The 144179-nt window shown below is 40.1% G+C and overlaps 2 protein-coding genes across 4 annotated transcripts; one reads left to right on the top strand and one right to left on the bottom strand.

The window, feature by feature from the left end:
• Nucleotides 1–42772: 42772 nt before the first annotated feature.
• IPCEF1 (interaction protein for cytohesin exchange factors 1) lies at nt 42773–87813 on the top strand. 3 transcript variants are annotated; one of them, XM_071806438.1, is made up of 11 exons: nt 42773–42840; nt 43010–43060; nt 47889–47925; nt 48572–48741; nt 57804–57877; nt 59536–59607; nt 62584–62645; nt 66355–66440; nt 71813–72179; nt 80357–80547; nt 83999–87813. In XM_071806438.1, exons 2-11 carry the CDS (start codon nt 43037–43039, stop codon nt 84197–84199), a joined length of 1284 nt encoding a protein of 427 aa, XP_071662539.1. In that variant the 5' UTR covers nt 42773–42840; nt 43010–43036; the 3' UTR covers nt 84200–87813. The 3 variants fall into 3 exon arrangements, with proteins under 3 accessions (XP_071662539.1, XP_071662538.1, XP_065689721.2); XM_071806437.1 differs by having other exon boundaries at nt 71810–72179; XM_065833649.2 differs by lacking the exons at nt 42773–42840; nt 43010–43060; nt 47889–47925 and adding an exon at nt 47965–48113 and having other exon boundaries at nt 71810–72179.
• Nucleotides 87814–99424: 11611 nt separating this feature from the next.
• On the bottom strand, nt 99425–126448 carry OPRM1 (opioid receptor mu 1). Its single transcript, XM_065835507.2, is given in 5 exon segments — nt 99425–101897; nt 108752–109272; nt 110135–110487; nt 125944–126368; nt 126371–126448. Coding segments are annotated over 5 exon segments (1416 nt in total). The 3' UTR covers nt 99425–101858.
• Between the last annotated feature and the right edge of the window lie 17731 nt (nt 126449–144179).

Genomic DNA, 144179 nt, shown 5'->3' with positions numbered 1-144179 from the left:
AAAAAAAAAAGAGGATTACATATTTGGTGGAGGAAAAAACCCCAGACCTTTGGGTGTCCTCCAGTTCCTGCCAGTGGCTGGAATGTGTTTGTTTTAGCATGACATGGAATAGATATAAACATTCCTTTTTAAACCTCCCTGTGTGGCCACCTCAGTTGTTCAGGATAATGTGAGCCACTGACTTTTACCCTTAGAAGAATTAATATATTTTTTTTGGGAGAGAGGGCAAAGGTGATTCTTAGGTGATTATCTGATTTGTTAATTGGGTGTGGAGATAGAGGAATTAATCATGAAACACATGCTGGACAGTGCTCTTTAACAGGGAGAATCCTTGGGGTTAGTCTGTGATTGCAATTTGTTTGTTTCCTGGACCCTGTAGAGAACAAATGTTCACCATGCATGGTGGCAGTTTGGCAGCTAGGTGGTAGCCAAAGAATCAGAGGATAACCAAGCCCTACTTACAATGCCACTTTCAGCAAAGTGGGTTAGTTGTGGTGGTGTGTATTTTTTTTGTTTGTTTGTTTGTTTGGGTTTTTTTTGTTTTGTTTTGTTTTTGTTTTGTTTCCCTCCTCCCCTAAGTGTAGCCCTCCTTCAGTACAGCTGCGCCAGAGTAGGAACTGTTGAAAGGTATCTGGAGCAAACTTGATGAGATCTTGATGAAACAGTGGGCTATGCTTGCTGCTGGCACTTGACTGCCACATGTTTTGATGTACCGTGGGAGGAGTGCCTTTGCAGGTAATGAGCCTCAGACCCTCATGACCTTCACTTGGAGGCTTTTTTGTTTGGGAAATATTTACTGAGGGCAACAGAAAAGGCCATTGTCTAAACTAATATGTGTATTTAATGGCTTTTCCAAGTAATGGCATATTTTGTGGGCCTACTTAGTAACATGTTTCCCTTTACCATCCCCCATTAGCTGTTTATAGTGCAAAGGCTTCTAATGAAATCTTTGCATATTTTCAGTGAAAATGTTAATAATACCAGGTAGTCACAAATGGTCCGTAAAGTTTTATCTGTAAACTGTAAAACAAACAAACACAGGAAAAACACCTTTTTTCTACCTTATGAATAATATCTTAATGAATGATAATAATAAAGGTTTTCTTAAGCATAACACAGCTCTAGCTGAGACTGTCTACCCCAAGGCCACTGAATGTCCCACGGAACATGCAGGAGTTTTAATGTCTTCTGGCACAGATCTTGACTGTTTGTTTCTGGTGGGAAGTTGATGTGAGTTGCTATAGCTTACTGAGTAGGATAAGAAAAAAATCACTGATCTCCTAAATGAATTATTTCCCTTTCCCTTCTTCCTCTGTGACCTTCCCTTCCCTATATTAAGGCTAAGGGACTTTCCAGGAATTTCTTGTACAAACAAACAGCTGTAAAACTTTTAATATTTATAGCATAAGCTAGTTTGTTTTGTTGTTCAAGATAGCTTTGGCTAGAGCTTTCCAGTAAAAATAGCACTGCCGGCAAGACGGTATTTTCAAGCTCTCAGTTCGCATAAGAATTCCTCTCTGTTTAGTAAGCTGTTGGTTTAGACTCTGCTTTGAAGCTCCTTGGACCACCCCAAGCAGCCCTTGGCCCTTTAGCTGCAAACACATCAGCTTCTTATCACTGGAGGGAAAGAAATATCTGCTTTTTCCCCTAGGCCTGAGTTTTGTAACTCTGGATTCCCAGGTCCTGTTGGAGGGATGGGCACAGACCCACCACACAGGCCTCCTGCCCTTTCCTGCCTGCCAGCAGCTAAAGTAGCAGTCCCTCTCTTCCTCCTACTCAGGTGCTGAGTGATGGGCCTCTTCTTCAGCTTTCAAAATACAAGCTTTGAAAGTTTTGGTTGCATATGAGAGAAGTAATTGTTCAGGTTTTTTGTGTGTGTGGTTTTTTTTTTTTTTTTTTTAGAAGTAATACACTCAAAGACAGGAAGTACAAATATTTAGGATTGAGTATGTCAAGTTTTTTCCTAGTTGGAAGGCTTGCCTGGGATGTTGCTGATGTGACTAGACATTAACCCTTAATGCAGCAGGCTGCTGGTGAGCTCGGTGGTCCCTTCTCCTACCACCATGCAGGCTGGTCTGTGGCTTTCTTTTTTTGAGAGATGGGCTGGACTTTTACTTAACAGCACCTGTGCTGACAGTTTCTGACTGTGCCATGGTGGAAATAGAGGATTTCTTCCCTCCTCCATTGTGGCTTTTTCTTGAGCTGGGGACTATGTGAGACTTGCTGCCCATTAGCAGGGAGACGGGGAGGTTGGTGTGATGTGGTGGGTCATACACTTGGTCAGCATCAGCTGTATGGTGTCCTGGGGTGAATAACCAACCTGCACTTGTTTGCTGTGACTGGTCCCAATGAGCTGTATGTCAGAACTAGCTTATGCATATACTTGAGTAACAAACATCTGGGACTAGAAAACTAAAAACTAAGTTGAAAGGCTAATGTGATAAGATAAAGGAGTTGTTGTACTTGGATTTACAAAGTTTGTTTTCCTGTTGAAGTGTGGGGATAGTTTGGAGGGATGCTGTGTCCTGTAACACAATGTTAATACACAGGTAATGTGAGGAAGCCGTTATTGAAGAAACAAAGATTTGGCGACATATGAGCTCCTCATACGGCATGGGCATGATTGATCTAATGCGGTGCAGAAAAGCCTTTATTAAAGCAAAGTGGGCAAGTAAGCTGGGGTGGTCTGGGAGACACTGTGAAAGGAGACACTGAGGCAGACACTTGGGGGGTGGGGATTCACGTATGACGGAACCTGGTCACAAGAAATGCATTTGGCTTGCTGCTGACTGGAGTTTGCTGTTGTGCTTGGGATGGTATGGTCTCTCTGTGGGGAATAAGACCTCTAGCAGGATGTGTAAGAGGCTCAGGTTTCAGTGTTGTGACTCATTTTCCCAGTAGTTGACCAAAGAGGGGGAGTATGATGGGAATTCGTGATGAGAAGTACTCTGGTGGTTATCAAGAAATGGTGGGGAATGAAAAAGCCATCCCCACAAATTTGAAGTTCAGAAAACCTGAACCAATCCTCTTAACTGAAGCACGTGGCATGTCACACAGCTCACTCCTGCAAATGTGTTTTTTTTTTTCATCTAGTTTCCGACGAAGTATTTGGCATGTTTTCAAAATGTGAAAGATTTTGGACACCTTCTGATCTGAGACATCTTGAAAAGAGTGAGTGAGTCTGGCAGTGTTAACTCTTGGCAGGAGCTGCAAGCTGAGAGTTGCACCAACCTGACTAGTTTGATACAGGCTCTTTGGGTTGGATGTACATAACATGTCTACATCTTGAAACAAAGGGAAAAGTCAGCTATAAAAACCAAAAATCAAACAAAAGCTACTACAAGAAGAGATGTTGCCAGAACATGATTGTCTGGTTGCTTTTTGATTCTTTTGCCTACCTTGCACCCCTAAGACAAAAGCGCATGTGATGCCCCAATGGAAAGAAACACACTAGGTGACCCCAAAGGCTTCCTTCTGTTGATCAAAGCACCAGGCCAGGCAAGATTTGTTGTTTTCCTCTAGGTCTTGATTGACTTCCTATGATGACTAGTCCATTCAATCTGTTGCTGCCTTCCCCCGTCCTTAAGTGAGGTGGCCTGTGGTGACGCTAGTGCTGTGCTTGCACTTGGGCAGCAGTTGTGTGTTCTGGATGGCTGCAGTTTGGCAGCCCTTGCTGACTACCTTGGGCAGTTTCTGTGTTGTCACACTAATGCGCCTGCAGAAGGCCGTGCTACGTTTGATGTGCTTGGGCTGCCTTTGTTCTCTAGGATAAGTAAGCATTTCTCCTGCAGAATAAACAGGACATGTCTGGCAAGAGATTCTGTCCAAGGCAGAGCTAACTCTACTTATTATTTTTACTTTTTGTGTCAAATCTGTTTGGCTTATTAGGTACATTCCAGATTTATGGCTACAAGAGTGGAGTGAAATGAAAGTAGGACCTTCTTGATTAAGAAGATTCAAGTGAACATTTGAGCAAATAAAAGAGGACAGGGAAACTGGAGAAGTAAAACCAGGCACTGATTCTTCATCTTTGATCAGTGCTAAAACAAAAATACACCAAGTAAATGTGTCTGTGTTTGTGTGTGTGGTTTTTAAATTTTTCTTTTCTTCTTCTCTTAGCCTACTGTCTGGAAACTTGTGATGTTATTCTTATACAAGTTTCTAGACAATGAGAATATCTTGAACTTTCAAAATATAGCTGCAGGTAACTGTGGGACACTTACAACCAAGCTGCTGCTTATTGTGCTATTGTATGTGGGAGAGCAGACTACTTGCAACATCGGGCTTTTCTGTTCCTTCCCAGACCTCCCACTCTAAAACCAATGCACATCACATCAGGTGGCTTTCAAAATGATGAGCTTTTCACTAGATCCTCTTTTCACTGCCCTGTTTGATGTAACTTTGTGAACAATAGAGAATGGATTTTTAAAGGCTGGAGATAATGCAGTATAGAAGCACAAGTAGATGTAATTATGAGATTTGAGAACTAGATCTATTGTAAGTAATGCACACACTGCTACATTTTAGAAGAGGAGTTGTTCTTCAAATATAAATTGTGTCGGTATATACTTAGACTCTTAATTAAGACTTTGATTCAGAAATGCACAAAGCACCATTTGTGTGCCACTTCAGTAAAGTTCATGTGGAAAAGCTGAATCATCCAAGCGATCTGAATGATGCACACTATTCAGTGGTGGTTCTCCTCAGCAGGCAGCTGGTGATCTTGCTTCCTGTATTTGTGGCAAGGGGGGAGAAAAGGAAGATGGGAACGAGTCTCCATGGTGAGGGAGCCCTCTTGGTTCATATGTGCAAACTTAACAATTTTCCTGAGAGATCTTTAGATTTGTGGTAAGTTAAAACTATGTTCAGAGGATTGAAGAGGTGATATATATTACAAATAGGCTATAGTGTTTTTATTTTAAAGTAATAATGTTTTATACTCTTTTCAGGCATGATTTGTGTAGTAGAAGTCATATTTTGGGCATTGCTTCATTGGGAGGGCACAGGAGTTGTGGTAGGGCTGGGTATCCTTCAGACTGGGTGGCTTCTGTGTCTCCTGCTCCTCTCTGAAAATCAGGAGGTGAACTGTGAGATTTAGTATCTCTCAGTCACCAGCCAGAAAATGGTAAGTTGACTTATCTCTTGTGCTGGCTATGTTGTGAATGGAATATTTAATTTATATGTTAATGTACCTAAGCTCAATAGCAGTAAAGGGCTGTTTAATGCTGTAAAAACTACCAGCTAAGGAATGGGACACACAGCTGATAGGGTTGGGGGAAGCAGTAGTTTTGCAGACACTCCCACACACATCCTGCAACTGCAACATCTTTAGTTTTCCAAGTATAGGATGTATCTGGTTTTCTGTGGGATATTTTGTTTGCATTGACATTGGCAAAGAAGTTAACTGGTTTTTATGCTCTATCCCTTCATTACAGCCTGTCTTATCTATTTAGATGATAACTTTTTTGTTTTTTTTGGTAGCAAGATATATCTTGCAGTTGTAACTTATTGAACATGCTGGGTTGGTGATTTAGTTGACCTTTAGACACTTTTGTACTAAATATAGTAAAAAAATGCCTGAAGAGCAGCAGAATGAAAAAAGAAATGCAAAGAAGCTTTGCTCAGATCTTGTTGGTTCAGTGGTAAGCTGAAGAGAAGCACTACCAGCAGGCATTCAAATCTGCTTTTGAGTCTATAACAAACTCTACAACTATGTCAGTATGAATAATAATCTGCCCGGGAAATCATGGTAAATTGCTTGTATTTCCAACCAACATAGAACAGAGAAAGGGTCGAGGCTCTTGTTCTCAGCAGGTTCTTCAAGAGAGTCTTGCGTTGTTTGTGCTAGGGGGGCCACTTCCTTTCAGTGACTGTCATTTAAAGGCTGGCAACACCTGTCACATAACCTGAACAACAGATAGTTCTAATGAGGGGACAACAGCCCTCTTATAGGGCTCTTTGCTTAGAAAACATTGGCCTTTGAGGAAATACTAAATATAATGGTGTTGCATAGTCTTAAGAAGAGGTGACCGAATGTTGTAACAAACATGATAAAGATTTATGTGAGAAATTTATATGACAGATTTTTATAGTTGTCCTACACAGTAGGCTTAAGTTACAACATGGAGCTCCAAGTTTGGTAGAAAAACTGAAAGTCGGGGAGAGTTAAGCACTGGTTTAGGCTGCTGAAGGAGGTTGTGGAACCTCCATTATTTGATGTATTTAAGAACAGGTTAGGCAGCCTCTGTCAGATGTAGTCCAAGTATAATTTATCCTGCTGGGAGGGACAGACTTAATGATCTCTTGATGTCTCTTTCCAGCCTTATCTGCAGAGTTGTGAGTAGGCTGTGTATAATTGCATCCTGGTAGAGTTCATCAAATGCTTTCAGGTTGTTCTGGATAAAAGCCACTGTATACACTTCAGATCACTTTAACCATAGTTAAGTTTTGAGGTTTAAAGAAGCCCAAAGCAACTGAGTGATTCTGAGAAGATTCAGTTTAGTGGCACCATATGGCAAAAAAAAGGACAGGGAGCAGCAACATAAGAAATCAATACTTTTGCAGTTTAGTTACCTAGAATAAAAACATCATCTTCTGCAATTACCATTGTCATTCCTTCAGTTGAGGCACTTGCAGAACATCAGAAGAGCTACCGCTGTTTTCCCCTTAATAAAAGGCGAGTACCAGGGGTGGTGACACATTTCTGAATCTTCAGGGGAAAGCATATTGATAGCTTTAAGTATATTGTAGTCTTTGAAAACCAAAGCAACAGATCTACAAAATCTACACTTTTATATCGCTTCCTTTGATATGATAGAGTTGAAAGACCCCTCTTCACCCACACCCACCCTCCCTTTTCCTATAGCAGTCCTGAGTTTTTAAAAAGTGAGTTAACTTGTGGACAAGCAGAGGAACTCAGTGCTTATGGAAAGCAGCTTGTTTCTGTGTGTAAGTTCCTTGCTAAAACAAGCTGTATAGCAAAAACTACCCACCTTCATCATCTTTCAACCAATGGGTAGCCCAGGGATAAGAGCTCTGTGGGGGAGACATAGTGATGGCATTATACTGAGAAATTAATTTCCCACACAGTGGAAGTCATCAGTGGCCAGAGTCTCCAAAAAGTGGCACTGGATGACTTGACTATTTTTGCATGTGAATCTGTAGAAAGTTCCAAAGAGGAGGAAGTGAAAGGAGGCAAGTCTCTTGCAAGCAATTTTAGAGATGTGGAGCTTCATTTGTACATGAGTACGACAGCTCTCTTTAACAAAAAGCATGTTGGGAAGTGGGATAGACTGTGCCTCTTCTACCACTCAAAGGACTGAGCCATCTGTTTTTCCATGTCGTCACTGAATATTGTATGGTTGGCTGCCTTTATCTCTTCTATGGACTATTCATTCTTTCCATAAGTAGCACATATGTTTCTTCAGGCCTATCACTATTCTCCTCACTGTGATTCAATATACATGTAAAGGCAGTAGTTATTTTAGGAAGCAATAACTCAGTCTGTGCACCAGATTCCAAGATATTTTCTTGGGCAAGTTTTCAGCTAATCCATTGATATGCAGTTAAAGTGCTTTGAAGATGTAAAGTGCCATGTTACTGATAAATACTGATTAGTCATGCAAATAAATGGAAATATTTTAATTAGGGCAATTTCAACATGACTTGTACTGTGGAAAAGAGCCTATATAAACATACTAAATAGATAATTTATTAGTGGGAACAACCTGTGATTAAGGGCGTTGTGTTTTATTTTTGTGTGGTTTTGGTGGGGTTTTTCAGATGGGAGTAATAATTACATGGTAAAGTATCAATGCAAGAGAATAACAATTAGATAAACTAAAAAACAATAACTGATAACCTCTGTTTTTCAAAGTATGCAGAAAGCTACAAATGAGATATTTGTGTCCCTCCATCTCTGCTTGAGCCACAGTACATCTCCTATGTTGGAGGTGCTCAGCTATGCACTGCCTGAAATGTGGCAGCTTTGCTAGCTGGTCGTTGTTTGAGTATACCTACATGTTCTACGATTCTGTAGAAGTTTTGTTCTGGAATTTACCATTGCTTTTCTGCCAGGACGCTTCTTGGGTTGTCTGCCAGCATCCTGACTGGGAGTAACAGCTAGAGGCTGGAACATTTGTCACAAGACTTTCTGGTGTTACATAGGAGATGTGTCAAATGTTGCTAGGTCTTTTTTATATTTACTTCATAGTCACTTTTGCCTATGTGTGCCATTACATGTAAGGTGAATATAAATGGAGGGCCAGGATTAAGGTATCGTGTTATGCCCACGTGGTCAGGAAGGCTTTGGAGAGTTGGAGCCAGATCTTTCCTATTCTTGCATGTGGTTGCACCCCATGCTTTTGCTTCTCTTGAAAATCAGGATCAGGTACTTCTGTGATAGGCAATGGAGCAGAACATCGGACTATTGTTATTCATCTGTGTTTATCACCTTTGACAGTATATCTGAGCAATGGAAGTGATGAATGTTTGGACTATGGGAATACATTCATGAAATCATATCTTTTCCTTTTTACTGCCAAGACTTGTTTATAATGGAGTGTGCTGGAGTTCAATTAACCTCCAATTAAAAATTGGGAGAGGCAACGGTTTACCTCATGGTGAACACCATGTAGCACCCTAATTTACTGTCACAACACCCACAGTCTCTTTCATTTATGAATAAAATGCAAAGACTTAATGTGAAGTCAGTCTTCCACTCCACCTTCTAGTTTCAGTTGAATTTACCTGAGCTTTATATGAGTGCATTTATGTATGCATATGTTTGTGGGTATATGTGTATGTACCTATGCATTTTTTAATGTTGCCCAAATGTAAGCTACTCTTCTATAATATTTATCAGAGATGGAATTGCAGGACTTGTCGGCTCTGTCTTTGAGTCACGTTCACCTTTGATTCAACCCTTCCCAAAGAGCTGAGACTTTTAAATTATTGTCAAGGCACATGGCCAGTTGCCTGTTGCCACATATCCCTGTCCCCACAGCCATTCTTCTTACCTAGAAAGGTAGTAAAACCAGGCTCAAGTAAAAGCTATAATGATGCAGCTCATGTGTAACTTGCAACTTTATGCCTGTATGAGAGAGATACTTCTCTTGCCTTTTTTTTCTTTAAACTGAGAATGTGCAATAATATTTCACAATAATTTAGGTTATGATGCCTGAGTAGGCATTTAAATTTTTTTATGGCTGCCTACATGAAGTTCAGTGCAAAGCATCTTGTTAATCATTGCTATTCTCTATCTAATGTAAGGGTTACACTCCAAGTGCAGTTGTGTCTGTCTCTGCTTTCAAAGAGCAGTCAAATTGACATTTAGAGTTGAGCTTTGAAAAAAATGCCTTGACTTCATGACCTTTCTAAAACTGGTATTTTCTGGCTTTTAAATAGGGACTTTCACTTGAAGGAATTTACAACAGATTTTTCTCTCAATCCTTCGCACTTAGATCCTGGCTTCATTCCAGATTGTAGAAACTAGATTTGGAATTGCCTTATTTACAAAGTAGGCTTTCCCCTCCTTCTTGTTTGCTTAACTTGACAGATTGTAGACTGTCAGGCGCCACTTAACCTTTTTTTAAAAAACGTTTTATTTTGGTTCCTTTTTTCTTAAAGATCAGTTTATTCTCTCTCAGAAACCTCATCAAAATGAATAGAAAAAAGGAGATTATTCTGGATTAAATTTATAATACCAGAGACTGTCAAATTGTAGTTCTACTGAAATCGAAGAAATTAAAGTTGTGCTTAATTTTATTAACAGATAGTTTGACTTTAAATTCCTGTTCAATTTTTCTGTGGATTTGCAGATTTTGATAAAATTTGGCTAAAAAAATGCTCTGAATTTCCATTTCAAGTTTAAAACAAGAATCAAACATGGTATATGTTTCGGGTAACAAAACTCCCACCCCAAGTAGCCTCTGGCTGGAGACTGTGAGTTATTTAATTTATTTTTACCTTCTGTCTCTTCCTCTTTGATATCTGAATGGCACTAGAAGTTTGAAGTGCAGCGCAGCCAGAAGAGACAGCCCGCATGGGGATGCTTATCGGGAAGACTTGTGCTTTCAGGACATGCACAAGCTCTTCTCTCCCAAACAGGCCACCACATGCCCTTTTGCCTTCTCACTGCCCCTCATCAGAACCTTCCTCTTCCCAATAATCCTACCAGCAGGTCTTGAGTCCAGCATTTTTTTTAGGAAGAGATAGCTGATGGGTGAGAGAGGGTGCAGTCCAGAGTTGGTTTTGGGACCAATGGGCTATAAGAAAGCTCCCAAGTGAGCTAGTTGCCCTCTTGATGTCTGTGTTTCTCCACTGGACACCTCCCACTGCAGGAAAGGGCTTCAGCAGTGTCAGGTCATGCTCATGAGGGTGGAGATGGAGGAGGAACAATGTCTCCTCTTTGCCATGGTAGGTGATAGACCATAGTTGGAGAAGCTGAGATATCTGTCTGACTGTCTTGTTGTGCCAGGAGCACTGAGTGTTGTTGAAGATACCTGGAGAGGATTGTAGACTGGAGCAAAGAGGAGACTATTCCACACTAAAGCATGTTTGATATGTGCACAGTCCATCCACACAGCATTGTCATTGTGCGAGTTGAAAGCGGGCACAGTGGTACCACCACTGAACCTCACTCCTCCGAGACTGGCACCAAGTAACTTACCAGCATTGGTGCCCTGAGGCATTTGTGCCTGTGCTGCTGGTCAGAAGGTCCATGTCTGAGAAAGGTCTTTCCCTTGTATGCAGTCCTCTGGTGCTCACCTGCTGGAGCCTCCTCACCCTGCCACTTTTACAGACCATGCAGGCACATTAGAGGTACAGCTGGAGAGATTTGGTGCTTTTCTGCAAACTACAGCATCTTGTGTTGGTAACCATGGCAGACCTTACATCAGTCTTTGCTGGTTTTGGCCAAGATGGAAACTTCCATGCGAGTATGCAGACAGTGACTACCAAAGTGTGTGTTATTTATACAACATATTCTCATATCACTTTCTCTGGATTTATTTCAAGTGGATCCGTGTACCAAGTACGTCTGAGCAGATGGCTCTTGCAGCCTGACTGGCTGGATACTCGGGCTTTTATCTGTATGGGTCTGCTGTAGGAGAGCACCGTAGAACTATTCAACTACCTGGGCTACTGAGGAGTTGTCAGTGGTGACAAGTGCTGCTTGGATTTTCTGGTCCGCTCAGCCCCTCTCTATCTCAAATAGATTGCAAAAAGATTCTGAGTTATACAAATTGACTTGCTTGTAACAGTGTGACAAACAGCTTCTATATAACAGTCTGGTGTACAAGTCCTTCAGAAACTGCTTCCATGGTTTTCTGTTTGTTATTTGTGGCTTTTGACTGCCTGGGTAAGCTGTGCAGATCTCTCTCTGCTCCCTGGAAAACTACTGCAGTGGGAGAAAGATGTTTTTTTTTTCTTTTTTCTTTTTTTTTTTCTTTTCCCTCTGTGTATGAATGTGGATATTCATGCAAAGCACAGACTGCCTGGTCATGCACATGAATAATCTATTCAAGATAATGATGACGAAAAAGGAACATAAGTCAAATAGATCATAATCTGTAAACCTAGATAACAGTGAGGTCTGCTTAATTTAGGTGCTGGTCCTACAAGTATTTATCAGTGTGTGAATACATTTATGTAGCACTGTTGACCTCTAGAGAACTCCATGAGTTTATAAGAATAGTCCAAAGGATATGGAGTATCCAGAGTAATTTTGTTAAATCTTACCTTCTTTAATGTGTTAGTCTTTAGGTTGTGGTCATACATACTTTGTATTTCATAGGAAGGGGAAGACTATTCCAGAGGTGAACAGCTGTTAACTGAGTGCAGGTCCCAGGGCTGCTGCAGCTGCCTGTGCCATCTTGCATGTCAGCAGTAGGAAAAGGAAGGTCATGGTAGAGAAAGTAGTGTTTAACACGCTGTGGCTCTTTATATTTCCTATTTGGGGTCAACAGGGTGACTGATATTTGATAATTCATGTAATTTATTACAAGCTTTAGATTTGAAAGTTCTTATAAATGCCTTCAGGTTTGCCATCAGGAAGAGAATATAGAATGACTTGTTTGGCCTCATCCACAAGGTAAAATAACTAAATAAAAAGGGCTTTGGAGATAAATGACTGTTTAAAAGCACTCTGGTAGATGAGACTGAATTTATTGGGGTGTTTTTTGTTTTTTTTTTTTTTTTTTAAAGACAAGAGTTTCAAAGCATGTACATGTTAAATATGACAGTAATGAATGCTGATAGTCATTTATAACTGTTCTCCTTATTGATACATTGAAGACCTGTCAGCTGTGGTCTCTCAGTAGACACTGAGCAGAATGAGGCTCATTCCTGTACCATCTTTGCTGTTGAACTGACTGAATTGTGAAAATCCAGATGTCTCTTTAGGGTATAGTTTCATGCTTTATTGTGTACATGTGTGTTATAAGAATTCATATTTGAATTGATTCCTTGCCAGTGAAAAAATAATGTATAGCTGAGTCATAATGGAAATCTGGATACAATGAATAACAAGAGAAGAATTTGAAGGGAAAGAATGAGAATAGGAAGTCTAATCTTCAGCTTTTCTATATATAGAAAACACCTCAAGGGTAAGCACATACTGTTTTGTATAAATACATATGAAATGTGTTTTGTAGGCACATATTTTCAATGTGTTGTCATGATCAGAAACACATGTAGGCTCTGAAAAATTATGTGAAGCATGCAGAGCCCTTTTCCATGCACATAAGTAAAAGCTATGTGCAGTGTATACGTGTGTAAATATTTAGCTGGAGGAACAGCCACATAAGAACTACTTCAGAATGTACAATCCCCATGTCAGGAAGCCACAAATTATAGGTCTGAAATTTACCACACTGGCTTGTCTACATAAATAAAACCAACTGGAAAGATAGGAGGGAGGAAAAATGCATTTACAAGTAGTATTGGATTAGAGAAGAGGAGAAATGCTAAATGCTTTTCTTGGCTCTAATCAGAAGGCAGGAAGATTATTACAGACAGGAGCTTGCAGACTGCTGCTAAACAATTTCTCGGCTCTGAATTTGAGTCTTGATTTTTATTTACATGTATGCATACAATGAGGTCTTTACACATAATCATTGTTTTGACAGGGGCCAAGAGGAGGCATGGTTGGATTTGTTTTTCACCTTTCCAGGAACATTGCCATCATCTTAATCCCTCTTTGTCTTTGCCAGGTCTTTGTGATGGGATGATGTCATATTCTTTATCTACCTTTTATCTACCATGATGAGACCTTCATCCTGACCAAGGGTGTTGGCTGTTTGATGAATGTTGAATTGGGAAGCAGCCATAGGAAACCTGAATTCCTATTGCAGACAGCAACACTTAGGCTAGAGTAAATACAACTGATACTTGTAAAACCACAGAGACAACTGCTTGTTGTCAGAAGGCCTTATACAGGCGTTGTTACATCGGTCCTCTTCCAGTTCTCCCACTCTTGGCCTATGCCTTGCCAGAGCAAGTTCCCAGAGCTTCTCTTCCCCATGCAGCTGTCACGCTTGCAGCTTGAACTTGGCTGCAGCTGGGGCTGCTTGGAGGCTTGGAAAAAGTAGCTGCCCAGAAGGACTGGTTGCTTATCAGATCCAGGTGTTCCTGGAACTGGAAGAGGAAGGACAGCAGGTAAAATACCATCCTTTGAATTAAAGGGTAAAAAAAATGGGATGTCATTAGATCTAAAGAGCAGACTGTGTGCACTTTTCTGTAGTTGTCTCTCTGAAGAGAATCGCTGAGCAGAGGTGTAATTGTCTCTGATGTGGAGCATCCCAATGTGGTAGAGAAAGCCTGGCACTCTCCTCATCTCCTGGTTCGGCTTGGGAGGTCTGTAGCATGACTGGCAAGAATCACGGCTCTTCCTTAGGCAGACTTCTTGGGGCTTCATCTGTGTCCTCTGCTTCATCGGCTTGGAGGGTGTAAGGGAAGAGGAGGAGGAGGGAAAACATTATGTAAGTTGGGGAAACTCCCTTATTATCTATCTATGTCTGAAACTTTTAAATAGAGGGGTTGGAAAGCAAGCCTTTTCTCAAGACAGCATGTTGTGAAGCTAGAGCTGAACACGCAGGTTCAGCTGTGTTACCTGCCTTCTCTGGAAAAGAAATATGAGGACTTTAGTTGGTAAATGCCTGGAAGCTGGAGGCTTGGTGTAGGGAACTCTCTTGCTCCAGAAGGATCAATAGATTTAGAAAGTTCAGTTCTATCCTTAGGCTCTGCTGTTGGACGTAGTAAGCAGATACGTATAACACTAAGGAAAGTGACTGCTGAGATGGGATCAGCGTTAATGTTGTTACATGGCAGTTCCTGGAACTGGAGCATGATAGCACCTGGACGAGAGGTGTTTCTGTGAGAATGTACCTCCTGTTCTCACCCTAAGAGCCGACTTCTGTTTTGTCGTAACTGTGGAATTAATCAGCTTTATTAACTTAAAATCACGAGACTTTGGTCAGCAATTAGTAGTCTTTGCATCTTTTTCATTCCTGTGTTTGAAATGTTAACTGCTACTATTAGTCAGGTAGACTGATCTAAACTGGCATCTAATAACAAATACTTGGTTCGGGTGGTACCTGAGGGTTGCAGTCCCCTGGGAACGTGAAGCTCCCCATAGCATTTCGTGGATCTATGTCTGCTCCTTGGAACACTTCCATCTGTGGGAGAGAACAGCCATCGCTTTCCTTGGGTGATTTGGGGAACTGAGATGGAGGTAAGCCAAGTTTGCTCAGCAATGCAAAGCAAATGTGGGAATGGAAAGCCCTTGAATTGTAAACTAGTGTTTTTCTGCAGCTGGGCTATCTTCCCTGCTGCTGATCTCTTAACTATTCTGTAGCTGTGGATCATTCAGCATGGTGGAGGTTTCTATCAGTTATTCAGGCCTTGAAATTACCTCTGCTTGATGGGCTACAGAGAATTTGTCTGAACTGTATTTAATGAAGAACATGGAAAACTTAAGTCTGTAAATTAGCACTGAGAAATACATCCATTTGAATATTTCTATATCCAGAACAGGTTTTAATTTTCTCTTAAGATTTTTAGTTACCACTTTGGCCTGTTTAGTGTGATTCCACTTTCTGTTTGCAGTAACAGAAGTGATTAGGGTCTAAATCTTATTTCTGTTTAATTCTCCTGAATTAGAATGTGCACAGTTCTCCTTACTGGAGAAGTGGGAAGGAAATGGTTTGAGCTGTGGTACAGAAGAGTTGTGCAAAGAAAGGCTTAAGATTAGTGCTTTGTGGTGTTTCCACTGCCTGATTCGTTAGTGAGTGTATCCAGTGTGGTCTCTTTGGGGCCAAGATACATGAACTGTTGTCACCTTCTTGCAGAAGGAGGCTGAGTAGACAACTACAGGTGGGGGAGTTTCTGCTCAGTTGTAATCTTTGGAACAAAGCTGTTGTGTTCCAGGGATTTCAGGAGAGTCAGGCTTATCAGTGACACTTCTTTCAAAATATCTTCCTACGTATTTCCAAAAAGCTTTTTAGCTGTTTGTAATGTTCCTTTTAGATTTCCTAGATGTGACAGGGCAGTGCTGGAAAAAAAACATTTAATCTGACTACCATTCATGCAATTAAAAATTGGTTTTAACTAGTGCTTTCTTGAATACCTCGTTTAACTGTAATCTCTAACATTTTACACAACTTAACGCTGTTCAGCATAACCAGCTTCTATCGTGCTTTGGTTAGATAGATCTGATGGAGTTATGTACAGAAATTAGATGTCTTATTAGACTTTCTTTATCTCGGAGCATAAGAGGTCTAACGGAGCCTCCTACTGAAACCTGAGCTCTTCAAACAGCTAGCCCTGCATGCAAGTATAGGTCCTTGCTTCCCTCTCCGCTGGAAGAAGTTAGTCCACCAGCTGTCGCATTCTGCTCTTTAAACCAGCACTTCATCCAGCCATAACACAGTGGCTGGACCAGGAAGTGTGTTGCTGATGTAAGTGTTCCATGAGGCAATGAGTAGTTAAACACTGTATGGCTGGTAGTGGCAGAGTCATACAGTGGTTTAAATTTATGTGGGGTTATGCTATAGAGAAGTCTTGAAGCGCTGCAGTTGAGTGTTTCTGGCAGTCAGCTTAAGGGATGGGATAGAAAGGCTTTTTAAATACATTGCTGTACAAAAATATGCTTAATGTGTGCATGCATATGTAGTATTATTTATTAAAGTAGCTTTGCATAACATGAGATGGGAGCAGCTGTTCTGCACATGGCTGAGGCATGGTGCTGCTTCCCAGCAGAGCCCTGCCCCTGTCTTCCCCTGCCAGGTGCCACCAGCCCCAGAGCATAGCAGCAGCAGCAGCACCCTACAGCCTGTGGCAACCTCCATGGTTGTGCTTGTGCTGCAGGGGAAGCAGTGCCCCAGACCCTGGATTTGGGGTCTAATTGTTGCTGGTAGTATTATTATTATTAATCTTCCAGCTCAGGATTTCTGAGAAAGCAAACATCAGAACTTAATCTGTAAGGATTTTCCTTCTGAGGATGGACAAAATCTCTCGGCAATAAAGATTGTTCAGTAGTAAGTGCTTATTGAGAAGAGATGGATGTCAGCAACAGAGAAGAGGGTGCCAAAGAAAACATCAGATCTGTCATCCTCATTAAGTTAAACAAGTGTAGCTCTATTACTGTCAATACCATAAATGACTTCTTTCTGAAATTATTAACAAGGCAACCCCTAAGATCAGAGCTTTCAGGTAAGCCTCAGCAATGCACAGCAACCTGATATAAGATATAAGAATTACTTTTCAGTAGGAATCACAGTGTCTTCAAATTCAGCATCAATCTGATGGTTAAGAAACAAAAGAACTTTAAAGAGTCGATCTAAATAACATGAGAAAGTTGGAGAGAAAATCAAGAAGAGCAGCTAAAAGGATAAACTGTTTGAAGTGGCATCAAGGCTATTTAGGTTAGCCATTATTAGAAACTAAGAGCAAATGTTTGTCACTCATTATGGAAGATTTTTAAAGTACCAATAATAAAAAGATAGTATGTGTAAACAAAAAATTGTAAGTCTATTAGAAATAAAAATGTCTATCAAAAAATGGAATTCATGAAATAGAGTAAAATGGAAAAGACTAAATTGTGGTAAATAATGTTGTTAGTCTTTTTTTATTTGATTACTGAAGTCACAAAAAATTAACTGAGGAGCGGAACATACCAAAATCCTTTCAGGTCTTCAGAAACAGAAACCAAGGAAAGATTTTAGTACCCTTCGAGTTGTAAAAGAAGTGGGAAAGGATGATAAGACCATAAGAAACAGTGCTAAATGAATCCTTATAATAAACGTTTCTAGAGGAGAGCCTTTTTGTGCAAAAGAAATCAAAGTAACAGTCTCAAACAAATATTACAAGGATCTCCTCTAAAACAAGTAAGTAAAAAAAGTGGATAAATCATCAGCCTTCAGCAACTGACAGTATTAATACAAAATTCTAAAGCAACTGGAAAAAGGAAATGCTAAACTATATACTGTGGTATGTAATTCATTAGCTGAATTAGTTACAGGGTACTAAAGGGGAGGAATAGAAAGTGGCAAATTAATGACCAGATGGATTGAAAAGTATAGAGAGTAATCCTAACTCTTTTTTTAATGAAGATAGCATTTTTCACAAACAGAGCTCTTTGAATTAATGAGTAAACCCAAACTGAAGGTGCATCTGGTTGATAGAGCATGTGGTGCTGTAGGTGGGCTAATTCAGATAAGGAATTCTCTTCTGAGGCAAATCTTGTGATCATCCCCACTTACATTGCTGTGGTTCACATGGTAGCTAACTGGACTATGGGTACTTATTTGCATGTCATATCCTTGGCATCACCCATCTTGTTCTACAAATGCATTGTTGTTGGCCTACTCCACTGCTTCCCCAGGTACATATCAGTGCAGTGGATTTCCAGGAATTTTTGTCAGGGCTATTGCAAAAGGCTTGTGAGAGCCAGGCAGCTACAGGTCTTTTGTGGGTTAATAGCTAATTAAAAGGTGGCAAGTAAAGGTTAGAAACAAGGTATGGAGAAGGGAAACTAGGGTTTCAGTACATTGAGGCTCCTCACCTTGAAAAATAGGGTTGAGAGATAATGTGACAAAGGTCTGTTTGTTGTGACTGCCACAGAGATGGTTACAGGGTGGCAGTCAATACTGAATACTCCTCCTTTTTTTCTTTTTTTTTTTTATATATATAAATGGGAAAGCTAATATGCAGCAAATAAGTACATTTTCACACACCACACAATTAAATTGTGGGAACTGGTGTGGATTTTGTTTTGCTGAATACACAAATGGTTTAAAAAAGCAAGGAGAAGTATTTATGGAAGGAGAGGCTGTTGAGAGCTGTTGTATATAAAGATGTGCAAATTTTCCTTCAGGATGTGCCCAGACTGTGAAGTGGCAAGAGTCCTCATAGGGGCCTTGCTTTTGCACTGTCTCTATTCCTGCACTCTCTATTTTAGTATCTGCTCTTGGCCATTGTCAGAGACAGGGTTTGGGATTACCTTTACTCTGACCCAGTTCAGACTGTTAGATAAAAATTCCACTGTTATTTTTTTTTCAATCCTGATGTGCAACTAATTCAGAAAAAATAACTTGTGAGAACAATTTTCTTCAGCTTGTTATCGAAGATACAGCTGTTTCACCTCTGCATCCCCTTGGGACACCACTATTTTGCATACTACCTTTTTTTATGGTAGCCTTGGGCCAAGCACTCTATTAAGTGTTGGGCATGAAATCTGCACAAGTGTGTTCTTCTTGAATGACATTACATTACCTTGCAATGGCCAATGAAGCTTGCTTCAGTTCTGGAGATCTTACTGGTCCTGTGAAGGCTTGCACAGGGCCTCTCAACCTCGTGCATTACCTGTAACCTCATTTGTGGAGCCTTGCTGCAGTATCCAGCTGTTGGAAGTGCTTTGCTCATACTGTCTCTGTGTTGGCCCTGGGAGCAATGTTGCCCTGGGTATCTGGGCCAAGGCTCAATTGCATCAGGGAGATGGCTGGTGGGGCATGGGGCAGGTGAAAGGGTGCTTTGCCAAGGACAAAAAAAAGCAAGGACAGCTATAGGGTACCTTGGTAGTTTCTGACTCTGGGAAGAGCCAGGGATGTCACAGCTGTGGTTTCAACTGTTGTAGCAGGTTGTACCATATGAAGGGAATGACTTTAAAGTGGTGACACTGGGGAAAACATGTAGAGCTCCTCAGAGCTGAAATTGGAATACTAGGTGGGTCAGTGTCCTAGCAAACACAAACTACCTGGGGATCTCTGGAGAGCACTTCTATGTTTCAAAGATCCTTTGAACTCTTCAGTAAAGAACTGGTGAATGCTCTTGAAGAAAAGGTCTGTGACAAAACAGAAATCTGTACTGTTGGCTTGTCTAATGCATTTTCTCTCTTGCCTTTCCAATTCTCCTTTTTCACTCTTTCCATAACCATTCAGTTTTGTTCCCCTTTGTTGCTGTTTTGTACAGATGAGGAATTCGTATACAACAGTAACTGTTGGAAATAAAATACAATATGTAGCTTGAACTGTTTGTTGAAGTGCTGTTATGGCCAAACCATTGCATGACGGGTTGTTTGGGTCTCAGTAACTGTTTATAGCAGTGGAACAACACTGTAGGAGTAGTGGTGGGGCGGAGGAGCTCTGATCGCTGCCTGAAGTGTCGGAGGACGGTGTGTGGCAATACCACTGAGTCACACTGGCTGCAGGGGTGGAGAACAGCGGAAGGGTTCTTCATCTGTTTCATTTCCAACACCTTGAATCTTGCTTATTTCAAAGGAACTTGCCCAAAGTCTGGTCAGTTGTGGTATAAAAGGAACAGAAATCTCTGCTATTTGGTGATGAGCTTGAAGGTTAGAGTTGATGATATCATAGATAGCATTGTCTTTTTAATCAAGGAATATTTGGAAGACTTTTCTGAGAGCTGGTTAAGCAATTGCTCCCTCATGACAAAGCAGAAACCAGGGGTATATCCTCAGTGTGCCTGCATGAGAAGCTTTCAGTGCTTTTGCACAGAATTGCTGTCATTAGCAACGGAAAATTGTTGGTAGAGGTGTCACACAAGTTCTTAGGGTTTTATTTGTTTTTGTTTAATCAGGGTACAATCTAGTCCTAATGTTTTCATGTTGCTCATCTATACAATGGGGAGATCTCCAGACTGAAGTCTTTAGCAAGGTGAAGTGCTCTGTTGAGGGATGTATGAACCTAGAAGAAAAGTGACTTGGTAAAAAAGGAACAGTGAGTCCCAATTACATTTCTTGAAGCCTAGTGCTTAGGTACTAGCATAGGAGCCTGTTCAAAATATATAGAGAGACTTTAACCACTAGACCACAATGACTCAAATGTTTGCTGACATATATCACAAAATGCTTTTATTTCCTTCTCTCACTTTATGACTGACTGTTGATGATGAAAAATGGAAATAAGCTGGGGGTGTAGAAGAAAGGTAAAAATCATAGCTGGGCAGAAAGAGTGATTGCAGAGCATCCTTCATCCTCATCTGGGTAGGTTTATTGCTGTGCTGGGAACAAATGCTGTGGGGGAGGGAGAGAAAGAGGAAGTAGCAGTCGCAGATGCTTTGCAATGTCAGCAGAAAATACTGATGAGAAGCGACAAATGCCATCTGATGCTGGTGCTCTTTCTTGTGAATGTGTCAGTGTTGCTGTGGTGACCCCTTTTGCTCCTTGTAGGTGTGAGTGCTCAGCAGTCAGCTTCCCTCAGCCCAAGAATAAGCACAAGTGAAGTAAGCTGGGAGGGAATTTGAATGGGGAAAAATTCAGTTAATCCAAATGAATATGGACGATATGTATATACCTAATGAGAGTGTTATTTGAAAAGCCGTTACTTGATAAAAAGATGTGCAAACAAAAAGACCACAGTTTGCCAGCATTTTCTTAACAATGTTTCAAAAATTGACCTTTTGTAAGTTAAAGATTTTTGAAGGTAGTGATTAGGCTCTGTATTTCAGATGGCTGTATTGTGACAGTATTTGAATTTAAATGCAACTTATGTGACCCTAAAGTATGATTGAATTCAATGCACTCTGGGTGACCTATATACAGACTGATTAAAGTTTATTGATGAATTGTTGGATTTGATGACCCAAATCAATGGCTGCATTGGTTTTTTATCTAATTATCTTACAGCTGGAATGGGACATCCCTCTTTTGGGTTCTTTACAAGTAATTAGATGGGCTAGCCTTAGGAAGCTTAGAGCACAACTCTAGAGTTATTTGAAAAAATAAATCTCAGATATGTGAAAATAATGGTGTGGTGGTGTTGTGGTTTTTTTTTTTTTTTTTTTTTTTTTCCAGAAGACTTTCAAACACTCTAAAGTATTTTTATTTTCAAGAAATAGACTAATTTTTTCCTTTCCAATTTTTACTTTTGCAAAATGACCCTGTGTTTGGAGTAGAAATGGTTGAGTGAGAATGTAAAGTGTGTGTGCTGGTTTATTTTTCATATTTATTTTTTTTCTTCTGAAGAGAAGCATTGCATCCAGCGACTACCCCCTTTTCTCAAATAATTTTTTAGAATATGAAACAGTTGTATAAAGGTCTTATTCCTTTGTCTATGAAAAAGCATGCTTTAAAAACTTTAATTTTGGATGACTTGCCAGAACAACTGAAATGAATGGATGAAGGAGAAGGATATGCTGGCTAAGTGAGAAAAAAAATCTTCCAAAGCAGTGTATTTTTGAAGGTGTATAGTTTCAGTTAATTACCATATCCCTAACCATGATATTTTGTGGTTAGATTGTTGACATAGATTTTTATGGATGTGCACAAGTACACAGGTTCTCCTAAACTTGTATTTATATTCATACATATCTTGCTTTTTGCAAATATATGCATCTTTCAACTTCTGAGAACCCTTTTAAATTTTCACTACAGGTTTGTGGATGATCTGCTAGTCAGAGGTAGGTTTGGATCTAACAGAGAATGACAGACTCATTGTACCACCCAGGATGGGGGAGAGCTCAGGAGGTCTCTGTCCAATTTTCTGCTCACAGCAGGCTCAGCTGTGAGCTCAGACCAGCTCACTCAGGGCTTTATCCTGTTGAATGTTGAAAACCTCCAAGGATGGAGAATGTACCACCCTTATAGGTGACTGCTCCCACTGCCTTCTTGGGGAAAGAGGTTTTCCTTATATCCAGTCTGAAGCTCTCTTGTCTCAACTTCTGCCTGTTGGGCTCTTCCCAGTTGAGGCATGACAGAAGGATGAGACACATCTCCATCACCTTGCTGATCCCCTTGTAGGTGGTGGAGGGCTGCTGCTAGATGGCCCCTGAAGCTCTCCGTTCTCCAAGCTGTAAATGTCCCAGTCCCTCAGCATGTCCTCACAGGACAAGTGCTCCAGCTCCAACCATCTTCGTGTCCCTTGCTGAACTTGTTCCAATTTGTCACTATCTTTCCTATATTGGGGTGTGTGTGTTGGGGGGGCAGATGGGTGGATCTCAAACTGAATATAGTATTTAGAAGTGGTTCAAACCAGGCAAAGGGGGATAATTATGCCCCTCGATCTCCTGGCTATGTTCCCATCAATATATCCCAGGATGTGACTGGCTGCTGGCTTTCTTGCAAGACCACCACACTCCCAGTGTATGTGGAACATCCAGTTTCTGTCACAAGGTTAGTGATGAAATTGTCCATTTGAATATTTAAAATGGGAGGCTGTTGCAGACTCTCTGGCAAGTCAATACATATTGAACTTATACAGCCACAACAAGTAGCAGTAGTGTTAAAATGAAGGGAGCTTTGAAGTCTTTTTATCAGAGATGAAAGGAAAGCGGTGGCATAAGGTTGTGTAAGAAATGACTTTGAAGGAAAGAGTGGGATTTAGGGTGCTGTACATATATTAAACTGCTTGATTAGTATAGTGCTGCAGTAAAACCAGTGTCTTATGTTTAACTTTGGCAACCATTTGTTTTCAGTACATTTAAGTAATTTTCTGGTCTCTTTAAAGATGTTATATTGTTGTTTTCTGATAATACTGTCATTATAAATATAGCTAATATATTGCTCTCCTGTGAAACAATCTGAGGAACACCGAACACCCTAGAAGTATTAGTTAGCAAATTTGCACAACATTCCTCCATGTAGGTCATTACTGTGCGCCTCCTTGAAAAGTGCAGAGGTAAATCTGTGGAAGTTGTCAGTTCAAAATCAAGTGTGAGTCAGTGCCAGAGTTGGTTCTGGACCCTCTGAGTGCTCGTTCCCTCTTTGAAAGCTTTCAGTCCCATGTTGTCCACCAGCATTTTATTCTTGAAGTGTCACACTGGGTTTTAGCCAAGTGGTAAAGGTAAAAACATGGCTGATTTCCTCTCCTTTGATTTTGCAAATAGTACTCCTATGAGGCTGACTTCATCTGAGGCAGGAAGAAATACGAAATTGATGTGTATAAAACCCCACTATTCTCTCAACACTGGAGTGTTCAAGAACTGGTTAGTGCTCACAGTTTCAAGTTCACTTCATTATGTGCAACAAGTTAAAAAAGAAAGGAAACTTCACAGAGGAAGCTGGAACATCTTTACTGCTTAGAAGGAAAACTTTCTGGTAGTTGATAGCTTTCAATCATAAATGTTAAGTACCAGCAACTGGTTTGCATGTAACAGATGGGTACAGCAAATACGTATTACAGTGGTTGACAGAGACTGATCTCATCCCACTTGTGGTCTCCTCAGCCTGTGGCAGAAATCATGCAGGCAAGAGAGTTTGTTTTTTTTTTTTTTTTGTAAGTGATATGTAATCTGCTTTCAGTAACTTTCCCATGTCTTTTGGTAAATTCATCGGTTACTTTGTCGGCTGAATATTCAAAGGCAGGCTCAACTGATACTTTAGTTTTCTGTCAGGTATGAAACAGACACGCACAGAGCATTTTGAATTAAAAAAGACACAATTATCTAATGGGATTCCATTGCAAATAAGCTGTGAACTAGGTCACTTTTTTTTTTTCCCCTCATTCCTGTGACAACTGCTGCTCAGTTCAAGGAGAAAACACAGATCCTATGTCTTGAATTTCCAACCAGACAGATGTGTTTTCCCCTGTGCAATGCCCAGATTCAATGGATTTGAAATCGGCTATAGGAACACAATAAAGTAGTAATTTAACCTGTCTGCTTTCACCAAGCCTTACTCTTCTCATCCACATGAGATGCCCTCATGTTTCTGGTACATATTGTTTTGGTTATTCTGCTTCCATGATCCTTTGCTTCCTCACAAGCGGCTTACCAGATCAACGAGAATTGGGAATTCCTAAACTTTTGTGGTTCCTCCATGCCAAAGTTTCTTGTGCCCTTGTAGCCATTTTCGCAAACTATAAAGGGCACAGAAGTCCCTTCAGAAATCTTTCTTCTGCTGCAGCCTCCCTTACCTCCCTCGATGGAAGCCTTGTGATTTCTACAGCATCTATTTACATTTATGCATAATTTTTCTCTTTGCATCACTCATCCTTCTGAAACTTTTATTCCTGTGGTGTACAGCATATACCTCAAAAGTTAGTTAAGGTCTTTATCACTGCTGTGGCCATAGTGAATAATTTTTTTGTGCTGTGAAATTTGCCACATATGTTTCAACTGAATTTTCAGTGAATCAGTATTTGCTCTGCCTCACAGAGCAACACTATCAATTCTGCTCCAGCTTCCAGTATCAGTTCACTGTAGTGGTGAGTTCCACACACTGTACTCAAACCCACTTCCTTCAGTTCATTTTATTTATCACCTTTGTTTGTTCCTTCTCTTTTTGTTTTATATGACTGAGAAAGAGTTGTTTTCTCTACATAAATCACAATTTTAAATATTTATGTTGAATCCCTTATCAGTTATGCCACGCTACAAAGCACTGTTTGTGTTAAAATCCATCTTCAGACCAGAGGTTTTTTTTTCCCCCTGACAATTCTTGATCATTCTTTTCACTCTTTGCTATTTAGTTCTACAGAATTCTTTCTATTGTTTGTTAGTGATGGTTATTTTCCATAATATTCCATAGCAAACTGACATTAATTTAAACAAAAGCATTCTTAAACCCATTATACTATTCACTATTCTCTTCCTCATTTGACTGAGCACTTTGTTCTGGTTTTGACCACAGCTGAACATTAAGCAGAAGCTGCCTTTGAATATGTCGTACGCCTCCTCTTTTAAATTTTTTGCAGCAACAAATCTATTAAGTCAGTCAGTGGAGTATTTTCCCCTTCAAATGTTATTAATGGAAATCTAACAACAAAAGTGGATATATTTACCTTTGTCTTACTCTGTATCTTCAAATGATACATTGGAGAGAAGTCTTTACAGACATTACCTGAGCTATGGGTTGGAAAAGTAGAAAAGGACTCTGTTGGTAAAGGCGGGACAGGGAAAAGAAAGCAACATAAGTTTATTAGCATATTATGAAGGATATATGAGTGCTTCCCAGCATGGATGCAAAGTGCTATATGCATGCAATACAAACACCAGTCACTGAAGTGTGATGCATTGAGTTGCGTAGTCAATAGCTAACAAGTAAATTAAAAAAAAAAAAGTGTGCAGCCATAATACAAACTTTCCTCAGATTCTTCTATTTGGTGTTTTCTGTCTTGGTTGGAAGTGGCTGAGGATATGGCAGTTCTCCACTGCCTGCAGTGGCACCAGCTCTGAGATGGATGGATTATGAGTGTGTTGTACTGGCATGTTGCACTCCCACAAAAGATACATCTTCATGGCACAATATTTTCTGGGTGCACTGAGGTACTTAAAACAATGTACGTTGCTCAGTGTGAGCAAGGCTTTCAAGTTACTCCCTGCACGATGACATGAGTCATCCATTTTCTATGTTATGCATCTGCCAAGAGTACTAGAAAGCCTTATAATTACAACAACCAGTATTTGTGGCATCAGCAAGGCCCAAATTAAATTTCTTCTGGGTGTCCTACAGGTGGCACTGTAATTTCAGCATCATGAATAGTAAAGCATTCAGATCTTTGGATGTCTCCTTTACTTGCCTTTGGATCTTGGAATTTCCCTGCCACAGCAGGGAGAGATCTGAGGAAATGCAGGAGAATCCCTCGACAGCAGCATCCTTCCCTTCTGCTTCGCAGAAAGCAGTCTGTAATTTCCAGTGAGTCAAAAAGGAAAAATTCTCTTCAAAGCATGCAATGATCTACCTTATCTTTAGTAATGCCTATCACTTTGAAGAAGGATGAGATTTAACAGACTGCATACTCTGTCTTTTCTAGAGTAATGTGATATGTGAAATAAGTAGAGTTGTATGGAGAGAGCAATAAGGATTCTTTAGATATTTGTGCTATAGTTAGATGTTTATTGTGGAAGTTCAAATACCTGTGTCTGAAACTGTTGAACATACAAGTTAGAAAAGCATCCCAAACTACAAGGTTTTTATTTTAATTTGTTCTCCAAGCTTAGTGAAAATGTAACTAGCAGAAGCACGTCTTGTAATTTGAATAGGACTATTGATTTTTGACTTGCTATTGCATCATGTAGTAAAAAATGAAAAGTGGAAAATAAAGATTGTTGATTCAAAACTCTTGGACCCATGTGGTCTTCTGCAGACCTTGCTGTCAGCCCCATCCCTGCCTGCTTGGCGTTTCTTGGGACACGCCTTACAGGTGACTCAGAAAAACCAAACCAGTAGCGCTTCATGCCCCATCCTTCTGTTTGTCCTTAGGGCTCCTCAGCCTCAGCATGACTGGACTCAGGCTGCCTTGAGCTCTCCCTGGCCTTGGGGTTCAGGGTTGGACCCTGGAAGGCCCCTGGGAGACTGATGCTGATGGGGTGCTCCAGGGAACGGGTTAAAAACAGAGACTGCACTGCAGCAATGTGAGTTGTTACAGAACACCTATAATATACTTTCTCCTGCCTCCCACAATGTTATCTGAACCTATTCTCAGAAATATATGATAACACAGCTTTTAGACTGATTTCCATTTGTTAAAAAAAGAAATCAAAGAAATAGCTATCTGGGAATATTTATAATTTTGTAGTCCTATCTCATACCTCATTTCCACCTAGCATGGTTCCAGTATTAATAGTTCTTGCAGGCATGGCTTTCAGAATTTGCTTTGGTGCCTGGCTTGTGGTTTACATAGTCACGACTTGTAAAAGAGACACCGGTTTCCTCTTGGGCAATTTCAGCATTGCAACCAATTTCTGTAAGAATTTCTTCTCTCCTTTGTGAGGTGTGGAAGCTGACAAGGACGAGTGTGGCTGTTCGTCAGAAGCCCTTGCTGGTAAGGCAGGAGCTTATTTCTTTTCTCTTAAGTGATGAACATGAGTTGTTTCTGTCTAATGACATTTTAAATTTTTTAAATGGTTTTAGTTGATGAGAAATGGACTTTCTTAGTACAATAAAGAAAGTTTACACTGGTATGTAACTGCCCTTTTTTTAAAGACTCTGTAAAAGATCTTATGCTTCCTTCCCAACAGCCCCCCTCCTCTTTTGCTTAAAAAATGCAAAGGGATTACTCAGAAATAATTAGGATATTAGAAATAATGGTGTTTATTTGTGGAGTGAAGACAGGCGGCAGCATGTATGTGAATGGCTCCTATTCTGAAGAAGTTCATTCAGTTATGTGTTAAGATGCATCAAAGGACAGGATGACAGTCTAGTCATGATGGTTTCATGTAAATCAGATATTTGTGAAGACAAGTGTGCAATACAAAAATAGAAACAATTCTTTTATTTATTTATTTATTTTATATTCCTGGATAAAAATGTGAACATCTAGTATTGTGTAAAGAGTATTTCAGACAAAATGTGGGGGTAGAATGTAATGTGCTGTGGTGACAGCACTAAGCAGATAGATTTCTGGTTTTAATGTGGAAAGAATTTTGGAATGCATTAATTTTAATGTTTTTCTCATAGACATGGAATTGTGTGAGTAGAGACATAGCAGAAGTACTATGTGAATATGTTCACCTATACCATGAACAAAAGGACAGCTGGAATTAAAATCTCCTGTCCTTTGCTCTGAAACAGAAAAACCACAATACTGACTGCATCCTGGGTCTTCAGTTTTCCTTAACAAAATGTCCTTCTGGTGAAAGCTGAGATTAACATTGTTTAATCATTCACTTAGCTGCTTGCTTCCAACAAGTCCTTTTTGGGTTGTAGGGTAATATGTATCTTAAATAGGATAAATTACATTAGTTGCAGTTCTTGGGAGGCTTATTATAAGTGTTCAGAAACTGCAGTTTAATTTAGTAGGATTTTCCTGTTTGCCAGTTATGCCAATGCTTTTAATCGTTTGTGATAATCCATAAAGGAGAGAGAAATTACCTGGTAACTTCTCATGAACTGGCATTTCTGTACTTTCCCCTTGTACCTTATCTGGCGAGTGTTCCACTGTGCCCCTCTCTGTGTGTTGCCTCTGGTAACACAGGTGCACAAGATTTGATCAGGTGGAAGGACCCGTGACTGGGGTCAGGGATGTGGAAGCTCTCTGCTTTCCAATGCTGCATCGTTTTGACTTTGCCCATCATGCTGCTTCACTGCTGCAGTTCCAACACCTGCTTTCCATTGGAAAGTCATACTGGTTTCATAGGTGGGAAGGGTGAAAGGGCACATGAAAGTGTGTACTGTCTGCAAAAGTGTGCTTCATAAGAGCATCTGCACTGAAGCTGGTAAGAATTAGGGTAGCAGAAAGCTTTGTTTCACTCCATAAATAACAACAGCCATTAATGCCAGGCTGCTAAAGTTCAAATGAAATTTTAGTGCAAGCTGCTTGTCCCCATGCACACTGAGAGAGCTGATTTCTTGCAGGGCTGTTTGGTGGTCAGAAAGCAGCATTTGCATGTGACTTTTTTTTTTTTCCTTTCTTTCATGTGTTTCCCTGAGTGTGTGTAGCAGCTGGGTGCTGCATGCTCAGCAGAGCATTGTCTCCACCAGCATCTGTGTAGTCCATGCAAGGTGGCTGGGGAAGGCATTGAGCTGCCATGGGCTGAAGAGCTTCCACAGTTGTTAAGATGTTCTCTGTTTTGTCCTTGCTAATTCCAGATGTTTCCTCTTTTCTCCCCCAATCCAACTCTTCCACACCCCCACATGATCTAGCTAAACTAACCGTGACTTGGTTGTGAGTGAATAGGATGAAGACTGGTTTGGATAAAGATACAGAAGTAGCGCATGGTACAGACAAGAGTGTTGTGCCCTGGCTTGATTAAATGGTATAGATGTGCAACCTGCTCCTGATCAGTTTGTCAAGTGGAGATGCGAACAGGTTCTCAGTTGGCTTTGGATCCTGAGGCAGGTGCAGAAACCTGGAGAAGGCTGTGTCACTGGATGGCATGTTGAATAGTTTCACTCTTTTTTGTACAGAACTGTCCTCAAGGGGATCACTCAACCACTTGCTAATGCAACTCATACTGTGAATGGGCCAATGTAGCAAGTACTACTTCTGAGCCTGGAGAAAGTGTGCTGCCTGATGCATCACTTATTCCTGATGGAATCATGCTGAGTGTGGTTACACTATGACTGAACAGGGAGATGGATGCTGAGGTACTGTGGTATGCGAAACTATACCTATTACCTCTTTCTGCATCTCAGTTTCTCTCTCAGCTGAAGCGGAGTCACATTTCTGTCTTTCAAGGATTTTTCTGAAAAGCAGTACATGTAGTTAAAGGCATAGCCCATCAAAGTGCCTATATGTATGCACTGTGTTTATGCCTAAGTGATATACATTTCTAAAAATATTTCCCTTTTGCAGCCTCCTCTACCCTTTAATTGTTTACTTCTCTTTCCTATCATCAAGTTACAGGTTGGCTGCCCTCCAGTGTCTGCTTCTTTTGCTTTTGGGGTATCTCTGGCATAGGTCCCATGAATAGACTTAATTCTTCTACCATGATGAGTGTGTCTGTTCTTCCTTAGCTCTATCCCATGCCTCTGGCTTAGCTGAGTCATGCTTTCTCTGTGCATATGCTTTCAGTTGTCCCCATGTTCTTGTCTCTTTCCTCTCCAAACAGGTCCTGCTAATTGCTTCCAAGGTGGGTGGGGGGTGGGAAACCAACAAAGTGACATGACCTTGTCTCAGCTGCTGCTTCTTTAACTGCTTCTTCTTTGCAGATATGGCTTCCTCATCTGGGAAGAGTTCATTTTCCTTCGACTTCCTTACCTTGCTTTTCCACAGAACGTCCTCTCCTTTTTCTCGGCTAGTACATTTTTATGGCTTCTTCTAAATACAATCAACCAATGAAAAACTCTGTTCTCTGCCATCACTTTATCCTGGGAATTACCTTTGATTTTATCTGAAAATCTCTTCTTAAAACCTTCCCATCCACCAGTTTTCGGAGACGCATTTACAAATAGCTTTTCAGAAGGTCTGGATATAGCCCAAAATAGTGTCCATGATCTACTAAAAGATCCTGTCCTCTGATCCATTTTTCCTTTGCATCTTATGCCCAAGTAATTTTATTGACAAACATCAGCATTGCTTCTCATCCTATGAAGGACAGATCTATTCCTATAGCACAGTTGTCTCTTTTTTGACCAGATGTAGAGTTTGTCAGTCAGTCTCTCTGATATGTCATGGCTCAGCCTTTAGTTGGACCCAACACAATCAACATCTTTCCTTTCCTAAATCATCCTTGCTCATTACTGACAATGACATTATGATCTAAGTGCCTTCTTCAATGCTTTATATCCTCATTTCCAAGCCGTGTTTAAATTTTGCACACACTTTCAAATGTCTTCACTCTTCATACACAGAAATAAACTGTCATCTGAGCTGTCATTATTTTATGTCACATTTACTGAATTCTCCTATTCTCTAGCCCTGACAAAAGTGATTTCATCTCCTCATATCAATTCAGAGTCTCATTGCAAGGATAATTTTCTCGCTCTGCTTTGTTGAATCTCCCAGCCTATTTGTTTATACTTCTGGGCAGCATCAAACTGCTGAGCCTTAGCTCTTATTTTGAACTCCCTGGGATTCCTCCCTCCCTGGGATCCCCCTTTCAGTTTTACAAACATTTGAAAACATTATCTCATTATTTTTCAAAGCCACTTACTACAGCATTAACACAAACCTAGACAATGTTTGTCCTCAGGCATGCCGAGGCTGAACATGTGATCTTGCTGACTCTTGTCTTACTGTTATCTTGGACTCTGATTCATGTCTGCATCCTCCTGTTGTATCCTGTCTTAAACTGGAAGCTACCAAGAGCAGAGTTACCTTCTCTTTTCTTACATGTTCCTAAAGTACCTGACACATGGTCCATCGTAATGGAAATAAGCATACTGCAATCCCTATTGCTAACACTTCAGAAAAGTTTCTTCAACAACATTTTGGGTGGTAATTCTGTAAATCGTTTTACATAGTTCCCTGCTTTGTTACACAGTGTAACTGCTTCATCATCCTCTTTCCTTCTTGCAAGACCTCAGGAGAACTTACACTCTCATTCTTTGGTGCATCCAAGTCTGTAAGTACAAGTGCCATCAAAATACTGCACCAGCTGAGTCATATTAATTCTGCTTATTTTCTCTTAATCTAAAGCAAATGCAACTGCTAGGCAATTCAGTTCAACTTAAATCTATTGTAGTTAATGTCTCAGCCAACACATAGTAAGTAGCTTGTGTGTCTGAGCTTTCTTTAGCTCCCTAGTGGAGTATTTAAGTATTTTGTGTGGATCTCACATAGTGCAAGGAGAATGGAGATGATGTCAAATAGTCAAATTTCCTCAGAAAGCAGAAGTGTGAAGATGTTTGTATTAAGTACCAAACAACACTTCCCAAGTTTGTTGTTGAACATCCCTTCAGTTAAGTGCAAACCAGGGAATTAGGAGGGGAGGAAAAGAGGGGGAGAATGTGAAATGGGGAAATCAAAATTATTGTTATTAGTATTATGTACTAGCTATTTAGTGCTCTGGAGAGGCTCTTTTCAGGTATGATTTTTGTCTTGTGTCTCTAACTGGAGTCTTGTGGGTTGTACCCAAGTGCACTACCAGTGCACTTAAAACACTTTTCTTCCCACTGAGATGAAGATTGAAGCTGTACTCTGAAATGCCAGGTAGTACATGCCATTTCAGGGGGGAAGCAATATTTTCCAGCAGTTTTTTGTCTTCTGGATGTGTTGTGTGTGCTTGACGTAAACTGTGTTTCCAGTAAAAATGTATTGTGAAGATACAGTCCTAGAACCACAGTGAATCACAGCAACTTAAATATCGTTTTGGGTCCCTGCAACCTCAGAGGAGACATCTTCATCTTCTTTTGGTTATTTGCTGAGTTTGTAGGTCTTTCTCCACTTTGATAATTTCTGATGAGACCTACTTTCAGATGGTAATTGTGTTCTGGCCTGTTTGTCTTCCGATTGAAACCTTCGGACAGCTTTAGAGACAGCTACTCAGCATGCTTAACTATTTGCTCCTATTTTTGGCCCATAATATTGTTTTATAATACATCACATTATATGATATTTGGATCCTATATTTCTGGCTGCAGTTGAGCAAGGACATTGGATGCTCAATTAAAGTTTGTGTCTTTTCTCTACTGCTGCTTCTCCATTCTTTCACTCTTAATGAGGTGACACAGTAGGAACATATGGGTTGCATGTGCAACATATTATAAAATGTGCTGAAAACTTGACTGACATCCAGTTTGAACAGCTGTTTGACCTTCTGGCCTGACTTACAAATCCCTGTGGAGTTTCAAGTTTGGCTACCTTGAATTCAACATTTCAGCATTCTTTTCTATTTATATTTGTGGTCAGCTCACTTTCTTCTGTGAATAATTGGAGCTTAAACTCTGGGGTGGCACAAAACACAAACCCAAAACAAAGCCCCCCAGACAAAAACACAACCCCCCCAAACAAAACAAAACAGCCTCCATTCCTCCTTACCTCCCCAACAAAACCCACAAAAGCCCACAAACCAAACAAACGCAAGTATTTTGAGAGTGAGTCCTCCAGAGTAGTTTGATTTTTCTTGTTTGGAGTAGCTTGGATTTTTTCTTCCTCACTAATCTCAACAAATCACAGGTAGATGATCAAAAGTCTGTCCACTTCATGAGAAGTGTCCTCCTTGTGCCATACTTCTCAGGAATTTGGGTGCATTTTATGTTATTGCTCAGTTGTATGTAAGTTATAAAATTGAAGTTTAATGACTGTACTTGAATTTAAAAAATATTTTAAAATCAAGACATAATGGATTTTAGACAAGATATTGTGTCTTTATTCCAATTAATATTCTTGTTGTCCTATGTTGGGATGTAGGTTTCGGTAAAAGGAAAGATTAATGAGGAAAATGAAATAATATTGTGAGATGATACAACTGGAAAAAAATTGTCTAATTAGTTATTAGTTGTTAGACTGTTTATCTAATTTGTGGTTTTAGATGAAAACAATTCCCTTCATTTTTTCATGGTAAGAAAACAAGACTTTCCCTTCAAAGCTGTATGGGGATATAGCGGAAGATTTGGCGAGGAGGTTAGTTAAATGTAAATACGCTCAAGTGACTTGCACCTGTCTGTAGAAAAAGCACACACATCACACTAATTGTCTTACTGACCTTGTGTGCTTGATGAGTAGAAGCTCTGTGTTAGATAACACAGGCCTGGGAGAAACTCTGGGCACTTTATCACTATGTCTGAGATTCCTGCTTTGTTGTGAGAAAGAGCGGGAGGCTGCGCCTGCCTGAAGCCTTGAAATACAGGCGAGCTCAGCAGGCCCAGTGATCTTCCAGCAGGGCTGAAATGACCAGTGCCTGCGTCCCCGCTTGTGTCACCTCTACCTGGGAGCTCAGGTGTGGCTTCGGAGATCCCCCAGTAGAGAGGTAACTAAAATAAAACTTGCTCTTTGCAAGTGCATCCGTGGCCTCTGGCTCTTCTTGCGATGTGCCTGCATATGTGCACACAAAAGCTGTATATTTTTTAACAAAGCTTGTTATATTTTCTGTTTTTAAATCTCTGAGCTTTGGGCAGAGAGCTATTTTTTTTTCTTAAGTGAAAACTCTGAGATGTTCTGTAGAAGAGAAGCACAAAGTAGAACTAGTGATAGGTTGAAAATGAGAAATCTTCTGTGGTCATGATTATGGTATTAACTTCTTAGTGAATGAAACTCACATTAGTTGATGGGATTTAAGATTGCCATATTGGCATGTTAAAGCCATTGAAGTGTGATGCTTATCTTGTTCACATTTAGGCTTTCTTCAAGATATTTCCTCATCACTGAAAAAATGAGGGTGAAATGGGCAGTAATAGCTCCTGCCCAGAAAGACGAAGTGCTTACTGGTATTGAGTAGGACTTTTGCATTCAGATATTCCCCTCTGAGCTTTGTGAGCTCACTGGGGTGTTTCTGGTCATGTCCATGTGTCTGAAAAGCACCACCACACATCACAAGGTAGTAATTCAGTTGTCTTCTGTCAGTGATATGCCTAGAGGAGTTGTATCCAAGTTTTTTGATGGTATTTCAATCTTTCCAATATTTTCTGTGACTTTAACTGAAGACAGGAGAATTACAACCTTGTTGTGCTTGACAATGCTTGCAAAAAAAGATGTGCTGAGTTATATCTGGTCAGAAGGCATGAGAAGCTATCTAGCTGCCAAGAGAAACAAGATGCGTCATGGCACTTACTTGAGTAAAGCCTGAGAGATCAGCTAGGAAGACAAATACACCATTCCTTCCCCATGTCAGAAGTGTGTGTTGAAAGGTGTGTCATTGTTGATTTAAACTAAGACAATTTAAATTATAGCTGTTTCAAATCCTTATGTTAGCCTTAGCCTCTTCAACTGGTATAAATTGTAGCTCTACTGCAAGAGGAAATACCAAGCGCGGGTTTCCTTTTCTCCAAGCATTTACTGTTTGTGAATTATTTGTGTATTTGCTGGCAATTTTTTTTCTTGTGGTCAAAGTGGCACATGGCATGAGAGATAAAACTGAATTAATTGAAAAATTATTTAAAGATGATCATAAAAGTAACTACTGAAGCTGCAATTATGGTGAGCTATACACTGCCATTAAATAGTTGATAATACTAATTTTATTTTGTCTTTATTGATATTTTTTATGACTGGAAAGTCAAAGTTATTTTGTCTATTTGCTTTTCTTATGTAAAACTTGAAAGATATGTGTGTAAGAAATAGGTTAAAAAATTGAGGTACTCCACATTGTAATACAGTCATTTAAATATAAAATAACATAACCAGATGGGGACTGGTGTAGAAGAAAAACCGAAGAGAGAGAATCTCTCCATAGAAGAAAAGGAGAGACACAGGCAGAGACTTTACTTTGTATTAAGTGTTGGGAGACCAATAATCAGGTGGAATCTAAGGGAAAAAGTTTGGTGAAATATGGTTTATGACATCAAAAAAATATGAATCTTCTGAGAAAACCAGGAAATGGTTCCCGTGAAAGAACAAGTTCATTTTTAGTTTTCTGTAAACAGTTTCACCGTATTACCTTCTCCTTTAGAAAAACGTTTGCTGCTTTCCTTTCAGATTTTACTACAATGAGGACAACCCCAGAGAAAAGGAGTAAAGAAAAGTGTTAGCTTCTGGAGGATTTAAGAAGCAAGTAGTCAGAGCTGTATTTGTGGAAGTAGCAAATAGTCATCTTTAATGATTTATTTCTGTGTGCAGATGTTCTAGCAAAGGCTATGGTTCTTATGAAGCAAGAGTCATAGTAAATTCTGAATGTCTAGAGGCACTGAGGGCTGCAGAAAAGCATTGCAGCAATCTTTTGCAAACAGTAATCGTGTTTTCTAAGTTTTATTTCAGCTCTCAGGGCTAACCAGCTTGTGATGCTGCCCACCCTGGACAAGACCCCCTCTTGATGCTGGTCGGAGGCTATCTTCTAGCAGACATTTCTTACTATGCTCTTTTTGTGTGATGCAGCAAATTTTCTTCTCTTGCTCATTGCAAACATAAGTTAAAGATGACTGGTAGCAATTTGAACCGATAATGAAAGTTAATGTGATTAAAAGAAACCCAAGTCTACTGTTGAAATAGTTTAAAAGCAGTGAAGTTGCTGCTGAAGTTGCAGCTGATTAAAGTGGATTCCCAGTGTAAAGTGTTTCTAATAGCATATTTTTTTTCATCATATCTTTCAGCTTTTATCCTAGACGTGATTATTTTTCCTCCCAGCAGTCCATATCTGATCCAACTCAGGTGTCCTGAGAACAGTCACCTGCCCAGCTTGCTGGCCTGTCTGTCTTGGACCTTAAAGAAATTCCATGTTACATACTAGCACATGGACCTGGATGTTGATTTAACAAATGCCTGCTGGTTAAATTTATCCAGAAAACCTCTCAAGTGAGCAATCAGGTTTTCTCCATTTTCTTGTTCCTGCAGCAATGCCTTTCACCTTTCAGGAGAAGATGACCATGTGTAACTCTCTATGGCTGAGCAGCTTTCAGTGTAGTGCCAGAGCAGTTTCACCCTTTTGTGATGCAACATCCCAGGGCATTTTGCCATCGCTATACCTCACCCCACGGAGATTGCTTTAATGCAGATGTGATGTTTGAGTACAGTGCATGTATTTTTTGTATTGCTAAGGGTGGAAGGAAGATAAACTCTTCAGTGTTCGTTATCTTTTAATGAAGATTCAAACAGGACTTTCAAGACTTCTGTTTCTTGTGAACTTTGTGAACATGGAATGCAAGTTTTTCACAGAAGCAGCATCAAGTCCCCCAGACATTACTTACTTCATCCTCATAGTCACTAGCATAATGATTTTGCTTTATGGTTTAAAAGCTTTTCTCTTGACATTTCTCTGAAAGTGTGAATGCTGGCCTATTTTATAGAGCTGTCAATGTAATGAACATTGCCTGGGAAGAAGAAAGGAGAAGAGGATTCACGTCTAAGCTTCAGAGAGTGCAACAGTAGCCATTTTTTTTGGCCTTTTATTCTTAAAAGTAAGAGAGACAAAAGTATGCTCCTGTTACCCTGATGCGTTGCATTGCAGTTGTGGCAGTTGTAATGGGACTGAATTTCCTTGTTACCTTTCTTGTTGGGGTGGCAGCAAAGAGATATTGCTCAGGACATCTAGCTTTTTTGGACGTAGGAGAAAACTCCATCCACAGTGTTCTGTAGGGCAGCTGTAAACATGGGAAGGACTGGTCAGCTTCTGCTAGAGCCTTGGATTCACTGCCTTAAATCCATTTGTTGCTGCACCTGAGATGTCTCTAACAAAGGGGGGTGGTGGGAGGGAGGGAAACTGAGCCCCTCCTGGCAGCTCAGAAGCACTGCAGGGCTGTGGGGAGGCCATTCCCCACCTGCGGGACTCCTGTCTCCAAGGTGGGTTTTTATCCCGATGGCCACTGCAGGTGAAATAGTAAAAACACTCCAAGAGGAAAATGCCACTATGCTGTGATGGGCAAAGGGTCCTGAATTCAGTTTGTTCTTGAAATGGCACGGGGCAGAGCTGGAAGCCAGGGTGTGCCAGGCAGCCTCCCCTTGTCGGCTCTATTTGACAGAATTTTTTTTTGTTTAGTTTTATTTTAGAAAATATGGTTCATTTTGATGACAATACCTTTTCCTTTTTTTTTTTTCCTCTGAACCTCATCTTCCAAATTCACAACATGTTTTCCTGTGACTTATTGCTGTGATTAATTTTTTCCATTTCTACATTTTGCATAAAACCTTCTACAACACCTTGACAGCAAGTGCTTGTCAGAACTGCCTTCCAGTGAGTATGTCTCAGGTTTTTGTCACTGTGATGATTTGTGTTTGCAATTAGTGCAGAGGTTCTGTGCCTTTGTGGTTGGGAGAAACATCTCCTTCATTCTCTCTTTAGGTGCCAGATCTTGCAGTATTCCCTCAAAACTGTGTTTGGATTGTTGTCTCAGGAGGGGCTATAGGCTTTGAACTTTTATTTTCCTGACCCTTCTCTGTGTTTCATCTTCTGGGTTAGCAAAGAACTGAGAACTGTGCATCATTGGAAGAGAGCAGAACACCAGGGAAGCAATTCTTTACACTTGGAGTGTTTGCTTCCTCTTTAACTGCACTAAATCTTCATCCACTCCTGCAGCAAACTGAACTTTGTCTGTATTTATTGCCTGCCACAGCAAAAAAGCCAGCTAGGAGGCAGAAGTAATTGCAGTATTCCACTCAATGTTTCTCTCTGCAAACTCTTTCTTGGCCTTGGTCTTCAAACATAACAGGACTAGAAATCAGCTCAACACTATAAGGAGTCTGCATGCAAACCCACATTTGGGGTAGACACACCTCACTAAACATGCCTCTTTTTTTTTTTTTTTTTGTCTGTGAGTCTACAGAGACAGCTGAGGCATTTCTTTTCTCTTGAACCTCTTCTTTCTTTCTTCCCAGCCCCTCTCCTCCTGAAGGTGATGAGCAGGGGTTCCTGCAACGGCCTGCTCAGAGCTGTCATCACCTGTAACCTACCGCACTTGGGCTTCCCAGCTGGACTGACAGGACCTGGCTGTGATTCAAGCAGGGCGATGTCTCCAGCCCCTTTCTGTCTCCAAGACGGGAGCAGTGAACTTTGTTCCAATTTTTCCTGGCCCTCTCCCAAACAGAGTCAGAAGCAGAACTTTTTGAATTGCTTGCAGGTGAGGGGATTGAATAATTTCAGATGCATTTGAAAATAGGTTTATAACCCATGGTATTATAATGTGACAAAGGCAGTTTCTTGCTGCTAGACCTGTGATAACAACTCTTCTGACTTTTCAAAAGATAATTTTTATTTAACAAGCATAAATTCAACCATTGTGAGCAAAGCTGAAGGTATACTCTAACAATTATGACTTACAGTCATACTTCAATGGGCTTACAGTTTCCTATGTTAAAGGTGAATCTGTAGTTTCATCTTCAATTGGAAACATAGTCATGGGGACCAAGATGGGTGGGTCACAACTTAACAGCGGTGGGGCAGTCCATGAGCTTTTGTGGACAGTGCCTTAACATCTATTTGTCATTGGCATGTGGCAAAGCACCAGCCTAATCAACTTTCCTGGTGAGCCAGTAAATGAGAGAAAATCTGCAGATTGAGAAACTCCTTGTACAAATAAAATAGCCAATGTAGACAGCTAATTAACCAGTTAAGTAGCTGCCTAACTCTGATTAATTAGTAGTTAATGATAAAATTCTGTCAGATTAAATTGATCTCTGGTAAACGACAATTATGAGTTTACAGTTGCTGGGATTATTTTTCCTCTGCATTGTTGCAAGAACCCCAGTTAAAGGTAATGTGATAATTCAGGACTATTATATAAGGCTGTCTCCTTGCCACAGGACAGTGTTTTAAGCACTGCTACAATTTGGGACAATGCCTGGTGAGATATGTGGTTAAGTAATCATTGATTTTTTTATGAAAATTTTTGTAGCACTATCACTAGTTTCATGTTGCCTGTCAATTCGTTGCCCATTGAAGTGCAGATAGTTTCAGGCAGCCAAATAAACAGCAAGCAGAGAGGTTTGAACCTGGTGACCAGTGTGAGAAGTGTAAACACATGGAAGGCAAAAAGCTTATTTTCCAGGTTGTCTTACAGCCTTGACTTGGTGCTTGGTAAAGCAGAATTTAATATTTTTATTTTTGAGTAGTTTGTGTCGATGACATCTGAACAGGAACTGAGCTACACACATTTTGGGTGCTTCTGCAACACAAATAGTTTGAGTCATGTTACATATCTCAAATATTTTGCTCAGAAGCAGGAAGACATATGCCTATTCATGTCATCTGAGGGATGTCTGGAAGGCATGTCTGGCAGGCTTTTACCAATCTCATTGCAGATGGACATACTGTAGCTTGTAACTGGGAATAGACAGTGTCAGGACTTGTGGATTTTTGACCTCCACAAGAGGAATATTACCAATGAATTAGAATTGTTTTTTGCAATTAGAATCATTGAAACCTTGGTGTTGGTGGTGTGTGTGTTGTGTTTTTTTTTTTCTTCCCTTTTTTCCACCCTTAACATTGCCTTTGATCTTTAACAGAGATATTTCTATTTATTTCAGAAGAGATGATGTAGTCAAATGGAAACGATTGCAAGATATTTCTGATAAGTCACTTGCTGTATTTCCACATTTGTTGCATCAGCTATTACTCATGCACCTACTTGTTTACTACTCTTTTTGAAAGAGCTAGAGTGAAGTGGGACTAATAAAGCTATGCAAACTGATATTTATAGTTCAGTTGTTGAATCAAAATTTAAAAAAAACCTCAAAAACTTAAATTAAAAATATTATAGCTGAAACCACTTTTGACATATTGTATTCAATTCAGGCTGAAATTAAATGAGTTTCTTCAAGCACTTCTAAGAAAAGCCAGAGAAACGTAGGTATGCTTTACAAACTGATGAAGTAAATTTTTCCCCTTTGCTTTCGTCCAGTATATCCATTACATTTTATCCTCCAGGAAGTGAGAGATTCAATTTTGTTTCGTCCTTTATAAAGCCTTTTGAAGTGGGAGAGGTTTCACTGTGCCTTGTTTTATTTTTTCTCATTGTTTTTTTCCCCTTTACAATATTAGTGAATTAGTGGACATCCATCACAACAGATTGCAATCCTGGTGCACTTATTCCATGTGAGTGCCTTAATCTGTAAGATGGAGAGTTTGCCCCTCCTGTTCTGAGACCTTATCTCATTCTAAATGGAGAGGCTTAGGAAGAGGCCTGGAATCCCTCATCTTCACCTTGGTGTTTAGGGTACACCTTGCGGGGCGTGAGACCCTGCTTCAAATTCAGTGTCTGCCTAAGTCAGGACAAGGATGCACACATGGATGGCTCCAGTCTGTAATATAGTGCCCTGAGTGCTATGAAAAGAGGTGTCTGGGCCAAGTCTTCTCCTGCTGCAACTGTTACAGTTAGAATTGGGACACCTTCCCGGTGGTATGAGCTCAAGTATTGTGTACTACCAATGTCTTAATGACTTGCCAAGTTCCTGAGCTCAGGTGCACCTTTTGTGGTCTGGTAAGCATTTCTGCCAGCAAAACTACCAGCCCTGGGCAGGCTCCCAGTCTGCCATGGTGTGACCACATACCATTGCAGAGGACGTGCGAGGGGCACAGCTCAGCCAGGGATGCGAACTGTAGTGTCTGGGATGGGAATATTGGGGGGTGGGGGGGCCTATTCTTGCCAGAGACAGCCCTGCAGATTCAGGCTGGACCATCCAGTGAGGTGGGTTATAGACTAGCTCTACTTGAGTGGCTGTATTTATCCAGCTCCTTCTCCCAATTCACCTATCTGTTTAGAAAAGAAAGACTGTTTTACCACAATGCACCTGCAGAAAATTGAAAGGAAATGCTAATTTTACTGTAGTGCAGAGCTAAACAGGTTATGCACTTCTGAAATGTTGGTTTTACAACAGCTGGGTACACTTGAGTGGACATAAAAATCCTCATGCTGTTTCACGGTGTAACTAATTCACTCAGGTTAGTTTTATTTAGGAGAAAAAAACTCAGGCTATGTGTATGCGAGTTATTTTTGCAGTGAATATTTGTGTTTTTGTTTGTTTTTTTTTTTATTTTTTTTTTAACCCCTCTTTACACAGGGAATAAATTATACTCTTAACTAGAATGAGACATAAGTTGGTGCTGCTTTTGAAAACTGGATGCTGGCTTGAAGATTGCTTATCCAGTGTCTAGAAACTGAAAAAAGTTGGAGTGCAAGTCACTGAGAAGGTTGTGTTGAAATCCATTTAAACTCCTTTGGCACAAAGCATGCAGGAGGAAACATTTCCTTGCCAGTTAACTAACTTTTCCTCTTGCTTCTGGTACCACGGCTGATTCAAATCTGTGCATTTCATAAAATTACACTCCACCCTCCCCGAAGCACACATGAAATAAAGCAATGACAGGAAAACATCCACATGTCACAATAATTACTCTAATTTGGTCTGATATTCCCTTTCTGGTTCAGTATTTGAAAGCTGATGTTAATTTGCTTGTATAACAAAAGGTGTTTCCTCTGTTTGTTTATACCAGCTATGATTTCTAAACATCCTTGAGATTATTTGCCGTAACAGCTCTCCTCATCATGATATTACTTCAATTTGAGCCACTTATAGAAAGTCCTTATTTCTATTTTTGAATACAAACAGTTGGGAGCCAGAGAAATGTGTGGTGTTTGCCTTTCTATTTTTGGTTCGAAATTGCTGGAAGCCAGTAGGTGGGTTTTTATTTTCTGTTTTAGGATTTTATTTTCAAACTAAAACAAATATTGTGTATGAAGATAGGCATATATCTTAAATTACTGGTTTTAGGAAAAAGTTCTTGTTAGAAATTCTTCTGAAGTTTAGCTGTGTTTCTGAAAATCCTTGCTCACTTCAACAGTCTTCTGTTGTCTCCCATTTCAACAAATGATTCTTTCATATGCAGAGGGGTGAGTTTTGTAGGAACTTTGCTAGCACCAAAAGGTGGTATATTTTCCTTCATTTTGTGCTCTGCATTCATTTTTCTATCATCCAGCCAAAGGAAAATCATGTAGGGAGTTGACTATTCATTATTAATACCAAATGAATTAATACCAAGTACCACCTGAATCATCACCTAAAAGGATAACTGCTAGTTTTCTATATCTTTGGAAAACAAAGCCTATCATCTGCCATTGGACCGCACAGATTTTGTTGTCCAAAAGGAAAAACTGCAATTCACTATGGAGAGGGTGGTCCAGTATGATATCTCATCCCGCTTGGCAGGGTGGGCAGATTAGCTAATCAGAATTCCCAGAAAACACTGGGAATAACTCAGCCAAACTTAAATCAAAATCATATAGATTTCTTTCAAAGTAAAAAAGAAAACAAACACCCCTCCTCCCTTCCCCCGGTGCCCCCCCAACTCCAATCCAATGAAATAAAAAGCACCCCCACAACCACATCCATTAATTTTATTCTGTTTATTTCCTAGAAGAGCTTGGACATCTTTGAATTAGTGTTCCTTAGCACAGATTGACTTCTAAATCAGTAAAATCAGGTAACATAACATAGAGTTATCTTTGGAAAAGGTATTTTCTTGAGGGAGTGGGTCGAGTGGAAAGGGTTGGCAGGTCAAAGTGCATTAACAATTTTTTTTACTCTACTGTCAAGACTTTCATTATGTGAAAATATAACATAGAAGCAAACAAAATTTTCTCTTTTTACAGCTTTCCCACTAAGCTTTGAAACCATTCATGGAAGCTGATGGCAATGCTCTTGTAAGTATGATTGAAGTTATGCCAGAGTTACTGAAGAGGTCTTATGCTGGAGTTGTGTCCCTGTAATCATAGAAGACTGGGCAGAACAAGAATATCTAAAAAAGATGTTGCTTATGGGCCAGACCAACTGGTTAGGCTGCCACAGGCTATCCCAGTTCTGTTTTAAGGGTGAAACAAAGCCTGCTGTATGGATTCAATGTCACTTCCAAGTCCTGCTCCTCAATGAATGAGAAAGCAGTAACTTAGGACACATGAGCTTAGCAAAAGATTTTCTTACCCACACATCTGTCTAACACTTGAGAAGCTTAAGGAAAATACAGCTCTGCAGAAGATGAACTACTGATCATAGCTTCCTTTGGTGCCTTCTCAGCCTCATGCATTGTGAACTGAACTTCATGAGACATGAAGTCTGGAAGGCTCCTGCCCCACCTAAGAGCTTGCAGCTGCAAAATAGGTTGACTGCCCTTGAAACTGAAGAGGAGCCAGGTGTGCCTACTAGCAAAGGACCTGGTTCACCTAACTGTAGACCATGCAAGGCTGCCAGGAAGAAACAGTGAGTCATCTCAATGTATGACTCCCTGCCATGGAGGACAGAGGCACCCATCTGTAGGCCTGTCAAATCACCTAGAGAGGCATGCTGCCTGGCAGGGGCCAGGGTCCAGGATGTTGTGGAGAGACTGACAAAGCTTGTCCAGCCTTCTGATTTTTACCCCCTACTGTTACTCCATGTGAGCACAAATGATACTGCCGGAGGAAACCAGTATATGCTGAGAGCTCCCCAGATGGAAAGCAGCTTTGCAGAAAAGGACCTGGGAGTCTTGGTGAACATCAAATTGAACATAAGTCAGCAACATACCGTTGCTACAGAGAAAGTAAATGATATCCTTGGCTGCATTAGAGAAGCTATTGCCAGCAGGTCAAGGGAGGTGATCTTTCTGCTTTATTCAGTGCTGGTGAGGCCACACCTGGAGCTCTGTGTCTAGTACAAGAGAAATGTGGACATACTGGAGAGAGTTCAGTTACGGGCCACAATGATTTTTAAGGGTCTGGAGCATCTAATAGAAAAGGATAAGTGAGCTAGGACTGTTTAGCTTGGAGAACAGACTCAAGGTGATCTTATTAATGCACACAAAAATACCTGAAGGGAGGGTGCAAAGATGATGAAGCCAGATTCTTTTCAGGTTCCTTCTGAACATCAGGAAAAAACAGGTTTTTTCATTGTGAGAGTAATAGAGCACTGGCACCAATTGCCCAGGGAGGTTGTGAAGCCTCCGTCCTTGGAGATATTCAAAAGCTGTCTGGACATAGTCCTGGACAACCCAATATAGGTGTCCTTGCTTGAGTGAATGGGTTGAACTAGATGACTTCCAGAAGTCCCTTCCGAGTTCATCCATACTGTGATTTTGTGGAAAAATAGGATCTCTAAACTACCAGAAGTCTCCCATTGAAGTTGTCACTTTTCTCCTATGTTTTTGCTCATCAGTGGAGCCTACTTGGCTCAGAAGTGGCAGTGAACAACGTTGAGTTGTACAACTCCCTTTGCAACAGGTTCATGGGTGTATTTTCCAAGTGGAGGAGTAGTGGACAGCAAGCTTGAAGCTGCGTTGTTCTGCAGGATCACTATCCCATCCTGTTCAGTGCTCAGGTCTCAGTAAACTGATGAGTAAACAAAAACATATAAAAAAAGATTAAAACCTACCCTGTATTGCCATCCTTACGCAAAATGATGGCCTTCCTAAAGTTGGAAATAACTGTAACATTTTACATTTATTTCGGAGCTTTCTGAGGATCACTGCTCTTGGATGTTCCCTGGTAACAAAAAGAGCTAGAATTAGGTCTGATTTTTTTTGTTTGTTTTGCATTTGAACCTATGATAATGAAATCAGGAAACTGAGCATTATAGAGAAACCTCCACCATTGTCAGGACTGTAGTAAAATCATAACATTTAAATCAGTTTCAGGTTGTTCCAGTGACTATGTCTGGTAGTTACAGTACATTCGCATCTGAAACTGCTGTTATGCCCCTGGTCAGTACCATTGGTTTTACTTGTAATAACTCTGCCTTCCACAGTTTTCTCTTTGTTCTCCACTGGTGTTAATGTCTCCTACTAGGACTTAAACTTAAAAGTATGTCTTAATTGATGTTCACCCAGGGTCACTAATATGAAAGATTATTGACTCCTGTAAGTCAGTTTTCAGAGGAGGAAATTTTAATTTACTTCTTGAGGAAATATTTGTCACTGAAGACTTGCTAATGTGTTGTGTTCTTGTGGATAACTGAATCCAAATCCTTCTGGTGAGGCATTTCATGAATTTTGTGGTAGATTCATTTAAATATAGGTTTTCTGTTGGTTTAAGATGAAACCAGTTTTACTTCAAACTGCTTGCTTATTGCATAAAATATCCATCTGATTCCAAACACTGGTGCTTTGAAGAAAAAAAAGTTGCTTTTGTTTATTCATAGATCAACAAAATTTGGGAAGGCAATTTTGTGAATATCACCTGATTTCATTGCTGAAGTCTGGGATTAGAAGTTTCTCTTGTGCAGATCAAACCAAATAAACTAAAAACATTTAGAAGTTGCTGAATTCCAGGTTTAGGATTAATTTGTTGAAAACTTCAGCTTTTAGGAATAGTGGGAAAGAAAACCAGAAATTTGTCTTAATTCACAAAGTCTCACTCAACAATGATTTTATCCAGGCAAACTAAATGCAGTCCTTCCCCCATTAGTTTCCCAAATCCTCCCACAAAATATGAAGAGATGAGGATTCATCATCCCTGTCAACTTGCAGCAGGATACCATCATTGCTGCTGAATAATAAATGTACATTTGTAAAATATTTTTGTTACCCCAAGATCTTACTAGGTAACTTTCTTTTTTCCTCAGTCTGTATATAAAACAGGCCCTAACGGATGATTTTACACAATATGGATATTAACCCCTTCTTGACAGATGAACCATAGACCATGTTATTTTGCTTTACATCATCAATAAGGTTAGTGGAAAGATCTACTTCTTCCTCACTTGTTTACAGAGAGCCACATCCTGTCACAGTATTGCTCTTCTTGTCCAAATTTATGTTGGTTAAAGATGAAATGACCTCATGGCAAAGATGTGAGGTTGCCCCACTACATAGTTTTTGTGCAAGGAGGCTTGATTCATGTTTATTTTTCTCAATATCACTTTGTGTAGCTGTGAAGGAAAGTAATTAGTGTGACTGCTTGACCCATTGATTCAGTGAGACTGTATTTTATTTTTATGTGTCCTAAATAAGGCATTAGTTTCTTCATGATGAAGACTCAAAGGGTGGCCAGTATAGGATGGGGAACTTGTGGAACCTCTAATAGAGCGGATATATTTTGTCATTGCTTTTCTTTCCCTGTTGTCATGGTGAATAGTCTGAGAGAGAGGTGCAGTGGTAGAATTAAAAGAGAGAGAAAGAGTGAAAGAAAAAAGGAGAAAAGAGTACGTGATGATTAAGCAGGAGTCTGAGATTATTCATTCCTGGTAAAGCCTCCCACAAGTGTGTTTTTCAGGTCATCTCAAATAGGCACCAGATAAGCACACTGCTGTGATATGCAGCTCTGCACTCTGATACATGCTGCAAAGATCACTGGTTAGAGAAAGTTCTAGCTCTTGTAAATACTGGTGGCAGTGCTCTCTTCTATTTCTGTTTCCAGATGGTATAGCTTTTGCTCACCTTTAAATCGCCTGCAGGAAGAGCTATTAAATCCTTCAAGAATAATATGAAATGGGGTTTTGTTTTCCTGAGAAGCAGAGGGGCTGCATTAAGGATGTTCATAGCGTAGCTCTGCAGCGGATCAGGTAGCTACCGGCTTTGCATAGCAACATTGTGGCCGAGCATATTAAATCATACATCACCTTATCAAGCATTTGTCAACCGGAGGCTTCAAAACCTTCCCAAAAATAGAAAAAGATGAATGCTTTTGTTCCCATGCTAGAGATGGAAAGGTTGAGGCAAAGAGAATTCAAGTGCTTTGTCCACATTTGCACGATCAACCGGCCTGTCTGGGGAAAATTTACCCCAAAAACCATTTCTAATGACCTCATTTTTGGTCCATGGTCTTCTGTTTTAGTTTCATTTTCCATGTGCTTATGTGGGATGAAATATATAGATTGCAAATGAGTAAATATATTTCAATTGTGTTCTTTTTGCTGTGATTAAAACTCTTATAGATGGCATGGCAAACTTCTGGCGTATTTATGTTTTATGGTTTGGATAATCTGCCAGTTTTTTGAGACTTTTCTTTTCTTTAAAGAAATTATGAAATTCTTGCATGGGGGAAATAAATTCTCTGCACTAAAAAAAAAAAAAAGGAATGAAAAAGCCAATTTTTTCCTTTTTCAGAATTTCTTAGAATGAGCTAAATGACAATCAGACACCTGGCATGTATTTTTGATCTCCCCATGTTTGTAAACACCCCTTGTGGACTGTAATGAAGCATTAAAATGCTGAGTCCTAACTTCTATTTTTCAACTTCTAAACACAGAATACAATTCAGGCAAACACGTAGCAAAGTAGAAACTGCCTGTGGGTGTGAAACAGGAAGCACTAGTAGATAGACACATGTATAATAGAGTTAAATTTGCTCTTGCTCAACTAGATATACATCAATTTTAATTAACACGTTTCATGCTTCAGCTACTAACGTCCCTTCAGCAGTGAGTGGGTTATGCATTTCCATCCTGCATATACCACCAGCATCACCACCACGTCCTTCTCTAACTTCCCCCTCCCCTTTCTACACAAATATTGCAACACAATCTGAAATTTCCTCTTTTCTTTCCTTCCTGCATTTCTTACAGGTTCCCTTGCGTCAGAAGACAAAAAAGAAAAGTCAAGGTAATGAGAGATTGTTTTTTCTTTTCTCTCCTGGTTCCTCTTATTTTCTTAGTACGTCTTATTCTTGGGAGGGTGAGGATTTTATACTGCTACTCAGCTTGTAGAAGACTGCTTTTTAACTCAGCCGATTCTTGCACCAATTCTGAGAAAAATGACAACGGGTTGTTCCTTTGGACTAAATTCTTGTGGTATGTTAATTGAATCAAAAGCTGGAAATCAGTGAGGTAGAATCAGCTGCCTGCACATACACACACGCTAGTGGTTTTCATGTACTTGGCATAATAGTTTTCTCTAGCTGACTTAAATAGATGTATTCTTTTCACTGCAGCTGCATGAAGGGAAATATATGCATGCTTCTCTTAAAAGGATATCATTTTAATTTACAAAATCTCATGTGTGGTTGTCTTAGCATTAATTAATATCTGCATTATCTGTAGCTTGCTATTTTGTTTCTGCATGTCAGAATGCTTTTCAAATGAATGTGTGTTATTCTCACAGCCATTATAGAACTGAGTGACTTCTAAGTATATTTTAAGATCTGTTTGGATCACTCGCTGCAGTTGCTAAATAAGGTTTAATTGGCAGCAACATCTTTCCTGGTAATGCACTTTTAAACAAGCCAAACACTGTATTTTTAATGGCACAGGGTTCTTTACAATGAGCAGACGGAGGATATCATGTAAAGAGCTGGGGCAAGCTGATTGTCAAGGATGGCTCTACAAAAAGAAGGAAAAAGGAGCTTTCATTGGCAACAAATGGAAAAAGTTCTGGTGTGTGCTGAAGGAGTCATCGCTATACTGGTACAGCAGTCAGCTGGTGAGTACAGTGTCCACCCAGCTCTGGGTGCTGGACAAACAACATCTGCTGGGACCATGAGAAGGAAAGCTGGGGTCACAATTTAGGTGCACCCTGGAGCTGTACAAATGACTGGGTTTATTTCTCAGCCCTGATATTTCTTGTAGTCTGGTAAATGTCTATGTGAATGTGAAACATGCAGAAAACTGTGTTTTCTAGTTCAGTAAGTACTTGTGAAATGTTAACTTGCTGTCTGTTCTGCCCTTTCAAGACCTGCTCTTCACAGATGCTGGTGACATTTGAATTTGGGAAAGGTTTTCCTGGGTTGGGCAGTTTGCAGACACTTGCTATTAAGAACCAAACCAGGAATGATTCTTTACTTCTATTTAATTTTCAGAAGTCTCTCTCCTGCTTCTCTCTCCATTCCCTTCCATGCTGAGATCAATCTGGTGTGGTGTGTGTATTTTCTTGTTGTTGGTGGTGGTTGTTTGCTTGTTTGTTTGTTTCCCCCCAGTTTGCCCTGGTAGGTTTGCATGTATGAGCATTGTCAGTTGGTGATGTTTTTGCCCCTGGTCTTGCTGATATGTCATCCAGGGCATTGTAATTAAAGGTTCTCATATCTGCTGATTTTTAACTTCCTACCCTGATAAGTCGATGTGAACAGTCAAATCTGCAGGAGAACACAATGTTTTGAATTCAAGCTCCAGCTTTCTGTTCAGAGCTTTCCTCAGAACAACCAGTATAGGTAGTATTTCTCTTCTAGTTGATCAAACACAAATAGCCTACTCCACTTGCAGTGTGAGTGGGAAATAGTCTGAGACAAAGAACAGCAGGCCCTGGATTCCTGTAAGCAACTGAAGAACTAGGAATTAAAAACTGAAAAAGGAATGGGGGGGAAGCACACAGTGAGAAATCCAGACTAACACTTTTAATGAAAGGTTATATCTGAGTGCAAAGCAGCAGTGAGTCCTAGGGAACCGCAGGCTTTACTCCAGGCTGTTTGCTACAGCTCATCTTGGTTGGGCAGAGAGGATGTCTTACCTGTCCCAGGAAGATTCAGGCATAATTATTCCTTTCACTTTGCTCTCTTGCACTGCTACTTCTAAGAAAACTCTTCTCAAATTCAAATGATGGACTGACAGAGCCCAGAATTAGGACATGCAGAGGCTTAGAGAATTCCAACAACAACACAGGTTGAAACTTAGCAGCTTCAGTGGGCAATTGTGGAGAGGCATCAGGTTTTTGCATTTACAAATGGTCTGCTCTGGAAATCACCATGTCCCAGGCCCAGGAAAGGGTGAAAGTTTAAAGAAACCCTGATTGATTCTTGTTAATTCTTAGAATATCTTAAGAAATTAAATGCAATCTGGACTGTTTCCACTTGTTTATTTCTATTGCATTTATCGCCATTAAAAATCTTGCAGTTTCAAGGTACAAACAAAATAGTTTAAACCATTAGAAAAATCTGAAAATCCTAAGCTAAACTTTACTCATGTAAAGAGTATTTCACCTTCTCCCTTCAGTTGTGGGTACAGTGCTGGGTTTATTTTGACAGAATAAAAACTTTGACCTTTCCTAAATGACGTTTAAAGATGGTATTGGCTGTTTTGTTTTTGTTTGGGTGTTTTGTTTGTTGTTGTTTTTGTTGTTTTTTTTTTTTTTTTTTTTTTTTTAAAGTTTGAGGGGGGATGAAAACAACTTTGCTGGTCTTATGCTGCTGCTTTTTTGTGGGGTTGTGGTAATCTGGCTTAGCTTCCTTTCTAGACCAAGTCAAATACATGTGTGAGAGAAAGAGAAAAGAGAAAGAAAAGAAACAAGGAAAGTAGAGGGGGGAAGAAAAAAGGGCTTTATTTTTCCATTATTTGAAATACTTCTGCTTGAAAGACATGACCTGGCAGATAAACTCATCAGTGATATTAATACTCTGCAAATCTTTATTAGTATTGACTGTTCTAAACCACTGCTTGCAGTTGTACTTCTGGCCAAGCAGTGTTGAGAGGTGAGCTGGCTGACTGGTGTGAAGTTGGAAGGAAATACAATGAGGCAAGACTAGGAAGGTGGTGGGGGACAGGTGCTGCAAAGTCCTCCACTTCCTTTAGTTGTTGTGGCCTGGCTTAATTCCTCTCCTTGGATCCAAACAAGCCATAGTGATGCTCATCCTTTTGCTACTAGAGAGCATTAACCATTTGGGTGAACTCGTCCTTTGGTCCATACCTGCTCTTCTACTGTCACTGATGTTCCAAAACAAAAAGCCTAAGAACGGGTGGCAGCCTTATTCTGGTTTATTTCATATACCTTGAAGAGTTCATACGGCTTCAAAATACTCTCAGCTTATGTCAGCCATGGCAGATATTTTCACTTCTAAATTGATGAAACAAAAAAATAGCGGTGCTATATTCACTTGTTTGCTTGATATTTCTTTTTACTATCTGGCCTGGACTTCCACTGCCTTCAGTGGAGTTAATCATTGGTCCCAATGGGCCATCTGTGATGACAATCTTAAGTTCACAGTTGTGCTGAAAGAAGGGGAGTCCTGCTTCTCACATGTCCGAGGCTTCCCATGACAGCTCTTCTTAAAGAGACTGAAAAAAAAAGGTGATGATGGAGGAGTGGGCCTGAGGTCAAGCAACTGGGGCAGGCTGCCTACCTGTGGCTCTGCCTGACCACTTTTATTTTTGTGAGAAACAAGTATGTTCTGTTCATGGCTGTGCAGGAACTGCAGTCAGCCAGACACTGGCAACTGTAGCATAGCAACAGGGTGCTGGACCTAACCTTTTTTTCTAATGGAGATGGAGAAAATAGGGAGTGGGTGGAATCTGTACAGGAATGTGCGTTGTCCGGATTTGGGTATGTAACCTAAGCTTACATCATGTTCTTGGTGAAGGCTGTCTTCAGGCACCTCTAAAGCTCTGGATGTTTCTGTCCCTCTTATTTAATTTGCTTTCAAGTGACTCAGGTTTTGGGTCTGTCATATGAGACAGCTTGGAGAGGCAATATAGGACATTTGTGATATTCGCAGATGGTAGTTCCTTCAATTTAACGTAAAATAATGTTGTGAAAGCCACAGCTCAAAAGAGAAAAAAAAATAAGAAAACACTTAGAATGGTCAGAAACAGCTGATCAGGCACCCCAAGAATCAAGCTTTTCCTTCACTAAAAGCAAACCAGGGCTCACAGGCAAATCCAAATTAACTTTTGACCAGCTAGCTACGGTACTGTGAGTGGTGAAGTTAGGGCCAGAGTGGTCTCAGCAGGCTTTGGGTAGACTGCCCGGAGACATCTTCCCATGTGTGGTTGTTCTTTCTTTAGAACGTGGATATCACACAAGGCCAGTAAACTTTCGTTTGCAGCATGGACATGCCCCCAGTCTGGGAAGGGGAAGCTTTTTGGACTAGGAAGAAACAAAGAAGGCTTGGTTTTGTAATGGAAACACAAAAAAAGGTCAGAAAATGCATCTGAGCAGTCAGACGTTCTGGGCGTACCCAGGAACACCAGACTCCTTGGACAACTGCTCTTAGTGTTTGGCTCCTTCTTTGATGTACTGTGTCAAGGTTTAAGGCAAGGCGGCAGTAAACCATGCTCCCCGTTACCCCCTCACTTCCCACCACCCCTTTCCTTTAGGTTGGAAAGATGATAGGAAAGATAAGGAGAAAAGAACAGGGACTTAGACTTCAAGTTGGAGAATTTTAAAGGGTTTTACTAATGCTACTAATAAATAGAGAATATATATACAAAATATACAAAACCAATTTTGAGTGCTCGATGTGGAGGTGGCATCACTCCAGCAGGTGCAGGTCAGGCTCCTGGAAGTCATAGGTGGGACTTAACAGCAAACCAGAAACTGGTTGCAGGCATGCAGGGCCCGAGGCCTGTTGATCACAGGCAGACAGACAAGCTCCTCTCTAGATGCCGGGCATGGCTGAAGAGGGCTTGACCCTCATTGATATAGGGGGTATGATGATTATGGGATGGAATACTTCCGTTGGTCAGTTCTAGTCACCTGTTCCATCCACCCCTCCTCAAACATGTCCCTCTCACAACGGAACGTGGGAAAACTTGTCAGTCTTTCTTGGCTACCATAGTAATAAATCTAAACACGAACTTCTTCAGCATTTCGTTGGTCTTCTTATCAGCACAGAGTACAACATCCGAGTTAAAATATGCAGGCTAAAACTCAGAAAAGTACAGTCACCTAGAAGGACTTTGCTGAAAGAAAAATCACTAAAAGAGAACTGGTGTTGTTTTTAACAAAACCAGGACATACTGCTATCTGTAGGAAGATGCCTTGAAGACAAGTGTTTGAAGAGGACAGCGTGTGATCCTGCCTGCCTCTTTAGCAGTTTTAGTTCTCAGACCGAAACCCTGGAAGGAATCAGTACACCTGCATAGAAGGGAGGGAGGGGTGGTAAGGGAAGATAGTCAGGTGTAATCCCAGGCTCCTGGCTCCTTGTGCTTGTTGTGACTGTGTTGAACAGTGTTAGTTGGAAAGGGATGGGGGACTAAATGCCTGTCTTGCAAGCCTTTGGGGTAGCTCAGCTGGTTTTCCAAGTAGAGTTGAAATACGATTTTGCAGGATGTGTTAACGATGGTTGTCATGGGGATTCAGCTGTAAAGAAATACAAATATAAAATCAAAGGGTTTCAGGTTGTGATCTACTGTCACTATTTATCTTTGCGTTTTGTGGTTGTGGTGTGGTGGTGTGTATTTTTGTGTGGTTTTTTTTTTTTTTTTTTCTTATTCACTGCATTTAAATCGATCGTCACTCCAACAGCTTTGCCAGGAGCTGTATAACTGCAGTCTTTTAAAACAGAAATCTTTCACCTTTGAATCGTAGTAGCTGCTTACGTGGATGATAAAAAAAAATCCTTGATGCCTGCTGATTGTGTTGAGGGCTTTGGAGGCCTCTGGTCCAATATCTTACATAAATTATTTACAGTTCTATAGGTTGCCTCACTGATGTACTTGGCAGTACTAAAAAGTCTTGAGCACTGAACTGCTCCTCCAATGTCCACAGGGTCTTCTGGGGGCAGCACAAAGACACTGTCAGGAAGCCATGAGTAGTAACCTGAAATGCGGATCGGAGCTGTTCCATGATAAAGAGATATTTTGACTTTACATCACTCTTAAAAAATCCTTCTGCACCATTAAATTCACTTTAAATATTGAATAAGGTCTGTTAAACGATTTACTAAATCTTCTGAAGCCACAACATTTGGACAATGTACTGAGGCAAGCTAAGAAGGACATTAGCCTCTTTCACTGGATTCGTGCAGTATGTTTCATAAATGTTTTAATTTTTTCTTGAGTAAAAAGCTTTTTTTTCTGTGAAAATGTGGTTATTTTTTGCCCCAAGCATTTGCAGAAACTGTTGTTATTATTGAAATTATTTTCCTACAGTTGGGCATAGCAATATGTGCAGATTTGTATGTTAGTCTAGCCTGCCTAAAACCCACAAGAGGTAACAGCTTGTTCTTTTAAATATCTTAATTAGATAGGAAACAGGTCAAGATTCTTTTAATCTGAGTTTTTTTAGGGCTTTTTTTTTTTTTTTTAAAGCATTGCAACAAAATCTCTAGGAAGTCTGAGTGAAATGTGTGAGTTAAATAATAGCATGTCTAATGGCAGTTTAAAGACAATATTTTGAATAAAAGAAAATATTGAGGACTTCCATACACTTTTAATGTTTTTAAATGCCATTTTTATTCTAAGAAAAACCAAAAAGATTACTTCCACGTATTCTGTTCTTAGTGTTTCTTTGGGATTCTATTCTCTGACTTTAAGAATGCTCATTAGTTCTTACTGTTATGATTTGATATCTTTTTGCTTTCCTTTTTTTTTTTTTCCGTCATAATTATGGAACTACAATACCCATCAAACCCTTTTTTCTGTTATATGCACATCTTAGATGTGTACCAATAGTGCATTAAAACATTAACACAATTATCCTCCTTCCTTTCATTTATACTTAAAATGAAACATTAGACTTTTCTTATAAATGAACAAATGTAAAATCGCAGACAGAATTAATATAAAATCTGAATGCATTGAGAGAGAATGCATGTGCAAGAACATAATCTTTTACCAACTGGAACATGCCAAATACTGAATAAGAAGTCTGGAGATTTCTCTGTTGTGAAACTAGTACATGTACATTACTCAAATCAAAGCCTACAGACCTATTTTCATTAGCAATCTAGACAGTACTCAACTAATTTAGGTACTCATTGGATGTGTCAGTGCTTCAAGTCCAAGTTTATCTCCTCATGGGTGGGAGCACCCTAGGTGAGTGTCCCCACACTGGTTTATAGGGTCCTTGTGCAGCACCCTAGGCAATTTTTAGGTTGCAGTGTAGACCAATGGCTGCTGCACCAACAGATAAAACTGGCTGAGCTGTGATTGCATTTGTAACATGTAAGGCCAACCCACCCCAGATCCCAGTCACCCACTCACCCACCTGATGGCTTACCTAGCTCAGACCATAAATTTATTTATATGTGGGTGTGAAGGTACCTGGGCATATTCCTTTACATGGAGTCTTGTGGATCTGTTTTTTTTTTTTTAAACTGGTTTTATTGATTCATATCATACTGCAGAGAAACAAGAGGCATTGTACACATTTCTCATCCAGCAATGTGTGTAATAATGGCTTTCATACCTCCTGAACTGCATTTTTAAGGTTGGTCTCTGGTGTTCTTAGACTGGTCTTGGGAACCAAACAGGAATTCCAGTACTCTCACTGCACCTGGTCTAGTAAGTGACCACTCTTTTTGGCACAGAAATGCAGGATAGTACACTGTCTTTCATACAGTGCAGCCCATGAGTAGAGCTTCTCTTTCCATCACCCCTACTCCTTCACTCATCCCTATACACTCAGTGTACTATGGAACTGGGATGGAAATACTAGCTTAAGGTCTAATTGATTAAAATATACATTAAAAGAAAAGACAGAAAAAAAAAAATCTTGTCATATTTTTTTATTTAGGTGTTATTTTATTTCAATGAGTTTAGTCTCACTAAATTTCAATGTATGCAATGGGAACAAAAGTTTCCCAAGCCAGGCTCTAGATAAGTTTGACAGATAGAAATACAATCAGAGAAAGTTAAAACCACACAATTGCAAATAAACACTTTTTGTCCTAGAGCAGGCAAAACCATTTACTGGTGAAGATGCAAAATACAGCGTGTTTCAAAAAGATAGACCGAATTTCAAAGCAGTAGGGATTTCAAATTTGGTCCATCTTTTTGAAACACCCTGTCTAAACCTCTCATATTAATATTTAATATATGTAGATTGCAGGAATGATGGTTATACTGTGATTTATTGTATACCAGCGAACAGATGTGCAAAGGTATGGGACAACCACCCACCGAAATATCCATTCTGTATCCATATTTCAGCTCTCAGAGATTCATACTTCCAAGCATTAAAGCTCAAAGACTTGTCTCTATTAACATCTTTTTATAGTCTTTTCATATTCATGCATAATGTGACTTGAGATGCTGTCAGTCATCTTCATCTATCTTCTGTCTTCGTAATTGTTGTGTATATTTCACCTGCTTTAACTCAGTGTACGTTTTCAGAATTTTCATGTGCCTGGGGATAAGGGCTGCAAGCAGCAAAAACATGATTCAGGAATGAACACTTTCTGTGTTTTGGGAAGTATGTTTTTCCTGACATGTGCTACAGACTTTAGTCTACGTGATTGCTCCTCTTAGCAGGAGTCATAGTCTTATTGTGGCTGATTGGGCGAATATAGATAGATGTGGTAAAGGAAGATTTTTCAGCTGCAGGCAGCAAGAACGGGGATTTGAGATCTACTGGTAACTTCGGTTTTGCTGGAGCTACTCTCTGACACAGGCCAGTTGACCCAGAACAGAGATGCCAATGCTCAGCAAACTCTCTCCTGTTCAGAAAGGAGTAACTGCATAAAAACAGTGTACTGCAAATGTCTGCATAGCTTTTCCTTCCTCCTGTACCACACCTGTAGATTTCTGAGGGGAGTAATAGCTGGGTGGCCTAAGCCATCTGAGGCTGGTTTGCAGTGTTCAGCCACGTGGAACCATCCACTTGCACCGTTTCACCTCCTGAAATGAAAGCAACCAGTATTGCCTCTGCTTTGCTGACTTACAAGCATGTAAAGGTGACCCTAAAAAATGGTCCATGTTACAGATACCCAGGGGAGACTATTCTCCATCTCTGTCTAAGATTGTTTTTGGTCAATTTTGAATTCCTGTTGCTGTAGACATATATTTTGCAAAGATACATAGATTGTTATATGTAGTGCTGTTATGTATCTGTGTAACAAGTACGCATGCTCTGTAATGGAACAAAAGTTCCTTTGAGATAGTATGTAACATCCAGACCTGAATGGATGATATAATTCTTATTCATTCTCTCTTATGTCGTATGTTTCTCTTGAGAGGCTTCTGTGTTTATTGCTGAGGTTCAGTAGTTTCATTTTCTGTGGTCTATGTACAAAGAATGGCTGGTGCCTTTGAAAGAAGTTGTGTGATGGTTGCAAAGGAATCTGTTTCCTCCATGTTCCCACTGTTTTTCATCCTGGTTTGATCCAAACCTAAATTTTGACCTTGACAATTTCACACTCTGGGCGAGACTTATGACTTCCTTATGAATCTTAGAAAAGGGTGCTCTGATCCAAATGTTTTGATGCGAGGAGGAGAGGGAATCTATCTGAGCACTGTTCTAGCAGTTGGGGATCCTCCCTCATTCAGTTGCTTTGATATTTGGAAGTGTACAATAAATTCTATGTTCATACTCTGCCACTTGCAGAAACAAGACCGGTAGCTTTCTAACACCCTGGACTTGCACAAATAGTAGATTGCATGGGAATATTTTTGTTCCCAAATATCAGCCAAAACATTGGATGTTAATCTGTCTCCATGGTGATGAGCATATATTTTCAACTGTTATAAAAAACTGTCAAAACCAATAACTCGCATGTTAAATATCATTGAACATTGGAGTCTAGTAGTTTACTGATTGATTGATTGTGGTGGGTTTTTTTGTTGCTTTTTTGTTTGTTTTGTTGCGGTGTTTTGTTTATTTGTTTTTCCTTATTGTAGGCTGAAAAAGCAGAAGGATTTATCCGACTTCCAGACTTCAGTGTGGACCGAGCAATTGAATGCAAAAAAAAGCAGTAAGTTTCTCTATTTGCCCCAGTTTTGCATGATATCTACTACAGAAAGGAATGGAATCTCAGCAGTGTCTGACAATGAAGCTGTGGAGAGCTGCTCTTTGTTGTATAAATAATGAGATACTAATTGAGCTACTGAAAAAAAACTATATTGCAAAAATATTTTTGAAACTTCTCTGCAAGATGTGCTTTGCTGAAACTACAAATGGAAAAGTAGATCACTGTGCCAAATGCCTTTTTTTCCGTTTCTTAATGGATTATGAGTAAGTTGTAGTCTATCTGAGCTACCTTCTCATAGGTGGGGATGTCAACAGTGGTACAAGTAATGCTGCTTCCCTTCAAGTCAGGACTATTCCTTAGGCTGCTGTGGTGCAACTGAGCTTGGGCTGTACTTGAAACCTCTGATTGTGCAGAGATTAAAAACTTTGTTTAGCAGGGTACACATTTCAAGATATTGTCTCCGAACTCTGTATGCAGCATTGATTTACAGCTGCTTCTGAGTACACTTCAAAGGTTTGGAGAAGTGTTGCTGCTGTTCAAAGTTATAAAGCTCAGCATGGTTTTTATTCTGTCCCTTAAGAGAAAGCCTTTGTTCTTCTGGTTGGGTCTCACACTGTGATTAGCTGTAGATGTTCCTGAGATTGGGGGCTTGACTCCTCAAAAGAAATGGGACAGCTATTTTGAATATGGGGAGCTCCATTTTGTTTGCTCAGAGGAAGGGTTGTCACATAGTACAGGAACATGAGAAAATGTTGCCCTTCACTTGTGCGGCTGTTGGCTCTCAGTGACTGGGAGGGAAACATGTGCTCACCACTTATTTGAGAGAGGGTAAATTAGGGTTGCTGTGAGGAGTGACCAGTGCTGCTGGTTCAGCTGGGGCTCAGTCAAACAGCATGTGCTTCCATGGGACAGAGTCAGTCACCTAATGAGGACCAAAAGAGGGAAGCCACAGAGTCTCAGGATCAGAGAATATGAAAAATCTTACTGGTGGATATTCAACTGAAGCGTACTGTGGGGCTGAGACAGCAGGTTAACTATTGGAGGTAGTCAGGGGACTTCTTCCCCCCTTTTTTTTTTTTTAATTTGTTTCAAACCTGCCACCTGGTTGCCTTTTTGGTGCCTCCTAAAATTTGTCTTGGAGAAGACAGTGAGTAGTCAGTCCCTATTCATCCATTGTGTGCTGCTTGTGGTTTTATTGTATCGCACTCTGTTCCATCAACCACCATTTTTTTCTGCAGTGGGGTCTTAGCCTGATTAATCACTCATGGAAGCTGTTTCATACTTTGGGTGACCCCTGGTCCTTTCTCCAAACCTTTTTCAGGTTTACTTTGCTTTTAAGAACTGAGGGAAGCAAAACTGCGCATTGTATTGGAGATGTGGGCATGCAACAGAATTATGTAATGGAATAATAAAAGTCTTTGTTTTATTCTTTATTCCTTCCTTTTTATTTCCTGTAGTTTATACCCTCTGAACAATGCATGACCTAGGAAACACGCTAAAAATAGACTGGAGTTTTAAGAAAAGATCTATAAGGATGTATAAGATGTTCCAGATTAATATAATGGAGTGAATAAATATTTCAAATAGTTCACTCAGTTATTATTTTTTTCCTTATATAAATGAGCTTTCTTCATATCCCTTCTATTTTTCTTTTCTTTAAGTGCTATTAAGATCAGCCACCCACAGATCAAGACATTTTACTTTGCGGCAGAAAATGTGCTGGAAATGAACACGTAAGTAGGAGCGACTGGCCATGTTCATTCACTCACTGTTAAGCAGTTGTTGACAAAGTTATGAGGAGATTTGCTGAGTCTGTTTTGTTTTCTGATTACTGTATAGAAACAAACTACTGCTATTTGTTCACTAATGACAGTTGAAATTGGAATCACTTTGTGAGCCTGATTTGATGGCAAGTTCATCACCTTGGGAGAAGGGAGGGCTGAAAGAAAAGAGAGGGAAAAGCTTGATAAAGTTTTGTCCCAGAAGTGATCTAGGACTAGAATATAATAGTGTCTGCTTTCAGAGTAACATGTCAGTTAAGGAGGAGGGTTAAAGGCACAGAAAGGGCTGTTTTGTTAATGTAAGCAAGCATTTGCTTCAGCACCAAACTGTGTCGCAGTTAAACGATCCTCATGACAGTTCATAAACCTTCTTTCCGCAAATGTCTGTTAGAACAACAATCAATTCATGCAGTTTTTAATGCAAGGAGTAAAAATGGATGTGAATACTGCCATTTTAGAAACCACTGTGCTATCAGAAATAGATATCATTTGCTATTAATCCAGTTTTGGCTAATTCGGATACATCTCATGTCTGCTTTGTCTTTACATCTCATGTCTGTTTTGTTTTTTTTTACTTTAGACTGCAGTCTATTCACAATGCTATATACATTAAATGGCCAGATACTGGATACAAAACAGTACAATTTAAACAGGAAGAGAACTACTATAGTCAGGTCAGGATTTTAATCATGGCTTTGCTAGTCATATTTGTGAGATTCTTCGTAGGCTACTGTCTGTTCTTTCCCTCTGTAAATAGGAGACCTCATACATATTTAGCACAACAGAAAAGGATAGAGGTTGTAAGAACATGTGTGACCTTTTGAAAGGGCTATACATACAGAAATGTATGATACAACAGTAGTGTATGTACACAGATATTAATAAATCTGTACTCTATAGATGCATAGAAGCAAATATAGATGGAAATAAGATGTTGCCCTTTGCAACTTGATGCCACACAGAGCATACTGGTGGGGAGATAACCACCTATTTTTGTATCACTGTATTTCCTACTGGAGTGAGAATTTCTTGAGGCAGATGGGCTAAGGATGACTGATAGTGAGGGACTGCTGGACAGGAATATTTCTATAGAGAGAATAATCCTGATTGAGAGAGAAGGAAGGATGTAGGGATAAGGAAAATTAGAGCTAACGGAGGACATTAGTGCGTGCTAAGAGGCATATTGGAGCCCAGATGGAAATTCTCAGTGGCTTAACTACACTTTTGAAATGTTTAGTCTCATGTGAGTGAGTGATTGGAATCTATGCAGGTGTCCCAGCTCTTATATCCCAAGAATTACTTTCTTCCAACTTCACTTCTCAAGTAAATTTCATTTTGGCTTAAAGCTAGGTAGCCTAGTGTTAGAGCAGCTTGCACTATACCACACTAATTCTTCACTGTTGTAGCTAATGATGTTTTCTTTGGCAAATGCATGCATTTAATACATAAAGTACACGCATACTCACGCATATGTCAAAACAGACTAAAAGACATCTGTTCTCTTGGCTCCAGTCCCACAAATACATACGCATGTGAGTGGTTCTACTGAACTCACTGGGGCATTCACATGTGTCGAGTTACTGGTGTGCATGAATGCTCGATCATGACCTTTTGTAACTCTTCATGCATAAATAGCTATTAAATCAACAGTGTATTTATTAATACAGTCATTTGCCTCATTAATTTAGCATGTATTTGCTATTGTCATGCACACATGAAAAGTAAACCCCTGCTGGCTAGCTGCATGCACTTGCCTGGCCAGTTGCATGTGGTTGCTAGCAATCTGTCTGACCTTGCAGTTAATGAAGTCCTGGACTTTTTAGCAAACCTTTTCTTTTGTTAAGATTTTTTTTTTATTTTGATAAATCATTCTGTCATGATTAGCTGTTAAGAGGAAGTCAATAATCTACTGTTACAGAAGGGACACTTTTTTCTTGAATTGTTAAGGGACTGTATTGTTCATACTGCCATCTAAAAATCCAGTAACTTTGACACTGGTCTTACTAGCAAATTTCCCATTGCTTCAGTAAATCAACATCAGACACAATTTTTTTTGAAGTTATGAATCTTAATTCCTGCCCTTCATACATTCCCTATTTAGGCCTTGAGTTTTAATTCAAAAGGTTAGAGGTTTTTGGGTTTTTACTTTCATAAAACCTGAATGGATCTGAATGGCCTACATGGAAACAAAATATAAAAAAAGTATATCTAGGGATTGTTTCCAATGCTAGAAATACATAGACACCTAGACAGAGAAATGAAAAAACAAAACAAACAAACAAACAAACAAAAAACCACAGAAAACCCCACAAAAAGAAAACGAAAACCCCAGCAATCAGACAAAAAAACCTAACAAAAATGAAAAAAAAAAAAACAAAACAACACAACAAAACCAAACCCAAATATGTTAATATCTTAAAGTAACACAGGAAGTGAGACTTACTAAGAACAAAAGTTCATAGGGAGTTGAAGAAAACAGAATATAATGTTTGGAAAGTCTGGATTTGAATGGTTTCTTAGCCTGTGCAGTGATAGCTTTAGCCAGGCCAACTGACAATTTTCTATGGCTCCTGTATCTTTTGCTTCATCTCAGGTGAAAGATGGCACTTCAATAGCAGGACTAAACCACTGCCGTTGTGTTATATATAACAGATATGCTTTTCCTTTAGCTTCCATGAATGCAGCTCCTTGGTCATCAGTAGTGCTTTTTTCAGGATCAGGGAAAGATGATGTCTCAGACACGTAGTTCTGCTCACTACAGGAAATATTAGTGTTCAGGTAATTTGTGCCTTTCTAGAAAATGATCTAAGAAATAAAAGGAAACTTTGACATTTAGTCTTCAGATTAATGAAAATAGATGTAGGCAAAAATCTATCTGATCAGCATGCAAGTATCCCTAACTCCATATTCTCTCTGTTTCAAACACAGGTGGCTAAGTAAGCTAGGGATGGCTGTGGACCCTCAGGCACCCAATGGGAAGAATGAGGAAGGTATGCTCCTAACAGTGGTTTCAGTGTGTAACAACATCATGTTCTTCACAGTTTTTACTTGGTCAATTTTTCACCAGTCCTTTTCTTCCTTTTAAATTGTCAACTTGGGTCTGTCTACTGCCTGAGCTCAGAGGAACCACACTGACACAGCACAGAGCAATCACAGAAAAAGAAACAGTGGCACTGAGAGACACTCAGTGATCTCAAGAGGTGTGTAACTACTTTCTGGCAATTTGCTGGGTTTCTAGGCCTGCCAAGTGTGAAGAGAAACAGCTGTGCTACTCTGGGCTTTCAGATGGTAAGGTATAATAGAAAAGAATCATAGAATGTCCTAAGTTGGAAGTGACCCACAAAGATCATGGAGCCCAACTCCTGTCCCTGCATATGACAACTCCACAGTTCACACCATCTGTGTGAGGGTGCTGTCCAGTCTCTTCTTGAATACTGTCAGGCTTGGGGCTGTGACACCTCCCTGGGGAGTCTGTTCCAGTGCTGCACCACCCCCTGGGTGAAGAACCTTTTCCTAATGTCCAACCTAAACCTCCCCTGGCACATATTCCTGCCATTCTCTTGAGTTCTGTCACTGGTGGTTAAAGAGTAGAATTCAGTGCTTGCCCTTCTTCCTCCCCTTGTGAGTAAACCGTTAGACCATGATGAGGTCTCCCCTTAGTCTCCTCTTCTCCAGGCTGAACAAACCAAGTGACTTTAGCTGCTCCTCATATGACTTCCTCTCCAAACCCTTCACCAACTTCATAGTCCTCTTCTGGACACTCTCCAGCAGCTTAACAACTTTTTTTTTAAATATATTGTGTTGCCCAGAACTGCACAAGGTGCTGGTGAGGACACATGTGCTAGGAGCTGGCTTAGAATAAAAAGTGCTGTGTGTAGTATTGCATTACCAAACCAGGACTGGACTCTGACCTGACAAATCTGTATCATCTTCTGGCCTTTTGTCCCTCCATTTTTAGAGTATTGGTATCCAGTGCCTTTTTTAGAATTGCTCAGGTTGTTAAGAAACTGTAATTATGAAGAAGAAACTGGTGTTGGTAGTAGTATGAACATGTAGGTGATGCAGCCTGTTTTGTCTAAGCGCGGAAACGCTCCTCTCTGCATCCCTTCTGCTGTTTCCCAGAATAAGGTTGTGGCTTATGTCCAGCCTTTGGACATGTAATTCCATTATTGATTAATCTGGTCTGTCTCTGTTTATACTCTGGCTCTGTTTATAGTCTGCCATTAAAAGTGGCTTTGGGGCTGGTAAACATAGATATCACTGATTTCTGGAGATTAAACAGGTCCCATGGATTTCTTTGTTTTCAGTTCATGGTTCCTCTTCATTTCTTGTCAGGCAACTTGTTAATTTTCATACCCCCAAGTTCCTCCAAAATGCTAGTGTCCTCTTTGAACATAATTTTGTGTCAAAACAGGCTGAGATAATTAGGACAACAAGCTATATTGAGTAGTAGGCCATGTAGCAAGAACTGCATAGTAATTATACTTGGGGAGGAGGTGTTCAAACATGTTGTCCATGTTTACACAAAGGAGGAATTTGATGGAAGATGAGGATGGTCAAAATTCTGTACATTAAAACATTTTTTTAAAGCCTCAAAAATCTAGTATTGGTGGTGTTGGTCAAATTGAGAATTACAAATCAACTCAAAATAAGTTGGCTCACTAATCTAAATTTTAAAAAATAGCAGAAAGATACAAAATAATCTACTCAGTAACCTCTGCAGTAGGTTATCTAATTACCCTGCAACAAATGTAACATAGACAAGGTTTCTTCAGCTTCAGTTGCCTTGAGCATGGGTTCAGTACCCCACCGACACACCTGGGTGGATGTGCCCTTGAAGAGGTATTGCTAAATTTCAGAAAAGTACTGTCATGACTTGCAGCCACTTCTGTTCCTACTGACCCAGTTCTCCCCTCTGTATTACACACCATAACTTTTCAGGAAGGTCTTGGCTCTTGTTATGGCAGTTCTTGCATATTCGTGTACTTTTTGTGCATTTTAACACCCTCCCCCCCACACTCCATTTGCCTGTTCAAGGTATCAGAAACAGCTGTTAATTCTTTTTCAGTATTTCTGTCTGCCTAAAAGGAGACCTGTAGAAACAATAAGATCTTTACTAAAAGTTATTCAAGAAGTCATTAATAAAGCCTTAGAATTTGATATAGGTCTTATTACAATCAATCTTTAGGCTAAGATCTGCCAGCATATATTTCCAGTAAACAGAATAGCAGCTATACTATTAAGAAACCACACAGTTCTACAAGCAACACAGGGAGAAAAAGTAATGAATCTCTTTCACTTTATTAACATCTTGGAAACCTCCCTCTTGTGTATGAAATTATTCTCTTTTAAAACTTTGTTTCCCTCACACTGTGCTGATTAAAACCTCCAAATGGCATGCACAAAAGAAAGTGTGTGGGTATTAATTTAGTTAAAAGATGAGATAATCAGAGGTGATTTTCCAGAGTCCATGCCAACACATTGCTATCATGTGGTGTGAACCCATGAAGTCCAACTCTTACGAAAGTACTTCTAGGACATAAATAACCCTTACTGTCTTGTGGTGAGAGCTGGAGAGTTGCTTCCACCAGAGAGACCCAGCTGCTCTGGGGAAGCACAAGCTGTTAAATGCAGCCGCTGGAGACCACACCGACAGCCTTTGCTCGTGTCACACTCAGCACTCACATTATCCTCATGAAGCTTCGACTATGTCTTTGTAACCTTTCATGTCCTCAGCTTGGTTGGGTGGAAGTGAGCACTGTCACCCTTCAGCCATAGTTCAGGACAGGATTGAAGTGCTGGCTGCTATAAAGGTTGGATGTGAAAGGCTGGTGTGTGCTGGGAGATTTAGCGGAGGGAAATGATCTTGCCCAGTGACTACAACCAGGCCCTGGGAATAGAAACCAGCGACTTACTGCCCCCCTTTTACTGGGTCTCATTTTATCAATTATTGTAACTTAATTTAATCCACCTTTTAACAACATCTGAGAAAATGCTTTCACCTGCTACACAGGTAGCTCAAAGAAATAATGGCTGCCTCTATGCCACATGTCAAGACATGCTGAGGCTCTATCAGCTTATTTACACCCTACTCATCTTTATCTTTTTTTGTAGTCCTAGAATACCTTGTTTACTTTTAGTACTAGCTCGGCACATGTTCTGTCATGCTGCATTGCGTGCCTATGTGAGTTACTGTGTGGTGGCAGAAGGCTCGTGAGGTTGCTCTGTGGCTTCCAAAGCATCATGTGAGCAATCTGTTTTCTTCAAAATTGCAGCCTAAACATCAATGCCTGTTGCTAGCTCCAGGAAAACTTGCTGGTTAGAGAGATTAAGGGACTTGCAACAAGTCTCCCTAATTTATGCTACAAATGTTGCAGCCTTTCTTTTAAGCTGTAAGAGGGGGAAAAAACCCACCTCAAACCTGTTTGTCAAGCTAGCTAGAGCAGTGTCACCTTGCGTTTCATGCCAAGGCAAATTAGCAAATTTTTTTTCTAAAAAAAAAAAAAAAAAAGTTGCCATGGAGTAGTATAGCATTACTACAAGTAGGTTAATTTTCACTGTAGGAGACATTGGCTTGTTACAGAGCAGTCCTGAGCCCAGTATGTCCTATTTGGTGATGTTTGTTACCAGAGCACTCTGAGGAATAAATGAGTGTTGCTCTAACACTTTGATTTTGCTCGTTTTCCATGTCTGCCTCAGAATGCTACAGTGAAAGTGAACACGATGATCCAGAAATAACAGACACACCACCTCCCCCCTACGCAGTCCAGCCACCACCTCTTTCGGTAAGTGTTACAGTAAATAGCTTGTTTCTTGTTGCTAGCCAGTTGGAACAAAACTTCCTTGAGATAGTAAAGCTTTAAGGAATAACCTAAAACAGTAGCTGGAAATGTTCACCCTGTGTTCCTGTGGAATGAGGATGCACTGGCTGTCCCTGCGCCATGTCAGAGCACACAGTTGTTGCAACCTGTACTGCTGGGAGCAGGATGGAGGCATATTCATCTTGCTGGAGAAAGGAAGGCGTCAGTCTACCTCATATGCATGCTGTGTCTTTACAAGTTTTTTAACACAGTGCTGTAACCTAGTCTTTCATACTATTTTTTTTTTTTTTTAATCAGTCCCATATCTTCTTTCTTTTTGTGACCCCAGTAGCAGCATCCAACAGATTTTATTTATTTGAGTGAGCTGTTTTAAAGACTGATGAATTTGAGGCTACTTTTGTGGCAGTGAAGACAAGTGAAGGGACAAAGACCTCTCCTTACAGTGATAAAATTTGTTCTTTTCCTCTACCTCTAAAAAATAGACTATTAAGAAAGAAAACAGGCATCCTCCCAAAAATCTGTTATTTTTCTCTCTTGCTGTAGACTATTTACTGAGAATAGTCCTTCCTGCTTCACTTCATTTCATAAATCAGAATAAGCACTGTGCACCCTCATGTGTCTAATCAAATTGACTTGCTTATCACTGTATTAATCTTGTTTCTATATTGTTGCTTTTCCCAGTGATCTTATCTCCCCTTACAAGTGATTTAAGATACAAGGTTTACTTAATTCTGTGTTTAGAAATGAGTAATCTGGTTTGGGATGGTAATGCAGCTGAAATAAGGAATCATGACTTCAAGACTTTACCTTCCCCAGCTGAAAGCTAACATCGAAGGGTATGCAGTAATATAGTTAATACTAAATCATCTCATTACATCTCATGGAAGGGAAGTGTCTGCTGCCTCATTGGTGTGGTACGGGTTCCTGTATGAGATGCTGAAATGAGATCCAGTAGCTGGAGTGGGCACAGAGGCAGCAAAGCACAAACAAATTTGAAATACACAGATTACCTGGAGAAACTTGCATGCTCATGGGCAATTACAAAAGGAGATGTGATGCACAGGGTTGCCTGTCTGGCAATCTTTAATTAGCTCGCATGAAGCTGGGAGTATGTCACACGGTCACCCACGTGCTCCCTTCTGTTTCAGTCAGATAAGTCAGACTTCACTTCCTCTCCTACAGCAGTTGTGTAATGTTAATCACTGTAAAACAGTACCCCTGGCACTCGTGGGGTGTGTGGTGTTCACTGCTGTGTAAAACATGGTTCTCTATTGCCTGTATTAACTGGAAGTTAAATGTGTCTGAGTGACTATAAATATCAGAGAAAATAGGAACCTGGGCAATGTGTCTCCAAGAGTTATTCTGGGCCAAGGGCTGATAATGAGGAGTCTTGAGTTTTATACCCCAGTGGCTTTCCTTTTAAAGGCTGTAGATGTCTTCTCCATCTGCTCACCTCTGAATGTATGCCTACATTTTTCCAGATGATGAGTTTTAAACAGGTGCTGTTTTTTAGTTTTCTGTTTTTCTGGCTCCCTACTGCTTGTCAGTCCATTGCTGCAGAGGTGATCTCCGGTTGTCTCCTTCCCATATGCTCTTTTTGACTGCTGGCCTCCACATTTTAGCAGGGGACCTGTGGGAGGCATGCAGTGGTGCAGGTGCCAAAGAGTCTTGCTTCCTCAGACTTTCCCTTGAAAGTTTTATTCCCTTCAGCCTCTATCTCTCTCAGCTGATTTTCCTTCTTACCACCCATTTAAAATCTCTTCTCCCATGGATGAAAGTTAGTGTCTTCTGAGCAAAGCTGTCATCTTTTCACCACAGACATAGCTACTGAAATAAGCTTCAGTTGCAATGTATCTTTCCTGTGCTCAGCTTACTGGTGTGGTGGGTAGGGAGCAGTTAGGTACAGAAACAGCTGTATTTGACTGCAAATCAGTTAACTTCTAAACACCCAGTTTCATGCCCCTCCCTCTTCCAGACAAGCATTGGAACAAGAAAACCACTGAAAGGACTGGGAAAACATAGATTTCACTGGGAAGTCAGTTCTTGCTGGTGTCAGGGAAGACTGGTTAAAGATTGTTTATTGCCAGTTCATTCACTGCTGATTTTTTGTACCGAGCTATGAGGTCCCACACATGTGATGGATTTGAATTGCTACTCTGCAGGTACACCGCCTTTGAAAGGCTTTCTTGAATATTTTCGGATTGCTGCTGGAAGAAACACTTGTCCTGGAAACCCAGCCTAGCATCCAGAATGCCACAGGCATTGTCTGCGGTTCATGTCTTTTAGTATTTTTATCTTTTTTAAAAGTTGTATTTCTTCCTACTGGGGGGTTTTTGCAAAATAGTAGTTAGGAGTTATGGGTGTTTTGGAAAATCAAACCAATGCTGTCTTAAGCAGAAAAGCCTCCAAACTTCTTGAGGTCAACTCCAGGCTGAAAACAATTAGTATGGAAACTAATAGCCACCCCACTGCAGGCTCTGCTATGTGTTTGAGCAGCATACATTTTGCTGTACTTCTAGCATCAAGTTTTCACTTGCTGTCCTGTTGTCTACTGATGCAAACTATTTTAAACTTGAAAAAGAAAAAAATAGTGATAGTGAGCTTTCCATATTTATACATGCTTTTGGGTACCATGGAAGAAAAAAGCAAGTGAAGAACAACTAAATTTTAACATAAGCAGGACAAAAGTTAGACTGACCATTTGCATTATTTTCTGTACATATGAATGGATTTACAGTCCAAAAACTAGCTGTTATGTTGAGACAATAGATTACAGCAGTCCCAAAAGAGCAGTTGAGGTGTTTCACAGTAATAATTTTTCTCTAGAAAATGCTTAGAGACTCATTGATCTCCAGTGGAATCCTTATCATCTGCTGGCTCAAGCATCTGCTTTTTTAAATGTCCCCAAATAGAGATTTATTATTACATGGATGACTGCAAAACTTCCAAAGGAACCACTCCAGTAATTTAGGTAAACATTTGTCATGCCAAATAAAAAAATGACACAACATATGTGAAGAAAAAGAAAAACATTCTGGCAATCATGTTTATTCTCACCCACATTTTTCTTTCTAGCACAAAATGAAAATGAAAATATACCCCACCTAGTGAGCTACAATTTAAATTTCAATGACACTTTCTTTTGCAAGGACAAATGCCAGAAAAGTAGAAGTGAGACCTAACATCTTCCTTTCCCGTCTTTGAACAATTGAAATTAGACCATCCACACCATGTGAGCAAGAGCTATTACTGTTTGGTTGTTCTGCTAGGCTGTACAAATGCTTCAATGATTTGTTTATGCGATAGAAACTCTTAGATGAAATATTCAGGTCACCTGCATTCCCAAGGGTGTTTTTATAACTCATACATGTAGTTTATGACATCATCTCCTTGTCCTATGCTTTAGAGGACATTTGTAAAGATTTCCTTTTAAAAAACAAAAACACATCTGGAAAACAAAAACACATCTGAAAAACAATGTTGTTCTTCTCATAACAGGAATATAAATTAAGTCTGGTCCTGCAGTGTTTCGGACAGTCTTGGAGGATGGCTTTGAAATTTCACAAAAGTAGTGAAAGTGCTATAAACAAATGATGAACCACAATCTGATATTAGTACTCCTCCTCTTCTGAATTGATTAGTAGGTACATGATACAGCTAGAACAGAAGCACAGGAAGACAAATCTAATTTGCTTTTTTAATGTAAAAAGGAGGTACTATACATTACAACAACAGTGAATTGCAGAACTTTATGGATCATAATCCGAATAATTGTCACTCTTGGTTCGGCTTATATGAATTGATCTTGAGTTTACCAGGTTATTATTAAGTATTGCCAGCTAGTCCCTTTATTGTGTTTGCAGCTTGTCTGGGTTTCCCTAGCAACATCTCAGTAATTTTCAGTGCTTCCTGTTATCATGCTTACACAGTTTAGTTTTAATCCTTATACAGATCTATTCTACACATGTATTGAGAACATAAACTTGACAGAATTGTCATCCATCAAGTCTGGTATTCTGATTCTCGCACTGGCTGGTAGCAGATGACTTGCAGAAGGAGTGAATTTCTGCTATAGCAGATACAAGAAATCTGGTTTTTATACAATTATAATCTCATCACATTTTTTGATACTTTCTGCTAAGAGCTTCACTATAAGGCTTGATCTCCTTTTGTTTTCCATTGCTTTATTACTACCAATTAATCCTCTTCTGGGTATTTGTCTGTGGATTTGTGTTTGTGTATGTATTACTTGTATGTTTTACTCTTTTGGCTCATCTTTTCAGTGTTGTTTGGGGGCTAAAAGAAGCGGACTAGTGCTAGTTCTTCTTGTGAGAGCTGCTTTTGGTGACCAGATAATAGTACAACTCAACCAATATAAATGCGTACTGTAGGCAAAGACCTGGGCATCTATTTGCTTGTCTCGGAAGCTGAATACTTTTCAAAACTTTGTTCTTTCTCTCAACCTTTCTTTACATGCACCCGTCATAGCCTCTGTCATTCAGCTTCTAGCTCCTAATGATGACTGTTAGATGTCTCTGAGACCTCTCTGTTTGTGCTCTTGTTGAGGTAGGGTGATAAGTACAGTATGGAGGGCCCTAGGATGTCTGAATGATTTCTGGTGTGTTTCTTATGAAGTTTGGGTCCCTTTCCAGATTCATGTGCTGAAGGATGAATCTTAGCAGGTGAACGAGCAGCACAAATCTTGTACCACTCCTCTTTTCCTGCCCTCTGCCACATGGTGGTCTGTTTTTTAGTTTCCACCATTAACTTGCCATTGTTTTACCATCAGCCTTCTTGCCTTGGTGAATGATTAGTGCCTTGAATGGACCGGGTGAAATGGCTTTATGTGCTGATAAGGTCAAGGTACTTAAGTGCCTGGGCTCATTTCTGTCTATCCATGATTGTGGCATTGGTGGATTTACTGAATACCTCAAGAAAACTTCATGTTCAATAGCTAATTCAGACTTTCTCTTCAGGGCTCCTGATTAGGCCAATAGAGTGAAGACGAAAAAGAGTGAGCATGAGTGTGAGACCTAGCATGGAAGATTACATTCAACACCATTTTTCCTCAGTTTTTTGTTTCTAGGCATTGTCAGGTTTTAATCTGTTTTACCTCTGGCTTCCTTATGGCTTAGTTTCTGAAGTTACTGCTCTGTAGGAAACTAGCTGCCATACCTCAGGTTTGTTTGAGTGGATAATTAATCAGATTAGATCAATTTTTGGTTGGTTAGTATTTCAGCTGCATGTCTGTTGTATAACATGTAGAACTTAAGAACAGGAATGACGTGGAAATTTTTCGTTTTTCTTTCCCACCCCCATTTGTTTCTGGAAAGCAGGATCAGCAGAAGTCTTCTTTCACCTCGACTGTGTCAAGTGAAGCATCTTGTTCTATCTCCTCTCCTGAAAGCACTTTCAACTCCCAAGAGTCATCTTCTTCCCTGGTGTCCAAAGCGGTTTTTTCCGAGAGGCAGTCGTGGCTTGACCTGGTTAGCTGCTCTGCCACAGAAGAGGGTGACCAGCCTTTAACCTTCTGCGTACAGATTCACTCTGATGAGCCACCAGAAGTAGACTGTGGGGAAGCGGCAGAAAGCCAGGAGGTCCAGCTTTCCAAACCCAGTGGTGGACCCCAAAACTCTTTTTTAGATCTGAATACATGTTGTCTGGCTGTGCCAGATGCAACAGGACAGAGATCACTAGCCAAAGGTGAGCTAATGAGAGGATATTTTTGTCTGCAGAGCTATACAATGTGGAAGTTCACAGGTTTTCCTCAGCTTCCTTTTCCCTTCCTTCCTCTGTGTTCTTCACTGAAGAGTATTTCAGTGGCACATAATTTATAAGAAACATTTGGTTTATTGCACATTAAATATGTACCTAGTGTCCAATTGGTAAGTACCTTTACAGCTTTTCTCAAACTTTACCTCCATGTTAACATCATAGCCTGTATATAAAATCCTAACATAAACATATTTTTATTAACTTTATTTCAATACAGCTGCCTTTTATTAGTTAAAATTGAATAAAAAATTAAAGAAAGTGTGTCACAGAATTAACACCCTGAGCAAAATGGCATAGGTAGGAAGTGGTGAACACAGGGTTATGTCAACCGAATTCTAAAAATAAAACCAGTTGCGCTTATTTGCAGTATATATTCCCCATTTGTTTCACTGGACTTCATTATAATCCAGGGGAAGCAACTGCAATCCTGAATCAGAAAGCCCATTAAGACTGAATTTTATTTCAGCAAATGGATATCTGCATAGGTTCTTACTACCAAAATCTACTGCTAAATTAAAAAGTGGCACAGTTCCAGAATTTGTCATTGTTGCTGTTAATATATCTCCTGCCATAGCAAAGCAATGTGCCTTGACTTTTGAGCAAATTTGCTCCTTCCTGTATTAAGAGCAGTTGAAGCATAAGAGCTGTTTCTTGTGTACAATATATTGAAATGAGAAGATGCTCAGCATGCTGCATAGAGAGATAATGCATAAGGAAGCAATGATGTTCTTCTGCATCAGCTCTGGTCATATTTTGAAATCCTTGTACAGATTTGAAGAGAATACTTCGGTGTTGAAAGAGCAGTACATTGCAAAACAAACGTCCATCCAAAACCTCAGGTTGAAGGAAAAGCAGAAGTGAAAAGAAACAGCACTGGACTCATTTGGAACTTAGGGTATTTCTCTGTAGGTGAACTTGGCACTGAGTGAGAAGTGATAATGTAAGACACATAAGTTGCATTGTCAGTCTACCAATGGTTTTACCAGTATCAATAGTCAGCACGCTTTTAGTTTGTCATTTTTTTATGATTTTAAAAGGAAAAATAAAATGAGCTAAGTACAGATTTTAGCAAAAGTAAAAATTAATTTCAGAGTATTTTGCACTCAGCTTCATTACCCATCTTCTAGGCTGCTCTGCTAGAGACTTCTGTAGCAATGAAGATAAGTAAGAATTAAAACTGATTAAGCAAATGTAGTATTCCTATGTGATGGAAAACTGTAGCTTTTTGAGAGAGATCCCATGGAATCAATTTCCCATAAGCCCTAGCTTTGCAGGCAGTGAAAGGCTAGGGCTGGCAGAAATGGGATCTCTAATGAAAATGTCACAGAGACATAGTAAACCCCCTAAGAATTTCCTTCTCAAGCTAGCTGATAAGGCTGTGCACAAATACTGTGAGGTAAATTGAAATTGTGACATAAAAGGTAGCTGTAAAATCTGACAATTTACAATAATTAGTAAGAACACCATTATTAACTGATGCAAAACAAGAAGGCGTATCTCAATGATTTCCTAGTGCAGATTGTATTATTTGCTTTATAATGCTTCTGAAGAGTGTGTTTCTGGCAGCTCATCATGGTTCAGAGCAATGGGATCGTGTTCAGAAGGAGAGACAGGTCCATCTTGCATTGGTATCTATGCTAAAAGTACAAGTCCTGTGTGCTTAAGCTGGCCCTGCTGTTGTCAGAACACTTATGTGATCTTTGAACCTGCTCTTCTTAGAGCCGTTATGTGTGTCCATACTCTCTCTTCCCCTTGTGAGGACGGAAAAAGTCTGTCATACGCTCTGCTTTGTGTCCACGTGCTGCTTAGTAAAACCCCATGAGGATGTACTGGTTGTAGCTGATAGCATCCTAGAGCTGAGGTGAAAGTTTTCAAGAACTGAAGAGTGGTTTTGTTGGCAAAAGTCAGAAACAGGAGGCCAGTCTGAGAAAACTTGATACCTAGAAGGAAGAAAGAGTAGCTGTGGGTTTGTAGGAAGGGCTTATAATGAAAATAGAAAAATAGTGAAGAAATTTCAGTGATGAATTAAACAATGAAAGAAAAGTTTCTGAGAGGTAAAGGGATGAATCTCTGTAAGACAAAATACAGATTCAACTAAATGATCACGATTATTTTTTCAGTGAAAATTGTTTAAAGAAATCTGCTAAGCAACTGTGTCTGGTGCAAGGAGATGTACAGTATTATATTTTTAACGACCTTTCCAGCCACTCTCAGTGGTGTATGACCATTCTCAGTGCTGCTTACTGGGGAGAGGTTACATACCAGAGGGTGAAGGAAAGATACAAAAAAAGAGAGTTTAACAGTCTTCTCTTTTGAAAGGAGATCAGTATTAGGTTTCCATCTACTTTCTGGGAACATTTAATACTTCTGTGTTGCAGCTTGCTGTATGCACAGTGACAAAGGATTCAAAGCTGCCTGTGACACAAAGAAACTGAAAGGTGAACAAGAAATGGTTGAGAATACAAACAACTGTCTGAGTATGTACCCTGTATCCAGAAGCTGGCCTTGCCCTATCTGGGATGGCTAGACATGCTCTGCAGCCAGACTCCATCCTTTGCATTTCTTCTGGCAACCACTGGAACAAAACATATCTATGACCTATGAACATCATAATAAAAAACTATGATAATAAGAAGAAGCTGCAGAAACTGAGAGATTACTGTGAAAGAACAGCAATGGGTGTTTATATTTATTTAGGGATCTTCTACTGTAGCAATAGAATCATTCTTCCTTGCATTTTCTGAGGGTTTTATGGTCATATGAAGTTGATGCATCTTGGCAAGGAATTCTTATGCTACCACTTTGAGTTTATTTATTTTACCTTAGCTCACAGTAGCTGGTAAAAGATCTGGTGTATGCCAGTATTCTGAAAAACCTGGAAAGCTTTTCAAATGCCACGTGACTTTTATCTGTGGTGGTTTTGTGGGAAGGAGTTAGTTAAATAGGAGCTGGATAAAGTCAATTCCTCCTTTTCTCAGAACCGACATCCTCTTCCCCTCCAGAGTCTGCCTGTGCCACTAATAGCCAGAACAGATCTGTTGGTGTGCTCTGGCTCCTTTGTTCCTTCTGCAAAAGTTGCAGAAAATGGCTAGATCGTGGCTGAGACTAGCCAAGAAGAATGCTTATGATGAGAACAACTGTGTAGAGAAACAACTGTGTTTGAATGATTTTGTTTCTCATCAAAAAGACTTTAGAAATCACAGTGAAAACGATGGTGTTATGGTTTTCTGAACTCTCTGAAAAAGAGATATTTATTTTGTTTCCAGTTCAGTCACAGTTTATTAAAATGCCACCCCTCACTGCTGAGTTCACTGTACTGTTACAGTCAAGAGCATCTAACTGTTGGTGGTAACATAATTTTCTTGTTATTTTCTCCCAGTCGCTCCTACCCTTAGTTCTGCATTTGCCTGTGAGGAGTGTCCCTAAGCTATGCCCTCCTAATTCAAATATTTCCTCTCTTTTTATTCTGTGGGAAATGTGATTTCCCCAAGGTGTCATCATATTGCCATTCATAAGTCTGTTACCAGGTCAAAAGAGGTTTATTCCCCTCTCCCTCTCCTCTCACCAATGTTGGCCCATTGGCAAAAGAAATTTTGGCAGAATCAGAAACAGAAGTGTTGGCACAGTTACAAGAAGCTCATAAGAGTAACAAAGACAGGAGGAGGAAGCATGTTATTATTATTTTTTTTTTTTTTTCCAGAACAAATACACAGTTGAAGAGCTGTGACATCTCAGAGGATGTGAGAACAAGCATTTACATTTCAGCTTAGATTTAGTAAGGAAGGTTCATTTGGAGGTGGTTTTCAATGCAAAGTGTTCTTTCTGCCAAACCTTACCAATTTATGTATCTCTACCACTGGAAAACAATCAGCTTGATTTTTCACAGCTGCTTTTTTAGTAGTTCTGGATCATTTCACTTTTGTAGGTTTAAGGAGCATTAAAGCTGAGCTTTCAGGCAGGCTCCTGTATTGCTGCTGCAAGGTGGGGAGTCTCAGTACCTTAATGTCTCCCCGCTGTGGCAAGTTGGCCAACAGGATGGTGGAAGCTGAAAATTGAGGAGGTGAAGAGCTGGCATGGTGAACCTCCGGCAGCTTGTTCTTGTCTATGATATCTCCTGTTAGCTAGAGGGAAATTCCAGATAAGTGGCACCGAGCCACAAAATTGTGTTTTACTTCTCCTGAAACAGAATGTGCCAGAAGTTTTGACTTGCCTGAATTATTTTTTTTCCTCACTACAACATAGAAGGTCTCTTTCTCTTGAATGTTAAAATATCTCAGGGCAGGACTTCCGTTTTCATCAGGTCGGCACTGGTTCTTTTCCACTTTCCTGACTGTGGAGTTTGGCAAGGTTAAAAGAGCTATACAATACTACAGATTTTTTTCTGGAAGTGCTATGAAGCTCTAACAGGCTCCAAAACTTATGAGTGAATGGGATGGTGCACGATCCCAGGAAGACTGATCCTTCCAGTGGCATCACTCAACAGAATTGCTTATAGTTGATACTGCACATGTTCTCCTGTGTGCATGCATGCACTCATAAATGCACACAATATCCTTCCACTGTTGCTGTTTGTTCCTCACCCCTAATCCTTCAGTACATCCTGAGAGAAAAATGAATGTATTTTATCTTTAACATAGGATGAGATAAAGAAATGCTGTAGTAATATTTCAGTTTCCTAACTTGCATGCCTGAGACAGAAAGTGCTTAGCTTGAAGAGTACTGGTGGAAGATATAACTTGCAATATTATTTTTGAAGTGCTTTTGAATGTGCCTGATATTAGCTGGGCGACCCAGCTGGAAAGACACACTCCAGAGCAGTGCTAGTGGGGCCCAACCTATCCATATTATTAAGAATTTTTGCCATCAGAATATATCTACCGTAATAAACCTTCAGAGGTTAACAAAACTCAGAGTAGGGGTGGTACATTGATCTTTGTGAAGCTGACACAGACAATCTGTTCATTTTTACACCAGGGCCTGAACTTGTGTACTGCATGCTTTTTGCATAAATTTTTACTTTGTGATAGAAAACAAATATTTTGTAACAATTTAGTAGTATGGTCTAGATAGGCCAGGTTTCACAGAAGGAACCCAAATCACTGAAACCTAAAAGTACAGAACTGGTGAATGCCTATGCTTTTGTTAGAAACTTGCTCATTTGCAGGTCAGTGCTCTAACTCCAGGTGCAAGAGAATGAAGCAATACCAAATTTTGAGAAAATGTGCTGTGAATGTTTGAATCTGAAGAAAAAGTCCAGTCTGTGTTTAAGCCTTGAGTCCTGTTGTTTTATCTCTATTATATGACCTAAATTTTTCTCTCAGGTGTTTTGTGGGGAAAACAAACAAGCAAACTACACGTGGTGATTTCTTCATTTGCTTTCATGACATTAAGAGGCTTTTGAAATAGTGCAATGCACCATTGTGTGAGGAGAAATATATTTTCTTATCACAGATCGTTATATTTGTCTTTTTAATTAATTGCTAGATACAATGCCTCTCCCCTTTTCAGATTTACAGCACCAATCTAGTGTTTTCAGTGGCATCATCAAGCATACCAAACATATGCTTTTACTTTCTGACCTTGGCTCAGAGGAACTCAAGACATTGAAGGTAAAAGTCCAGATAGGTATCGAACAGTTTGGCCTTGATTTATAGAGGTTTATTGGCAGACATACTCTTTGTTGATAGCAACAGTATCTGCTTCTATAGAAAAATACAATCTTAAGGTACTCGTTTGTTATTTTTTAACTGTTTTGGGAGACGTTCACTGCTCATCAGTGTAAACAAAGATGGAGACAAAAGTACTATATAACTAATATCTGGCTCTATACTAGCTTATAAGTTTTACTCACCTTTGTTTTCCAGCTGTTTCCTGAAATCCTGTTTAGCCGCTTCACTGTCACTACTTAATTCACCCAATCTGAAGAATATGGCATATTTTTTTCCCCCTGGAATTACCTGACCCTGATGAATTATTTGAGGATGTGAGTGGTGGAAGAACAAGCAATAGGAGAGGAGTTTAAGGTTACAGTCTTGAAAGAATGCAGGAGCTGAGTGCACATTGCTCATCAAGTGCTTCATCTTTTGCTGGACCAGCCTGATTTGGCTCCAGCCTTTTCTGTACTGAGTATAACTGTTCTCATTACCTTTACCTACAAGTGCACGGAAGATATCAGAGTACTTAGCATGGAAGAAGTGTGTTCAGTGAAGGTGTTGTTTCATGTTTGCTACTTTGTAACCCTTTTAGGACACTGAGGAACATCATGAGTTAGCCTCAAAAAATATCTGGAGTGGGGATCTTATATCCCCCATGGCTTGACTGTTTTTTAAGTTGCTGGACAGGATAAATGAGGTTTTTTTTTCTTCTTATATACTCTTTCTTGGATATCTGATAAAGGTCAATTTATGTCTCAGAGTGATACAGTGTACAGTCCTGATGAGTGACCTCCACAGTAGAGTTGAGCCAGTCCTGTGAAGGAGCTGCTGATGAAACAAACAGCTGCTTGATCCCAAAAAAGCAGGCAGGAAGCCCATTACAATGACGAGCCTCATGGCATGAGTCAACAGTTTTCAGGAAATACTGCTGCTGTGTATTATGACTTACACTTGCATTCTTTTTCTGTTTCCTGTAGCTTGTTAAATATACAACAGTTCTCCTTTTCCTCCTCCAGCACTGTATCAGTGTTGGAAGCTATGTTTAATTCTTGTCAAGTTACAACAGGCTTTTTATAATCACAAAGTAGTGAAAAAAAGGCCAGCAACACAATGAAGGCAAATATTTGTAGCATATCATAAACCTTTCATGTAACCTAAATATTTAGAAAGAGCAGGGATGTAGGAGGATGCTGTACTTTTTAAAGCATGGAAAAGTTAAGGAGCAGCCTCTTGTGTGCTGACATGTTGGACAAGGCATTTTGCAGCAGCATGAGTGAATGAAAGGACTTCTTCCTTTTCTTCAGAAAATGTTTGCTGACTGAACATCATTAAGAAAAGTCAATGTTTAATTTTTCTGTAAAAGAAAGAAGTTCCCATTCAGTTTCACCAGCACATGGAGGACTGCAGTTGAGAACCACCACCACCCCTTTCCCCAGTGAAATAAAAGCAAATGTTATCCCAGTGGATCTCGAGGGACTTGTTAGCATCTTCAAAACATGAATAACTGTAAGATTTTCCTTTAGCAAACACTGAAGTAGAAAAGCTTGCAGTGTGGACTGAGGGACAAGAAGCGAATTGTGCAGTCTGTTGATGAAAATTACCTTCTGCCAAAATGCCCCTATATATGCCAGGTATATTTTTAGTTTGCGCTTGATCATTTTTAAGTTGTTTTATTCTGAAAATGTCTTTACTTCAATTTTTACCTTATTTTGTGCTGTTTCATTCTCAGCTGTTTACTAGCTTTTCCTTTTATGTTCTCTCTGTCATGGAAGATGGTGCTGCAGCTTGGGAGCCGTCAGAATAGTTAAGATGGAGATAAGCAAGGTTTTGTTGCGAGGTACCACAAGAAAATTGTGTGCCACTATCTGTGAAACTCAGGGGTTAGGCATCATGTACCCAAAGGGTTCCTGTTTTAATCCATTTTCTAGGGGCCTTCTCTTTGGGCCTCTAAAGTGTTCCTGTATTTCATTTAATTGCTCAATTTTTTAAACTCCAGTTTCAATAATTACCAAAACCTGGCATGAATTGGTACACCAAATAGAATTTGATCAATGAGTTGCCAAGCAGAAATGTAATTCACCATATGCAGCATATAAGGAAGGGTGAGTGAGTGTAGATGTAATCAAAGTTGTTTTCATTCAAATGTAGCATTACTGATAGTTGTTCAAAGTCTGTGATATACTTGGAGCACTAAAGCAGCACTCTATCAGTGGAAATATGTGCTCATATCTATTTGGATCACAACCTGGTTCTTAAAAACATTTGAGTTTTGTAGTATGTCTTTTTCATATGCATTATTACCCTATAAATTACCCCTGAAATTGTCATTGTTTTGAACACTAATATTACTTTTTGACTTGACTAAGAGTCTTCCTGATGCCTGAACTTCACATTTCTGCTGTCTGCTGCCATATTCATATTCTTGTACCCAATTTATTATTTTCTTTGCAGATCAGGAAAAATGTGATGATGATGAGATGGAGCGACTTTACAAGTCATTAGAACAAGCAAGCCTGTCTCCCATTGGTGATCGTCGGCTTTCAACGAAGAAGGAACTTAGGAAGTCATTTATCAAACGCAGCAAAAACCCCTCCATTAATGAAAAGCTCCACAAAATTCGAATGCTAAACAGCACATTAAAGGTGAGGTCACAGAGCCAGCCAAGGAAAAGCCTGAGAGAAATAAATAGTTTGGCTGAAAAAAGCAGCAAGACTAGACTTCAGCCAAACTCTAATTACATATTTACTTAAAGCCCCAGAGAATTTGGTTAAGTTTTTCAAATTGTTTTCTACTTTATTCTGAATACTGATCTGTGTTTTGTTGTTCAATTTGAACTGAAAGCAGAGGCAATAGTTCAGGAGGGACTCTTTTTGCAGAAGTTCCAGCCCTTTTGAAAAATGTAATAAAGCAAGCTTCTCTTAGTTAGCTGGACAACTTGCAAGCTCAGCCGAATGCACTAAACAGGGGAGCCTTAAAGGAAGAGCAAAGTACATTCATGATAAAGGACATGAAAACGACCCTGAGCCAAAAAAAGTTTTCCTTATGTGATTATTGGAGAATGTAGAGGATGTGCCAAAGCTATTGTAAAGACCTCCTGTAACTAAAGTATTTTTAATAACAAAAGCATCCTGCTTTTATGTTAGAAATGTATCATGAACTGGAGGGGTGGAGGGCTTCAGGAGACATTCCATGAAAGAACCAGTAAATCTGTCTGGAATATGGGAATTTATGAGGCTGTTTACTCACGAGCATCAAGTGTCAGAGGATTTCAAGGACTGCTTCTGGATGGCGCTAAGGGAAACAGAAAGCTTAACTCCAGTATCTAAAAACTGTAAGGAGAACAAAGAATAAGTGCAAACCTGGGGTTTCACTTCTTTTTGTATGCATTAAAGACGGGAATTGAGTATCTTGTTTCAAGTGTGTCTCTTTGGCTTCTGGCACTGTAAGCTGCAGAAATACATGCCAAAACTTCTCCTATCAGCACAATCATTTATTTGATTATTGGTTGCAAGGGCAGGCTTGGCTTTTGAACCCTCCCCTGTTTAAAAATTCCTGAAGATATAGTTGAAAAGAGAAGTGGGAATAATAGGCATTCTGCCTGGCTCTGTGAGAGACCTGGTAAGTCTTTCCTCAATTATCAGAGTCTTCAGAATTGACTATAGCAACATCAGCAACAAAGGAGCCTGTCATATAACAGAAAGTTAGTTTAAAAAGCACGCTTATTTTATGGGATAGGAGGCTAAATATAGAAACATACTGCAAAGTGTTCCCTGATAGGAGCCTTCCTAATAAATCTAAGAAGCAGTTAGTACAAAATGGAGTCATATATTATGGGACAATCAGTTTCATTCATGCGGGGCTGAATGGAAGCCTTACTGTTAGACATGAGCAAAGAGGACAGCTTTGCATTGATTTAGCATGGGAATATTGTGTAGGTTGTAATTAGCAGTATTTTTAAGCCTAGGCTTCTCTGACACTTCTCTTTAATATGGAAAAATCATTTTTGGAGTGTTCCTGATGTGCAAAATGTGTTGATTTTTTTTTTTCTTTCCTCAAGCTAAGAAATTGGAGTATTCTCAAGACAAATATAACACAGACGTTTTCTCACAGACACAAACAGAGTTCTATACACAGCAGTGTTTAAGTTAACCTGTCTGAAACGCAAATGCCTGCAGTGGGAAAGTGCCATATTCTTTAAATTAGTGAGGTTATGTGCCTTTAAAGTAAAATTTGTTAGCATATTACATGAGATAATTCGAAATGATCTACTGGAAGTTTAAAAATCAGGAAAGTTTTGTGTCTGATCCATATTTACTCTGCTTTAATTAAAAGCCTGTTAATTTGAGAAGTGATTGATGCAAGATTCAGTATAATTAGAATTTCAGACTTTTGACTCCACATCTTTAACAACAGATTAATGTTGCTGCCACAATATATCATTAAGAAAACATGTTCTGGATAGTTTGGAAGAGAGGGAAGCTGTGTGCAAATGCATCCCGGACTTAATGAATGTGGGAAATAGATTCAGTGGTACAGGACAAATTCCATGGTACGGCTTTTTGCCACCAAGTTTTTCCACTGTAAATACTCTTATCTTCCTTCTTACCTATCTCCTCTTCTTCTCTTAGGCTAGCTGCACATATCTCTTGCATCAATGCCAGAAACCCTCTTACAAGGGCTGGCACTAGGTCTTTAAGGTAGGATCTCTGTAAACCAACAGTTTAAGAAGATTTGTGTTTAAAAAGTGGCTCAGGTATCACAGGCATTAGAGTAGCTCATAGTTCATTAAAGTAGTAGTGGGATATGGATGTGTAAACAGCCAATTGCTAGTATTATGAAGTGAGTGTTGTGAATGTGTGAGGGTATTTTTAAGGTGTTTTCAAGGCAGCCACTAGCACAGTGTGTCCTCGGGCATAATGAAACTGGTGGCAGCAGGAGATGGTTAGAGCGATTCCATTACTTCCATACACAAACAGGGCAGGGTATGGAGCCAGGCAAAAGCAGTAAAGGTTTGTTAGTGTGGCCTGGTGCTTCCATTAAGAAACTGTAGCTGCTAATTAGGGCTTCGTTATCCTGTGGTCCAATGCATGGATAGGCAATAAGAGCTGGAAAAGCAAAGTGGTTCATTGTGTCAGAAAATGTGAAGACATCAATTAATATAAATATCTGAAAGGAATATGTAAAAAGAGAGAGCCAGGCTTTTTTCAGTGATATCCAGTGGTAGAACCAGAGATGCCAGACACAAACTGAAACACAGGAGGTTCCATTGGAACATCAAGAAACACTTTTTCACTGTGAGCTTGACCAAGCACTGCCAGAGGTTGGCCAGAGAGGCTGAGGAGTCTCCATCCTTGGAGATATTCAAAAGCCATTAGAACATAATTTTAGACAGCCTGCTTGAGGAAGAGGTTTGAACCATGGGACCTTCAGAGATCCCTTCCATCTTCAAGCATTCTGTGATTCTTGGACATAAAGGGTCTCAGTGTTCCTGTATCAGTGACTGTTCTTGTCTTAAAATTGAACCAGGGTGCCTGCAATATATGATCTGAGTTGCTTTTGTCTTAAAGTAAAGGCAAGATTTATTAGTAGTAGCTGGTGGTAGATGTATTAGCAGCAACATGTACTCTAGCCACACTGCTGCCATTGCATGGCTCATCTCCAAAATTATTTTCTGTCTAGCTCCCAGAGAAGAGATATCTATAATGTGATCAGGGAATAAGTACTTTTTGAGAAAGTTGGAACCAATGTGATTTATAGAAATAAATGCCGTTGTGTCTAGTTTCATGCAAGTACTAACTTACGAGATAGCATAACAATGTCTAAATTTCACATGGATTTTCTTTCATGAAGTTTTGCTGAGAACCCCATAAAATAAAAAATCTACACGAAATCATAATATTGTCTTCAACTGGGATGAATTTCTGCTGTGGACTTACCTTTGATCTGCCTTCTAAAAAAGGGAACAAGTTGCCAGGAGGGTGAATAATTTGCTCTCTTGTTGTGAGAGGGTTCTCTAATGTTCTCTGTGTGTTTTTGTTATGGACAATGAGCCTGACAGTTTCTGTGGGAAATAACCACTTGTTCTCTTCCCAGTGTAAAGAACATGACCTGGCCACAATTAACCAGTTGCTAGAGGACCCAAAATTGACAGCAATGAAGTACAGAGAATGGAGGAACACAAACATCATGCTGGTTCAAGACATTTATCAGCAGCAGGAGGTCCAGGACATGTCCGCAGAGAACAGTGAGGAGCAAGAGGTGACTCCACAGCCTATTGCTGAAAGTGCTGTCTGAGGCCATGGTTCAATGGTTCATGGCAAGATTTCTCCCCACGAGTTTTCATGTACAAGCACCTTAAACTGCTGCATTTTGAGGTTTGCTTTTTTTCCAAGTGTTTTTTGAAAGGAAAACAAGCTCTTCTCCAAAGCTTTAATTCTCCTTGCAAAACTTACTTCATGTCAAAAGGGTGAATCCCCCAAATTCAAAAAGCATGCCTGAACCTGGGCTGCATACCCAAGAAGACTTTTTTTATGAAGCAGCTAAGAAATGTTTTTCCATCTTTGGAGATGTAAATCAAATATGCCTAACTCCTGGAAGTTATACAGAACTGCATAATATGTACTGTATGAAAGTGAGATCCTTGTGGTTGTTTCAACCATGTAGCTTACAGTTAAAGGAAGCTAAAACAATGCCAACAGGATATTGTCTACTCTCTACCTTTTTACCCTGTAAAGTAACCTGATGTATGAATTTTCATCTCTACATTCATTCACTTTAATCACTCTACCAGTTTAAACTGAGTCAAATAAAATAGTAATTATGTATGAGTTTATACTACAGACAGCTGCCAGGCACCCAGTTTGTGCTCTGCCTGATGTTTTATGAGTTTCAAACTTATTTATGGACCAGATCAAGGTACTGTTCTTTCAACATGAAGAAGAGAAGATCTCTCAACATTTGCTAACATGTAATTTACTCTTCAGTGAGGCAGATAATGCTTCAACAAGTTTCAACTTTTCTTATGGACTTGGTAGAATTTCCTGTAAGATGATTTTCCTCTTTCTTATTTTTGACAATGTTGAATATATAAGGTACAAATGCGCCCCAGATTCCTACTTAGTAAGATGGTCATGTTCACAAGACAGAAGCTAAATAATTAAATTCGTGATGTGGACCTGAAGGTGTAAAACATAGCCGCAAATATTTTTGTAAATATATGTCATTTTATGGCTTATATGAATGTGACTATATACTGTATATATGTTTTATTTATATATTTATATATGCTGAATTTCCTAATGTAGATAGGCATGCATGGACCAGACCCACCCAGATGTGAGTGCTTGCAGGTTGACTTGAAATGTTTCTTTGTTTTTTGTTCCATTATGAATCACAGTAATGGCTCTACACCTGAGACTACCCTGGGACATCTGCTGTAACTTTTTCTTCTATCTTTCTAGCTTTGAGATTTAGATGAAGAAAATCTGTACAATTTAGGGCAGGAAAATAAGTTTTCTAGAATGTTTCAGGATTTCCCTTTGGACAAACAAATATAGGTAGGTTACGAGGTTTTGCTGCAGGATCATAACTCTTTGTCTTCATTGTCCTCAGCACAAGGTTTGTTGTTTATTTTCTTTTTTTGCCTTCCTGTCTTCTGTGTGTGTACAAGTATGGGGACCTTTGCAGAGTGCTGAATTTTGAAAAGCGAGAATTAGCCCACCATTCTTAAATTAATGCCACTATAGGAACTGTGACAACTGACCCTTCTGTTGGCTGTTTCATAAAGATATTCTTTTGAATTAGTTTTCAACGCAGTTTATCTTTTAAAACAAAATACACTATACAGATGCACCTGTATTTACCTGTCTTTATACATTACGTGTTTTTTCATAGCTTGACTGAGAAAACAAAAGTTTATAGTGTTAGTGGGAATGTGTGAAACCTTTTCTACCTGTGTAGTGATAAATTTCACTATAGATACTGCATTTTTAACCCTCAGCAGCTTTTCTTGTGAAATAGAAACTTGCAATTGTGTTCCAATGTATCCAAAGATTACAGTTAAGCCTGTGTTGAGTGTGAAAGCCGAGGACCAGGCAGTAAACTAGAAGAAAGGGGACAAATGTAGGTTTCTTTGATACAGGCTTTAATGGCAGAGAGTCAGGGGAAATGTGGGCTGGTTGAATGCAGAAGCAGAGCTATGCTTGGGGATAGCATCACTTCCTCAGGTATAAAAAGGTTTAGGAGCATGAGGGCAAAGACTAGTGTTGGGTCAGAACTTGATAATTTGGACTAGTCTGCTGCTGGGGAACAAATGTTAGCTGAGACCTGGAAGTTGGTGACAATGAAAATTGGGAGTGTAGGGATTAATCTACTTGATCCATCTGAGACAAAACTACCTGGGGCTAAATCACTCGTAAATAACGAAGGTCAGCTTGCATGTCCATTTTCTTTTGCAAGTGCGAGTTTCTCATGAAACAAAGTGTGTAAACACCATTTTTCTTCAAAAGCATCTTCACTTAAGCATGTGCTTGTTTTAAAGATCTAAGTGACCTATTGAACTGGGACAGACAAGTCAGTGCCTTGCAGTTGTGAGCAAAGTCCTAGTCACCTCTGTTTGCTGAAGTAGATTCGCACTATACAAAGGAAAGCATTATGTGGCCTTCACGTGCTGTGTTGGCTCTTTTCACATGATGCTTGTATGAACATAGACAAAACAGGTTTCCCAAATATAGAGACTGACCTTGGACTGCCCAAATTCCACTCTTGGTTTTGACACATTATGTAGCCCAAAATAGCTTTAAATTACTCTTTCCAATGATCAGTAGATAGTTATTATTGAACTACTGAGGTTTTGGAAACCTCTTGAGGATGGGCTGCATCATCCTCTTAGAAAAGAACACAAAATTCTTGAATAGGGTTACTTTAATGCAGTTATTATTTTAGCAAATTTGTGTGTGTTCAAGAAAACAAATGTATGGCTTTTATGCACATGCAGTGCTGGGAGCCTATCTCCTTTCTCTTCAGCTACTATTTAGAACTGAAGCAAATGGAAAAACATGTGAAATGAAAACTGTAGAAAACAGGATTAATTTTCCAGCATTGCTGATTTATGAAGATTTTGAGCTGGTGCTGGATTCATCAGAAGGGGTTGCGCAGCAATGCAAAAGCCTTGGTCAGAGCAAGAAGTTTGCACAAGCTGTCAGCTACAGCTTGTGGATGCAGCAGGGACCAACCTCGGCAAGAGAAACTTGGACAACTCTGTGCTTTGCTCAGTGATATTTCGGGTATCTAGGGGAATCTGAATTTGGAAGGCCTGCATCATTGTTTCATAGTGCAGGGAAACTGTGCATCCCTAGTGAATGTCCAAAAGTCTTTAACCATCTGTGTCATGGAACTTGTTTTATGTACTTTTTCAGGACAAAGTGTGTGTGCGTGCACATGAGCACATGCAGAACTATTCCTTTGTCAGTAAAGCCTTTTGGTATTTGTGCTGTAAGTCCAACTATGCATATTGTGGAGTAACTTAATGACAATACCTAATTTCAGCTGTTTCTGTAGCCTGTCTCTGGTGGCTTTTCTGGCAGTTGAATCTCTCTGTTTTGGCGGAGTAGATCTCACGAGCTACTAGAATGAGGTGGGATCACATTTTCTTTCCTAAGATGGGAGATGTTTCATGTGGGGACTGTGAATTCTGTGAATTGTTTCTGGATCTACTTCTGATTATTTGATCAGTACTGGGTTTTACCTAAAACAGGAATAAACAAGGATATATAATGTGTTGTAAATTTCAGAATGTAAAATTTTTTCTAACTAGGAAAAAATATGGGTATGCTACATCTATTTTGTGAGCCTGTAAGCTTAAATGTCTATAACAGATTTAATATAAAAACTTCTTTTTTAAACTCAAAGTAGTAAGGGACTTCATGTAAGCATACTTCTTTGGTAAGGAACTCCATGTGCTGTGGTTGAAGTTTGGGGTTTGGGCTTTTTTGGTTTTGTTTTGCGTTTGTTTTGTTTGGTGGTACAGAAGTGACCAATTGCAATGAGGGCCTGGCTTTACTTCATTTATATGAGACATCTCTTTCTGTTAACAGGAAGCCAAAGTGGTTTTCTTGTAGCAGGAGAGCCAAAGTGGTATTTCCTGTTTTGTGTGGGGCATTTTGAAGCAGCAGACATTTTACATTGTCAGTCAGCATTTCCTTGATGGCTTGAAGATTTATCCTATTTTGGTCTGCTGCAAGCTGCCACATTCTTGCATTTTTAAGAACTGGCTTCATCATTAACTAAAACAAAAATTGAGGAGAAAAAAGGAAAATGAAAAACAGAACAAAAAAGCTCTTGGCTAAGATCAGACTGAAATTCTTGTCTCTCTGCAGAAGTGTAACAGGACCGAAGCTTGCCTGAAGCTAGGCATTTCAACATTGAAAAAAAGATTTTCAGGTGTTGAGTAGAGTACCACATTCCTTGGAATTTGCTATAGGAGAAGTTCCAAGACCTGTCTGCTCTGGAAAAATGAATATTTTTTCCAATTTATTTTTTCTTGATAAAAATCTGAAGGGGAGTGGTTTATCATCTGACGGAAAGTTAAAAATTAAATAAGCATGCAGTTAATTGATAGTTCATCAACTTTGATGTATTACGTTGAAATTATTGACTTCAGATGACTCAGCCTTTAATGCAGAAAACTAATTTATTTTGGAAATGATTGTAGCTACCATAGTGTCTGAGGCTTATGTACCCCATGTGGCCTGCAAGATGTCCATTTTGAGGATGTAGGGGTATGGCATTTTTATAGGACAAATAACTTATGTCATCATACCACAGATTAGGAACTGTGTAAACTCTAATACTCCTTTAATCCTAGATGCTTTAGGACCTACCCAGATTATTCTGACTCTTGAAGTTGCTTATGGCAGTTTAACCTTCTCCCACCTAAAAATAAAGACCATGTGAAAACATCTGTTTTCATGTGAAGAGAAACTCACACTAGTCTAGCAAAGATTCAGGTAAGTCACTTTATTTATGAATGTTTAGCAAAACAAATCACCTGGTGAAATGTCCTATGTGCATACTAATAGCAGTGCTCTTGTGCAAAGCTTTTAGTGCTGAGGACAGACCAAAGGAGGAATGGGCAGTGTCTATTCCATTATCCTCTGTTTAGCCAGGGGAAGCCATACACAGAGGAGTATTTGCAAGGATATCTGTTAGGCAGGGGCAGGGCCTGCAGCACCATGAAGGTATATAGAATCCCAATTTGGTATTTTATCTGTCTGGTTTTTTTTTCACTGGTTTCAAACCCAAAGCACAATGTTTGCACTCAGCGCTGCCTTTTTACTGCTTGTTGCCCACACATGTGACTTGATTTTAATGGAATGACACACACATCTTGCAGAATGAGAGCCTTATGTTTGCACTTGTCAATTAGACACTGAAATGAGAGAATATTTTGCTCAGCCTTTTTTTCACTTTTCACTGCGTATTTTTCTGTTTACTCCTATATATTAAAATAAGGATTTGTTCATTCTTTAAACAAGCTATTTCCCCTTTGGACTAATATTACTATTAAATTGAATAATCTGGAACAAGGAAGAATCAATGAATGGTTTGACTGAGGAATGCCTTCCACTATTTGGCAATGTAATTTTTGAAACTGCTGTTAAATTAATTGGTTGCTGTAGCCACCCTGAAGGAAGAATGGTCCCTTCTGACAAGTATGGGACATTGTTTGATTTTTTTTTTAATTTATTTTTTCTTTTTTTAGCTCACAGAGCTGCCTTTTTCAATCAAAAGACAGTTGGGGTCTTTTTCAAAAGAGTTTCAGTTTAGCTGAACAGGCCAGCCAGATAGCAGCACCATGAAGGTGTGTTTCCCGAGCAATGATATTGTCTAAATTGGGGGTGTCAAACTCATTTTCACCAGGGGCCACATCAGCCTCACAATTGCTTTCAAAAGGCAGAACGTAATTTTAGGGCTGTATAAATGTAACTACTCCTACCTGTATACAGTCCTAAAATTACCGTCAGCCCTTTGAAGGCAACTGTGAGGCTGATGTGGTCCCTGGTGAAAATGAGTTTGACAGCCCTGGTCTAAGGGATTGGCTGTCCTGAAGAAAGACTGTCCCTGTCCCCCTCTGTTCCCCTAATCTCCTACATGCTCCCACTGCTTGCCTCAGGCTAATCTGCTCATCATTTGGCACCTCTGTCAGCTCGGCTGAGTCAAATAGCAAGGAACAGACACAGCAAGTTGGATAGTTGTCTACTGTCACGCTGAATAAAATCTGCTTATGCAGAGGTTCAGTGCCTACCAGAGCCCTCACAAGGGAGGCAACTGGATTGTGAAGGCAGAAGCAGAAGGAAGAAGAGCTGTGTAAGTAGGAGGGAAGAGAGCGACCTCTTCCTTTTAGGAGCAGGCCATTAGCTTGACTCTGCTTCCCACAAAGCTATAGCTTCACTTTCACCAAATGGTGACTTCCCTTTTTCCCCTCTGCCAACACACGGTTGTGAAGACAACCTGAAGGAACAGTTTTCATGTGGGTTTTACAGTGATCTCAGCCTGTGCCCTTGCTTTCATAGAATCATAGAATCATTTTGGTTGGAAGAAACCCATAAGATCATCAAGTCCAACCATAACCTAACTCTAACAGTAAACCATGTCCCTAAGAACCTCTTCCACATGTCTTCTAAACACCTCCAGGCATGGTGACTCAACTACTTCCCTGGGCAGCCTGTTCCACTGTTTCTCAACCGCTTCCATGAAGAAATGTTTCCTAATATCGAATCTGAACCTCCTCTGACACAACTTGAGGCCATTTCATCTCATCCTATCGCTTGCTACTTGGGAGAAGAGACCAACACTCTCCATGCTACAACCTCCTTTTAGGTAGTTGTAGACAGCAATAAGGTCTCCCCTTAGCCTCCTTTTCTCCAGGCTAAATAGCCCCAGTTCTCTCAGCTACTCCTCGTAAGACTTGTCCTCCAGACCCCTCATCAGCCTTGTCACCCTCCTCTGAACTCTCTCCAGCACCTCCCCATCTTTCCTATAGTGAGGGGCACAAAACTGAACACAGTATTCAACTTGGGGCCTCACCAGCACTGAGTACAGTGCGATGATCGCTTCCCTTCCATGCCTCATGCATGACCAAAAGTTTTGTTTCTGGGCCTGGAAGCCAAACTCTACAAAAAACAATACTATGTTTCCTTAAGATGCCTGTTGGCATGCTTGCTGCAGGGATGCTGGCGCAGGCATGAGAGAGGCAATGGTTGGGGCTGGAGCACCATACCTGCACCTGCTGACACCAGCTATGAAGCTGCACCTCACTGGCTTGAAGTGCCTCTTTTTTTTTTCCTCTGGCTTTTGATTTACACTCTCCTGTGGTAGTACAAAATATAACAGATTCCAAAGTTCTATAAAAATAGAAATGAGTTGCTCATAATGATTTGTACTTTATTTTATCTGCCTAAAAAAAAGCTGCTGCGTTCCACCAGACTTCCAGACAGGTACCTGTGAGCTTGGGGTCATTATGTTCACTGGCAACACAGAGGGCAAAGGTGTTGTTCCTGGTGCCTGACCCTGTTTCATCAATATTTTAGAAGGGCTCAGTTATCATTCTTCTCATGTTATCATGGACTATTTCTTCCTGCTGGAAGAAAGAACCTACTGACACAGGGAAAGTTCCTGTGTTATTTTCCTGTATTCAAGGAATGACCTAGTTGTCACAACGGGATGTTTAAAATTGTCTGACAGAAGCCTTGGTAATACATGGGATGTGCATGGTGGCAAACTGCTCTGTTATTTTGATGGGGAAATGTGTTTCTTTCATCTTTCCACTTCTGAGCACTGTCAGTCTCAGGCAGGCACAAGATGCAAGTTCTCCTTGTATTGCTGGTGGGAAAGCACAGCTGCTTGCAAAAGGGTCTCAGCAAGTTTTTCCGATGGAGCAAACTGATCCCGTAGCACAGCCTGCTGGGTGTTAGAGAGACAGCAAGCGAGGGAGAAAAATTGCAGGTTTATGTGTGAGTGGAAGTAATAGTGTTACTGCTGGAAGTGTGATGGTTTCAGGCTTCATCTGAGCAAGTTTTACAGTGGGTTCACAACATCTGATGCAGGTGGAAAAATGGAGATGCTGTTTGGCACATCGGCCCTCTCCGGACCTGAAACAGAAGGAGTAAATGGAAACCAAGGAGGAAAAAGTTGCTCTGTGAGGAAAAGCAAGATAACACCTGAGAGGCCAAGGTGTGTGTTAGGAAAAGAGAAGTGATAAATATAGAGGCAAAAAGGGGTAATTATTGCCTATGGAAAAATGAGGGGCATGAGATCAGTGGAAACCCACAACCTGCCATACAGCTGATGTCTCAGAGGGGATGATTTTAAATGAAATTATTCAACATTCATGAATGGCAGCCAGCAAATTGTTAAAGCTGGTTTGTAGACCATTCTAAAAGATGAGGGTTGGGAGTTTGTTTCATGGAAAACACTCTCATGCTGGTGTTAAGGACTGTGGCATGCTTCTGTCCTTCATGAAATGCCTGCATAAGTCTAGTAAAATGCAAAAGCCGCTGTAATAGTGTGGCACAGGAAGACAACCGGAAATTCAGAGGCATCTCCAGTGTCCTCAGACCTTGCAATGGCAGCCATGTCCTGGTAATCTACAGGCCTATATGTGCTCTGGCAGACCTGTTGTCGAAGTAGAAGGTATATTTTCTATGATGCGCTTTCTTAAATTTTATTTTTATTACAGACAGTAAATTCAGTTCACCTTGGCTAGCACTTCTGTTAATAAATGGCAGCAGAGAAGAAAATGACTCTGGTGGTGGTGTCCTTTGCCGTGTAATTTGAAAATTTTGCCATACAAATGCCAGGAGGAGCCCCAAATAAGATTTCATACTGCTGTAGAACACACGCATCACCTTTCCAACGTGATGTCGTATTTCATCATGAGCATCATTTGTTTTCTGTGAAATAATTTATGCTGCTCATCTTGTTGATGACAAGATGAGGCACTTTGGGTGGCTGCATCTTATGTGCTGTTTCTGAACCATGTTTTCTAACACACAAAAAAGGATGAATTACAGTGTTGATACTTCTTGGAAGAAGCAGGTAAGACTCCTCACAACTGATGCAGCAAACAAACCTCAGCACTTTGGAGACAGTATATTTGTGTATTTTATATGTTTGTGCATTTTATAGTTCAGGATAATTCAGATTCTCTTATTGCTTAAAGAGTATGTGAGTGTATCCAACGTCTTTTACTGAGTGTTTGCTTATATAGGTCAATAGTACAGAGATGATATAGGCTGTTTAAACTTAATTACTTTTTAATATTCCCTCATTGGAATAATTCCTTGCATCTGATGTTCCAGTGAATCAGAAAACAAAAGAACAGGGAATGGGAGGGCTCAACGCATGTAACAATCACATGTAAATGATGCATCTATTGGGTGTTTCTGCACATCTTTTTACTGTTACAGCCTCTTTCTGTAAATATCTTATTTTTGTCTTGTAATGCTGTTAGTATGCAGCATCAGAAGAAAGCCTTCTTCCCAGCTCCCTTGCATATTGAGTCAGAGGGATAAATACAACCTGGTGGATCCAAATGTGTTAGGGATCTGATTATTAAGGCAGTCAAACCCTCTTGCTCTGAAAGATTTACAAATCAGGGTTCCTTATATCATCATGCAATTAGATAAAAGCAGAGAATGGTGGCATCATAACACTAACACAAAAGTTATTTGTACAATGTGTAAGAGATTTTTTATTTCAGACCAAGTCTAAGCACCAGCTTATGATGGATCAGAATTCATGCATTGACATTAATCCTTAATAATGGAGAAGATGAGTATCATCACTAGATGAACTCTGAACAGGAGGCCTCCTATTGGTGTTGCTAATAACTATAACCTCCCTCTGTGCTGATGGTCCCTGGCTTAATGCAGTTCATTACAGAGCAACACAAGACTAATTTTTTAAAGCATTTGATAGAGCATTTATGTTGCCTTTTTATATTGCTATCATTATCTCTGTCATTTGGAATTGGAATATGGAATAATTGTAAGAAAGCTTTTCTCTCCTAAGAAAACCATCCATCAGAGGTGGCAGAGAAACTCCATGTTAATTGTATAAAAATAAAAGAAGTAGCAGCGGAATTACACATTTGCAGTCACACCGCCTGTGTTTCTGTCTATTGGTTGTGCTGCAGTGGAATCATGGAATCATTTTGGTTGGAAAAGGACTTTAAGATTGCTGAGTCCAATCGTTAACCTAACACAATCAAGTTCACCACTAAACCATGTCCCTTAGCACCACATCTACATGTCTTTTGAACACCTCCAGGGATGGTGAATCAACCACTTCCCTGGTCAGCCTGTTCCCGTGCCTGACAACTCTTTAGGTGAAGAAATTTTTCCTAATGTTCAGTTTAAATCTACCCTGGTTCTACTTGAGGCAATTTCTTATTATTCTATTGCTTGATACTCAGGAGAAGAAACCAACACCCTCCATGCTAAAATCTCCTTTCAGGTAGTTGTAGACAGTGATAAGGTCTCTCTCCCTCAGCCTCCTTTTCTCCAGGCTAAACAGCTCCAGTTCCCTCAGCCACTCCTCATAAGATTTGTCCTCTGGACCCTTCACCAGCTAAAAGTTTTAAATTTGAATGTGGATAACTAATACAGTTTAAAAACAAAGAAACACAAAAAGACCCAAACAGCAAGTGAAACAAAACAAACCCCAAAACATGCAAAACCAAAACCAAATAAAACAAACAAAGCCAAACAAACAAAAAAAAACCAGAAAACAACAGAAAAAATAACACAACCAAGGATTTATTTATTTGATCACTATTTAATTTTCTTGAGTTAGTTTTTAGGACACTGAAGAATTTGCTTCAGTTTTGTGTTCAAACTTATGTTTGCTCTTTATTATTTTGGCTTATAATGACTGAACTTGGTAAGGGAGACTCATTTGAACCTTGTATGTCTTAATACAAAATTATGGTTCTGGGAATTAAAAAAAAGTTGAAATTAACTGTGACATATTTGTAGATAAAAACCAAACGATTAAAAGAGTAGGAGCTCCTGGTATGATGCCAATAAAGTGAATAAAGCTGTTGCAGAATATAACCCCTGGAGGAATATGTCCCTCCTGAAAATATACTTTTCTGGACGGACAATGTCTACTATATGAATGCATTTCTGAAATGTCATGCATGTGTCTGAAACTTTGGGTACTGTTCTCATTTCCACACCAACACAGGCACTGGTATTTGCAGGCTAGTTGGCACCAAGTGATACACAATGAATGGAAATTTGGAAACCATGCCTTATAGGAAGAAAATTAAGAAGTGAAAAGTGTTTCATTTAATGTATTCAGAGAAGCAGAAAGATTTTTCAATGGTCTGTTGTTTTTTTCTAAGGAGGATGAATCTCATCTCAGTTCAAATGAGAGTTCTGGTGATAAATGCTTTGAACTGCCCTGGAGGTGCCTGCCTCTCTGCCTTGAATATTTTTGAGGGAAAGCTGGGAGAATAAATTCACTATGCTGAAGTTATCCCTGTAAGAAGCATCTCATACAAAGCCGACAGGCAAGGAAGTGGCTTCTAACAGCAGGGACTCCCTAAACTCTCAGAAAAGGCATTGCAATAGGTAGGGAGTGAAGCAATGGGCAATTCAGGCAGCACCCCTTTGTAAAACGTATAAAGTAAATACACATTTTGGACGGAAGTATAACGAGGATGTAATGAGATTTTTGTCCCTTAAACTAATTGAATGAAGAATATCCTCCCTCCTCACTTTTCTTAAAAAAACAACTACATTACCCCATGCTGTGGGATCATTTGGACTTGGTAAAACATGAGCAGAATGATTTTGTAGAAAATCTGATGGGAGGCTATAGCATTTGGTTTTGGTCTACAAACTGCTGGATTAGTGAATTTGTCCATAGGGATGAGCAAAACACTGTCTGAAGAAATCGTCAGGGTGTTTTGGTTTAAAAGTAATAATACAGGTCACAAGCAGCAGTAGATTTTAGGTAACCACAGCAGAACTTCATCAGGTCTCTTACAGGCCCCAAACAAATATACATCAACAATAAAACGTAATTTAGAAATGAGTGGGAGAAAGGAAGTAAAGAGCACAGTATACGTAAATCTACTGTTCAGGAAAACTCAGTGATATCAGGATTACCTATACTGGAGTAAAACCCAGGGCAAGGTTTTAATGTCATGTAGGTGGTTATCTCCACAAGTTGTTCTACTAAGGTTTCCCTTTACCACTCCCCACCCTTTTCTCTTAACATGACTACCTCTGCTTTGTCTTTGCTATATTACCTCCCGTCTGGTGTAAGCTCAGTGGACCTACCACTGCTTCTGCCTAGCACAGCACCAATCTTCTGTTTCTTGTGTAATGCTTTCTTTTTGGTCCTGTCCCTCTCTAGAAATGATTGTTCTTTTTACATATATAGTTTATATTAACATATTTGATGCCTGTTGCTGGGTTTTTTGCAGAGATATCAATGAGATCATAAAGAAAAGCACCATGTTTTTCCTCTAAATTTACATGAAAAGAACTAGTGAAATAAAATGTCATTTAAAATGTGTTACAAATAAAAAAATACTGTGAACATTCAATAATTTTACAGACTTTAACACATCTTTCTTCAACCTCAGGGTGTTTTGCTTTGTCACAACCAATGTCAGCAAATTAACATGTGAATCTGTGGGTATTCCAGAAAAGGCTATTGGATTGGAAGTGCTTAGTTGGAGTAACACCAAATAAATGTCTGTCATCTTCAGCCATTCTACTTTTATACTCCTCAATAATGTAACACTTAAGAATTTACCCTGGTATTACAAATCATTCTAAAACATTCGCTGAATTGTTGGGAAAAAAAAAAATCAAAAAATCTTCAGTTTCTTTGGCTAATGCCAAAGGCGAATTTGATGGTACATCAAAAGCTGAAAACCAGTTATTGTGCTGATCCTTAACAGAGAGGGTAGAAGTATGGAATGGTTGCAAAGATCCCCATCCAAAGAAAAATGCTATGTCCTGCCCTTAACCTGATGAGTCATTTTACTGAGGAGTTTTGGAGGCTGCGGATGACTCTACATCCCAGAGGTCAGCTACTTCTTGCTGGGGAGCTGCACAGTGTCTGTGCAGCTTCCCTTGGACAATAAACTCAATTTATCACTGCTGCCTGTCTAGGTAGGAAAGAACTAAGCTCACACAGTGGGGTTTCACTCTTCTAGAGTAACAAACTCATTAAAAGACTGAAGGCTGGAGAAACTGAACTGCCAGTGCTGCCCAAAGTGGCGTCACAGTTCAGGCCAGGGTCCACGGTTCAGGCCCAGGAGGCTGACTTATTGCAGCTGCCTGTGATATACAAACATGTCTTTGGGAACCGAACCTACTGTGGTTTCTCTCATATTACCTCCCAATCCTTTCTTGACACCAACACATGGTTTACTGTGTCTGGATGCTCACTTATTTTCTGGCCAGGTGGTGCCTATGAAAGAAACAGAACATGGAGATTGAACACAGTTTTGCATCATCTTTTTTCTCTCTGCAGGATCCTCTTGCCTTTTGTCATTAGGCTGGTTCCTGATGGCAGCTGATATGCTCCTTGAGGATAGTGGTTCTTCTCTGGGGGATCACACAGGCTAGGAACAGCTGAGAGCAGTGTGTTCAGCAGCTGCTGGCTTCCTTCATCTCACTTCTGTGAGATATTCTGCCACAAATATAGAGCATGTATTTGCTTTCTTCTGCATCCAAAACTTCACTGAAGCCCTGTGTGTTGTACTATGCAATCACAGAATCATAGAAATGGTGTTTTGAAGGGATCTCTGGATATAGTAAGTTACTACTCTAGTATTTGTGCTATTTTGCCAAATGGTGTAGTGTCTGACTGACAATCATAGCAATCATAGATCAGTTAGCATTTCTGCTTTGGACTTAGCTTCTTTGACTACTCCTGTTATATGTTGGTAATACGAAAAAATATTCAGGCCTAGAGTAAACATAGCATGACAAACTGGAAGGCTGACAAGGGTCAAATACCTTACCAGTAAATAAAAGACATGGTGAAAGATGCATGAATTCTTCACATGACAGTTCATTACAGAGGAGCTTAGGAGAGTTTCTGTGTTTCAGCCTCCAGAGAGGAGAAGCCTGAAGAGGAATCTCAGAATGAAGAGTCAGCTGAAGTGGCTTAGAATAAATCAGGTTTTCCAATGGGATCAAATAGCAAGGGTCAGGTGTTATTCACTCTGGAGTTCTAAAAGAAGTCAGGTATGAAACTGCTGAACTACTAACTGTGTTGTATTATGCACTTTAAAAGAGGAATTACAGATAGGGGATTTTGATTTCATAGTAAGCCAGGTATTTCGAAAAACAGTGTGGGTAGACAGGTGGCAAGTAGGACAGAATGAAGAAGGACTGACCCAGCAGTTCAGACGTCATTGAAGGAGCTGATGAGAATGTAGAAAAAAATGATCCAGTTGAAATACAGTGTGCATCACTTCTGAAAAACCTGTGGGACACTATACCTCCCCAAAGGTTCTTAAAGAAACCAAAGTAGAATGATGTAAAGGAAAAAAGCAAATCCTTCCTGAATTAATAGCTGCACAAAAGGCAAGAAACAAACGGTAGGAGTAAATAGGAAGTGGAAGGGATGTTTCCAGTGATGTCCCAGAAAGTTGCTCTCCTATTTTGTCATATGTTTAATGGAAGATGGACATCCAAAGAAGTAACAATGTTTATAAAAACACAGTTATTTAAATTAGTGAAAGCCAAGCCAGATGTGACAAAGAGCTCATAGCATTGAGTGGCTGGGGGAAAAAAATTATAGATTGAGGAATTTATCCAATCACTTCATAAGGAAAAATTCCCCAAAGTCTTTTCAAAATTATCAGTATTTCTACAACAATAAAGAAAATGTGCCCGATAATGTTATTGGGACACCAAGACCGACTGGGACAAAACAGCTTGCATTTAAGCTAGGAAATTCTTCTAAGCTCCAAAACTCTCTAGGAGTTGCAGGTCAGCAGGGAGCCAGGCAGTAGCTCCAGGCTCTGCCCTGCCTCTGCATTTAGCAGTACAGGCAAGCTCCTTGCAGTGCCTGGGCATGTCCCCAGCTTGTTTAAATTTCTAGTAAAGGGCCTGCAAAGCCTCTGTCTGCTAGAAGCTGGGAAGGAGAAGTTTCCCTCTACTCACCCTGTCTTTCTGCAGCCCGAGGTGGGTTCCCGCTTGCTGGCTCCTGGAGCTGACCCTCTACAGCAAGTTATCAGCACAGGAGGGATGTGTGTAGTTTGGATCAAAACTAATTTCTGCCTTTTTTTTTTTTTTTTAATAATAAACTATTGGGATTTCCCCTTTTTAAAATAAAGAAATAGAATGTATTCTTTAAAGCAGTCAGATAACTAATATGAGAACCTGCAAGACAATTGCATTGGTATCAGTTGATTGCATGGCATTTTTTTAAAGCTATGCTATGGTGTAACATGTTAATCAACGTGGATTTGAATACAATATGTTGCAAATACAGAAGAAACATGAATATTTTTATTAAAGGGTTACAGTGAAGATACAGAAGTTGTGTAATATGCTACTTACTGCAAAGCACTACCAATTAACATTCGTGCCTTCTGGAAAAAACAAACAAACAAACAAACCAAAATCAAAAAACAAAAGACATTTTACTTATTTTTGCTAATGTTTTGCTAATAAAATTTTCTTCCTCGTATACTTAGACCATCAAAGCTATAATAACATTACTAACGCTAAAAATATTTACATTCAGGCTGCTCAATTCATTACTGCATTGTAGAAACCTAAAATATCTCTAGAAATGTTAGGCTGTCTGTTGCCAAGTTTTAGTATTTTTCTGGTGAACTTGGTTCCATTCTAAGTACAAAAGAAATAATGGCTTCAATTCATTATATAAACGCTGTGACAGCTGATGAACTTTTGACTAGGCACGAAACCATGATTTTAAGTTTAATTAAATGTAGATCGGATTTATCAGTTAAGATTTTTCAAATAGTCATTCAATGTATTTCAATTTTCTGAGCATGGCTGAAATCTCAGAACCTGTCAAGTAGTGATGACATCATATGATGCTAATCTGTCTGTATTTCTGGTGTATTCTACATTCTTCTTGTTATCTAAATAATACTCTTCTGTGGTGCAAAACAATACGTCAAATTCTTCCGAGTGCTTATTTTATACTGTTTAAAAATTAAATGCAACACCTCTTAGGACGGTGATGACTTTGTTTTAAACTTTAATGATTACTATGAGGAGATCATGCTAAATTAATACAAAACTGAATATTAAATCTCTATGACAGCACAGTGGACTTTTCAACAGAAGAGGGAAAAAAATAAGGCACTTCTGCTATATCTAGTTTCATATTCTGCTGATATGGAGGGCTACATATTTAGCTACAACACAGCGATGAAACTCATGTATTACTTTATTTTACAACTTGCAGTGATACGGCCTTCAATCTTTATTACACAGTCCGTGGAAGAAACAAACGATTTCAAATGAAAAGCATATTGTTACATAGATTTTAACAATGAAAATAAGAAATACATTTTACCTGCAGAAACAAAATACAAAACTTTATACCACAGAGTAGCATTTTAGAATACTCTTAAATTCATTAAAGTACATTTTCCCCTGATTAACTATTGATGATTTATTTACAAAGCAAGTAACAAACAATGGCTAGAAAATACCATTACACCACACATTATCTACACGGATAGCTCTATTTTTCTTACTAGAAAACAGCTAAGGTGGCATTTACTACAGTACAATGTTTCTTTCATAAATCTTAACATGTTTTAGCAGCAAATACAAAATGGAGAAGCAGACTGTATTACATTAGTTATAAAAGCACACGTATTATGGGTTTGGTTAAGAAAAAATAGATTTCTAGCAAAATGTAACCTTTTTTTCTTTAACAAAAGGCCTAATGCGTTAACAGCTCCAAGTACTTCCTGTAGGGACTGTCAGTGACTTACAAATTTGAAATGTTGTTGGCAGGGCAGTTGAAATTTGAGAAACTAGTTAAAAGAGAAGTCATCATCAGCCTGTGCTAGCTCTGACAGGCTCATCGCTGGATTTCTACTCACACTGTAATTTCTGTTAATAGTCTCTGCTGTTCTGGGGATCATTTGACAGTCAATAACAACACAGAATACTTTCATTTACTCATCTCTTTTAGAAGTGATAGCCCATTGTTTTGATTTTAAAGATTTTTTTTTTTTCTTAATGTGAGAAATAGAAGCAGAAAATGAAGCTTGGAGGTCTTTGTGGCTTTGTTTGTTGTTTTTTTTTTTCTTGATGAGCACTGAGATACATCATTTACCTTTGAAACTGTGGAACATGCAATCCTTGTAAGAGAAGGCCTCTTAAACTGCAAATATGTTGTTCTAGATGATCTTGTGAGACTTCAGCACACAAATAACCTGCACATAAAACACCTCTACAAATAAATTTTAAGAGTAAATTGAGTACCAACAGTATTACAACTTCATTTCCCATTATTTCCCATCCTTGAAAGCTCACCTTCATTTTTCAAGCCATAGTTGTCTAGCCTTTGAATATTTGCTTCCAACCTGTTTAACTTGTCAAGAACATGTCAGATGGCTACAGGTACAGTAGCTTTGTTTTAGACTTACGTATGTAGTCCTGGTAAACATGACTGTTTTGAACACCGAAGCCTGGCAAGCTCCCATATCTCTTGGCTCTGCTTGCTGCTAAGTTTCATGCTTCTGTTATGTGCAATGTAGAAGTGCTGCAGAAGCAACTTTTGACAGACTGGAAAAGCAGGCACTTTCCTCTGTGGTGTTTTTTTTGAGGGAAAGTGTATCCTACATATTCCCATCACATACTGCCCAGACACACTGTGGCACTAGTGTGTCATTGCTTTGAGAGCTATACGGCAGGAGACCCTGTCACGGCAGTGGAGTAGTTTCAGCTTCTTGAAGTTCCAACTGAAAGGAAAGAAATTGCAAATGCAATGAACAGTTACTCTATTTCTTCCCACCCACAAGTTCATGTGTGGTGTTTGCACGTATGTGGGGGTTTGTTTGTTTGTTTGGTTGGTTGGTTTTTTGTTTTTGTTTTTAAGAGGAATATACTTTTCATTTGCAGCTACTGTCCTGCTGTATAAAGCTAAACAGGTAGACCAGATAGTAAGGCAAGAATATGCCTTTACAACGAAGGAACAAAGGGAGGGGGAATGACCACAGAGAAGTTTTATGTCTGACCTCTAAAGACAAAGAAATGTTAGTAGATCTGAAATTTGAATTAGAATAAGTTTAATACCAAGCTAGCTGTTCTCTTTCTAGAGGGTAACCCTCTATGCCTTTAATGAATATGGAAGGATTTTGGGCTCCTCACTATACGAAAGATATTAATATGCTGGAGAGAGTGCAGAAGAGGGCGACAAGGCTGGTGAGGTGTCTGGAGGACAAGACTTATGAGGAGAGGCTAAGAGAACTGGGGCTGTTTAGCCTGGAGAAAAGGAGACTGAGGGGAGACCTTATCACTGTCTACAACTACCTGAAAGGAGGTTGTAGCGTGGAGGGTGTTGGTCTCTTCTCCCAAGTAACAAGTGATAAGACGAGAGGAAATGGCCTCAAGTTGCACCAGGGAAGGTTTAGATTGGATATTAGGAAACATTTATTCACATAAGGGTTTGTGAAACAGTGGAACAGGCTGCCCAGGGAAGTGGTTGGGTCACCATCCCTGGAGGTGTTTAAAAGACGTATAGATGAGGCTCTTAGGGACATGGTTTAGTACTGGACTTAGGCTATGGTTGGACTCAATGGTCTTAGGGGTCTCTTCCAACCAAAATGATTAAATTATTCTATTTCACTCCCTCCCTGTACTACTTTTGCAGTAATTGCAGAAGAGTTTGTATTTTAGATTATACCTTCTATGCTCACATCAGTACACTGGCTAGCTTTTGGATTGGCAGCTAAAATAGAGTTTAAATTCTGTGTGAGATGGACTTACATCAGTAAACCAACCCAGCAACTCTCAGCAGTCAGTCAGACATCCCATTTGCATAGAGGCACAATAGCACTACAGATGTTTCCATCAGGAAAATCTGCTAAGTGACCAGCATGTACATAAAGTCTGCGACCCTTTGTACTACCCAGCAAATGTTGCTCTGCAGCACTAGAACCTGTGGACAACAAAGTGGGAGATACTGTGAATAACAGGTTTATGCTATGGAAAACAGAGTCACAGGTGAAGCCCGATTGAGAAAAGACAGGGAGCGTGCTCCTGTGAAAGTAACCGCACATGGGGAAGGATTTTTGTGCCAGGGAAAAGGAAAGTGCATTTTCTAACTGGCTCAATTTCCAAGCACATTCATCAGAGTGGAGGCCGTTTGGGCTTCTGATTTGGAGATAATTTTCTCCAAGGCCACAACATAACTCAAATGCTTCTTCAATTTAACATGCTATATTTAGGGATTTTCTTTATTCTCTATTTGGAATATTTCTCCTCAGCTCCTTTTGGCCAGAAACTGACCTGATCCTAAATGTGAATGTCTCCATCTTTTGGAGAAGCCTAGATCCAGATATGAATTTTGAAGTCCACATTCACTTATATTTATGGATTAGATAAAATAGAAGCTTTTTATTTTTATTTTTTTTTTTCTTTTTTACCAGTGAACTTTTTCTGATTAAGGAAAGAATTGAAATGTTTTGTTACCCATTTATTCTAATTCACAGTTTAAGGAATGTCACAAACACAGGCAAACATAGAAGCCAGCTAATTAGTTCTGGTTCTCATACCACAGTTTATTCTTGTTTGCTTTAATGAAATAGTCTCACAAACACATTCTGTTTTCTCCGCTATCTAAAGGATTCACTAAGGGCTGGTATAAGTACAAATCAGCTACAAAAGAAAGCCCAGTTTCAAGGATCTATTGAATTTAGACAATCTTTTCATAGATGTAGTTATTATCTTGACAGAAATGGTCTTTATAAGAGATCAGTTCTTAATAATTATTATTGAAATACAGTATTATTTACAAAGAAGTTGTGTCCATTTTCTAGAAATACACAGAAAGACCATTTTCTATTAAAACAAGTAAATATGAATCTGCTGAGGTTTGGAGTTATAGAATCTGCCCAGCTTTTGTCATGTTTCTGTATAGGACTCACCAGCATTCCCCATATTTGTTTATATCTGTCATATAGCTCTGGGAAAATTCAAATGTAAGAAAATACTTTATTCATTTATTTAATCAAAGGGAAACTAGCTTTCATTTTTCCCTTGTTTCACCTTAAAAATATATTTTTTTTACTCCAATATCCTTTTTATTTCTACCTATGGCTGTCAATTCAAGCAATAAAGAGAAAACCTTTCAGGGCTGTGCACAAATACCAGAGCCTCTGATTACTGGACATATCTTAGGCTTCATTTTCAGCATATCAGAAGGATTTGCAGCTTCCATTATGGCATTTAGACACAGCGGTTAAGGAGAAAGCATCAGAAGCTAAAAATACAAAAAAACCCTAGTTACAGAGGACGACTAAATAGTCCTTAAAACGTGTCTATACATAATTTGCTTAGTTGCTTGGATATATTGAGGTGAGGCTGCAATAAAAACTTAGATATGTCACAAATAAACTAACCCACTGAAACAAATTTTATTTCTCAGATTTCTATAGTTATTAATAATCAATTTTTCTGATTATTTAGGATTTTTTAGTTATTAACAGGCAGATAGTAATAGAAATATAAGGTATTTGGAAAACAAATTTTGCGGGTAAAAATAACTATCAATGAATTTTAAATTTAAAAAAATATTCAAATTTAAATCTAGGAGATAAATTAATGCAAAGAGTCTCTGTGCATCTGAAGTAAAAGCTACTTTGAAATATTTGTCAAGATCTTCGTTATGAATCAGCTTAATGTCAATGACATAAAAAAAAAAAGATTGAGTATTTGCAAAAGCTAGCGTTTTGTCCTTTATTACCATTCCCTACCAATATTGTGTCATACAGAGAGAAGTTCTGCTTTGCAATCAATTTTTCCAGAATTCCATCACTTCTACTGTTGTTTTAACTCTTCATGCAAATGCAAGATTGCATGTGCCTCCTTGAAAATTAAAGTGAGCCAAGACTTCATGCTCACTTCGGAACAAATGTTTTGTTTGTAAAATGTAACCTGTAACACAGGATGCAACCCCCACAGATGTGAAATATCTCAGTCTTACACGATTGCTAGGTTTTGGATGCCTGATTAGCCACTGTCTGCTCTCTCTAAGAACTATGTTGCTTCATCGAGCATGTACTATTTTTATAAATGCTCACACCATCCGTGTTATGGATCAGGTGCTACTCTTTGCATTTGAAATAAGCTGCATTTCTGGAGGAATTTTGAACCTGTTCAGCTCTTCCACTTTTTGTAAATGCTGATAAAATAATAATCAAACTCTTAATCAGGATCTTTTTAATAATGCCAAGGAGACATGGAGTAGGCCAAAGGCCAGTATCTTAACTCAGAATGAGTATTTGTGATGTTTCCTGTTACTAATTTTGCATTGATAGAAAACACAGTTGTTCAGTCCACCAGTGAATGCTTATTTTTAAGTGCTTTTAGACTGTGAGGCCCTAAGCTGCTGAATGACTGAGTGCTTGCTGTTCTTATTAACTTTGGCAGGAGTAAAGAATTCTCGCTTGGCAAAAAAGCAACTTTTAGAACATCCATTTCTTCAAAAATGACTTCAACTGTGCCAAGTACTATAAAGGCTTGCAATTAGAATTTGTACCAAATGCTCTCCAAGGCCTTGTCTATACAAGAAAGAGCTTGTCTGTATACTTAGATCAATACAGATAAACTAACTAGACTTTCTTGTACAGAAAGCATTTATCTGTGAAAAGGATGCCCTGTCAATAGAATTTACAAATGTTCAGTGTTTGAACAGTGGTGGTTTTTTCTTTCTTTTTGTTCTTTTTTTTGTTTCTTTTCTGAGAGAAAAAATTGCATTCACCCTAGGACTTTTTGTGTTTAAAATAATAATAATGATAATAATAATAATAGATGTTACCCTTGCAAATAGTACCCCAGAGAACCTTTTTAGTGTAGGTTAGTCCTACAACATTGTCTGTCATTCTGATAGTAGCAGACAAAGAAAATGTTGTCTTTTACAGAAATGTTTCCTGGGAAAATAATAAAAAAAAAAAGTTTGAACATGACTTGCTGTGAATGTATTTTATAGACTTTGTGGAGAGTGAGAAAGCCTGCCCCTGATAGCTGGTGTGCTGTAATCCAGGGAGTGCAGCAGTGAGAAGGCTCAGGTCAGCATCCAGTGAGCACATCCTGCAGAAATAAACTGGCAGCAGCAGCCAAAACAAGGACTGCAGGGATGGTGGTGAGGGAAGTGAAATTTGGCCCATTTATGGCCACTTCAAGCTCTTTCAAATACCAGACCATGCAAAGAGACCTATTCACACATCTATAAGGACATGAGCTTCCAAATGTTGTCGTCTTCTCCCCAGTCCTGGGGAGGACTGCTGGCTACTTCCTAGGAAGAGCTACAGAAGTAGTCAAAGCTGGGTAGTCACACCATTTCTTACAGTTCTGCATATACTTTTTTTGTTCCATGTATATTGGCTCTTGGCTTCAGTTCCCTTCCTTACTGCCTCACTCGGACATCACTCCTGATATTTTCTTTTCTGGTCTGCACTCTTCCTCTCATCTCCTTTTCCCTTCAGCATCTACCCCTTCACTTCTCTTTATATGTGCTTTATCTCTTAACTAATTCCATCACTATTACCCAAATGGAAGGAAACCAACCAATCAAGAACCCACCTGTGAGACCAGCTTCCTCCTTATTGCCTCTATACACCTCACTTAACTGGCTTGGTCTACCCCTGCCTCATCTGGCTCTCTCACTTGTTAGTGTAGGTTAAAAGACCTTTGTGGGAAGGATCATCTTTGATTCTGTGTTTGCCCAGTGCCAGGAGAAATAGACTTTATTTCACTCAGCCTCTAGGCAGTAAGTACCACATCAATCTTTGCTAAGGCTAAAAGTTTAGAAGGTTACGGCTCTCCTAAAAATAATACAAAGAAGCATAATTAAATGTAGAAAATGTGTGCATACACACTGCACTGTAAAAAGCTGGAATTGTACTAGATATAGATACAATCCTGTTGTCAGACATATGCACAAAATTGACTCCACTGAGGATTACAAATGCATTATTAACAGCTGAATCTGTCCACTAAATTTTTGGTATACCTAGTAAATGCTACACATATATACATACCTTTATGTATGTGCATATGCAAAGTTTGGGCAGTTCTGCTCTACCACCGAAGTGTGCAGGTACTAAAGGATTTCACAGGTCACAGTTTGGCATGTATGAATCAGATGCTGGTGAACTACACCACCAACTGCAGATGCTTAATAAAGCTTCCCCTTCTCTCTTTAGCCTCCTTGCTCCTCTTTTCTGGTGCAGTGACTATTTTGTCTGTTTGGAGATGGTAAAGTCCTAATGTGGGCTTTCTGGCAGCAGTCAAGTGACAGGTATGTGATTTCTTTCACAGGAAGCCATTGACTTGTGCCCCTTAAGAAGGCAGCTGGCTTATGGCTGAAGCGGCAGCAGTCAGAAATTGAAGCAGGAGCAATCTAAGTATAATATATTGCTGAAAGGTGATGTGTCAAGGAATGAACTAAGCTTGTGCCTTTTGTTCTTCTTTTTAATGAATTACAAAGGTGACTCAGGATTTTTTTAGCACTTGTGATGAGCATGAATTACTTTCATGAATGTTAAGATTGCCTTCATCTTTTGTTTGGTGTTAACTGAGGGATGTTGATTGCAGGAATAATCACAGTAACATGGATGTTGAACAAGTAACAAAATAGCTTCTTCGCAAAAGATAAGAAAAATTAGCCTGAATTAAAAGAAATCTCTCTTGGTATCTGCTGTGCCATAAAATTCCTACTTCTCAAAGGCTTTTTCTACATGGAAAAGGTATATTGTCAGTATACCTTACTAATAAATTACAAAATGGCACAATACTCCTTAATAGTTGGACTAGCTGATCATTGTAGGTCCCTTCCAACTGAAATATTCTATTCTATTCTATTCTATTCTATTCTATTCTATTCTATTCTATTCTATTCTATTCTATTCTATTCTATTCTATTCTATTCTATTCTATTCTATTCTATTCTATTCTATTCTAAACATGTGCATATACATATTTATATGTGTTTATATATATCTCAAGACCCACTCTAGCTAACACAGATAATTATCTGATACAAGAACTGCGTGTAGACAGGACTTTGTCTGCTTCTTGCATGTGTTCCAGGACAAACAAGGCCAGGTAGGCCTTCTTTATACATCAACCAAAAGTGTACAAACACAGTTTCTTCTCTTTTTTATTCACTCTCATAACAGAAGAAATAGAGAGACATATATTCTGGCCCATTCCTGTCTCCCTAAGCAGACAAAGAGTATAAATAGAGAAATCTGTGATTATTCCCTAGCCAGTTGTAAAGCAGTCATCTGTTGTAAACATTCTGCAAATAAAACACTGTTTTATTCACTTTGTATATGCATGCATGCTGGACCCAATCATACAAGGTACCTCTGAAAGCCCTCAGCTTCTGAACATCAACTAGAGGACAGAACAACTAGCATCATGCAGGACTGGGGTCTCTGTGTATGCATGCACCTGTTTCAAATATAACCTTGAGGATGTTTAGATCTTCAAAAAGCTACAAATCAGTATAAACTGTAAATTCAGAATACATGTCATCTCCAAGTGGGAGGCCTGGATCCAGAGATGACATCTCCACTGCTAGTCATACCTGATGGTTAGTCCTGTCCACAGTGTTGGCAGTGGAAGCATGGTCACGAGTGTTTTGTCGGACTCGGGTGGAGTTTTGCTGCTCAATGGTTGAGGAAGTGGGGATGCAGAACTCTCTGAAACACCTTTTGAAATTCTCATCTAGAAATGCATAAAGGACTGGATTAAGGCAGCTATTTGTATACCCTAGAGCAATACAGAAGTGCCAGGAGACAGTCTGGAAAGTAGTTTCTGGGATGTTGACCAGGGCTTTAATGATGACATAAATGTGGATGGGAGTCCAGCAGACAATAAACACTGCCACCACCACAAGAACCATCCTTGTGATTCTCCGCAGGTTCCTGTCCTTCTCTTTGGAGCCAGATAACATGCGAACACTCTTTAGGCGTAAAATCATCAGCCCATAGCACACGGTAATGATCAGGACTGGCATGATGAAGGCAAAGATGAACACACAGATTTTCAGGAGGTTCTCCCAGTACCAAGCAGGGTGGGAGAATGTAAGTGTGCAGTCAATGGAGCCTAGAGAAAAAAGAAAACAGCAGAGAAGAACAAGTGGTTCAGTTTTTCACGTGCTTTTCTTCAAACCTTTATTTTTTGAAAGCACAGGCAAATGTGTTAAGATTTACTAAATAAACAGCTAAAATGAAGCAACCTGGGACCTGGCATCAGTAAAAACACTGATAGCACCCAGGGCTGAAAAACATGCATGAAGTGTCAGTTAAAAAAACAAAACGGAAGTGATGTGTTTTCTTTGGCATTTTATGACTTGGAATTGCACATATATTGGACAAGAAAAACAGCTGAATTGTCATAAATGCTTAAACTTTGACTAATTTTCACTTTCAGTATAAAATCTGGCCAAAAAAAAAAAAAAAAGAGATGACATGACACATTAATTGTGCACAAAGGAGGGGTGCACAAAGGAGGGTTTGGATGTTGAGATGCTATCGCTTCATGGAAGATCTTTGAGCATCGTGCTCTGCATCATGTCTTGCCAAATTAGATACAAAATATCTATGACTGCCAGCTTCTGTGGGAATATCCTAAGTAAAAAGCACAGGCTTCTGTGCTGTAGGAGAGTGCATAAGCACCCCACAGAAGGTAGGCAGTCACAGATGCTCTTCCAACCACTACAGTAACTGTATGGGGCAGCAAGACTCACAGGGATCTACAGAAGGAGCTGGAGCTGCCTGTTGTAGAAGACAGAACATGTTCAGTGCTGTGTCGTCAACTACAGCCAGACACAAAACTGTCGAAGGGCTCATCTGCACTGACACCTGGAGGTCAGAAGTTAATTCAACGCCTCTACAGTAGAGTGGAACAATGCAGAAAGGAGTTTAAACATGAAAACATTCAATTTAGGAATGAAAGCCAGACTTACCATGTCTGTATTTAGTAGTTGCCATGAACATAACTGGCAGGCCAATGGCAGACGAAAGAATCCAGTTGCAGACATTGACAATTTTGGCATTTCTGGGGGTACGGAAATCAAGGGCCTTAACTGGGTGGCAAACAGCTACATAGCGATCCACACTCATGGTGCAGAGTGTAAAGATACTGGTGAACATATTGTAGTAGTCTATGGATATAACGATCTTACAAAGGATTGTACCAAATGGCCATGTTCCCATCAAGTAATTCACACTCTGGAATGGCAGAGTACTTGTTGCGAGGGCATCTGCCAATGCAAGATTGAAAATATAGATATTGGTGGCAGTCTTCATTTTCGTGTACCTAGAAAAAAATCAGCAAAACATGTGAATGATCACAACTGACAGTGTTAAACAAAACTGAGTCCAGCGTGCCATGTATTAGAAACTAGATGTGCTAGATGTTATAAAAGATCGTATTTTCTGCTTTTAACCAAATGATCTTGCTATGGTTTATCTATAGTAGTGTTTGTAGTTCAGTAAGACATTAGTTAAATGGTGGAAGAAAGAAAAGACTAATTTAATTTGTGCAGAGAGAAAGGATACACATAGACGAAACAATATTATAGATGCTAAAGAACTGAGAAATAATTTGAAAAAATTGTGTTTATACATATCAGACTCTGCATTGAATGGACACATTTTCTGCATCTGCTGACTTCACGTCAAGTATCAGAATTGCAGTCTATGGAAATTGGAAACTCATTTGTAGGTTGTGGAGTAGTAAAGACGCAATTCCTCAGGGAATAAGTACATAAATGATTAGTGCAATTATCAAAGCCACTATGTCTAAAACTCAGGCTTTTAAGATTTTCTCATTTGTTTATAATTATAGAATTCAAAAATGATTTGTAACGATGGTTATTACATTGCTTTACTAATCTTGGTGTCCTATACGGGCTGGACAGATGGTTTTTCCAACTGAATGAGAACACAGATGCTATTGACCAGATGCACTGAGCGTATCAATAGAATCAGCACCCTGGGTGGATGCTGCAGCCCTGTTGCTTGAGGTGGGAATTCATGCTCTGTCTCATAGTGCCTATTTCAGCAAAAGGGTCTTCAAACTCCTTTGCACTTTCCTCTGGCTAAGTCTCTGGCACTAACTACCCAAACCCCAGTGTCTAAATTTTGAATATGTCACACTTCAATCACAGCTGAACAGGGGGGAGCTTTTTACGTTTTAATTTGTGTTTGCATTGCTAAAGGTAGAGTCCAAATTGCTCCATAGTTTCATCAACTTTTGTGAAGAGACATTTACAGCTGCAACTCCTTGTGTCAGCTGAGCAGCACTTGAGATCCACTGTTCATGAGCACGCTTTCTTTTTGCAGTGGTACAATGACTATTTCACTCTAAATAACGTTTCTGGCTATCTTGCCCTGCTGTCCTGCTTGCTGCCGAGGTTGCTGGGTGCTGTGGCTGCCTGGCTTTTGGAGAGACAGATGGTTTGCTCTTTTGATAAAACTCCATTCTGTTTCTGCAGAGTAACAAGTGCACTGTTTGATCAAATATTTTACAATTTATGGAGTGATTTGCAAGATGAATAGCCCATTTAAAAGGATTTTACAGGCAACCTGTCAGGGAAGACAAAGTGTAAAATGTAGTATTTAATGTTTTTCTCTCTGACTTTGATGTCTCAGAACACGATTCACTTGCAGAAAACAGGTGACAGAGCTCTATAGGGAACACACATTTTGGTACGGTCTGGAGAAATGTAGATTTCTTGCTGAATGCATCTAGATAGCTTTTATGATGAACATCTGAAGAAGTATGTGCTGGCTTTGTTCTCTCATTTTGTAGCGCTGTGTATGAGGAGCCACTAACAACCCTAATTTCAATTCAGGATTTTTTTTTTTTTTTAATATTTTCACGTAGATCCAAGCTCGCTCTTGACTGTTGTCTTGAGAAAGTATGACCTGAGTATGATACTTCCAAGTTTTAAATAAAACCTATATTCTGAAAGTACCCTAAAAAACTTTTCTTACAGGAACACTCCATTTAACCAAGAGATTGTAACACTAAGGAGGAGGTAGATGCTGCAAGCATCCATGCCTCTATCTGCTGGGAATTATTCAGGAAAATGCACAGGATTGTAGTGTGGGAGAGGTACACAATAAGATGCAGCTCTAAGAAAAGTTTGGAGGGAGAAGAAAATATTTTCTAGGCAATTTGCTGGAGAATCTTGCAGAGGAGAATGAAATTAACAGCATTTTTATATCGACTTTACTATTATCCAGAATGAAAATGTTGTACTAGGCCCTCCTTTTGCCATGTCTCTTGTTGTTCATCAAAAACTAATGTCTTTCCCACGGGTCTGAAAACAGATCCAGGACTAGCTAACGTTCTGTCCAGAGACCTAACCTGGAGGTTTGATTGCATAATGAGCAGACATCTCCAGCTTGCTCCAGTCTGGTCTGCTCAGGCAGCAACAGCAGCAGAGGGACAGTGGCTCTCAGTTCTGCACAGACAAGGAAAGGTGATGATGATCCTGTGCCCTCAGCCAGGCTGCTGATCCCTAGTCAGTTCTGAGGTGATTGTCCTACCTTTATGGCTGGACAAGAAGCCATGCTTAGGTGTGCTGCTCAGTGCTGCTGCCATCATAGAATCATAGAATCACTTTGGTTGGAAGAGACCATCAAGATCATTGAGTCTAACTGTTAACCTAACACTGGCACTAAACCATGTCCCTAAGAACCTCATCTACATGTCTTTTAAACCCCTCCCAGGATGGTGATTCAACTACTTCCCTGAGCAGCCTGTTCCAATGCCTGACAACCCTTTTCATGAAATTTTTTTTCCTAATCCAGTCTGAACCTTCCCTTGCACAACTTGAGGCCACTTCCACTTGTCCTATCGCTTGCTACTTGGAAGAAGAGACCAACACCATCCATGCTACAACCTCCTTTCAGGTATTTGTATTGAGCAATAATGTCTTCCCTCAGCTTCCTTTTCTCCAGACTAAACAGCCCCAGTTCCCTCAGCCCCTCCTCATAAGACTTGTCCTCCAGACCTCTCACCAGCTTTGTTGCTCTTCTTTGGATACCCTGCAGTGCCTCAATGTCTTTCTTGTAGTGAGGGGACCAAAACTGAACATAGGATTCGAGGTGGGGCTGAGTACAGTGGAACAATCACTTCCTTAGTCCTGCTGGGCACGCTATTCGTGATACAAGCCAGGATGCTGTTGGCCTCCTCGGCCACCTGGGCATACAGTTCTGGCACAGTTCTGTCTGGAGACCAGATAATGATTTTTTTTTTTTTTTTTTTAATCAGCGATTAAAGCCATTCTGATGATTTAAAGGGAATACTTCATACAGAAAAAAAAGCAAAAAAAACCAACCATCAACCAATACATGACTCTTAGGTTGACATACCAGAAAATGAACAGAGAAATGCTCTGAATAAATGGAATAAAGGTTCTCTGCTGAAACTGGCACAGGCCTTATCCCACCTAAACACTACACATTTTTCAGCTCTGCTATCTTGCTTTCCTTGTCAGCTTATGCTTCAAAGTTCTGGGACTTATTTCATTTAATGGACTATTAATGAAAGATTTTGCTTGATATACTCTGAAATTTGTATATTTCTAATCACTTTGTTCTTAAAAAAAAAAAAAAAAAAAAAGAAAGCAGAGCTTTTGTGGTGGTAGAAAGTATTTACCTCCACAATTGCCTAATCAACAGAAGCCTATTGAAATCTACATGATTCTTTTCAGTGAATTCTATGGCATAGAATATTTAAGATTTTATAAAGGGCTTATTTCTAAGAGGTACATTTTGTTAAACATGTCTTTTTCAAAATACGTAGATTATCGGTGTCGCCAGGATTATTTTTTTGGTATGAACAAATAAATACTAAACCAATTGATTAACAGCAATTTTAACAGCAGGAAAAATAACAGTCCCTCAAAATGCAGCTCTTCAAAGCCTTGATCTTAGCCATTACTATATCTTTCACTACGGTATTGGTCTACCTATTTGAATAAGCAGCACAAACATTTCCATCATCAAGACATAGAGGTATATGTGATGAGATTTCCATACTTCAGAGGGACTGGATTTTATATGTAATTAAAGTCACAGGATATCTGTATGGCTTATAATACCAAAAGTATTGGATTTAAAAGCAATCTTCTAACAGATAACTGCTTTTGCACTTCCACTCAAGGCCACTAGGGAACCTAGAAATGAGCAGGTGTGTAACGAAAGAGTCTTAAATGCAAAGCCATAAAAATCTGAATGCTGATATTTAGAGTACATTGACATTTCAGCATCCGAAATACTAAATGTATTAAACTTTGGATGACAATTGAAGACAAAAGTTGGCTTTGGGCAACATTATTTCTATTTTTACAGCTCTGCAATGAAAGACTAATAGAACAACATGATGGTTCAGTTATTTTGTGTACATTTATCTTGATACATATTCAGACTAATCATGCTCATTATAATACTGACACTCACTAATATGCCCTTTCTATCTCCTCATTGTAGGTCTTATATCATAAAATATCTGTTTATGGAGCATGTTTTTGTACTAGCAGAAGATATATCAGATTTACAACAGTAGGAATATCATTTATGTCTGTCTAATTCTGTAGGGCAAACTCAGTCTTGCCTCTATCTTCGATCTGACAAAGCTTTAAAATATACTTGAAGAGTGAAGATCTGATCTGTAGAGGTCCACTCAACTGGGATTTCTTGGAATAAGAAAAAGTAATACAGAAAATCATGAGAACCCTTCTCAGGTAATCACCGAGTTCCTAGTACTCAAGGATAAATAGAAAGTCTCAAAATGACCTCTTCAACTGGCAGCCAATGGGGCACTCATTGTTTGCAAATGAAATAAAAGGTGGTTCATGAAACTAACCTACAGAGACCCCCAGCTCAGTTGCACAATGTGTAAGAGCATCTAGAGCAGGAGCCATGAGCATCTTCCCTTCCACCTTACAGACACGTGACAAGAAAGATGTGAGCCTGCTTCTACTTCCCTTTCTGCAAGACGCGCCACAGCTCTCTTTCTGGTCTGCCCACTCCAAATATTTAGTGTGCGCCTATCATGTGCAACAATTTTTGAAGATTCCTTTCTTTTAAGCCTCCATCTCTCAAAAGTAAATAAAAAATAACATGGCAATGACATATTTTCTTTAAAAATCATGACATTTTTGATTTGCATCACACTTTTTCTAAGCCTAATAGACATAGTTGGTATTGCGCCACCTGAGTGTTGACCCTGTCCCTTCTTGGATAAGCCATTTACATCCACGTAGATTGTTGAAATATACCCTGCTCCAGACCCATCAGCCTTTTCGTACCAGATCAGTTTTATAGCATCCTTGTACCACGAGGCTGGTACAAAGAAGTCAGTGGGTCTAAGTCTAGCCCCATTAATACAGTGACACGTACCACTACAAATTCGAAAACTGCTCCTGTCTGAATAGGAACAGTGAGGAGAAAAGCAGAAACAGTCTTTTGCACTTAGGAAATTGGCTGGCTGATGGTAGATTGGTAATAACAACATTCAGTAACACAAAAGCATGAAAGCTTTCGTCCACAAAAAGCTAATTTGGAGGTAAAGCCTCCTTCAACTGATCTGTTTTTAAGTTCAATGCAAAATATATGAAAAACGGGCTTAATTACAGGAGATTCATTGCAGAAAGCAGTTGTTCATGAAAATGGTTTGGCTGCTGAAAGGAAAAACAGCCAGCAATTAGGTCTTGCATACAGACAACCTGACATAACTCTTGTTGATGCTGGAGGAGATTAGGTTAGTGTTTCAAATTAATGTTCTTTGTGCATAAATTACTCGCTAAACAAACGAAGAATCATTATGTGCATATGTTAGATTAGTTGAAGTCTCCTTGGGTGGGAAGATTGAAACATGTGAAGTATGCCTAGTTGAATCAATTTAAATGAACATTTATTTCCATAGCTGTTCTGCTGCATCTTGTATATGTAACTCAAAAGCAGTAGGAAAGAGGGATTTTTTTCATGTTTTCCTGAGATACCAGATACTTGAATTTTTCACTGAACCCTTACAGCTTTGACAAACATCATGTCATACTCAGGTTGGTCTGGAACCTTGTCCCTCTCCTCCCCCACCTCTCCCCCCACCCTCCCCCCCCTAATTTCTTCTGTCTGCCAATCCAGTTAATATGTTTGACACTGAAATGATGTCACTCAGCTAAACCATATCCTGGAAAGAATAACTTTGAGCAAAAGCGTCTCAAATGGTAGACTTAACTGATGGCCATCATATGTCATTGTCCTTTTTCTTTCTTTGCATGGTGGTTGTTCTCTATAGAGTGAAAGACCCATACTGTATTTCAGCCACAGTTGTAACGTGCACTGTGGCAGACTGTTACCTGCTAAAGTTTTGAAGTCATATGTATTCTGGATGAGCCTAACATACCTGTCAGGGAACATATGACTTCATCAGCTTGAAGATTTAGTCTTTGACTCTTTTATTCAGGAATACTTCAGAATACTTATGCCTTAAGCCATTAAATTAAACTCTGGGTACGAGCACCACAAATTTGTGGACAATGCTCACACATTATTACACAGTCAGGCCACCTAGATTGGAGGTGCCATACTATGGTTAACAATATACTTGTCCTTTTGATTGTATGTTTTTCTGAAAAGATCATACACAATAATGTAATTTAAAAATAATAAGCCCTCAGGGAAAACAAACAAACAAATACAAAAACCAAACAACCCTCCAGCAGGTACAACATTATAGCAGAAAATGTTCACCCTTAGTTACAATGAAATTGTGCAATTTTCAGGCACGTTCACTTACTTCCTGCACTGATCCTGAGTTTGGGGGTAAAAGCTGAACTGGGGAAGGGAACAAGATTTTACTGCCTTTAAGAAAGACAGAGGCAGAGGTTGTTTCCTCCTGTTAAAGCTTTGCATCTTGACTCCCAACATGGTGTGACCCAGTCACAGAAATACCAAGTATCACTTCAGGTGTTAAGGCATGACATGCTAAGGGGGTGTACTAGATCTAAAATAGCAAGGCCTCATTATTTGACATACTCAGTGGGGAATGCTGCAAGGCCTCCACATACATTATGCTGGAACAGCTTTCACCTCATCTCCTTACACAGCAGCAAGGGGATGTCTGTTTTCTGAGGGAACTGAATGTATGTGTTGAATGTGGATCTGAACACAGGGCAGATAACTGCTGGACTGTACTTGCTTCAGCTGCTACCTCTCTTCTCCCTAATACTTTGTTTTCCCACTGCCAAGTTCCTTTTCCACTTTATTCTCCTCTGTAGTGCAAATGAACCTAATCCAGAATTTCACCAATGTTTACTTCCCTTGGGAAGCAAGCACCTTTAACTTCCCAGCTTGTCCTTTCCTTACATCAGGGGCTGCCACAGGGCATGTGGAAATCCACCGCCATTTGCCTACAGGACCCAAGCAGAAGCAGGCAGAGCATATGACATCTCGTGGAAGAGCATCGTCTCAGGGCCATTTCTCCTGTACTGAGAACCAATTAGTCACTTCTCTCAGACCTCAGCTTTTGGGAGCATGAGAGCCAAATGAAAGACTTTTAGGCAGAGTCAACTTACTTCAGACTGCTGTGCAGGTCTCCTTGAGAATGATATGGCACCAAAAGACTTGAGAAGACATCTAAGACATCCCATTTTTAATGAATTACAATACTGTGTTGGGCTTTCAGCTAACATTCACTTGTTGCTTTCTTTATGGCTCCTCTTGCTTTTTTTCTTGTTATTGAAAGGAATCATAGAGAGATCTTCCTTCTACTATTTGGTTTGAACTAATGAGTCTGTCTCTTTCCAGAAAAACAAAACAAGTTTCTTTCTTTGGGATAAACATGTATTTTGGGGAGGAAGGCTGATCCTTTCTCTTCATGTCTGACTGAAAGGATTAATGAGTAAGATTACTTCAGATAGAACACACAAACACCACAGTAGTCATAACAGGTAACTATTTTACTATTTCTGTCCTACTATTTTCCTGCCTTTTTAAAGTTACATGTATATACATAATATCCTGGTATAAATTCATATAAAATAAAGCTGATACCATGCATTCTTTCTTTTCTCCAAAAAGGGAAGGGGAACCAGAGAGGAACAGGTCTGTACAGACATGTCAGCTTGCCACACCAACATTTAAGATGTTGCGATATCTTATAACTCCTATTAGCCTATTTCCTTTTTCTTTTCTCAGGCACCATAAAAAGCTACTTAATGATAAAAAACAAATGACAGTAACACATATGCTCCAATGCCCAAACTGTCATCTGCTGGTACACTTCCATTCCCTCCAGCCTATTTAAATGGGGGAAAAAATATCTCCAAATTATTGCAGGACTTAATCTGGCCTGTTTGTTAAACCACATTTAGCTGAGTCGCTGTTTGCCTGATGCTGAGGCATATATGGGTCTCCATAAAGGCTGCTGCTTTCACCGTTACTGTGTAACACATCTCTCAGAAGTAAAACAATGGTGCTAAAAAGGCCAACTCAAATATACTGTCATTATGCAGCAGTGGGTACTTACTTACTGCTGAAATTTTTGCTTTGCTGGGATGATGTGAAAACAGTTGGTGTCTTCAACTTAACCTTCTCCCCTCCTGCCTTCAGGGAAGTGTGGTTGAAAATAAAACCACTGACCACATCTATGATAACTGCAGTGACATTTTTCTAGGAGGGACAAGTTAACAGCTATTTTCTCTGGTTTCCAGGTGCTCGTTCCCTCCTCCTGATCTATGGACTGATGACCTCAGGTGAGAACTGTACATGAAACATCGCCAACTTGGCAGGGAAGCTGGCAGGGAAACCTTTGAAGGCAGTAGATGTGAGATCCTCAAAGGTGCGATGGGGAGCAGCAGAGGTAACACCCCCTAGTGAGAGAGTATCAGAGGAGCAGCACAGGTCTCAAGGCAATGCCACAGACCACACAGATTGAAGTAATGCTAAGTATACAAGGTATGGTGTCTCATATACAAGAGATCAGGATCTTCTAGTGAAGCTGTCAAGTTTGATCTGGCAAAGAACAACAGCGGTGAAAAAAAAGGAGTGGAGAGAGAATAAACGTGGAGGAAGACTTGCCTATGACAGGGAAAATGGGAAAAGCAGGCGATGATGAAGGCAGGTGTGACAGAAAGAGGGAGCATGATTACGTGTTTTGAGAAGACAGGATCAAAAGTACCAGGAGATGTGGATTCAGTCTCCGTGTGACAAGGAAGAGGTTGCATCTGAAACTGGGGCTCTGAGGGATATACTGAGACCATCAGCTCATGACAAGGATATGGGAAACTGGCTTCTTGGATGATTTTTCTATAGAGGCAGCACATCCCAGGGTTGGAGGTTAGCACTCTGCGAGAGGAAAACAGGGAAAGATCCCCCAACTGCTGCTCTCTGCTCCCCCTTAAGACAGGGACTTCTCTGAGGTGGGATTGCCGTATAGAACACAATGAGGAGGAGATGTTCAATTCTACACAAGGATTCAAACATTTTTGTTTTGAAGGTTTATTCTTGATCTGAGATACAAGATCTTACAGCTGATAATTGAACACTTCTCAGTGAGAAGAAGGAAAAAAATATGCTATTTCATGTCTTTCACAGTTATCTGACTAGCTATGGTCTGTCATCCTTATATTTTTTTCATCATGCAAATTCAAAGGGAAGTATAAATAAAATTTAGAATTTTTTATCATGAAACAGATGAATGAGAATGCTTCTTAACACAGTTGGGCTAAGCTGTGGAACCCCTTGCTAGTAAACATCATTAAAAGCCAACTTCCAAAAGGGAGCAGGGTCTTTGAAAGATAATGATAGCAGCCCTACTTATAATGAAATAAACCCTAACTTCATGGTATAAACCAAAGAAGGCACAGATGGTTATAAAAAACAACTTCGTTTGAGACCAGTCTAACCACAGCAATTCAGAAAATACTTGCTTTCAGTTTTTGTTGTTGTTTTTTAATATTGTTATAATGATCAAGGATTGAAAACTTATTTTCACTGGGAATCATAATGAAAATAAATAATGTGTGGAAAATGTCCACTAATGAGGGTCTGTATAACACCCCTCTAAGAACACTTAAGCTTAAAAATAGCCAACTTAAAATCTTTAAAAATGTTTCAGAATTCTGAAATTTTACTTTAGAGAATGTTTGTTTCAAAATAGCTTTGTTTAGACATGGTAATGTTGAGACCTTTTCTCCCAACATTATTTTTGATTCTGATTTTTTTTTTTGGACTACTGCATGGTAGAAATGTCCACAAAAAGCTGTTGAATACAATGCTGATGCAAACTGCAACTCAGAAAGTCCCTCTGCAGTCTTAACAGACTGTTAGAATAATTTTCACACAGTGATGCTCCTATTTATTCCACTCTTCAACTGAAAACCGGCTGCTGGCTATGATTGGAAAAGAGGTTAGTAAGCTAGCCTATGATTCTGAGACATTTGGGCTTACATCATGTTATGTTTGAGAGTTTTGTAAATATGTCACCATCTGATCTAGAAAAATTATGAATGCTTATCAACAGTGCTCAGCAGAAGTTATGCCTGATAATTTTAAAAAATAAGATAAAAGGAAATAAAGCGGTACTTCAGGATAATGCTAGCTAATTAGGTCATTAGGCATTAGCTTGCTAATAATTACATAATACAAACAATGTGCTTACAATATTTTCTGATTTTACTGAAGCAATGACAAGTTGTTAAAATTTTACTTATTTCTATGAGGGCATTTTGAAAAAAATCAGGAAGTGTTTAACATTATTTTTCCTGGGAACTATTTCCAAAATGATACTCGAGGAAAAATACAGTGGGATCAGAACAGGTGTTTCAAGAGCAACTGAGTGAGAGGGGATGTTTTTCTGCCCAGAGGTGCCTGGGGGTAGCTGCTAGCAGAGCGTGGGAGGGTCTGCCCTCCTGGGGCAGGCGTACTGTCCCATGCGGGGAAAAGCTCAGTGGGACTGGGCACAGGGTGGCACAGATTTGCACAGGGTCTGGTTTAGAAATGAGTGTTCAGGCTGCAGAGCTGGCTGCTGCTCGCTCTTATCCCACAGTCACCTCTGCACCCTCAGGGTGATGGGGGTTATCCCCACATTGCAGGCTAATGTGTTTTTCCACAAATTTTGACTATAGCTATGATGATATATTTAAAAAAAAAAAAAAGAAAATACAAAGGTATACATGCTGTTTTATCTGTCTGCTTCCCCTGACCTTGGGGGATGGAGAGGAGCAGCTTGCTAGTCAAACATTCACCCACTAGCAGAGGTTGGTAAACCTATCACAACAGTGTGCAAACAGAGACACCTGCCTTTCTGTAATGCAGGATGCTGAGCATCAGCCCCTCGCTAGGCTGCTCAATTAATTCAGGTTCTGTGCTGTTCCTGCCCAACCTGACTTCCTCAATTCTGTCTCCAGATCTTTGCCTTGTGCTGGTGAGCAGTATTGATTCGTAATTGACACAACTGGTTAGGGCTCCTGTAGCTTTAGGTAACAGCTCTTAGCAATGAGGTGGAACCTTTCATTTGCAGACAGTGAAACAGACAGGACACACATTCATACATGCAATGCCACCCAAATGGAGACAAGTTCATGTGACTGTGGATGGAAAGAAAATAATGAATTTATGCATTTCTTGGTTTCTAAATTTCCTGATCTGTGTTGCTACAAGAGATGCTGTAGGCCTTCTTTCACACAGCATCTGTAACTCCATGTCACCTTGCAAAGAAGAACCCTTCATTTTTAGTCAAACTTGCTTTGTTTCAGCCACTTCTAAGCTTGTGATCATTTTCAGTTAATTTCTCTAAACAGACTCTCCCTGCTTCATATGTTGTAATGTCTTTTCAAACCCTGTGCTTTTCCCTTTCTGTGCACATGTGAGAATATTTATTTCTCTGGTGATAGCAATTATTCCTGGAAGTGAAATTTCACCCCAAATTCCATTTTACTTAGCAAAAGTTTTCCTGAAATGTGAACCGAGCTGAAATGACCAGAGCTTTTAGTACTGCATGATCTTTCCAGATGAGATGATGTTTTAGTCACCAATCTTTTTTTCAAAACAGTATGAAGAGGCAGTTTTCAGAAATGTAGAAAGAAATCTCTTCATTTCAGAGGACTGATTTTCCTGGTTTTGTTTGTTTTAAAGCAGGGTAATCATTTACACTAATGAAACAAGACATTTCCTTCCTCCTGCTGCAAAGGATCACAGAGAACCCAAGGCCCTTTTGTTTATGATATGTGACAAAATTAATAGCAAAGCAATTAAGGAATCACTTTAGTGACTTTAGCGGCTATTGGTGGAACTACAGTCCTCCCAAGGCACTTGGCATCACAGAGGACTGGAGCCTCCCAGAGCTATCCCTCTCTTCCAGTCCAGTGATGTTAAGATCTAATCTATGATCTATTACAGCTTTCTAGCATATTGCCTTAATCACAGGGCGTATTCTTCTTCCCACTCTAATGTGTGACTAATATCCCACTGTCTTGATGAGAAAGCTGGAAAAGCCTATAGATTACTGTGTAAATTAATTCAATACCACATGGTACTAATTGTACACTGTCTTGTTGTACTCCTCAGCAGCTAGAAGTAGCATTTGTTGTTGACACAGCCATAACAACACTGTTCATATTAGTAATTTACACTTCTACAAAGCATATAAGGAAAACAGATAATAAGAATTATCTACAGATTTTTCAGATTGCAGGAAATTTATGGCTGGCAGTAAAACCTGACTAGTACTGCTGTCACTCAAAAGGTGTTCTTTTGTACTTGACAAAAGAAGCAGCTCAGTGTTAGTAACATGGGGTTCAGCCTCACACACTACAGATATAACACATAAATATTAATTAAAGAATTAAAGTATTCAGCTGAACAAGGACCATTTGGAAGACTGGGGAGGGTGGATGAGAATGTGTTAATTATGAAGTAACATGTATATAAATTGGAAATCCATGGATCTCTTTTGCATGAAGAGCCTGATTTTCATATTGATAATGACATTTTTAACTCCTTGTTGGACATATCTGCTTTCTGATCCCTGTTTGCTCCAACTGGGACAACAGGGTGGCACTGTAGACTGATAGTGATGGTTCCACATCAGGCAAATACTTGCACAGCTCTGGCTCCAAACCCATGGATCTGCTTCATGTGGAAAAGTTGTGAGAATAATAATGTTTATAAGAATAATATAATAATTATTTTAAAATATTTCCAAAGAAGCCTAGCGTGAGATATTAGCATGCAGCACACTAAGTATGAAGTCATGGTTGCTTTCACTGGGCCTAGACTCTGAAATGTGACTAGGGACTGCATTTCAAATATCTAAGCACCTACCTCCCAACCCCTAGTGTTTTCAAAGCAAACTAGTACCAATATTACTTTAAAAATTTATTTCTAGTTATCTTAATTCTTCTCAAAATGAATACAAACTTTGATATTTTATTCTTCCTGAGCAGGCATGGTGTGAGATGTAGATAAAGAAGGTAAGTTTTATATGATGCCAGATTCAGTCCAGTGAAAGGTTTGCCTTCTGTCTGTAGTTGGATCCAAGGATATATGAATCTGAGTGCATATGCTCATCATTTAGTATCTACATATTATATGATTGGGAATATTGTCATGTTAGTATAGCTTGCAACAGGTAGAAAGTTCCCTTATGCTGTTCAGATATACTAAACATATAGAGAACCAGAAAAAGGAAATGCATTTTAATGTTGCTTAAACCGCACATTGTGTTCAACCATTAACATGTGAACTCTTTCTTATCCCAAATTGGTAAACAGCTGCATACTATTAATTGGGAAGGAATTCTGTCATACCAAAAGCTGTTCTTGCACAGGAGACCTGGGTTTCATCCTGCCTTTGCCATAGAATTCCTGGACGGTTTTTGGAGAATCCATTTAATTTATTTATGTTTTCCTCTGTAAAATGAAAATATATTTTTGCTTTCTCCTGTTGCTTCTGGCTTTTGTTTTTAAGCTGTAGTATCAGGGAAAGACGTGCTCTTCAGATAGAAATCTAAATGCAAGTGCCTCATTCAATTTGGCTTTGTGGTGCAAGTGTAATTCAATTAATTAATGCAAGAAATATGAACCCAGTATGGGTTATGCCTGTTATAAATACATAATTCCAGTGACAATCTGTGGTGTATTTCTCTGCGGACAGCTAGCCTGGCTCTGCTACATTGTGCATCTGTTTTTTCTCCCAGTGGAATGCATTCAACACCGGCTCAGCCAATTGCAGTCATGCCCCTGTTCAGAAGCCTTTCTGCAGCTGTATCTTCACATAGATAGCTTGAGCCTCAGACTGACTGAAACCACAGGGCAGAAAAGAATTTCCCCAGCTCTGTGCATTTAAAATACAGTCTCTAAAGTGTAGTTAAACTCACTAGGTTTCTGAGCTACTATAGTTTGAACCACTGATGCACATTACTTGTGTTCCCATTAGATCTATGAGCTGCACCAGTTCTGCAGTGACATCCCCAACACATGCAGAAGGAATCATCCTTCGCTACGCAGCAGCACCCTGCCTTGACTGCTATCCTCACTTATAGCCAGCACCGTCAGTGCTGCACCCACCACAAAGCCACGCCGCACCCACCTCAAAGCCACACCGGTGGCGATGCTAACCTCTGCTCCAGCTTCCAGCTCTCTGTGGCCACGGCCCCCCTACCCAAGGGCTGCTACCCCGACTCCTTGGGAAACACAGTGTTCAAAGGGAAAAGGGACGCTTTATAGACCTGGAAAAAACGGAAGTTCTGTGGCTGCCCCAGCAGGGAGGGAGCGCGCCCCAGGGGCAACCCCCGCAGCAGCGTCTGCTGGGCTCTGCAAGGTTCGGCGGATGTTTGATTTGGAAACGACGAGCAGCCAAGGAGCAAGAGTGGCTTGCTCAGCCCCGTCCCGCCGCCACGCTCCCGGGAGGTGGCAGTGTTCCCCCACGGAAGCGCCCACCCCGCTCTCGGGCGGGCAAAGGAGACCGTTGATTCCTGCTCTTACCCGCTCTGCGCCGATTTACGGGCGTGGGATTTATCGTGCGTGAAAGATACGGTTGTCAGTGACCTGTAAAAGCCCGGGTGGGCTTGAGTGCGGGAAAGCTGCGAAAGGTGCTGCAGCATCGCCGGGAAGCCGGGATTACGCATAGTGGCTGAGATCCTGACGCACTTATACACACGCATTCGCATGCATGTACATATACATATAGAAATGTATATGAATATAGCAGGAAATCTATAAATCTGGCCAGAGAGAAGCTTTTACCCGAAATGCCATCTACATTTCTTTTGCGCGTTTGGGAGAAGTGGGGGGAAAGACGTGTGGATGTGTGTCGGGTGTCCGTGTGCGCACACGCTCATACGCTCATAGGCAGTGGCTGAAGTCCCTTTAAATTCTCCCTCCTCAGCGGGCAAGTGTGGGATTCAGGCCTCGTTGGCCAGAGCAGCTCCCAAGGGTGCTGCAGCACGGACGGTCCGCAGAGCATCCCCGGATCCGCACCGGTTTCTGACAAACCGCCCAGCCCGGCCGGTCCTCACGGCCCTACCACAAGTTTCTCTTCCCGATCACCCGTTTCGGCGCTTTCTCAAAAGCCTCCTCCCCTTCCTCGCGGAGGTGGGAGCCCCTGCGCGCCCCTCAGTGCGCTGCCTGCCGGAGACGGATCGCAGTGTCCCCCGTCGGGACACCAGCCCGCAGCCCGGCTCCCGCAGCCGGGCGTCCGCCCCGACGGCAGCGGCCGTTGTCTGTGGGGCAGGGCAAGGCGGGGCGGCACTCACCTGATGATGACATACATGACCAAGAAGTTGCCAAAGAGCCCCACGACGCAGACCACGGAGTAAAGGGCCATGATGGCGATAGCCGTGACCATGGAGGGGCCGCCGCCCGCGGGCGCGCAGGGCCCGCCGCCGCCCGCGCTGCCGTTGAGGCCGCCGCAGGCCTCGGAGCGGTTCCAGCCCGCCACCGCCGCTGCCGCCGAGGCGTTGCCCCAGGCGCCCGGCGGTGCGGCCGCGCAGGGCGGCACGGCGGGGCGGCAGGCGACGGAGGCATTGGTGGCGAAAGGAACCTCCAGGGCGCCGGCGAGGAGAGGCGCGGAGCCGTTGCCCAGCAGGTAGGCAACAGCCATGGCGCGCAGCGGCGTCAGCGCGGCCAGCGGCTTTCCGCGCCCGAGGGATGCGCAGCGCCGTGCTGGTGGGGGACACGGATGGCGCGACGCGCGGTGCCGGGGAGGCGGTGGCATCCGCCCGCCCCGACGGCGCGCCCCGCCAGTGGGTGCGGGCACATGTGTGAGGCGGGCGAGGCGGGCAGGGGAGGAGGGGCCTGTGGCGGCAGGAGGGGCAGAGGGTGGTGGGGAGGAGGGACCTCCCCACTCCGCTCCCTCCCGGGCTGGAGGGACACGGGCAGCCCCCCCGGCGCTGCCGCCTCCCGCGGTGAACGGAGCTCCCGCCGGGGTGCACCTGGTGCAAAGCGTGACCTGCCCGCCCCGTCGCACCGCTGGAAGGCCGGGGGGAGCGGGGGACACGCCAGTAGGTTTCCCCTTCCCTGCTGGTCGCACTTGGAAAGCGCTTAAAATGTTCCCCTCCAGAGCGCCACTTGCATCGATGGCGAACAACAGAAAGTACCGGTGGAGACTGACTTCGCGGGCTCTGGACCGGGGCAGGGAGGAGATCAGTGTGCGGCTGATTAACGTAATGAGTCAGAGATCTTGACAAAACGATAACATCTGTGATTACGTGGTGAACTGTACGGCACCACGCTGGGAGGGGCGACTGTGAACAGAATTGTGCTTTGGAAATGACTGGGATCTCACGAATTCTCAGGATTTTCAGAGGACTTTCTGTGCCAGAGCTCTAAGGATCCTCTCTCCTAGACATTGGTATGATTGTTATTGGATGCGATGCCACAGATCAGGAAGACATCCAAGCAATTCTCTGAACTGTACCTGCCTTGTGCCGGGTGCTTGACTCTCACACTGTTTGCATCAGCAGATTTCCGTGATCATTTTGTTGCAGATGAGCAAAAAGATTCATCCTCAGGACTGCCTGCTGGATGGCTGATCGTTAATTACTAGTACCTAGGTTTTTAACATTCCATCAATGAAATCAGAAATGATCTTTGATGAGGCAGAAAGAACACTTCCTAGTAAGCAGGAGGGAGATTGAAAGTCAGTGATTGCTCCAGCCGCCCCCTTATGGACATACAGTGTATCTGCTCACTATGTGCAGAGCACCTTCCTCTACTTCCCGGAGTGATAATGGCAGAAACGGAGAAGAAGCAGGAAGTTGCACCCTGACAGAAAGATGCAAAACCTGTGGCATTTTACTCTGAAGAGTTCCCATGTTTCCATGCCACAAACAATAGGGGCCAGTGCCAACTAGGTTAGGGAACAGTAGCAGGTCATACACTCTTTCAAAGTATCTCTGGTCATTAGCACAGGGGAAGAAGGGGAGAGAAGGGGAAGAGGGTGTGACAGGACTTTGAGAGGGACACAGATCTGGGTAACCAGTATTCCTTTTTTTTCAGGTTATTTACTGTCAAGTCTTATCTGGCATATAGTGGAATGGAGGATCTAGTAAGCTGTTAATGGGCACTTTTTGTGGATAGCATGTATTACTTCATGGCCAGAGAGAGTATTTTCAGCATCCTTTATTGACAGGAGAGAACCATTTAGCATCATATTCAGAAAAAGAGCTTTAGAATAGGAATTATATTGTCACTGGAAAAAGTTGTGTACAAGGAGAAATGAAATCAAGAAGTCAGATTTCACGTGGTCAAAGTCACTGCCTCTCTGTCCCCTTCTGGAGTATAGCATGTTTAGTCATACACAGAGTGAGAGGAACAAGGCTTTAAAACTGGGCCATTCTCAAAGACTTTTATGTCTGGGTATGTGCACAGTGTGCAAGAGCCTCTATCTGTGCCTTCCCTCTGTTCTACCAAAGCCATCAGAGGAGTTTAATGTAAGCCTGGACACAATTAGTATTTAGACCTTTGAATACACCCATGCCTGGCTGTGGAAGGGATGCGGAAGATGGGGAACAACTATCAAGGCTGCTAGGAGACCCACTCTGTATCTTTTGTCACAGCCAGATTTGTATCATCCTCACTGTCAGAAGGATCTTTGGTGTATTAAAAAGAAATATCTTTTAAAAGTCTTAAAAATAGATGTCCATGTAAATCTACTGTTATATACAAGTCTTTATTATTAAAGACAGAAGACTTACCATGCCTGATCAAATCAGCCTTTTGGCAGGTGCATATAAAAACCTGGGCTACAGAAAGGACTGACAAAAAGTCCTGGGAGTTGAGCCCATTTAAGATAGGCGTCATTAAGCAGAATTTCAAGGTAGGGGAGTGATAGCTAAATGCACTTCTTTGTGAAGTTATTGCTCAAGGACATATGCAATATGAAATAAATCTTTACAACAATGGTTTCAGATTGTGAAGGACATTTTAAACATGATAATGCATGAGACCCTTTCGTCAAGTAATTTCAGATAATGAAGGACTGTGTAGTCGAGATTCTGCTGAAAATGTGTTTGTAAAGTTGCAGACCAGTAATTCCTTCTTGTGGGTAATAGTGTTGTGCATGTAGGAAAGGCAAATACATAGCTTTGAGACATGTACATTTTTATGGGTGCCTCAACATCAATCACAATCTCCATCTCACATCAGATTTTTGCTCGTCTCTTTTCTACAACACACTAGGAACAGGAAAGTTTCCAGGGCTGTAACTAGAAATAGATGGGCTGAAGGCTTGAGCAAAACTCAAGACTTGCAGAGAATTATAGGGTGAAAACAGTGTGTTAAAGACTGTCCTAGGACTGCTGATCAGTCAGGTCACTCCAATGCAGTTATACATATAAATACATATGTATATATATCTACAAATATATACATAATAGCAAACCCAGAGTTTCATGTAGCAGGTTCACTTCCACAGTATTTCCATGAGTCCTAAACTACAGTTTAGTTAATAAACAGATGAGAAATGGGTTGTTGTGGCTTGACACTTTGTAAAGATGGCCTGTATACTAGTTTTTTCTAAGGCATGGCAAGAAGGGGTCTGGAAGCAGGCTGTATTCTCCTTCAGCCTGGCTGGTGGAAATATTCCCTTGCCTTGCATCATTTTACCTAAGAGCCTGTATTGCACCCATGTAACCCAAGGAGAGCAAGGAGCAGGAGTCATGCAACAGAGGGGAAGGAGGGCACTTTCTCAGTAATCCCAGAGCCATTTTCATCATGGCCTTCAACTGGTTCTGAAGCTCTCCCAAGACACATCCTCCTTTCTCTCCTCAGGCATATCTTCAAGGTGATACAGTGACGGGGTTTTGGTAGTAACACTGTGAAGGCTATTTTAAATCACATATACTGTACTAATGGGCTGCATGACCTGACCTTAAGTTTGGCTGCTGTTTGGGTAGGGCAAACCTGTACATCTCTAGAACAGACTAATTGTGTTCCTTATCTCTTTGTTCATTAGTACCTTAAGCTTTCACCTGTGCAAAATGGGTGTGGAATTCTATGATGTATAAGTAATGACATACGGTCCTGGGCAATAGGAGGATGAGATCCTACAGTTCTTTATCATGTCAGACTAGCCCACTGCACTCACCATGCAATGTAAAGAATGTGTGGCATGAAAAATTCTATTTATGAATTTACAGGCAAGTCTGTTAATTAATATTAATATTTCAGTGGCCAGGAGAGCCCACTGGGGTCACTTTGGTGAACAGTTTATCTAGGGTAACCCAGATAATTTCTCTGTCTTGTTTCTTTTTTAAGCCGTTTACCCAAAGTCACACTGAGATCAGCATGTCTCTGCCTTCTTAGTTTCAGTGCAGTGTTTTATCTGAAACTTGTCTTTCTTTCCTGAAGTAAACAAAGCCTCCGTTGTTCAATGTATAGGGATTTTAAGTATGATTTTTATATAGTGGTGCTACATAACTCTGGGACTTAGACCTGGGTTACAGAATTCAGATGATGACAAATACACATAACCTAGAATCATAGATTTCAACACTTTTTTATATAACTTCAGGATTTGTAAATATGTTTAGCATTGGCCTATGTTATTTTGAAGATTGTGCCCCTAATCTTCATGGACAATGAAAATAGTTGTGTAGATTTTGGCAACAAGAGCCCAAGTGCTAGCCAGTTGAAGAGGTTAGAGTAAATGGTGGTAGCTAATGAGAAGAAATGTGGAGGCCAGGCTATGGAGCACTTGGTAGGAGGGAGGCAGCAGTGAAGGAAAGATGCAGGGTGTGAGAGGTTTGGGTAGGACTGTGGTGTGCCTTTGTAAAAAGCAGATGGACATGTGCTAATGGAGTGAAAGACTAAACTAACTCAGTTTAGGTGTCTAATATAAGCCAGTGTCAGAGAGGTTAGATGTGAGGTAAACCACCTGAGGTAGCAGAGCTTTTCCTTCGCTCTCACAGGTGCTGAGCTGTGAGGACACCAGGTGCTGACTTAGGGAAATGAGAGTTGTCCTGACATCTATCATAAAATCTGTGTGCACATCATTTAAAGTGGTATGTTTAGAGTTGACTAGTATGTGCTGTGTAGCAGCCGTGTGAGGACTGATGTTTGGAAATGAGGGACACAGGACCAATAGCCACAATGGCCTGGAAGGCTGCTGTGAATTCTGGGATGCTAGGAATATGTGATGTGCTTACTACAGTTTGGGTCCCTAAAATTAATTGTCTGCTTTAACAAATTTGATACTAACATTTTTGCCTCATTTTCTAGTATATGAATATTAATAATAAAATATTAATAACTCGTGTACTAGACTTATGTCCAAACAATTATCTTTGTGGAAAGTAGAAGTTTCTGTGTTCAGCTTTTTCCTTCACCTTGAAGAAGCAATCTCATTCATTTGCTTTACTTCTGTATTAGTGACCCAGGTCACCTGTGTCTCCTTGCTAAGTTGTGGCAATGACTCTGCAGATAAGGCTAATGTGCAGGGTGGCATATATTAAATTTATTAGTTGAAAATAAGTGCTTTAGGTTCTAGGATCTCTGAGTTCTTCTGCATTTGTGAAAAATAAAATGTATCTTCAAACTTCAATAAACGCAACTATAAGTGATAGCTTCTTCGTTTGTACAAGTCTGAAGGGCATCATGGTTTGGGGATATAGACTTGAACTTCCTAATCTGGCAAGGCTACTAGACAGATTTGTTAGTGTTTGTTAAGGACTGTATTAACAGAACTATCCTTGAAGAAAAAAATAATTTTGCATTTTTGAAATTGGAGCTACATATTGAATGAGAAGAATGAAAGGTGTTCTGAGAAATGACTGCTGTACTGAATGACATAAGGGTCTAGAGGAAGTTAGTATGTGATATAAACAAACACTGTATTAAGGGGAACAGTTAAGTTCATACAGTCTTACGTTTTCTAACTCCTGAATATTTTGAATCTGCAGGTTTAATTCATGGTCACTGGTTAGGCTTACCAAATCCAGTAGCTCAACAAAAGGAAGGCTGCTGCAGCTCTGTGCTCTCAGATCTGACCAGAAGCAAGACTGAGATTGTATTCCCAAGAGTCATGCACACAAACACCTGTACAGAACTTACACATGAACATATACACATGCCTGGCCACACTGACACATCCTCAGCACTCTCAGAAACACAAATGGCACCAATGGTCTCATCCTGTTCCCCTCTCTGGCTCACACATGGTGCTGGGTGTCATCCCTGGCCCATGGGGCTGAGACTCTGCTGCAACAGCCTGAGAACAGTCTAGGAAGGGATTTTGTTTCTTTGATGTTGTTACTGGGGTTCTCCCACCAGCCCTTGTGCCCTGGTGCTCCTTCCTGTGTGTGGAGATGGGCTGATGGCTCTTGTGGTGGCTTCTGAAGTAGCCAGGGCAGAGCATTATCCAGGTTCCCCCACCTGCTGTTGTCTCTCTGTGCTCCTTGCATGTGTACAGACACATTACCCAAGAGTCATCTTTGGCAATCTCACTACTAAATACTGATTTCTCTGATATGCTAGAAAGAGAGCATTAGATATATAAAAAGGATGCACTTGTTGGAAAAATACTGCCCACAAAGAGACTGACTCTTCTGCCCAGTTGCAGATGGTACTGTAGGGAAAAATGTTTCTGTGGCAATACAAGTGACTTTTGCTGAAGGGAGGAGATTCAAATAAGCAATTTAAAGACAAAGAGATGCTTTTAGGAAATCCTCAGCATGCACTAGTAAAGTACTTGCTATGGGCCTCGCAGGTTCCACAAGGCATTTGGAAATAAACTGAAGACTCTGTGCAGCAATCATAAATCTTCATGTAACGAATACCACTTCTAAATCACAGTTTAATGCCATTTTGGTAGCCCTGAAAGCAGAGCATTATGGGACACTAAGCAATTGACACTCATTATTTGCTTAATGAAGTTAAATAATTCAATGTTGCAAAATAAAGAGATGAATTTGATTTATTGGAGTAGAAGAGCACCAGTGAAATTACTACAGAGTGGGCGTGGTGATGCCCAGCATTTAGATTTCTCCACGTGATTTTATTTTGAGCAACAAATTCATTTCAGATTTAAAAAGAGAGGAAAAATTTTGATTATGCCACTGAGCATTTTCCAATTTGTGTTTTGGTTAATTTTAGAGATAGTTAAAAGGTGCAGAATTTAAAATCTGACAAGATCTACTTATTTTCAAATGAGAAAATAGTCCCAGTTTGCTCCTGTGTAAAATGTGAGCTTATGATTCTTTCCATAAACCCAACTCAGCAATCTTGTTGCCTGACATGTTTATCAAACTTCACATTACTTTGCCTCTACCTGCTTACATTTTCAAAATGTTTTCCTGGGGATCCTTTATGGATTTTTTTTAGGATTGCATTAGTTATTTAATCCTTTAAACTCATGTCCTGTTCCCTTTCAAATACTTTCTTGTTTCTCATTTCCTCTACAGCACTGACAAGAAGTGATAAGAAAGAGGTACATTTGATCTACCATGTGGAAATCCCCTGTCCACTGTAACTCTACCAATATGGTTGCCATCATTCATGTTCCCATCTGAATACTCTTAATTTGAAATAATGGGAAGTTTTAAATATATTGATAGTTTTATTCCTAATTGTTCTTCCATGTAAACAGCAGCTGTCTGAGTACAGTTTGATCTCCATGTTGTGTGTTTATAACATCATTCCCATATATCATGAACCTGTTACACTAGTGATTCATCAGTCATAGCGTGCATGTTCACCTGGTTCTCCTTACCTTCATCAATTCTACTCTTCAGCTACCTTACAAGCAAGAAAAGAGGGATCTACTGTAAAGAAAACAGCTAACCTCTCAGTACTTCTGCAAATGCTCAGGATGGTGCCAGTATCGTAGATCACAGATATCACAAAATGGCTGAGGTGAGAAGACCCCTCTGGAGATCATCTAGTCCAACAGCCCACTCAGAGCAGGATCGTCTAAAACAGGTTGCTCAGGACTGTTCTATCAGGTTTCAATAATTCCAAGGATGGAAACTCCACAACCTCTCTGGACAACCCCTTCCAGTGTTCAATCACACCTAGAGTAATGAAATGTTTTCTTGTGTTTAAGTGGATTTTCCTGTATTTCAGTTTGTGTTCATTGCTGGCTTTATCCTCCTTATTCTGCCCCACCAGGTACTTGTACACATTGATAAAATCCTCCTGAGCCTTCTCTTCTTCAGGCTGAACAGTCGCAACTCTCATTGCTGTTCCTCATATGCCAGATGCTCCAGTCCCTTCATCATCTTTGCAGCCCTTTGCTTGACTCTCTCCAGTATGCCCATGTCTCTCTTGTACTGGGGAGCACAGAATTGGACCCAGATGTGCCACACCCATGCTGAGCAGAGGGAAAGAATCACCTCCCTCCACCTGCTACCAACACTTTTCTTAATGCAGTCCAGGAGGCTGTTGGCCTTCTTTTCTGTGAGGACACACTGCTGGCTCATGGTCAACTTGCTGTTTGCCTGGACACACAGACAGGGCCTACTCTGCCAAGGTGCTTTCCAGCCACTCAGGCTCCAGCCCATACTGGTGCAAGGGGTTGTTCCTCCCCAGTGGCAGGACTTGATATTTCCATTTGCTGAACTTCATGAGATTCTTGTTGGCCAATTTCTCCAGGCTGTTGAACTCACTCCAAATGGCAGTACAAGCCTCTGCTGTATGAGCTACTCCTCCCAGTTTTATATCATCTGCTATCTTCTTGAGAGTGCCCTCTGTCCCATTGTCCAGGCCATTAGTGAACATGTTAACTAGCACTGGCCCAGTATTGACCCCTGGGGTATGCTATTAATGACTTACTTGTCTCCAACTGGACTTTGTGTTGCTGGTCACAATCCTTTGAGACTAGCCATTCAATCAGTTTTCAGTCCACCTCACTCTCTGCTTATCTAGTCCATGCTTCATTAGTTTGTCAGAAGACAGTGTTGAAATAGGAGACAGTGTTGAAAACCTTCCTAGAGAGAAGATAAGAAAAATCCACTACTGTCCACCAGCCTAGTCATTTCACTGTAGAAGGCTATCAGGTTGGTCAGTCATGACTTTCCCTTTGTAATAATCTGTGCTGACTACTCCTGATCACCTTCTTGTCCTTGAGGTGTCTGGCAGTGGTTTCCAGAAAGATTTGCTCCATCCTCTTCAGAGGGACCAAGCTGAGGCTGACCAGTCTTTCAGCCTTTCCTTACTCCTTCCTTCTTGTCCTTCCTGAAGACAGGAGCGATGTTTGATTTCTTCCAGTCCTCTGGAATCTCCCTTGATCATCCTGATCTTTCAAAGATAATCACAGTGACACCAGCCAGCTCCCTCAGCACTCATGGGTGCATCCCACCAGGACCCATGGACTTGTGTATGTCCAGTTGGTTTAAATGTTCCCTAACTTGATCCTCCTCCACTGAGTGTAAGGCTTCCTTGTTTCAGACTTTCTCAAGGGGCTCAGGCCTGGGATTGTTGAAGGGCAGTTTTACATGTAAAAACTGAGGGAAGAAGGTATTGAATATCTTGATCTTTTCCTTGTCCTTTGTCACCAGGTCTTCTGCCCAAGTGAGACATTAGTTTGTCCACTAATATTGACCCATAAGCTCTCACCTGACTCCTCATCCATCCATAGACAGAGGTCTGCATTCCTACTGGTCTCTCCCTTGCTGCACCAGCCTGTCCTTCCTACAGACCTCTTAACCATCCACCTTTCCCCTGTGGTCCCAATGAGATCATAACCCTGCAACAGCACATAGACCTCTAATTCCTCCTGTGTCCTCCCCATGCCACGTGTGCAGACATTTCAGAGAGGTATCCAGTCCTGTGGGTTCTCCAGAAGAGGTGTTAGAGCTCCCCCCTCCACACTGTAATGTAGGCACTTGCTTGTTTGGGTGCATACCTTTGGGGTGGCTCCCTTCTGCCCTGTTTTGTCAATTGTCTTCCTGTTCACATCATCCTGCACACTTTGCTTCTTGCCCCAGTCCACCACTTTCTCAGTCAATTGGTGCTCATCTGCTCCCTCCCCATCATTCCTAGTTCAAAGCTCTCCTCAGAGGCTGGCCAGCCTGTGGGTCTTTGCCCAGATGCATCCCATCTCTTCCTAGCAGTTCTTGATCCTCAAAGGGGGTCTCACTGTTATATTGTCCCTAGAGCCATGCAGTCATTCATGTCTGGTATGCTCCAGGTCTCCCCTGCCTGCTGTGGCGTAGGGGAAAAAAACTGTAGAGCATATGAAATGTACCTTCCTGCCTTTCTAAAATTCACAGCTCCAAGAAAGAAAAATAGGATGCCAAGTCTGCATAATTGTCTTCCCTAATGATAATCTCAATATTGGGATTTGAATCTCATTTTTTTGAATTTTAGGTAGGGCACATATGCAGCTTGATCTCAAGGCAAAATCATGACCTTCAGCCCTCAGGAAAGCCATCTGTAAGCTTCTAAGGTTGGAAAGTTGAAAATGTTTGGATCCTGGCTACTGGAGAGATGGAGGGAGAGGAGGAGACGGGTTTTGATTTAGACAGCTGATTAACCTACCCCTGGGGCAGGTCCCCTGTACCACTAAGCATATGTCTTTGTTGACATCTATTTTAGTCAGGTTTAGTGCGATTCTCAGCCTTGTATTTTCACATGCAGCAGCGAAGTTGTCTTTTTTTTTTTTTTTTTTTTTTAAATTAAAAGAGAAGAAGGAAAGACCAAAAAGCACAAGCAGTGAGTGGCACTGACTTCAGCTACAATTATTCATAGATCTTTTCATAAAGAATTTTCAATGTCTCACTTCTCAGAATGGACCTGACTTGGGCAATTACTACTCCCTGTGCTGGCCAAGATTAAAGTACCTTTTATTCCAGCCTTAAGTTTATGGAACTTCAGAAAAAAATATATGCTGAGTTACTTTAAAAAGCCCCTAGTAAAAACAGTTTAACCACAAGAGCTGAAAGCATCAAGTTAAAATTAAATCTGCAAGTTCCCGCTGGTTATGAAAGGTAATTTTTTTCGATGGCAAGAACTGTTGCCTTCCTAAGTTGTAAGAACAATATTTTGTTAAATTTCAAGAAGAAAATTTTAAATCTAATGACTGGCAAACATTTGGCAAATTTTCTTTCCCTCTTTGATAGTGACATCCTGGTGTTATATGTATTGCAAAAGTCATGCTGCATGAAAAAGAATTGCTACTTCTTTGTGTTATGATGTTCCTACTTTATTGCTGTTTTGCTGCTGTTTGCTCACAAGGGGTGAATACACTGAGACAAGATGAAAGTGCTGAAAAAAGTGTGTAGCTGAAGCTGACAGATGACAGCGCAGTGTCAGCAACTTGCCTGAATCACAGAGATGTACTTTTTTCCCTCTAGGGAGTTCATTTGCAGCTGAGGTATACTTTAAGGTTTAGTTAGATTTGAATATTAGGTGTTCAGCATCCTAATGGATCATCTTGGTAATGTTTCCCATACAGGAATATGTCATTTTTTAATTAGCATTCTATGGAAGTTTAATTCTCTGTGTTCTTCTGGAAGGACCTCTGAATGTCTTTAGTGAGCTTCATTTAGGTTAGTGAGTTCACTCTTTCTTGTCTTCAGTCCCATTAGATACTCCCTTAGGTTCAATACAGTTTACTTACAAGTTGTAGTTTGCCTTAAATAAACAGAAATAGCATCCTGTCATGGACAAAAATATCAAATATTAAGAGGAACTTGGCCAGCAGGATATTGGCATAGTTTAGGCTCTGAGGTTCAAAATTATGAACCCATTAGTTGTTCCTGAATTCTGGAGAAATCTGAGGTTCACAGACACCTAGATTTTTACCTTCAAAGTTGCTCCGAAACTTCTTGCTAATGCTTAGATGAACTTCAGCCTCCACAAAAGGAGAGTGAGAAGTTTTTTGGTAAGGGTTTGTGTTTTTCAGACATCTCTGGACTTCTGGAAGATTTCTGGCCTGCTGAAAAGATTGTACATTTTGTATTAAGTGATAAACTGAATATGTTTCTTTTTAGGCAGACGAGAAAGTCCTTTTCTATGACCTAATTTGATTATAGATTTTTGCACTTGCTTTCCTCTTTGTCATCCAGTGAATCTTAAATTTTCTCCTATTGATCAGACAAGTTCAACAGGAATAGGAGACTGCTTACCAGAGGTTTCCATGGGGTAAAGGATTTGAACTCATGTCTGTCATCATCCAGATTTACTAGCTGTTGTCTAAAATAAATCTCTTTCAGCTTTATTTTCAAAGAAAATCACTGTCTTTTTCTAGACAGGGGTCAGAAGAAGGATCAAGTGGAAGTTATTTCTGAGTCACTGAGAAAGACAGGATGTCTGACTCACCTTGATCCTTGCCATATCATGTCAGCCAACTTAGGGGTTCACATCTTTGGCCTAAATCTGCTTGTTTGGTGCACAAACAAGAACCTTGGACTCTGTGTTCTCAATCTGAAAGTTGGACCAGCTGGTCAGCTAAGGACACAGTGGTGAATGCTGTGATAGTTAAGTTGGTGGTTTAGGCTTTCATGTATTTGTGAGTCTTGCCTCTCAGAAAGTCTTTTAAAATTCAAATAAGTCCTAAAGACAGTATTATAAATTGAAAGCTTAGTCAAGGAGTTATGATCTTTTTTTCTTAGCAATGCTGACAACTTTAATAAATTTCTAGAGTTTTGCGGGGAGATATTATTGATTTTTAAACTCTACAATGATACTTTGCACTCAGATAGCTTCTAATGCAAGAAGACAGTGGTTATACTAAACGATCTTTTTATATTTGTTAACAAACATCAGTGTTTTGATATCAACAGAAATATGCTTGCTTTTAATGTAGACCACAGAAAATAAACTTCCTAGAAGAACCTTATGCCATTCAGAAAATCTAAAGAAAAAATGCTGCTTCAGAATGTTTCACTGGGGAACTGTGCATGCTGTATGAAATTGGTGGAAAATTTCAAAGGGCTACCAAAAAAAATTATATTAGATAGCCTGTAAATTACTGTGAAGAAAAGCAGAGAGTAATTTCTTAGCTCAGCTTAAGGACCTTAAATCCTAGAAAAATATTTTCTAAGACATTTGGTACTCCTTAAAAAAGAGTAAATTTTATATTGTATGATATTTTTTGCTATTACTTTCCTTTTTTTTTTTTTTCAGACCAAGTTGAATGCAATGTATTAAATGTGGATAAATAGAGAAAAACATTGATGTGCCCTTCAAATACCCTGCCTGTTTCCTCATGAAAGCATAAGCCAGAGTTGAGACACCACTGGAATGAGCCAAAATAAAAATTCAGTGCACCTCCTCACAGCCTTTATCTCTCTATTCTTACACATGCAGGGGAAGCACACTTCACCACCATATCTAGAGTAATTTATGAGCGATAATTTTAGAGGCTCATATAAATCACAAAAGCAATGTCCTCACAACAGTTCTTGCAAAAGGCACCAGTAACAAACACGACTGGGAGCAATTACCTACAGGCATGCCATAGGTTTTTCTATTCAGACCTCTCCGCAGTAATTGATATTGTAAGGTGAACTAATTTCTCTTTTGTCTTCCCAGTAAGTATCAATTAGTGTAAAAGAAGGCCCTCTGTTTGCCAGCTCATGACAGTAATTGTTGTTTCCTGCTCCATTTATCTGCTATGGCAATGAATACTCAAAATACTCCTTGATACATCTGTGTGTGCTCTTGCTGCAGGCAGTGTGCCTTGCTTATTTCAAAACTGGTCTGGAAGACCGTGTGTTTTCTGTAATTAAGTACTGTGCTTTAAAGCTTGCACTGAACAGATGTAGACCAGAAGGCAGAAGCAGGGCTAAGGACTAAGCAAAGTTATAAACAAAAGAAAAGGAAGAGGCAAACTGGAAAAACTTGAATTTCATAAAGAGTCTGATGTCAAACTCTGGCAGTCATTTATCGCTAGATGCTAAATATTTTATCATTACAGTGTTCATTGGAATAGGAACAGGTACTAAGATCCAGCTCAAACGGGAAAGTTCCTCGATTGCTGAATTAGGATTTATCATTGTCCCTTTGCTGTGGCGAAATAAATGGCTAATTATCCAAAGGGAAGTGGAGCAGCTTCCAAAAAGAAAGAGCTGTCACTTCCTCTTTTCTCCCCGTTCCCTGAAGTACAATCTACTGTTTAGGCACTTGTCTAAAAAAATGTGCTTAAGTCCTTTTGATCTCATGAGAAAGGTGAGTTCAGGCCTTCCAGCTCTTGGACAGGTGTTCTTGTCCTTGAGGTACTGGTTAGGATGTATGAAGGAAAAAGCATCATAGCAATAGCAGTGATTTATGAAGTGATATGGAGATGGGCATCCAGCAGTGGAAAAAGTAATGGATGTGATTTCAAACTGGAGGGAGGCATCTCCCTGAAATGTGAGGATAGGGAACTTAAGTCCCCAGCAGATCTGCTAATTTTGGTGTTCACATTCCTTGTAACATATGCAAATACCTTCTGTAAAGATGCCCTTGGGTCTGAACTCAAAGCACCCAATCCTCCATAGATGACTGTTGCCAGATAATAATATTGTCTACATAGAATGCCTTAAGCAGAATGCTGATGTAGTCTCCTGAGCTTCAGTTTAGATTTATGACAGAAAACACACTTCTCTTTCCGAGCTTGTTTACTTACTTTTGTTCTTGTCATATCTTTGACAAATGTTCAAGATTGCATCTTACAAGTATTGGGTCTCTACATAATGCACCAAAGAAAGGCACCTAGACTTCTCCACTTCTCTTGCCTCTGAAAGCAGAATTATTTTGGGATGATTCTTTTTTTCACACATGCCGTTCATGGGCTGAGGAAAGAGAGGAACTGTTGTAGCTCTGTTCCCACGTTAATCCCTTTTGGATGAACCCGGTGAAGGGAGACATTGCAGGAGAACAAAGAGTCTTCCTGGTTAATTTTTGTCATAGAGGTATATCTGTTCAGCTTATTTATTTGGATCAAGTACAAGAGACAATTTATGAACAAGTAGTAATCTTTCTTGGTGCCACATGGCACAGGATTTCAGGGGAACATGAAGATGTATTATTGCTTTCAGAGTGCCATAAGATAGTTGTGTTGTGAATGCATGCAAGCATGCCTAGGCTCTGCTCAGTGTATTATTAAGCCTCTTTATCAAATGCATAACAGAGTCAGCAAACTACATCTGAGTCATAGTTTTCAGATTTGTATAGGAGGGATAATAGTACTACTTATAACAGGATGAAAGGTTGTAAGTTTGTCCTGTATTTGTTTATGTATTTTTAAGTGACATGAAAACTAAAATTTGAAAGAAACATTTGTTTCTGATTTCTCTGTTTTCTGTTCTGTCTTCCTTTTCTATTTTCTGTTTATTTATAAGTAGCTTGCAGTTACTAAAAAGACAGCATAGGAGATGATTCATTTCCAAAAAAAACCACAATAGTGGAAAGTGAACCTTCCACGCTTGTCTGTATAATAAACACTTGTGATTGCAAAAGCTAGTTTGAAGTACAAGATGACATATAGGAAGATGACCTTTAATTTGTCACTATGATTTTCTGTGCTAGCAGACACTGGCAATGAGAAGGTGTCCTGTGGGGGTACAATGACATTTGAAGTGAAAATAAAAACATAGCATTTTTCCCCCCTCTTTGGATGGTAGAAATGATTGTTTATGGAAAGTTCCATAATTTCAGCTGTGTTAGAAGATCTTTTCTCTCGTTGATTTCTCTCACCTATAAAATATCTGTAGTCTATTAAGATGAGATTTGTTGCAACCTCTGAAGTGTGACTTTGTTGTTTGATGCATTTGAGGTGCTTGAAATGATAGTAGCATCTGTGTTAGCCTTATTCCTACCTGTTTTGGGTATGCTACCATTAGCATCACATTCAAATACCAAATCTGTTCTTTTTGTGGGTATCACTATATTTAGGTACTGTAAATCATTTAATCTAAAAGAAAACTATAAGTCTGATATGGCTTTGATGTTATGGCAGTAAGTAAGGTATAGTTCCACTGAAATCAGTGGAGCTGCATGAGGCAACAGAAACTTGAGGAAAGACTTGCTGTCAGTTATCATTACCTGGGGGAACAGATTCTGCCTGGTATATTGATTTACTTAGACTGCTAATTCTGCAGGGAAAAGGTCTTCCTTTTGCTATAACTAACTGTATGGACCACCAGGACAGAGTCACGGCAAACAAGGTCACTAGAGTCTTGGTCCTATGGAAAAAAAACAGCAACAGTAAACTCTTCATCTACCTGATCATGCCTGGGCCACACGACCTTGTGCTGCATCCATGTTACTGTCCACAAGTTTGGGAGGTTGTACAATATTTGATGGTACAGTTACCACATGGTGAAGCAGATGCTGCAGGATGTGGAGGAAAGAAGCAATGGATGTTATTTTTTGGCAGAATTGATACTGCACCAGTACTTCAGAAGGAGCTTGGGTGAACTTGTGCTACTAAAGGATCCACTCTCCTAATAGGAGAGAAAAGTGAATTCCTGACTTATGTATTCATTAATGATTCAGTAGATCTGATGCAAAAGGAAGCTTTAGCATTCTAGAATAAACTGCTACTGAATTCCCTTTGTTTTATTTCAAAGTAACATGCTGTCATTTTTCACTTCCTGTTGAAATGTTTATATACTGTCAGATAATTTCTTGATTCTCTCTTGGAAGCTAGTACATTTTACTGAGGAGCTAAAGCATCCATTACATCTTTTATGCATCTCAGAAGGGTATTACAGAGTTCAATTAACATTTGAGAAGTGTTTTGCAATCCTCAGATGACATGTACAGTGGAAGCACACAAAATGGTTATTACCGATTGAATGCATAATTTTTCATGCGTATATATCTTTCATCAAGTTACTCCTGGGTAGAAGTGTTCTCTTCTTGGTTAGAAGGCCACTTGAACTGGTGCAGTGGTACTGACCAAAAATAGCATTAGGAGGTGTGAGATGTATTTGTTCATTGAAATCACTCACAATTTAAGGGAGAATGACAAATCATTGTTCAAGACTTTATTTATATGAAAATCTTAACGATTTTCAGTCCTGTCATTTGTAAGAGCCTCTGAAGTCAGTGTGAGAATAAGCACAAAGGAAAGAAAGTCTAGAAGACAGGAACCATGATCTTGTATTGTGAAGATTTCACCTGCCACACATGAATGTCTTTGTAGTGCTCATACCACTTCTAAGGTCAAGTAGAGTAAGCATAGTAATTACAACATTAATTTAGAGTTCATGTCATCATTGTAAGTTTGCACTTTGATATGGCAGATTGTGGGAGGATGATTGCTAAAACCTTGAAGTTTCATTAGTCCTGGAATGAATCATTTGCACAGAAGAAAGGCTGAAGTCAGTCTGCCCTCTTTGAATGAATAAAGGCTTTTTATATACAGGTATGGTGAAGCTGGTTTCAGAGCACCCAGTGATTCATACTTTCCAATAACCTACTTGATCAGTCAGGTGGCCCTTCTGATGGAGCTCTCAAAATGCAAGCACTCAGGAGAGCATTGTACCATCAAATGCTATTCGGGGTTAGTGCATGAGCACAAAATAAAATGTAAGCGAATGCATACAATCATTCAGCTGTCATACAGAAAAGTTAATTGCAGCTGAGGATCTGGCTGTAATAAATAACTCAGCAAGCCAGTGACCTTCTTTCTTCCCTTCCTGGTCCTGATAGGAAAGTTATTCTTTGTGCTCGAGTACCATGAGAGTGCAGCAACTTCCAGTATCACTTTTCTTATGGCACCTGCTGTTATTCCAACCCAGTCATAAAGAGATTTTCTTCCTTCCAGAAGCTGAAGAAAGAGTTCCAGCTCTGCAGGATGTGCAGGAGGTAGAGAGAGCAGAGCTACAGCAGGGAGAAGTATTAGTTAGTGGCAGAGTGGGAAGTGTGTTGAATGGTGTGTGAGAGGGATTTCCCCTTCCTGAGGAAACTTCTGTCTCTCCATTGACTGTGTCCATGCTGGACTATGCTGGACTTCAAAATCCCAAACACAGGTGCCTCTGTTAAGTGCCCAAAGGTAATTAAAATGAATGTAGACTATGATTTCATTAATTCCTATGTGATAACTTGCCCGTAAGAACATGTCATGTCCTGTATTACCCTGGGATAATCTGAAATAATTTTGGTTGACTAAAACCATGAGTTTCTCAGGCTGAAGCAACAGAAATTTGACTTAAGTGTATCTATTTATTTTCTTCCATGTCATTGTAAAACAGGAAGGAACAGGTTTTTTGCTGTATTGACTGTACATTGAGGTAGGTTTGCAGGAGCTGGTGGACTTGTGCCATTTCAAGGCTGGTATTATATTCTCTTGAATTCATTCTGCTTAGTTTTCCTTGTAAGTTTGTGGTATAACAGAGTACCAACTTCTTCCTTTGGTATAGACTCTGGTGCTTGTTATCACAGCCCTGGAGAAGGGAAGAGGGATGCTGATGAGCTGCAACAACTGGTTTGAGTCTTCTCATCAGTATGGATCTGAGACATGAGTGGGGGAGAAAAGATCAGTTGACCCCATGTAACTTGCTGATAAAAGGAGTTTTTTGTTACTCGTCACTTCTGCTTCCAGACACCAGAGGGACTGAGC

The sequence above is a fragment of the Patagioenas fasciata genome, chromosome 3 (assembly GCF_037038585.1).
Source record: "Patagioenas fasciata isolate bPatFas1 chromosome 3, bPatFas1.hap1, whole genome shotgun sequence".
NCBI classification, from domain to species: Eukaryota; Metazoa; Chordata; class Aves; order Columbiformes; family Columbidae; genus Patagioenas; species Patagioenas fasciata.
This window is presented reverse-complemented; position numbering and strand designations above follow the sequence as displayed.

Excerpts from the sequence above, each read along its gene's own strand:
- IPCEF1 (XM_071806437.1), top strand. The coding sequence starts at position 43,037 with ATGGAAGCTGATGGCAATGCTCTT. Across the intron at positions 66,441-71,809 it reads TCCAGCCACCACCTCTTTCG|CAGGATCAGCAGAAGTCTTC; the intron begins GTAAGTGTTACA and ends GTTTCTGGAAAG. Across the intron at positions 80,548-83,998 it reads TGCTAAACAGCACATTAAAG|TGTAAAGAACATGACCTGGC; the intron begins GTGAGGTCACAG and ends TTCTCTTCCCAG.